At 40.0% G+C, this 142,149-nt stretch overlaps 4 protein-coding genes across 4 annotated transcripts; 3 read left to right on the plus strand and 1 right to left on the minus strand.

Annotated features, from left to right (window-relative positions):
- Positions 1-18,986: 18,986 nt before the first annotated feature.
- On the plus strand, positions 18,987-45,708 carry dnaaf4 (dynein axonemal assembly factor 4). The gene is made up of 10 exons (XM_060853074.1): positions 18,987-19,147; positions 20,873-21,020; positions 21,185-21,318; positions 25,268-25,508; positions 27,492-27,634; positions 29,130-29,239; positions 33,069-33,222; positions 33,813-33,918; positions 35,366-35,482; positions 45,249-45,708. The coding sequence occupies exons 1-9, from the start codon at positions 19,025-19,027 to the stop codon at positions 35,473-35,475; spliced, it is 1,269 nt and encodes a 422-aa protein (XP_060709057.1). The 5' UTR covers positions 18,987-19,024; the 3' UTR covers positions 35,476-35,482; positions 45,249-45,708.
- An 11,473-nt stretch (positions 45,709-57,181) lies between these two features.
- Positions 57,182-59,024, minus strand: LOC132834129 (uncharacterized). The gene has a single exon (XM_060852761.1). It carries the CDS (start codon positions 58,435-58,437, stop codon positions 57,583-57,585), a length of 855 nt encoding a protein of 284 aa, XP_060708744.1. The 5' UTR covers positions 58,438-59,024; the 3' UTR covers positions 57,182-57,582.
- ccpg1 (cell cycle progression 1) lies at positions 58,939-116,870 on the plus strand. Its single transcript, XM_060852760.1, has 11 exons — positions 58,939-59,054; positions 64,564-64,639; positions 74,082-74,181; positions 78,607-78,689; positions 79,711-79,921; positions 87,631-87,879; positions 92,130-92,168; positions 94,334-94,434; positions 99,735-99,860; positions 108,323-109,767; positions 114,369-116,870. Exons 2-11 carry the CDS (start codon positions 64,580-64,582, stop codon positions 114,577-114,579), a joined length of 2,625 nt encoding a protein of 874 aa, XP_060708743.1. The 5' UTR covers positions 58,939-59,054; positions 64,564-64,579; the 3' UTR covers positions 114,580-116,870.
- Positions 116,871-119,156: 2,286 nt separating this feature from the next.
- On the plus strand, positions 119,157-120,835 carry LOC132834321 (protein PIGBOS1). Its single transcript, XM_060853072.1, has one exon. It carries the CDS (start codon positions 119,256-119,258, stop codon positions 119,436-119,438), a length of 183 nt encoding a protein of 60 aa, XP_060709055.1. The 5' UTR covers positions 119,157-119,255; the 3' UTR covers positions 119,439-120,835.
- The last annotated feature ends 21,314 nt before the right edge of the window (positions 120,836-142,149 follow it).

Genomic DNA, 142,149 nt, shown 5'->3' on the forward strand with positions numbered 1-142,149 from the left:
CTCCTCAGATGTTGCCTGACCGGCTGTTCTTTTCCAGCACCACAACCTTCGACTCTGATCTACAGCATCTGCAGTTCTCATTTTCTCCTTATCTATACAGGTGCGCTGTATACTATATTGTTGCCTATATTGTTGCAGTCCTGTATTGTAATAACACGAGATAAAAATAACATTTTTAGAAATTTTAGATTGAGGATGAACTCTGTTGTTCAGATGATCAGGTTTCTCAATTTGAAGTCTATTTATATAGAAGTGATGTTTTTAGGCTTGTTGTTCAGACCAATGTTTCTACAGTTTTTGTTCATATGGAACGAGACAGGTTGAGATAATTACAAACAAAAACAGAAATTGTTGGAAAAACTCAGCACATCTGGCAGTATGTGGAGAGAAAAATCAGAGTTAACATTTCAGGTCCAGTGATTCTCCTTCAGAATTTTTTGTTTAGAGATAATTACAATGAGCCGAATATAAACTCTGCTGTGGACCAGTTGATCCAAATAGCCTGTTACTGTGCACTAAATTTGATGTTTCTTCCCCTTAGCAGCATTGTGGGTAGACTGTTCAGCCTGCATCCTGAAAGCAAAGGCCAAAGTGAGAGATGTAGATTAGATTCCTACAGTGTGGAAACAGGCCCTTTGGTCCAACCAGTCCACATCTCCGAAGAGTAACCCACTCAGACCCATTTCCCTCTGACTAATGCATCTAGCACTATGGGCAATTTAGCATGGCCAATTCACCTGCCATGCACATCTTTGGACTGTGGGAGGAAACCCACACAGACACAGGGAGAATATGCAAACTCCACACAGACAGTCATCCCAGGCTGGAATCAAACCTGGGACCCTGATGCTGTGAGGCAACAGTGCTAACCACTGAGCCACCATGCCGACCGTGATGTTCTGATACATGAACTCCAATTTGCTGAGAGTGCAGCTTTTGTAGTTCATTCGGCTGACCACCATGTGCTGCAGAGGAACTTACAACAGGCTGTGACAAGGATTCAAGGTGCTTAGCCCAGAAAAACATCACTGATAAACAGTGCTGAATTCAAAATTGTCGACAAATTCCGTTACCTGCAGGCAACGGTCTACGTGAGAATTTTCACTGATCTCAACTTGTGGTGAGAGTGTACAGCTTCAGGTTGGAGTCTGGAAATGTCCAAGCTCACAATTGCCCCACAATTAGAAATCAAAGATGTTTCTGTGCTAACTAGACTGCTGTAATGTGCTGAAATTTGGACTGTTTATTAGAAGCGGGAATGCAGGTTGAATGGATTTCTTGCCTGCTGCTGAAGAACAATCCTCGGGATCCTTAGGCAGCATGGAGCTCCCAACACAGACGTACTGCAGCTTTCAAATTCGGAAACTATTGTGGCGATGTTGATACAATGATGACTATGATGTCAGTCCCATGCTATTAGAATTAATGATGGCTACCTACCCAGAGGTGCTCTGGATGGACAGCTCGCCTGTAGCCCATTGCACACCCAAAACCAAGACACAAAGAAATAGGAACATTGGATCAGAAGAAATAGGAACAAAAGGAGGCCATTCAGGCCCTCATACCCAGTTCTACTATTTTACTGGTTTATGGCTGAATTACCACAACACATTTTCCAGCACTATCCACAAGTCCACTGATACCTTTTATATCTAGAAATGCAATGCTCTCTGTGTTGAATAAACTAAAGTCTGAGCCTGCACAGCACCCTGAATAGAGAATTCCAAAGCTTCATGACTATCAAAGTTACAAAACTCCTCATTATTGCAGTTCTAAACAGCCTACCTTCATACAAGCAAGATATCATTTCATGCTAAATAAAAGCAAAATGTGGATGCTGTGGAAATCTGAATTAGAAGCTGCAATTGCTGCAGAAACCCAGCAGGTCTGGCACCATCTGAAGAAAAACAGAGACAATATTTTGTATGACTCTCTTTCGGAACTCTGCTAAAGAAGAGTCATATCAGGCTCGAAAGGTTAACCCTGCTCCTCTCTTGACAGATGCTGCCAGTCCTGCTAAGTTTCTCCAGCACTATCTGTTTTCATATCATTTCGTCCCACAGTAACTTTAACAACCAGGAACAATCTACATATGACTGGAGCACTTGGTATTGTAGTCCATCCGGGAATGAAGAAGTTTGAGGAGCAACCTTTTCAGCTTTAGGAAGCAATACACAGCAGCATCTCTGCATCAGCAACAGACCACCTGCCAATCAGCAGCTGACATGTCTTGTTCAACTCCGACTATGTGAAGACCTGCTCAGATCTGGATTGTATTTGATGATTTCCTCAGGTCGGATTGTGGAGTCATAAAGTTGTACAGCATGGAAACAGACCCTTCAGTCCAACTTATCCCTGCCAAGCAGATATCCTAAATTAATCTAATCCCATTTTCTAGTATTTGGCTCACATCCCTCTTCGCCCTTCCTACTCATGGACCCATCCAGATGACTTTTAATGTTGTACTCGTACCAGCCTCTGCCATTTCTTTTGGCAGCTCATTCCATACAAACACCACCCTCTTCTTGAAACAGTTGCCTCTCAGGACCCTTTTAAATCTTTCCCCTCTCATCTTAATCATATGCCCTCTAGTTTTGGACTCTCATACTCTGGGGAAAGACTTTGGCTATTTATCCTGTCCATGCCCCTCATGACTTATTTGAAAACTTGCTTAGACTGGCCAATATTTTAAGAGTTGCTCAGACTGAACTGTATTTGGAGAGTTGTTCAGACTGAATTTCTCAAATTGGACTGTATTTGAAAACTCACAACAGATGAGGAATAGCCACAAATCATTGGCAATGCAGTAAATCAAAGAAGAGTATATGTGATTGACTGTGGCATCGTCTAGTGGTCTAATCAGAGATATAAATAAAAACCGAACAAACTCCAGATGCTGTAAATCAGAAACAAAAACAGAAGTTGCTGTAAAAGCTCAGTAGGTCATAGAGATGTACAGCATGGAAACAGACCCTTCGGTCCAACGCATCCATGCCGACCAGATATCCCAACCCAAGCCAGTCCCACCTGCCAGCACCCGGCCCATATCCTTCCAAACCCTTCCTATTCATATTTCCATCCAAATGCCTCTTAAATGTTGCAATTGTACCAACCTCCACCACTTCCTCTGGCAGCTCATTCCATACCTGTACCATCCTCTTTGTGAAAAAGTTGTCCCTTAGGTCTCTTTTATATCTTTCCCCTCTCACCCTAAACCTATGCCCTCTAGTTCTGGACTCCCCAACCCCAGGGAAAAGGCTTTGCCTATTTACCCTATCCATGCCCCTCATAATTTTGTAAACCTCTATAAGGTCAGCCTCTGACTCTCTCTATAGCTCAAATCCTCCAACCCTGGCAAAATGCTTGTAAATCTTTTTCTGAACCCTTTCAAGTTTCACATCTTTCCGATAGGAAGGAGACCAGAATTGCACGTAATATTCCAACAGTGGCCTAACCGATGTCCTGTACAGCCGCAACAGGTCCTCTCAACTTCTGTACTCAATACTCTGACCATTAAAGGAAAGCATACCAACGCCTTCTTCACTATCCTATCTACCTGCGACTCCACTTTCAAGGAGCTATGAACTTGCACTCCAAGGTCTCTTTGTTCAGCAACACTCCCTAGGACCTTACCATTAAGTGTATAAGTCTTGCTAAGATTTGTTTTCCCAAAATGCAGTACCTCACATTTATCTGAATTAAACTCCATCTGTCACTTCTCAGCCCATTGGCCCATCTGGTCAAGATCCTGTTGTAATCTGAGGTATCCCTCTTCGCTGTCCACGACACCTCCAATTTTGGTGTCATCTGCAAACTTACTAACTGTATCTCTTATGTTCACATTCAAATCATTTATGTAAATGACAAAAAGTAGAGGACCCAGCACCGATCCTTGTCGCACTCCACTGGTCACAGGCCTCCAGTCTGAAAAACAACCCTCCACCACCACCCTCCGTCTTCTACCTTTGAGTCAGTTCTGTATCCAAATGGCTAGTTCTCCCTGTATTCCATGAGATCTAATCTTGTTAATCAGTCTCCCATAGGGAACATTGTTGAAAGCCTTACTGAAGTCCATATAGATCATATCTACTGCTCTGCCCTCATCAATTCGCTTTGTTACTTCTTCAAAAACTCAGTCAAGTTTGTGAGACATGCTTTCCCATGCACAAAGCCATGTTGACTATCCCAAATCAGTCCTTGCCTTTCCAAATACATGTACATCCTGTCCCTCAGGATTCCCTCCAACAACTTGCCCACCGTCGAGGTCAGGCTCACTGGTCAATAGTTCCCTGGTTTGTCCTTACCACCCTTCTTAAACAGTGGCACCATGTTTGCCAACCTCCAGTCTGCCAGCACCTCACCTGTGACTATCGATGATACAAATATCTCAGCAAGAGGCTCAGCAATCACCTCTCTAGCTTCCCACAGAGTACACCTGATCAGGTCCTGGGGATTTATTCACCTTTACCACTAGATCTGAAATGTTAACTCTGATACAGATGCTGCCAGACCTGCTGAGCTTTTCCAGCAATTTCTGTCTTTGTTTCTAATCTGAGATATATTTGCTTTTTAGTGTTTTTCGCAGTCTTTCCTTCATCTGGTCACTCAATATTACTCATTGTAACATAAACAATGTGTTATGTATGGACATTCAAATTAGATTAAGGGTAATTCTTGAAGCCACCAGGAAATGTATGTCTCTAAGTAGATAAGTGTTTCTGATCCAATATTATTATTCTTCATAATAAGAATAAGACTTGTTGTTTTATATTGGGAAATAAAGTAACAATCATTTGATTATTTGTAAAGTTAAGTAGATCTTTTGCAAAGGGTTTGCAAAGAACACCTAATGGTCCATTTAATAAAAACTCTATTAAAATGTGAATTAAGATGTGTTGTAACAAACACTTGAAGAAAACAGTCTTATTCACAAAAATGCTAACCTACAATTTAACAGAGGCAATATTTTTAACTTATATAATCGTCCGTCTCTGGACGGGCTTTCCTTTATTTTCTTTAGATTTGCTCCAACTCCTTACTCCAATAGTCAAATGCTGCCTTGGTTTTCAGGACAGTTACTTTTGTCTGTCCTTTATCATTTAGATGTTGCATCTGGTTATTAGGAGGAGAGGCAGGGTGCTTCAAAACACTTCTACAATTTGCAGTTATGGTGAAGAAGCAATTTATGTCAAATGTAGACATTTAAGATACACAGATAATAATAACTGCTCACATGTAACCAGGTATAGTATCAATTAAGGAAGCACATACAATTTGGCAATGATTATTGTCAAGCCAGAGGATTGGGAATGTTTTAAAACCCAACAAAAGATGACCAGAAAATAACAAAGAGGGGAAAATAAACTATAAATACAGACTACTAAGCAATACAAGTATCCATAGAAGGCATTACTCAGACAGATGGAAAACTATGAACAGTTTTGGTCCCTTATCAAAGGAAACATTTGGGCAGTGCGATCCAGAGCAACACACAGGCAGCAAGTCATGTGGGTGTGGACTGCTTCAGTATCTGTCAATTGATGAATAGTACTGCTAATCAGCAAATTAATCAGTATAAACCCCCACATCCAACCTGATTGATGATGGAGGAAAGCAGCTGCTGATAGTTGAGGATAGGATGCAACCTGAGAAACACCTGCATTAATGTCCTGTGATTGAGCTGAATGACCATAACCATCTCCCTTTATGCCACGTGTGCCTGGAAACAGTGAAGAGTCCTCCCCCCACCTTGATTTACATTGATGTCAACTTTATTGTATTCAGTCAAATTGTGCCTTGTTGTCAAAGGCATCTCACCTTACATCTGGAATTCATGTCACCTGAACATGTATGGGCTGCGAGTTCACTCTCGGGCTGAGACCGATGTGGGGGAGGCAGTTTTGGAACTTATCTTAGTGCAGCCAAGTGTTGCTGCACCAAGTCTGGAGACTTGGAACAGAGTGGGATGACTGTTGGGCTGGGGTCTGGCACGAGCGGTCAGACTACATACGAAGACCCTGTGCTGAGCTGCTGCAATGCAATGTTTATTTGAAATTTTTCACCTGACTATAATGTCAATCCTGTAACAATATCTTATTTATAACTTAAAGTCTGTAAAGTAATGCAATGACTTTTTATTTCTCTTTCGTATTCAAGATTTGTACTAGGTGCTTGTACCTAAGATGGCACCATAAGAGACAGACATTGTAAAAGTTTTTCACCATACTTCAACAATGGAGTACACATGACAATAAAGGATATTTTATTCTAAGGAAAAATATAGTGACATTGGAGATAGTCCAAAGGGGATTCAGAAAGCTGATTCTGAGTATGGAGGACTTTCTAATGAGGAAAGGTTGGGTTTTAGTTGGGTTTGTACTTGTCGAAGTTTAGAAGAATAAGAGGAGACCTTATTGAAACAAACATGATTCTTTAGGGGACTTAATAGGGTAGTCACAGAGTTATTATTTCCCCTTGTGTGAGATTCTTGGACATGAGGGCACAACCTCAGAGTAAAGGATTGCCCAATTAAAACAGAGATGAGGAAGGATTGCTTCCCTAAGTTGGCAATGAGTCAATGGAATTCTTTACCACAGAAGCTTGTTGAGGCTGAGTCATTAAGGTGAGATAACAGATTTTTAATCAGAGAGGGAATCAAGCATTCTGTGAAAAAGACAAGAAAGTGGAGTTGAGGTTTATCAGATCAACCAGATATGATTGAATTGCAGAGCAGAATTGATGGGCCAAAAGGCCTACTTCACTGTATATCCATTAAGGCCATGTAATATAGATGAACATATACATGTGGAAATCTGCATTTATCGAGTACTTCATAAAAAAGTTATTATTTCATGTACTTGTGCAAATTTAATTCAGTTCTTCATATTCCCTGGTGACAGAAGACTCAGCGAAGAGCTCTCTGTCACTCCACCCCTCCATATACAGTGTTATTAGCCCTCTCCTCTCCCCCACACTTGCACACACAGATACACATATTCCTCTTCCCAAACCCCCACAAAATCTTTCAAACAGTAGTTCCTCTTCTCAAACTCCCAGCCCTGAGTGGGAATATTTTCTCCCTATTTACTCTGTCCAGACTTCTCATGATTTTGAACAGATCTCCATTTAACCCTCTCTTCTCCAAGGACAAGATTCCCAGCTTTCCAATCTTACCTTGATTACAGAAATTCCCCATCCCCTGAAGCCACTCAGATAATCCTCTTCTTCACGGTGTCTAATGCCTTTACATCTTCCTAAAGCATGGTAACTGGAAATGGATGCAATAGTCCAACTGAAGCTGAAGTAGTATCTTATATCAGTTCAACATAATGTTCAGTGTCATTGGGTCAAAATCATGGAATTCCCTCCTTAACAGCACTGTGCGTATACTTTCCCCTAATGGACTGCAGCGCTTGAAGAAGGCAGATCATCACCAACTTCTCCAGGGCAACCAGGGGTGGGCAATAAATACTGACCCACCCAGTGATGCCCATGTTCCATGAATGAGTTTTTATTAGAAATGGAAGAATATACACAGTTAGTTAAAATTCTCAACTCTCTGGAGAAAATCAATGAATATGACTGGTTGAATGGAGAACTATCTCACAAGTATGAAAAGAAATGTTCTGGAAATAGAATACAATCCCTATAGTGTGGAAACAGGCCATTCAACCCACCAAACCTCTGAGGATCATCCCACCCAGACCAATCCCCATACTCTGCAACATTGCGTTTCCCATGGCAAATCTACACATCCCTAAACACTATGGGCAATTAGCATGGCCAAACCACCCCACATCTTTGGACTGAAGCATACTAAGAAATGACAGCAATGGGGAAGATAAAGGAAACTGTGTTTCAACTACTGAATTTCCCTAATACTGAAAGAAGGGAGAGATGTTTTTGTCTGTAGTTAGTTATAGAGCAAGCTCTCCCTCTCTATAATTCTGACTGCAGATTGCTGACTACCATTTTAATGAGTTGAAATTTCATTACTGGATCTCAATCCCACAGATGCTGGTGCTAGGACTAGTCCCACATTGTGACTTTCAGAGAGGTGGCCAATTAAATGGGGGCCTCAGTGATCCCAATCCAATTAAGAACAAGAAGTAGGATCCAAAGTCTGAAGAGGGAGAAAGTGAGGACTGTAGATGCTGGAGATCAGAGTTGAACCATGTGATGCTGGAAAAACACAGCAGGCCAGGCAGCATCCGAGGAGCAGGGGAATCGACGTTTCGGGCGTAAGCCGATTCCTGAAGAAGGCTTATGCCGAAACGTCGATTCTCCTGCTCCTCAGATGCTGTCTGGCCTGCTGTGCTTTTCCAGCATCACATTTTTCAACTCCAAAGTCTGAAGAGCCAACAGGAGATTGTCCATCACTAAAAGATTGGCCATTCCACTGTCAGAGTATTGCACACATCTTTTTGATTAAAATTCCACAAGTAGTGAACCCAGTGGGGGCTGTTTAGCTGAGCTGGATAGATGGTTGTGTGGCTCAGACTGTTGGCATCAGCATGGACTATGTTCCTGATTCCAGACAGTTAGCTAGGTCCCATCCTCCCAACTGCCTTGACAGGCCTGAAAATCTTTGCTGGTCCCATATGATGACTCACAAACAATTATTTCAACTTTAAATCCTTCCCAAAGGCACAACCATCGTGCTTTAAAAATACCAAGCAATAAAACACCTGGTTCAAATCAGATATTGGGCAAGGCAGAGTCAACCTGCTTAATGAACTGTCAGGCATAAAACCAGAGGACTAACTAACAACGAAAACAGAAGTTGTTGGAAAAGCTCAACAGGTCTAACAGCATCTGTGAATAGAAATCAGATTTAATGTTTCAGGTCTAATGACCCTTCCTCAGAACTGAGGAAAGGGCAGTGGACCCAAAAGGTTAACTCTGATTTCTCTGCACAGATGCTTGCAGACGAGCTGAGCTTCTCCAGCAACTTCTGTTTTTGTTTCTGATGTACAGCATCTGTTGTTCTTTTGGTTTTTATTTACAGAGGACTATCTTGTTGTAGTCACAGAAGTAAACGTAAAATTCCAATGATTCTACTTACATAACTTAGTTAGCCTTGTAGCTTCTGTCGATGCCAACGTGACCAGGAAGCTGCAACAGTTTTACATTGTCATTCGGCCTGATAAAGCATAATCCAGAATTCAACAGGTTTTACTAATATTTGTCAAATGCATTTGTTAAAAGTCCCAGGTGATAGAATGATTCTGTAAAAAACAGAAAGTATTGGAGAAACTAAACAGATCTGGCAGCATTTACAGACAGAGAAACAGAGTTAACATTTCGCGTTTAACATGACCCTTCTTTGGAAGAAGAAGATCTTCTGCATCTGCAGTACTTTGCTTTTAACAGAATGATTACATCTACCTCCCAAAAAAGTAACATAACACTTTTTTTGGGGGTTTTTTGAATGTTAGTACAGCTTGACAGTTACATTGAACAGTTTGTTTGGCAGAAGGGGACTAACATCAATAGCCTTATCATTCAATTTACAAAAAAACACTTTGAGTACCTCAATTTGAGTAAGGGCAAACATTTCTGTCAGAATTTTCAAACAGCATTTGTATTCTGCATATTTGTTGTGCTTTGTGATGCTACTCATTACAGAACAGTGAGGGGACACAGCTGACATAATACCATTGGTGAATGCAATCAGCAAAGGATTCTAACACAAAAAAGTGACTTAGCCTTAATTGCCCTTTGTGAGTCCACAGTTAATTTTGGTCAGTTAACTTCATTTCAAACTTGATAAATTAAGGTACTAAATCGTATGCTTTGTTTTGGTGTCTATCTATGATAAATCAATGAAGTGCTATGAACAAATAGCTTTAACTGCCGGTGTAATTAGTCTAGGAATAAAAAATGGATAAAATAGGTCATTATAGATCAGAGAATCTGGGAGATACTGATGAATAGTCAGGCTGTTGTTACAAGACAGTGATAGTGATCACGTGTAAAAAAAAACCTGATAATGACTTGAAGTTATTTTTCATGACTTATTAGCTCTAAAAAAAATTTACACCTTTATTTTGATGTATTTAATAAAGACAGACTGAACTATGTCTCAAAAAGAAATTAGAGATAGCATGAGATCCAAAAGAGGCATACAAAATGGCCAGACAAAAAAAAGACCTGAAGAATGGGAGCAGTTTAGAATACAGTAAAGGAGAATAAAGAGATTAAGAAAGGAAAAATAGAGTTATAGAGTAAACTTGCAGTGAATATTACTGCCTATAGAGTTTCTATATGTATGTGAAGAGAAAAAACATTGTTCAAGACATATGTAGATCCCCTATGACCAAAAATAGGGGAAGTTATATTGGGGAATAAAGAAATGGCTGACCAACTAGATATACGCTTTTGTTCTGTGTACATAAAAGAGGACACAAGCAACATATCAGAAATGCTGAGAATTTCAGGGTTTAGTGAGAGGGAGGAACTGATGGAAATCAGCATTCGTACGGAAATGGTGTAGGGGAAAATATTGGGACTGAAGCCCTAAAAATCCCTTGGTCCTGATAGTCTACATCCCAGAGTACTTAAGGAAATGGACCTAGAAGTAATGGACGCATTGGTGTCATTTTCTAAGATTCTAAAGACTCTGGAACAGTTTCTACAGATTGGAGGGAAGCTAATGTAACACCACTTTTAAAACGGGAGGTACAGTGAAAACAGGGAAATATAGGCCAATCAGCCTGTTGTTGGTAGTGGGGAAAATACTAGAGCCCTTAATAAAGATTTAATCGCTGAGCATTTGGAAAGCAGTGACAGGATCAGACAAAGTCACCATAGATTAATGAAAGGGAAATATACTGGAATTCTTTAAGCATGGAACTCTGCAAGGTGGCACAGAAGGTGGGAGTACAGCACAGCAGAGTGAACCTGGATGTAAACAGCGAAAAGATAAATAGCCGAGGGGTGGGGTCAGTCAGTGTGAGTCTGAAGACAGGCAGAGCAGGATTGAGGACAGTAAAAATGGGACTGAGGTCAGTTAGAGCAAGACTGAGCACCATCAGGTTGGGGTGGAGGACAGTCAGGGTGGGACGGAGGACAGTCACAGTGGGACTGAACACAGTCACGTGGGACTGAAGTCAGTAAAAATCGGACTGAGGTCAGTCAGAGCAGGGCTGAGCACAGTCAGAATGGGATTGAGGACAGTCAGATTGGGACTGAGGTTAGTCAGGGTGGGAATGAGGACAGTCAGAACAAAACTGAGGTCAGTCAGAGCAGGAGTGAGGTGAGGCACAATGGGACTGAGGACAATTAGAGCAGACAGCTAACAGTTGGAATGAGACTGTGGGCAGTCATAGCAGACTTGTGGACAGTCAGAGTGGGAGTGGTGTCAAGAATGCAGCTGAATCCAGAGGCAAAGCAGCAAAGGAGGTGTCACAACTCAATAAGTGACATAAGTTTGGTTGTTCAGGAACCAGGTTTAGAGACTGAGTGAGTAGTGTCAACATGAGATAGAATATAAAGTACTTACCTCTGCTGTAGTTTGTTAGGAATAGAGAGCGAGGGTGAGAAATCTAATCTTGGTGAGTAGTTTTGTATAATTTGTTCCTAGATTAGCTGCAGTTGGTCAGGATAACAATGGCAGGAGAACCCAGCCCTTTGGGATGTTCCTCCTGCAATATGTGGGAAATCAGGGACACTTCCAGTGTCCAAGGTGACTAGGGATGTGGAAAATGTGTTCAGCTGCAGCTCCTGAATTTGTTTGGAGCTGTGGATAGACTCATTACAGAGCATCCATGAGACTGAGAATGTTGTGGTCAGCATGTTTAGAAAGTTGGTCATACCACCAGCATGGGGTACACCAACAGAAAAGGTGGGTGACCACCAGGTAGACTAGTAAGCTTGGGCAAGCAATGCAGGAATTCCCTGTGACCAATCACCTCTCAAACAAGTATACCTTTTTGGATACAATTGGGGATGAATGGCCTATCAGAGGAAAGCAATAGCTGCAGCCAGATCAGTGACACCATGATGGAGTCTGTTGCATGGCAGGGAGGGTTGAAGTTTAGTCAAGATGTAGTGATAGGGGACTCTATAGTGAGGGGCACAGATAGGTGTTTCGATGGCTGTGTGAGATGCCAGGATGGTGTGTTATCTCCCTAATTCCAGGTCAAAGATGTCTTAGAGTGGGCATAGGATACTCTGAAAGGGGAGGGTGAGAGGCCAGATGTCACTGTCCACATTGATGCCAATGACAAAGGCAGATGAGGTCCTGCAAAGGAAATTTAGGGAGTTCGTAGGAAGTTAAAAAGCAGGACCTTGAGGATTGTTAACTTGAGATTATTCCCTGTGCCATATGCTTGTGAGGAAGATAATACAGTTGAGTGTAGTAGCTGTACAAGAATAACAGTTTGCACCGAAACTGACAGGGAAGTTTGCTCGTGTCACTCAGAGTATTTTAAACTACTGTGGCTGGGTGGGGCTGGTGGGATCCAGAGCAGTAAGTCAGCATTTTGAGTTTTTCAAGAGAAGCAAAGAGCTAAATTAAGTAAGTCTGGCAGGAAGAACAGGCAGGGCCAGTTAAATGAGCACGGCAGGACTCGGCAGCAGTTTATTTATTTTAATGCAAGGAGTATAATAGACAAGGCATTTGAGCTTGGAACCTGGATTAGTTTACCGGACTACGGTGTGGTAGCCAAAGCAGAAACTTAATTAAGAGAGGATAGGACTGGGAGCTCAACATTCTAGGGTTTCAATGTTTCAGGTGAGCTAGAGTGAGATATAAAAGGGTTGGTAGAGTTGGATTATTGATTAAGGAGAATGTCATAGCTGCACCAAGAAAGGACATCTTGGAAAGGTCATCCACTGAGGCAACATGGATAAAACTCAGGAATAAGAGCAATCACTCTGATGGGATTATAGTATAGGGCCCCAGTAGCCAGCAGGGAACATATGAATAGATATGTAAGCAGAGCATGAAAAGGTGTTAAAACAACAGGGTTGTTGTAGTGGGTGATTTTAACTTCCCCAATATTGACTAGGACTCCTTGAGTGCCAGGAGCTTAGATGGGCAGAAGTTGTTAGGCCCAACCAAGACTGTTTCTTGGAACAATATGTAGATAGTCCAACAAGGGAAGGGGTCTACTACACATTGCACTGGGGAATGAGTCCGGCTAGGTAATCAAAATTTCAGTTAGGAGTGTTTTGAGAACATTGAACACTGAAGTTTTAAGATAGTTAAGATAGTTAAAAGATTGGTCCTCATCTAGAAAGGAATAGATTGATTACGGAGAGTCAACATGGTTTTATGAAGGTTAGGTCATGCCTCACAAACCTTACTGAGTTCTTTAAAAAGGTAACCAAACAGTGGATGAGGGTAAAGTGGTTGATGTGGTGTATATGGATTTCAGTAAGGCGTTTGATAAGGTTTCCCATGGTAGGCTATTGCACAAAATATAGATGCAAGGGATTGAGGATGTTTTAGCAGTTTGGATCAGAAATTGGCTAGCTGAAAGAAGACAGAGGGTGGTGGTTGATGGGAAATATTCATCGTGGAGTTCAGTTACTAGTGGGGTACCGCAAGGATCTGTTTTGGGTTTACTATTGTTTGTCATTTTTATAAATGACCTAGATGAGGGCATAGAAGGATGAGTTAGTACATTTGCAGATGACACTAAGGTCGATAGAGTTGTGGATAGTGACAAAGGGTGTTGTAGGTTAGAGTCATAGAGTCATAGAGATGTACAGCATTGAAACAGACCCTTCGGTCCAACCCGTCCATGCCGACCAGATATCCTACCCCAATCTAGTCCCACCTGCCAGCACCCGGCCCATATCCCTCCAAACCCTTCCTATTTATATACCCATCCAAATGCCTCTTAAATGTTGCAATTGTACCAGCCTCCACCATAGCCTCTGGCAGCACATTCCATACACATACCACCCTCTGCGTGAAAAAGTTGCCTCTTAGGTCTCTTTTATATCTTTCCCCTCTCACCCGAAACCTATGCCCTCTAGTTCTGGACTCCCCGACCCCAGGGAAAAGACTTTGTCTATTTATCCTATCCATGCCCCTCATAATTTTGTAAACCTCTGTAAGGTTACCACTCAGCCTCTGACGCTCCAGGGAAAACAGCCCCGGCCTGTTCAACCTCTCTCTGTAGCTCAGACCCTCCAACCCTGGCAACATCCTTGTAAATCTTTTCTGAACCCTTTCAAGTTTCACAACACCTTTCCGATAGGAAGGAGACCAGAATTGCGTGTAATATTCCAACAGTGGCCTAACCAACATCCTGTACAGCTGCAACATGACCTCTCAACTCCTGTACTCAATACTCTGACCAATAAAGGAAAGCATACCAAATGCCTTCTTCACTATCCTATCTATCTGCGACCCCACTTTCAAGGAGCTATGAACTTGCACTCCAAGGTCTCTTTGTTCAGCAATACTCCCTAGGATATTTCCATTAAGTCTGTAAGACCTGCTAAGATTTGCTTTCCCAAAATGCAGCACCTCGCATTTATCTGAATTAAACTCCATCTGCCACTTCTCAGCCCATTGGCCCATCTGGTCAAGATCCTGTTGTAATCTGAGGTAACCCTCTTCGCTGTCCGCTACACCTCCAATTTTGGTATCAACTGCAAACTTACTAACTGTATCTCTTATGCTCACATCCAAATCATTTATGTAAATGACAAAAAGTAGAGGACCCAGCACCGATCCTTGTGGCACTCCACTGGTCACAAGCCTCCATCTGAAAAACAACGCTCCACCACCACCCTCTGTCTTCTACCTTTGACCCAGTTCTGTATCCAAATAGCTGGTTCTCCCTGTATTCCATGAGATCTAACCTTGTTAATCAGTCTCCCATGGGGAACTTTGTTGAACGCCTTACTGAAATCCATATAGATCATATCTACTGCTCTGCCCTCATCAATCTTCTTTGTTACTTCTTCAAAAAACTCAATCAAGTTTGTGAGACATGCTCTCCCACGCACCAAGCCATGTTGACTATCCCAAATCAGTCCTTGCCTTTCCAAATACATGTACATCCTGTCCCTCAGGATTCCCTCCAACAACTTGCCCACCACTGAGGTCAGGCTCACCGGTCTATAGTTCCCTGGCTTGTCTTTACCGCTCTTCTTAAACAATGGCACCACATTTGCCAACCTCCAGTCGTTCGGCATTTCACCTGTGACTATTGGTGATACAAATACCTCAGCAAGAGACCCATTACAGAGGTACATAAATAAGCTGCAGAGCTGGGCTGAGAGGAGGCAAATGGAGTTTAATGCTGAAAAGTGTGAAGTGACTGACATTGGAAGGAGTAACAGGAATGCAGAGTACTGGGCAAATGATAAGATTCTTGGTATTGTAGGTGAACAGAGACATCTCGGTGTCCAGGTGCATAGATCCTTGAAAGTTGCCACCCAGGTTGATAGGGTTGTTAAGAAGGCATATAGTGTGTTTGTTTTTATTGGTAGAGGGATTGAGTTTTGGAACCATGAGATCATGCTGCAGCTGCTCAAAACATTGATGCGACCACATTTGGAGTATTGCATATAGTTCTGGTCATTTGTAGTATTGCATATAGTTCTGGTCACCGCATTATAGGAAGGATGTGGAAGCTTTGGAAAGCGTTCAGAGGAGATTTACCTCACCTTGTATGGAGGGAAGGTCTTACGAGGAAAGGCTGAGGGGCTTGAGACTGTTTTCTTAGAGAGAAGAAGTGACTTAATTGAGACATATACAATAATCAGAGGGTTAGATAGGTTGGACAGTAAGAGCCATTTTCCTCGGATGGCAATGGCTATCATGAGGGGATATAGCTTTAAATTAAGAGGTGATAGATATAGGACAGATGTCAGAGTAGTTACGTTACTCAGAGAGCAGTACGGGCGTGGAATGCACTGCCTCCAACATTAGTAGTAGACTCACCAACATTAATGGTCGTTGGATAGGCATATGGACGAGAATGGAATAGTGTAGGTTAGATGGGCTTCCGATTGGTTTCACAGGTCGGTGCAACATCGAGGGCTGAAGGCCTATACTGTACAGTAATGTTCTAAGTTTTATTAGTTGAAAAGGAAAAAAAATATGCATAAGGTTTAGGAAACAAAAATCAAATGGGGTTTTTGAGAAATATAAATGAAGCAGAAAAGAAATAAATTAGGAGGGCAAGAAGGGACCACGAAATGTCCTTGGCAGGTCGGATTAAGGAGAATCCCAAGACACTTTATACATATATTAGGAGCAAGTGAGTAACTAGGGAAAGTGCAGGTCCACTCAAAGGCAAAGGAAGGAATTTATGTGTGGAGCCAGAGGAAGTGGGTGAGATCTTTAATGAATATTTTCAATAGTATCCATCAAGGAGAAAGGCACGGATGATTCTAAGTTTAGGGAGGGGTTTGTAGTTACTCCAAAGCATGTTGATGTTAAGAAGGAAAAGGTGCTGGCTATCTTGAAAAACATTAAGATAGATAAGGCCCCAGGCCCTGAAGCGACCTATCAAAGGATTCTGAAGAAGGCAAGGGAGAAAATTGTTGGGGCCAAGATAGAGATATTTGTATCATCTTTCTGTTGCAGAAGGGAGTGCTGCTGTCGAGGAAAGCTCAATAAGCTGCTGTAGTGCATCCTATAAATTGGTTCATATTGCAGCCATGGTATAGTATTGATGGAGGTCATCATGACACAATGGTTGAAATAACTTAAACAAAGTTGGCCTCTTCCTGTTAATTTTACAAAAACAAGTTTGTGAACGCTAATTTTATTTCTAATTAAGATAAACTACTGATTCAGGATGTCATTGTAGTGTTTTCAATTTATTTAATGCCTTTTTTTCTGTGCACTTCATGCATGTTTTTATTCTATTGAACACAGCATTAAATGATATTATGAAATTGCATACGTGTATAATTTCTGGATAAGTGATTGGCAGCACTTACTTAAGCTGCTGTAATTCCACAATGGTGATACATATCAAACCTTGTAAACATTTCTGAGACAATTGCTAATGAAAAGTATCAAGAATGAAATTTCAAACTAAAACAGTTTGTCAGATTTCATTTCTTTTTCCCTTCCAATAGCTGATTAGTGTATAATTAGTCAGGATGGAAGAAGCTGGCACTGAAATTGGATCTTCCTCCTTTCCATTACTTCATCAAACACTGCTAATTCACACAAAACTTGTGTAATAAATATTTCACCAGTAAAGAGGGAGATGGCACAGGGCAGGGTGACACTAGGCACACGGACACACAAGATGGCCGCTGAGCCATCAGTTGGCCAACTTGATACACAAGATGGCTACCAGATCACAATATGGAGAGAAACAGCAGAGCAGATACGGATACTGCCTGGGGCCACCAGAATGTCAGCACAACGCACTCACAACCCAGTTTTTTTAAAATTTCAAAATATACTTTATTCATAGAAATAAATCTTTGGTACCTGTACAATTTGTCATGTTGTTCATAGATATATACATTGCATATCTTAACATTACAAAGAACAGATTGAATTAATTGAATTTACAGTTATCCTATTTACAGTTCCCTTTATTAACCATCCAGTCTCTTATTATTTAGCTGTGGCTTCAGCGGAACCCACCTAGTGAGTGGGTGCCCTGTTATACGATAGCAAAGGAACCTTCTTTAATCCCACTCACAACCCAGTTGATTAGCTTAAGACGAGTGGGTGAGAGAATACACATGAGTAATGAACAAAGTGTCTGGGTCTAACCAACATCTCTTATAGAAATGCTAACACCTTGATACAGACTCAGTACAAAATGCTAATAGACATTGAAACTGACAATGTCTACATTGAAACTGACAATGACCACGCGGAAATTAACGAAGGCTGAGCTGGAACTGACAAAGTCTGTATCGAAACTATCAACAATTCTGCAATGATTGCCATAAACAAACCATGTTACAAAGACAATAATCTCATCACTGACTTATTGTATCACAAGATGTATAAAACTTTCTTGACATGTGCCCTGGGTTGAGAGAATACTCGCAGCTGACCGCTGTGCTGTTGGTGTCTTTCTCTCCATGGAGCTCCGGTATTTCCTTATGCAATAAACTGAACCCTGAGTCTGACTCTGAAACTGGTGTTTTTCCCCACAACACCAGAATTGGTATTTGGCCAGTTGAACATTTATATACAGTTCAGTCAGAAGGCTAGGAAAAGTGGGTGGCACAGTGGTTAGCACTACTACCTCACAGTGCTAGAGACCTGGGTTCAATTCCCACCTCAGGTGACTGACTGTGTGGAGTTTCCACATTCTCCCTGTGTTTGTGTGGGTTTCCTCCCACAGTCCAAAAATGTGCTGGTTTGCTAAATTGCACTATAGCATTAGGGGAATGGGTCTGGGTGGGAGTAATCTAATCTTTTAAAAAAAGGCAAACAACTGTCATAAAGCTAAGCAACAAGGACATAGTAGGAATGGATAATTATGGAAAATAGTATTTAGCAGCTTTAGATGAATCAGTTAGGGCTCAAATGTGGTTAATTTAATGTTGATGACACCATTTTGTTTCATATCTTGATCCAAAGACTCAGGAGTGGTCTGAAAATGATGTTAACATTCAAACACTGCTCCAGAAAGCAGATTCGTAAACGGATCGATAGATATACCAAACTAGTAGCATAATACACACATTGTTGAGTCACTGGACTCAAAACGTTAACTTTGTTTCTTTCTCCCTTGATGCTGCCAGACATGCTAAGTTTCTCCAGCACTTTCTGTGTTTTTCTGTTTCAAATCTCCAGCATACACAAATGTTTGTTTTAGCTACATTGCTGAACATTAGTTTGAATTAATTTTCATCAGAAACCATATTGAATCCATAAAAGTGGCAGTGACTCCCTAAAAGCTCTTCTTAAAAGTCTTGAACTGAGTGAAGAATCTGGAACCTCAGATTCAATGTATGGAGGGTATCCATGGAAACTGTCACTCATTGATCCGGAAGTAACGCCCGTGTCACCCGGAAGGACCAGTGAGCGGGACGCGCGTCGCTTAGCAACGGGCTGCTGTCCGTAAAGATGCCGCTGCAGGTTAAGGATTACACCTGGGACCAGGTGGAGAGCCAAGTGTTTATAACGGTGCCGCTGAAGGGAGTGAGGGCTGGGAAAGCGGACGTTTTCTGTACAGAGGATTATTTAAAGGTGAGGGATCGCCGTGGGCGGCTGTGCTCTGTGTTTGGAAATGGAGAGGGGAGCCCTGGTCTCTACATTTGTTTCACAGGTAAAGCCCAGGCTGTCAGCTTCTGCTGTTACCATCCTAATTTCACCTCGTGTGCCCAGTCACTTTATCAAAGTGCCTTAAAGCCACAAAACTATTTTCGTTACATAAATTGTTGGAAAAACTGAGCGGGTTTGGCGGAGAGAAATCACAGTTGACGTTTCGGATCCATTGGCCCTTCTTCAGAACTGATGGTAACTGGGAAAAGATTGGTATTTATATAGAAGATGGAGAGGGGAAGAGTAAACTGCAGGTGGAGAGAGAGAGCCCAAAATGGGCTGCTACCACACACAACCCGTTGTCAACTCCTATTGTAGCTGCTATTCATTTCCACAGACCATCACCTGATGAAGAAGCAGTGCTCCGAAAGGTAGTGCTTCCAATTAAAACTGTCAGACTATAACTTGGTGTTGTGTGATTTTTAACTTCCCATAGACTGACCTTTAATCACGTGAATGTGGTATTGGCACAACCCTTAGAATAGTCCTCATCCACAAATCATTTAAAAAGATTGTTAATGTATTGAGCTACATTAAATTTCTGTTTTTAGTTTATAAAAGAAGTAGAGAATGAATACATTTAATTTATTTTGGAATTGTGAACCTGCATTTAGATTCATAGAGTTATGTAGATATACAGCACAGAAACAGATCCTTCAGTCCACCACGACCATGTTGACCATTTGGCCCATATCTCTCTAAAGTCTTCCTATCCCTATACCTATCCTGATGCCTTTTAAACGTTGTATTGTACCAATCTCCATAATTTCCTCTGGCAATCCATTCAATACACTCACCACCCTTTGTTTGAAAAGTTGCCCTTTTTGTCTCTGTTAAATCTTTCCCCTCTCACTTTAAACCTATGCTCTCTAGTTTTGGACTCCCCCACAATGTTTACCCTCTCCATGCCTCTCATGATTTTATAAACCTCTTATAAGATCATCCCTCAGTCTCTGACACTCGAAGAATAGTTGCAGCCTATTCAACCTATAGCTGAAACCCTCCAGCCCTGCCAACATCCTTGTAAATCTTTTCTGAACACTTTCAAGATTCACAACACTCTTCCTTAGCAGGGACACCAGAATTGCACACAGTATTCCAATAGTGGCCGAATCAATGTCCAGTATAGCTGCAACATGACCTCCCAACTCCTATATTCAATGTACTGACCAATAAAGGCAAGCATACCAAATGCCACCTTCACTCTCCTATTTACTTGTAACTCCTCTTTCAAGGAACTATGAACCTGCAGTCCAAGGACTCTTTGTTCAGCAACACTCCCGAGGACCTTACTTTTAAGTATATAAGTCCTGTCCTGATTTGCCTTTCCAAAATGCATTTATCTAAATTAAACTTCATCTGCCAGCTTTTGCGCCATTGGCCCATCTGATCTTCATTCTGTTGTACTCTGAGGTAACCTTCTTTGCTGTCGACTACACCTCCAATTTTGGTGTCATGTGCAAATTTACTAACCATACCTCCTATATTTACATCCAAATCAATGAAAAACAGTGGACCCAGCACCGATCCTTTGGCACATTGCTGGTCACAGGCCTCCAGTGTGATAACCAACCCTCCATCTCCACCTTCTGACTTCTACCTTCGAGCCTTTGCCTCCAGATTTTGATTCCAAATTTTTTACTTTAACAGGTGAACTTTCCTCCATTTCTGTTTGAGGTAATATTATTTGCTTCTATTGATGAATCGAAAAGCTCTGCTAAAGTTGGCAATGATGTTGTTATCTTCACCTTGTGTAAGAAAGAATCAAGAATGTGGGAGCAACTTACAACGGTCGAAGGTAAGCAATGATTTAGATATTTTGCTATATATTGAATCCTATAAAATTAAAATGGATATGAATTGCATTAGCAGTACTGCTCATGACAGTTACTTTAAATTTTGTAGTTAGACATAACTAGGTTTTCTTTGCATCATATAATTACATTGACTGTTCTTTGATAGTTAGTAAGGAAAAGTTGCAGAAAAGGAGGGAGAATGCAATACTTGCTGCTCAAGAAAAGGCACAAGAGGCAGCAAAAGAAAAGGCAATTAAAAAACGAGAAAATGAGAAGTACTCATTGGAAAAGACAATGAAGGTAACTATTGTAGAACTTGTTAAAATATTTAATTTTCTTTGTTGTGCACAATATTGTCTACTTAAAATAGACTTACTGACAGAGTAATTTGATATAAAACTATGAATTCAAGCCATTTGTACAATAAAGCTAGAAAAGGAATTAAAGTCTCCAAAGTACAGTTCAAGATGACCAGCGTCATGGTAGTGTTGTAACATAGTGATTTAATCAAAACAAGACTTTATCTTCCCTATGCAGATCTCGCACATTTTCTGTAATACTCTTTTCCTTTTTGACAATCCTATAAGATATAAACTTAAAACTTGAGGATTGATAGTCAAAGGCTTGACTAATATAATCAAATGGAGTGGTGGTAATGTGAGACAATCATTCAAATGTTACAATCTCATTAATTCAAAGAATGTAAGATTGTATACATATACACTTTTATCCTTATTAGGCTTCTCTCATAGTTGTATGAAAAGCTTGTTGTATTAATGACTTTCAACCTTTTGTTTGACTTTGTTCCAAAGATCTAAAAGTTGAAGTTCTAAATTGGAGGAAGGTTAATATTGACGATAGTAGGCAAAAACTTTCAAAAGCTAATTGGGGGCGGATGTTTTCGGGTAAAGGGACAGCTGGAAAATGGGAAGCCTTCAGAAATGAGATAACAAGAATCCAGAGAAAGTATATTCCTGTCAGGGTGAAAGGGAAGGTAAAGGGAATGCTGGATGACTAGAGAAATTGAGGGTTTGGTTAAGAAAAAGAAGGAAGCATATATCAGGTATAGACAGGAGAGATCGAATGAATCCTTAGAGTATTAAGGCAGTAAGTATACTTAAAAGGGAAATCAGGAGGACAAGAAAGGGACATGGGATAGCTTTGGCAAATAGGGTTAAGGAGAATCCAAAGGGTTTTTACAAATACATAAGGACGAAAGGGTAAAAGGGAGACAATAGGGCCCCTTAATGATCAGCAAGGTGGCCTTTGTGTGGAGCTGCAGGAGATGGGGGATATACTAAACGAGTATTTTGTATCAGTGTTTACTGTGGAGATGGACATGAAAGATATAGAATGTAGGGAAATAGATGGTGTCATCTTGAAAAATGTCCATATTACAGAGGAGAAAGTGCTGGATGTCTTGAAACACATAATGGTGGATAAATCCCAGGACCTGATCAGGTGTACCCTAGAACCCTGTGGGAAACTAGGAAAGTGATTGCTGGGCCTCTTACTGAGATATTTGTATCATTGATAGTCACAGGTGAGGTGCCAGAAGACTGGAGGTTGGCTAACGTGGTGCCACTGTTTAAGAAAAGTGGTAAGGACAAGCCAGGGAACTATAGATCAGTGAGCCTGACGTTGGTGGTGGGCAAGTTGTTGGAGGAAATCCTGAGTGACAGGATTTACGTGTATTTAGAAAAGCAAGGACTGATTAGGGATAGTCAACACGGCTTTGTGCGTGGGTAATCATGTCTCATGAATTTGATTGAGTTTTTTGAAGTAACAAAGAGGATTGATGAGGGCAGAGGGGTGGACATAATCTATATGGATTTAAATAAGGCATTCAACAAGGTTCCCCATGGGAGACTGCTTAGCAAGGTTAGATCTCATGAAATACAGGGAGAACTAGCCATTTGGATACAGAACTGGCTCAAAGATAGAAGACAGATGGTGGTGGAGGGTTGTTTTTCAGACTGGAGACCTGTAACCGGTGGAGTGCGACAAGGATCGGTGCTGGGTCCACTACTTTTCGTCATTTATGTAAATGATTTGGATGTGAACGTAGGAAGTATAGTTAGTAAGTTTGCAGATGACACCAAAATTGGATAGTGAAGAATTTTGGACAGTGAAGAAGATTACCTCAGAATACATCTCAGAGGAATCTTGATTAGATGGGCCAATGGGCTGAGGAGTGGCAGATGGAATTTAATTTAAGTAAGTGCTGCATTTTGAGAAAGCAAATCTTAGCAGGAGGTAAGGTCCTAGGGAGTGTTGCTGAACAAAGAGACCTTGGAGTGCTAGTTCATAGCTCCTTGAAAGTAGAGTTGCAGGTAGATGGGATAGTGAAGAAGGCATTTGGTATGCTTTCCTTTATTGGTCATAGTATTGAGTATAGGAATTGGGAGGTCATGTTGCGGCTGTACAGGATGTTGGTTAGGCCACTTTTGGAATATTGCATGCAATTCTGGTCTCCTTCCTATTGAAAGAATGTTGTGAAACTTGAACGGATTCAGAAAAAATTTATAAGGATGTTGCCAGAGTTGGAGGATTTGAGTGTAGGGAGAGGCTGAATAGGCTGGGGCTGTTTTCCCTGGAGCATCGGAAGCTGAGGAGTGATCTTTTAGAGGTTTGTAAAATCATGAGTGGCATGGATAGGATAAATAGACAAAGTATTTTCCCTGGGGTGGGGGAATTCCAGAACTAGAGGGCATAGGTTTAAGGTGAGAGGGGAAAGATATAAAAGAGACCTAAAGGGCACCTTTTTCATGCAGAGAGTGGTACGTGTATGGAATGAGTTGCCAGAGGAAGTGGTGGAAACAATTGCAATATTTAAAGGCATCTGGATGTGTATATGAATAGGAAAGGTTTAGAGGGATATGCGCCAAGTGCTGGCAAATGGGAGCAGATTAGGTTGGGATAACCGGTTGGCATGGGCAAGTTGGAATGAAGGGGTCTGTTTCTGTGCTGTACATCTCTATAACTAATTCTTCACTCAACATACATTACCCATGAATACAAACTTGGAACAAATTACATGCTGGTGGATGCTTTGGATTATGTCAACAATTTGCCTCCATTTTTCATATTTTAATTCTTTTATCTTACAGTTATAATCCTAGCAAAGGTGTAAACTAGGTCAACTGTAAGAGGATTTATTTATGGTTGGGCCGGTAGCCTAATTGCATTGTGGCGAGAGAGAATTCTCCAAAGTTTACTCTGTAATCAGTATCTTCTGTTATCTACTGAATCTGATTGTACAGATTAACATTTCTTCTTTCTTTCACACGACATATGTCATGCCTCAGTTTTTCATACCTTTTCTATCTGAAGTATGCTTATTAGATTTACATTTTCTATGCTAGCAATCCATAAAGTATTAATGTCATTTTCATTTCTACTTTTCCCACCAACATTGCAATATGCATTACTAAAAATGTAGAAATACTTAAAACACTCTTTAATCTTCATTGTAAAGCTAAAGTACATTCTGATATGAAGTTTGTAGATTTAATTAGAATGAAATTTTTATAAACTTGTGTAATGAACCAGACCAAACCCCCTGAAAATATATCAAGAAGATAGTCTAGACCCTAAAGTCTTCTTATTTTAATGGTAAGTGTAAGGTGTTGCATTCCAGCTGCAATTCAATGGGTCAAGCTACTTGACTTCAAGCAAAATACACTTTATATTTACACTATAGTTAAAATACAGATAGAATGAAAATAAAAGAAAAGAATTGACTTAACTGTAACCCTACTGAAATGGTTAACAAAAGAACATATATATTAACAACCACTAATTAACTATTTCAATATAGTAACATCCCAAAAGCACATCCTTGGCAAAGGCAAATTTAGTAAAATAGATTGTCTCACATGCAATTCTAGCAGCAGGAAGAGAACCCCAGCTTTTAAGGAAAACAGAGAGGAAAATAAATCAGAGCTTCCACATCCAGCACCTGCAGAAAACCAGAACTAAACATCCTGGTTCTGTGGGAGCTTGATCCCACCCATTCAAGCTGCTTCTATTGTTCCAATTTGAGAAAACACCCAAGGTCTCACAACCTGTTTGCTTTATTAGCTTTCAGCAGACTGCTTTGTGCCTCTATCTCAACCTTTCTTCATTTATAAAAAAAAGGACAAAAATACCTCTTAAAGCTGTAGTATTGTTAAAAGTGAGTCAGAAACTGAAAGTTTGACATAAACATGATTTTTCAGAATAATAAACTTGCACAACAATTGTACAGATAGAAGAACATGCCAGAAAACAGATTGAAGAGATGAAAGAACAAGAGCGCAGAAAAGCTACTGAAGAGTTGGAACAGTGGAAGCTGCAGAAGCATGAAGAAGAGAAATTAAAGAGAAAGGAGGAACTAAAGCATGCAAAGCAGAAAATTGAGGCAGAGAAAAGGAGGATGAAGAAGAAGGAAGAAGCCAAAATACAGAATTCTGACTCACGAACTTCAAACAAACATTCTGTTAAAGGAGGTAAGCCTATTTCAAATCAGTGATTTAATTCAGATTTCCTTCTATATAAAGACAAAATCAGCAAGAGAGAATTTTACATAACATTCACCCAAGTCTTAAGAATACCCATAAAAGATGCAGCATGTGACATTAAGCTAAGTGGATTTCAGATTCATTGTACCTCTCGCTCATTTTAAGTTTTCTCCCTGCCTTTGGTTTCCTCCTTCCCTTATGCTCAACTACACTCTTAGCCAAGAGAGAGTTTAGGTTAGCCCATGTTAGTTGGAACAAAGTAACTAGTTTGTTGGAATATTCAAATGTACTGCCAGCATGACTGATCTGAGTCATACGGTAGGCGATTGGGTCTGGGTGGGTTACTCTTTGGAGGGTTGGTGTGGACTTGTTGTGCCGAAGAGTCTGTTTCCACACTGTAAGGATTCTGCGATTCTATGCTGATTTGCTGATTTTGGGGATAAGTTGGGTGGAATGGGTTGATCTCTCTTTTGCAGCTTCTTTGCATGACTGAGTGTAGAATTTGATGTTTGGGGCTTTAAATTGGAATTTAGTGAATAATAAACCAGTATTCGATCCAAAAATCATGTTTACATTATGTCATTACTTGCTCTATGTATAAACAGGTATTATTATAGAAATGTATTTCTTTCTGTTGGATATTTCTTAAAGATACTTTATTATTTAGCTAAACAACTTACTTCATCAAAAAGCACTTTTTATTCATTCACGGGATGAGAGTGCCACTGGCTAGGCCAGCATTTATTGCTCATCCCAGAGGACAGTTAAAAGTCAACTACACTGCTGTGGTCTGGAGTCACATGTAGTCCTGGCGAAGTAAGGATAACAGTTTCATTCCCTAAAGGACATTAGTGAACTAATGGGTTTTTCCGACAAGGGACTCCTAATTCCACATTTTTAATTGAATTTAAGTTCCATAATCTGCTGTGGCAGGATTCAAATCCAGATCCCTAGAACATTACTGGATCTCTGAATTAACAGTCCAGTGATAATACCTCCCCTTTATTTGAGAGAAGACATTTCATCAATATACTGAGGACTGAGAAGTGAACATGCAACTGTACAGAATCTTCTGGTGCGATGTTTGACACCGAATGTGTTTAATATCTAATATGTGTAGCACTGTGACTTAACATCAGGATACAGCAACTCAAAAGAAAATCAGCAAATATTGTCATATTCTAAGATTTGAGTTTGCATATTTCTATGTCTTGTCCTGTTATGGTTATGGATTAGGTTTACAGTGAACGATAAACATGGCAATGTATTCAATTAAGATAAGCGTTCCTTTTTATACCGATGCTGTTGATTTTGTTTGACCAAACATCATATTTTCCATCCATGCTACTCTGCATATGGTTTGACCTCAAGATGGTGCTCTCCTCCAAAAAGGGACATCTTTCCTTGCAGAACCTACAAAGCCTGCCTACTAAAAAGGGTCATTCTGTCCAGAACATTTTCTGTATGAAAAATAATTAGATTATTCACAAGCAGCCAAAAACTCATCAAGAGCAGAAGAATAATGGCGTGGAGTTGTTACATCTAATCAAGCAGGTGTAATAAGCCATATGTAGCGTTCAAATATGAAAGTTGGCTGACCTCGCGTTTATTTTATTGTGACTTAGTGTTTAGTACTTTGCAGTTACAGTGCCACCTTGACATGACCACATTATCAGCTCCAATATCTTTTGTTTAAATAAGGTTAAATAAATTGGATTGGCATTAACTTTGGTTTTATTCATTCTACTTGACAGTGCATAGTTCAATGCCTTGAAGTTCCTTTTTCCGTATCGTAAAGATTTGATTATCAAGGAAGTCAGTTGCTTCCTGATGTATCTGTAGCAAATCTGTAGATCATATTAATAAAGGTACCTTTTCCTCCAATTTTAGTTCCTAACTGCAAACAAAAAGTATAATATTTTTTGCAGGATGGTATTTAATGGTTAACTTTTAACCATTGATTAATTGCAGGTACAGCTGCCAACATGTTTGCTGAAAACTACAATGACAAAATCATCCCAGATCCCCGTTCAGCTGGCAATATTGAAGTACAATTCACACCACGAGTTTTTCCTACAGCACTGAGAGAATCTCTTATTGCAGAGGAGGAAGAGGTTTGGGTTTTGTAAAAGTGAATACATTTCTTCAAACACACGCCTTAATCAATGGAGAAATTGTTTCTGGACCTGTGAATCTCAGAAAACAAAGAAGTATTTATACATTGTTAACTCTGATGGTTTGGCAGCTCACGTAACTAGTTTAAATATCCGGTTAGAGATGAGTTTCAAATTGAAAGGATAAGGAAATTATGGTGGTTTTGTATTGATTTTAGTAAAACCTGTTGTTTGCAGAATAAAATAATAAGTAGAAGAAAATATTGCACCTCTAAGTAGGTGCTGGGAATTAAAATTTTTTTTTACATTTTAATTATCTTTTTCTCTCCTTTGTACTCACTTATACAGAGTTCCTCTTCAGTAGCATGAATAGGCAAATTTATTTTGGGTTTCTGCCAGGTTTTAGTTTGTTATTGCTTGGGGTACAGGAATGCCATGATTACACTTGCATTACAATCTTACTTTGATGAATGTCATGTCTTAATCTTGATCAATTTTTAATGTAGTTCAAGTAAATTCTGAAACTAGAATCATATCCTAGATATGATTCTGTGTGGTGCTGTTGATTAGTTGCTGTTGGTTTACATTTGAGCTTTGGTTTAATTTATTCTTGTTTTTTTGTTGTCCATATATTATAACCGAAAATCTAGGATGTGATCAAATGTTTACACTAAAATGGTCTTTATAGATTTGGTTTAGAATTTCGAGAATAAAGTTGCTAAGTTTATAAAGCAGCTTTGTCTAAGTTATGATGTGGAGGTGCCAGTTTCGGACTAGGGTGGACAAAGTTAAAAATCTCACAACACCAGGTTATAGTCCAACAGGTTTATTTGGAAACACTAGCTTTCAGAGTTCTACTCCTTCATCAGGTAGCTGTAGAACAGGGTCGTTAGACACAGAATTTATAGCAAAAGATTACAGTGTCATGCAGCTGAAATGATATATTGAACAGACCTAGATTGTTGTTAAGTCTTTCATCTTTTAGAATGGATTGCAGGTTTCGGTTCATTAATATGTAAATTCCAGAACTTCTTTTAAGTTACATTCTTGAGATAACTTAAAGTTTTATAAAGAAAAGGTGATGTCTCAGCTCAGAAACCTTAAATACATTGTCTGAGCTGAGATGTCACTTTTTTAAATAAAATCTTACGTTATCACAAGAATGTGACTTAAAAGAAGTTCTGGGATTAACATATTAATGAACCCAAACTTGCAAAGCTTTCTAAAAGATGAAAGACTTAACAGCACTCTAGGTTTGTTCAATATTTCATTTCAGTTGCATGATTCTGTAATCTTTTGCTATAAATTCTGTGTCTTATGATCCTGTTTCACAGCTACCTGAAGAAGCAGTGCTCTGAAAGCTAGTGTTTCCAAATAAACCTGTTGGATCATAACCTGGTGTTGTGTGATTTTTAACTTTGTGTAAGTTAAGATGCCTTAAGAAATATAACATACAATGAAAATTTATGAACTAAGGTTCTTCATTTGTTTACAGTGGTTAAGAAAACAGGCAGAAGCTAGACGAGCTAAAAATGCAAATATCCCTGAGCTTAAAGACCTGAAAGAAGAGGAAAAAAATCCAGACTGGCTGAAGGATAAGGGGAAGTAAGTCATGACAACATTTTTAACAACTGATTGTAATATTAAAAAACTTCACACTTCACTAACTCGTCAGTAAAATACAAGGAACAGGACCAACTGCTGTACTTGGCCATTTTCAAACACTCAAAAAGCCTTTGTCTCCACCACCTGTGAAGACTTATGGAGTAAGCTCCTCCAGTTTTCCTGCCCTCAGAAGTTTTTGCCATCCTCCACCTACTCCATGATGACATGTAAGCCTTAATCCTCACCAATGGAACATCAGAGTCTCTGTCAAGCAAGGTCAGGCAAGGCTGTTTCATTACACCAACTTTATTCTCCAACTTCTTGTCTGCAATACTGCACCTCACCCCCAAATTACCCACTGACAGGGAAGTAATTTTCCTAACAGATGGGAAACTGTTTAATTCATATCACCTTCGATCCAATACTAAAATCACTCAGTTCCGGTGAGTGGGTGCAGTAAACAGATGATGCTTGTGTATGTATTCACTTAAAAACTGTGTACAAAGTAATTGTTGATTCCTTCATTGAAGCATTTGAAACAATAGGCTTTTCACTAAACTCATGAAAATGTAAGGTCACGTCTTCTAGTCAGCTCTAATGCCACAATAATTTGTTAATTAAGATCAACAGTGAGATCCTGAAGAATATGTCCATTTCTATATCTGGGGAGCCTCCTCAGGCCATTTGAGGCATTGGACAAATGCTACCAGTGATACCTTTGCAAATTCTCCAAATTCAATGGCAAGAAAGGTGATCAAACAGCAGTATTCTCTCCCAAGCCAACGTATCCACAATGGAAGACTTAACCACAAAACCATTTCCACTAGGCAGGGCTTATCATTTACATGCCTGACAGCAGACTTCTGAAACAAGTATTCCACATGGTCACGGCATGAATCCATTGTCGATTGTTGGAAACAATTGTTAGGGACATCTTCAAAGCACTCAAAAGCTCTACTGAACAGCTCTACTAATTCACAGGAGTCTCTGCTTGTGACTAACGAAAATTAAGAAAGTTCATTCAAAAAGGCACCAAACAAATGGAAACACTTCATTGGGAAAATGTAGAGGTAAAGTTGAGACATTGAAGGGAATTAGCTGCATGATCTTCACACAGTGACTGAAAGGAGTCTTAACTGCCTTTGGTTAAAAAGGAGAGAATTACCCCGTGTTTTTGCTTTGGTCACTATACAGTAATTCTTGCCAGATGTGTATATGCATAAAGATTGGGTGAAGACACAAAAAGAGTTGGTTAGAATGTGAAATTCTCTGTCTCAACCTGCTGTCGAAACAACTGCTGCTGAGCATATAAGAGCTTTTAAACAAGAATTAAGGTAGATGCTGAAAAAAAGAGACATGGGCAGAAAATGAGAGATGATATGATTCTGCCAAAATATCTTGACAAATGATATTGTGACATTTGCTTGAATAAATGCCACTCACAAGATGTACTTGACTGGTGGAAGTTTATTTGCTTTAGCAGCAGTTTGTGACACAGAATATTACAATCTCACCATCTCTGAGGAAATACTTTATTTGAACTACTTCTGCAATTCTCCAGGAAAGTGTTAGTCAATTAGATCGGAAGATGATTTGAGGATTAAGTAAAACTACTCAGCATTGCATTTGTTTAAACATTATTTTAATATCCAGAGAAAACAGCCTGTACATTAATGACGGACTACTGATTGAAACAACTTGTTCAATAACTGACCCATCTCCAGTCTAGAAGCCATTCTGGTCTGTTGCTGAAGCCTTTCAATGATTTCTGCTGATCCTGATGCTAATAATATAATAGTTGGAAAAACAGTGATATAAAGTGCTGAATCTTACCAGAATTGGCTAAATACCAATTTTGGTGAGTGTCATGGTGATGTCCACAAGATCTGGCAATTTTTCTCATGCTACCTTCCCAACCTGCCTCATTATTTTGCATCACATCTCTATGGTTTTCTGCTTGTTGTATTCTTCCACTTGTCATAGGTAGCAATACTTAACTGTGCTGGACATCCCAAGATTCCTATTGCTAATGCTGTATTTAAAGCCCAGCCATGCACTCAGCCAAGTGGTGGCAATTTTGAGCTACCATTCACCATGTACGTAGTGGGAGGGCAAGCAAAAGTAATGCTTTTCTGAACATATAGATGGTACAGCTGATGCTTCATTGCATTTACAAGTACATATTCAAACATCTATTGCTATTTAAGAAAAAGCTGCACAGCTTATCTGTCCTTAGCTTCATTCCAACTTACAGTCCTATCTTCGGCAGTGCTACTCTTTCCCCAATGTCCTTTGTAGCCCAACAGCTTATCATTGTTAAGTGTGGTTCCATCACATACAGGAAAAGCCTTCAAAAGTTTCACATCATTCACTTTTAATCAGCAATGGTAAAAGCAAACAATAAAACAAGCAGAAGATGCATTTGCGAATGGCAGCAGTCAGGGATAGCTTGCCTTTCAAGAACCAGCACACCTACAGTCAATGAATAATCACTATAACCAGCTCTCAGTTATTGGAACTGGGTGTCAATTAACCAGTGTGTCTTATTGCACTTGATGCTTCAGTGCTCGATCATGCAGAACGTGACGTTCCTCCTGTGCTATGTCACCATCTTCCTCCTCAGATGACAGCTGATACTCTCCTAGCTCTTCAGAGTCCATCATTTTTTGTTTATTCATTCATGGGATTGCCTAGAGGGCATTTAAAAGTCAACCACGTTGCTGTGGGTTGGGAGTCACATGTAGGCCAGACCAGGTAAGGATGGCAGTTTCCTTCCCTTAAGGGTATTAGTGAACCTGATGGGTTTTTCCAACAACCGTCAATGGGTTCATGGTCATCATTAGATTCTTAATTCCAGATATTTATTGAATTCAAATTCCACCATCTGCAATGATCGGACTGGAACCCGGACCTCAGAACCCTATCTGGGTCTCTGAATTAACGATCTGGCAATAATACCACTAGGCCATCACCTCCCTTTGTTGCCTACTCCAGTTGTACAGAACACAGCATCTTGGGATAATGTGATGTACTCTGTCTGGAGTGAACTGCAATGCCCTTCAACGCTGATCCAAACATTGAATATCATCCTCTGGAAGTTTTTATCTGCTTCTCCATAGTCTTTGTGGAAAAACGGGCTGCATTGTATTGATGCCCAATTTCAGTCAAGGGGTTGCTTCATGGAGTCATCAGCCAAGATCACAAAAGTTAGCTCTGGTCTCCCAGTAACCATATTTATAAGGCATCTGGCCCTTACAATAAAGCAAGAACTACCTAATTCCAATTTTTTATTGAATTAAAATTAAACTGCCATGGGGGGGATCCAAACCTGAGTCTCCAGAATATTTCCTTGGTCTCTGAATTAATAGCCTAGTGATAATATCACTATGCCATTGCCTTTCCTCCATTTGCCTTTCTATCTGCTACCTAATTGGTTGAAACTTACTTTCCATTCAGAATGTAAATGTTACAATTAACCATATTGTCCTTTGAAAACAATGTATGCATCTATGTTAGGTAAAGTCAGTGATGCCGCAACTCTGTAGCTCTCCATATTCAAATTGTTTATGAACAGGAACTGTTTGGTCTTTCACATAATTATGTGGCACTTGGAAAATTAATTCAATGATTTGCCTTTTCTGTGTATCCTCTCAAAGAAATTCTGGAATCCATTACATTGTTGTCGATAGTAAAATAATAACTAGCTGCAGTAAGTGATCTTCATTTGTGGCAGTCTGTACATTGTTAGCCATGAAGACCTGTTTTATTTCCCTGTAATACACTTCAAATCAGGTTATCATATTGTTCAAATATTATTTTTCTCTTCCAGCAAGCTGTTTGCATCCGGAGATTATCTTGCAGCAATTAATGCCTATAATTTGGGAATACAATTGAATAATAAACTTCCAGCCCTATATCTGAACCGGGCTGCAAGCCACCTTAAACTAAGAAATTTACACAAAGCCATTGAAGACTCCTCCAAGGTTAGTTCATGTTCAGTTTCTGGGAAATTAGTTAATGCTGATCAATTGAATAAGGCAAAATTAACCATAATTCAGTTTGTGTGCACATTTAAGAACCTTCCTGTGTCCAAGTCACTTTTTGCATCAGGGTCAGTTACAAACTTAAGGTAAATCATAAAATTCCATCTGTTATAGAACAATATCAAATTATACATTTGTTGTGAAGGGATTGGCGTTTGGTTATTTGTCCCACATTTTTATTTCTCTGATGTGGAATGCATTGCTTCCTGTGTCAGGGGATAAACAGGGGACACAATCATTCCCTCTCTTATGCTAGAGCAACTCATTAAATTGAAGGTTGCAAGATCATCCAGCCAAAATGACAGTATTCTTTTTAAATAGATACGGATTAAATTCTGTGGCAGTCACTGGGACTTGATTTGCTATTTTAATCTGTGGCCTGAGTGGAAACACTGTGATTGCTAGGTTGGTGCATGATGCTTTAAGTTACTTACTACTCTTGGAATATTTTACACACACTTTTAAAGATAACCTCCAGCTCTTTTTATATTATATCTTTTTACTTGCTTAACTATATATTTTTCCTTTAGGCACTTGATTTGTTAACTCCTGCTGTTCCAGATAATGCAAGTAGCAGATTGAAAGCCCATATTCGAAGAGGAACAGCATTTTGTGAGCTGGAACTCTACGTAGAAGGTAAGAGAACTTTTTGGTACTTTGTGCACTGAAATTAGGGGATAGTGGTAATTTCACTCGACTAGTAATCCAGAACTCTCGCCTATTATGGATTCAAAGCCTATTATGGTAGTTGGTGAAATTTGAATTTGTTAAAAATATGGAATTAAGAGAAAGCCTTTTTATTGTTCATAAATTATGGTAAATTATAAAACAGATTTGGTTCGCTAATGTACTTTCGGGAAGAAAATCTGCCTCTTTACCTCGTCTGGCTCATGTGTCTCCAGACTCTTGGCAATGTAGTTGGCTCTTAACCGTCCTCTGGATGAGCAATAATTGCTTGTGAAGCCAGCAAAATCCCTATCCCACAAACATATGAAAAAAATGTAGCAATATATAATTAGCAAATATTAGATATTGGAATTAAAACAGGGCTACACCAGCTTTTCCCTTCCCAACATTTTTTCCTCTTTCTCATTCTTTCCTTAAAACTGTAATATGTGAAGATTCCTCTTTCTCGTTCTTTCCTTAATGCTGTAATATATGAAGATTCAAATACTGCACCAGTTAATGAACTCTTAAGTTATTTAGAATTAACTTCAGGTATGGCAATGTACAGATTAGTGTGTGTTTAAGAATAAATTTTAACCACAGTCAGCAAAACAATAGCATATAGCTATTTCTTTGTGCTTTGCTCTTTCCCTTATTTTCTCACTTTTCAGGTCATTTATAGAATTATAGAATCCCTAAGCTGTATGTAGAGGCTATTCAGCCCATTGAATTTTCCAGAGTCCTCCAAAGAGCATCCCAGCCTATCTCCGTAACCTCACGGTGACCACAGCTATGGGCAATTCATTTTGGCCAATCCACCTAACCTACATATCTTTGGACTTTTGGGGGAACCCAGAGCACCTGGAAGAACTCCACATAGACATGGGAGAGCATGCAAACGTCACACAGACAGTCACCCAAGGCTGAAATTGAACCATGGCCCCGGGCACAGTGAGGCAGCAGTGCTAACCACTGTACCACCATACCTTTATATGCCCAACATCACAAGGAGTGAGGAGATAAAACTTCATTTTTTTCCAACGCAACCTGTCCATCTAAACCTTAACAAAGTTATGTTGGAACATGGAGCTATGGGATTTAGCTGTGTGTTCAGTGTTGGTGAACTATGCAACTTGGCATGTGTTCTAACCAAACTTCATGTCGCCATCATTGAAGGTGAAGAGAAACACACTCAGCAAATGTGCAAAATCTGCAGTTGCTTGCTAATCATAATTTAGAATTCTGATATTTTTTCCGGTATATAGTCTAGGTACACTGAAGCCAATTATATTTTCCCACTTCAACTGAGATCTTGCAGACCAGTACATTCTAGTAATTCAATATGAATTTTGTGGTCTACAATCACATCACAGCAGATTTGATTTATTTAAGGGATTATTAATTTATGGTCTGGCAGGCCTTCAGGATTTTGAAGCGGCTCTCAAGATTGACCCAAATAACAAGACAATACAAGACGATGCAGAAAAGATACGGCAAGTGATTCAAGGAGCCCCTCCAGACCCCTAAAAGCAGGGTAAGAAATGTCAAGAATTTAGAGGTCTATTCACAGAAAAAAAAAGTCCTTCAGCCCATTTTGTGTGCACTGGTCAAAAACAACCACCTAACAATTCTGTTCCCATTTACACGCACTTGGCCCATAGCCTTGTGTGCCTTTGCATTACAAGTGCACATCTAAATATTTACTGACAGTTAGTGTATTTCTGTCTTACACCTTCTGTTGGGGCATAAACATTGTTTTCAGAGGCATAAATAAATCCAAAGCAATAATCCAAATCAGCCTTTGTTCGATTTTTCTGAGGAAAATTTGTAGTTAAATCAGTTTGAACTAAAAGATTTCTAGAGTCCTTGACTAATACTGCAATGTATTAATTAATGGTGCAATTGCATTTTTTTCTTTATGAGAAGCTGAAGACTTTTATTCGTTTGTGGTACTCCTTTTAGAATTGAGTGTATGCCTTCATGGTCATGAGGTTGGAATATTTAATCGTATGCCTGTTACACAACCATTTTAGATCTGTTAGAACAGTTGCATTATAGAGTCTTCACCTGCTGAACATCTCCAGTTAAAACTGCAGCTGGCAGATGTTCTCTTTCACATGACTTTGGAATGACTATATCTCTGCCAAGAAATGTTGTTATTTGAAATTACTCGCTTGAGTCTCCAGTCAACCTTGCATCAACCTTGACTCCATTGTGGTGAAGCTTTATGAAATAACTCCACATAGGCTGTTATCCACCAAGTTGCCCTTTGTTTACCATGAAGAGTCCTTGGCACTGATCCAGCTCTGTAAAAGCCAGCTGTCAGAGTAACAGAATCTCTGACACTCCTGTTTATTTTTTTAGATTTCTTTTTTCTTATTTGCTTCTTTAGAGTGAACAGAATGTCTGACACTCTTGTTTTTTTTAACCCCGCACTACCGTCTAACTGTGGTAGTGCTTATTTTTTCCCCAGCACCATGTTGTGGGCGTGCAGGTATGAGGCACAGTGAAAGACACAAAGTGCATGAATCTTTATTCAAATTTCCACCACCAGGAAGAAAAGAAACACCCGAGTGGCCTGTGACAAGCAGTGCCCATACACTCCTGTTTATTTTTTTCTCTCCTAACTGCGGTAGTGCTTATTTTTCCCCCCAGCACCCATGTTGTGTGTGTGCAGGTGTGAACACTCCTGTTTTTTTCTTTCTTATTTCTTTTTTTTTCCTTGTCACTGATCCAATTCCCTCAGAGCCAGCTCAGAGTGAACAGAACCTCTGACATTCCTGTTTATTTTATTTTATTATTTTTTTTCTTTTTTTAAAACCCTCACACTACTGCCTAACTGCAGTAGTGCTTATTTTTTCCCAGCACCCATGGTGTGTGCAGGTGTGAGACACAGTGAGAGACACAAGGTGCACGAATCTTTATTCAATTTCCACCACCAGGAAGAAAGGAAACACCCGAGTGGTAATCACATCAAAGGGCAATGCTGTGTGATCAAACAGTGAAGGGGAGGGCAGGGATTAAATAAAAATAGAGTTGGAGGGGGAAATGATGCACTCCACTCCCTGCAGCGCCCACCTCTCCCTGATCAACTCCAGGGTATTGGTGGACACCACGTGCTCCTTCTCCAAGGACATCCGAGCTCTAACGTAACCGCGGAACACTCCTGTTTATATCTGACAGCTAAGCCTCCCTGATTGGGGCTGTTAATGTGGTCCAATCAGGGAACTCATTCTATGAGGTTCACCTGGCTGACCTTGTTACTATCACTACATCCCTCTCCCTCTGATTCCAAGGGCATACGTTGGTTCTTTTTTTTTTGGCGCTACTCCTGGATCATTTTAGCACCAGGTCAGGTTCCTCCAACTTTGCCTCGCATATGGGGGCGTATAATGCACAATAGCTTGCCTCTTGAACCTGGACCGTGTCGGGAAAAATGCATTCTGCACTTCAGTCAGCAAAGGTGTCGGCAGCAACACCTGCATGTCCATTTCAGATTCCGAGGTATCTGGGTTCCAGAACAGTCCGAAAAGCAGTCAAGAAGCCGGGGATGTTTTGCTCCTGCGCCATTTGTGAGTTTGCGGCTTTCATATGGTCAACATTCTTTTTCAGGACCGTCACATCTGCATGAACTTTCTAGGTTACTGGACCTGATCTTACATTAAGCAAAAGTGAGGACTGCAGATGCTGGAAACCAGAGTTTAGATCAGAGTGGTGCTGGAAAAGCACAGCAGCTCAGGCAGCATCTGAGGAGCAGGAAAATCGTTTTGGGCAAAATCCCTTCATCAGGAATATTCAAGCCCAGTGCTGAATTTTGCCTGAACCTATGGGCAGCACTGCCTTGCCTTCTTTATGTCGACATAACAAGGTTTATTAATGTGTTATTATTTCAAATTTACGTCTGTAAAGATATTGGTAGAACTTCCTGACTTCAAATATGATTGCCAAACCTTCCTTGTCTATCTGGGTATATTTATGTTCTGCATAAACCAAAGTCCTGGATGTATATGCCATTGGGTGTTCCTCTCAATTGGGCCACCTCTGAGCTAATACTACCCCGATGCTATGTGGGGAGGCATCACATGTTAATACCAGACCTTGCTTGGGATGATAGTGTGCCAACTCCTTAGAGTATGATAGCTGTTTCCCTTCTCTGAAGGCTATATGACTTGGCTATGCAACCATTTCCAAGGCTGACCCTTTTTTAAGAATTGATGCAAAGATGTCAGGATGGAGGCCTGGTTATGTATGAACTTTCAGTTAATAGCACTTCATCTTGGTAAATGGTGACCTGTGGTAAACCTCATAAAACATTCTCCATCAACTGCTGAAAAATTGCACAGGCTGATGATACCCTAAACAGCAGACTTGTATATTGATACAAATCCTTATGGGTATTAAGTGTTGCATTTTTCTGGGAATCCTCTTCTGACTGCAATTGCAAGTGCACATGGCTGATATTCTGCTTTGTGAAGAATAGTTCCCCTTCCAGCTTTGTGTATAAATCCTCTATGTGTGGGATTAGGTATTTCTCCAGCTGTAAAAAGCAGTTTATCATTTGTTTAAAATAGCCAGAAAGATGAATCAACCTTCACAATCAGTGCAACTGGTGCTGCCAATTCCGCAAACAGAATTCCGCTGGTTTGATGATTCCTTCGCTGTCCAATCTGCTTGTTTATGTCTCTACTTATGCCCGTAAGGGAAATGGCACTGGGTGGACCCCTCAGAATTGTGGAATTGCTTCCTGGTCAATGTGCAAGGTGACCTTGGTGCTTTTGATTGTTCCTTGACCTTCCTGAAAAATCCAGGCATTTAATTAAGATTTCACTCAGGCTGCCATTTTCTATTCAAAAAATGTTGAGCCAATCCAGGTGAATCTTCCTCAACCAATTTTGCCCCATCAAGCTTGGGCCCAAGCATTTTACTACAATCAGTAGTAACTGAACCAGCTGTTTCTCATCAGAGACCAAAGCTGAAGTTGCACCCTTAATATGTAAAGATTCCCTTGTATAGGTTCTCAATTAAGCTGAAGTCTTGTGCAAATTTAAGAGTTGGAGTCGAGTGAATTTTGTTAAAGACTGGTTCTGTGATCACTGAAATGGCCACACCAGTATTGACCTCCATTAGAATTGGACGACCATTTAACTAGACATTTTATTTGATTGGTGCTGATTTGGATGTTGCTAAGCAGTTTAACTGTTCCAAACCAGATATAGGTGGTCTTTCCATGGTGTGCACTCTCCTGGATACCAGCCTATGAGTTCACTTACTCAATTTAAAGTCTAGTAAGACTCTTTTGCTCCGTACCAGCAGCAACTACAATGGTTTTCTGGCCTGGATTCTGAAGAAAATTTCAACCATTTGGTCGAGATTTGGTTTTGTTTTGGGGTTTTGTTGTGGGCTGACCTCGAGTCTTTCTGTTGAGGATATGTCCTGAGTAAGGCTGTGCAATTGCCTTTACTCAAGCGATGTTTCCCCCAAACACAGTTGGATGGCAAGAGTGTCCAATTCCTTCGGAATACTCTGCAACTCACATGCTCCACTTTCTGCATTTTCTAATGACACAGCTAGTTGGAGTGCCATTTGAAGTCCACTTGGGCTTCAGATAGTGATGCTTTTGCATGGTTACATCATTCATTCCGCATACCAAACAGTTCCTCAGCATCTCATTAAAGGTTTAAACCAAAGTCATCTGCCTCTGCCATCATCTTAACCCAGTCAGAAATCTCAATACAGATTCCCCTGGTTCTCAAATCGCTGAGTAAAACTGATAACATCTTAGAGTTAGGGGATGCTGGGGTCATAATATTCCTTATCTAAATATGTCAACTCTTGAAAGGTGCCTCAGGAAAAGTTAGGCTCCTAATAACTGAAAATGCTATGGGTCCACAAGCTGTCAGGGAAATTACTTGTTGCTTGTCATCTGCCCCAGTGCCATTTGCCTGAAAAGAAACAAGTCTCCGACGGCAGGATTGAATGGGTCAAGTTTTCCAAATAGCAACATGATGCCAGAAATGCTTACTCCAGCTCAAAGATGACTGTTGTGAGCCAATTTCTTTAGGAGCATGGTTTTTCTCTCATCACCGCTGAAATAACTCCACAGAGGTTGGAATCTTGTCACCAACTCGCCCATTATTTACATGTGAAGAGTCTTGCCACTAAGCTAGCTCCTTCAGAGCCAGCTGAACAGAATCTCTGACACTTTTTAAAAAAATATCTATCTTCCCAGGGCTTCCTAATTGGATCTGATTACAACTTCAATCAGGGAACTCATATTCTATGAGGTCCATCTGGCTGACCTCATTTCTATCATTACACTTTACACTTGATTTCCAACTGGACTACCGTGACTGTTCCGTTAGTTTTTCCTAAAAGTGTCTGTGGAGAAGTTGAAGACAAAACCAAGCTTAATTGAAATACTCTTGATAAAGTAATAGGTGCCAATTAAAGATATAAACCACATTTTATATAGTGGCGTGTCATGTTCAATACCCAGCAAATGGACAAATGCAACTCATCTCCAACACATTGAATTCCACATTTCACTGCCACATGATACACTGCATCTGAACAACAACCCCCTTGGGAAAGGGGAGTTGATAATTTCAATCATTAATCAGTCAATTTTAGTGTAATTAACACTGCTTTTTCAATTTGACTGTGGATCTCAAGTGTTTGCTAAACTTCTTCGTGAAAATAGGGTTAATACACAGCAATTAAGGGACTGAACTCATGACAGGAAAACCTGCCCTGAAATCTTACAGCTGATTTCCTGCCTGTTTTGTTACATAGTATTTGTGTTGAGATGCAACTTTGACAACTTTGGAGGTTTATTTATCTGATCCTCATTTTTTGAAGCTCGTACTATCAGATCAACATCTGTGTCCTTTCTACTGCATTATGTTGGACCTCAGATGAGGACCAAGATGACTAGCAGCATCAGAAACAGCATTAGCCTGTTTCTCACAGATCTGCAGCTCCACAGGAGCAAGGTTATGAGCAGAAAGATGCAACTCATACCTATTGCCACATGGTCCACAAGTAGAGTTTAAACTTCCAGCACATCAGAACAGCAGTATCTCAGCTGGCTGAATATGTTACATCAGGTAGTGGCTGACCTTTCAGCTGACTGGAACTTTATTTGTTGCCAAGTGGACCTGATAATCACTTTTTACCCGACACGGTCAAAAATCATTATCACCCTCATTGTTTGCTTCTTGATCCTTCCAAGGCTGTGATGGAGAGATTCATGGTCAGCAGCCCATAAATGCATAATGCTGGTGACTGATGATTTGTTTGGCAGGGCAGGCAATTATGTCAACTTTGCCCATGATATTGCTGGACAGAATGGGCAAGCAGTTTGAGATCCTGACTGAATTTTCACAGGTGCAGTAGATTATTTACTGCATGGGTGTATTAGTTAATCGACTCAGTATATCCTGGAACATTCATCAATCGCAGGGGCATTTATTCTATCATCTTTTTCTTGGCTCACCCACAATTCCCTATTGGCAATAAATTGGAGAGCACTTTGCTGCAGATCATTAGAGTGATGTTTATCCAAGGTTAGAATATCATGCAACCTTTTTAAACTAGCATTCAAAATTAGCTATTTATTAATCTAAAGTTTGTACACACTTGTTTAATGTTCTATGCAGTTGGCCTATTGAAGAATAAAAGCCAATCTATAATTTTGGCCTATGGAACTCTCTCCACATGATATCAAGAATAGCTGAAGGCACTTGATTTTGGAAACAGTGTGGGCTCTGACAACATTTCAGCAACAGTACTGAAGACTTGTGCTCCAGGAAAACTGTATCTTTAGCCATATTATTCAAGTGCAGATGTAACTCAGAACTGACAATATAGAAAACTGCCTCCTATGTCCTGTCAACAAGGACAGACCCAGTCTGGCCAATTGCTTCCCCATAATCATCAGCAAAATGATGGAAGTTGTTGTTAGCAGTGCTACCAGGTGACATTAACCTGCTCAGTTATGCTCAGTTTGAGTTTCAAAAGTTGGGCTGTATGACTCTATATTGGAGGCTTGCCACCCCTCACTTTGCCCCATCCTTATGGAATATTGTCCCTCAAACTATATGTAGCCAATAATCTTTCTGTAATGGAGATACTTTTGGTCCTTTGTGGACAATGGCTAATTATCTCTTTTCAAGTCAACATGTCTGAGTTGGTTTGCCACATGGTTGTAAAATATTTAATTCTGTAACCAGTTATCTAGGTGGGTCCCCAACTTGAATAGCTAGACACATTAAGATTCCATTGATATCCAGGGATGCCTTCTCTGGAGTTGTCAACGGAGAGATGGCTGGGAACCTGCCATTGGTCTGCATCTCCTCCGTGTGTTCTGTGCTTCCTTTGCAAAACTGGAAAGTAACTAAAGTGACATTGCATTTAAAGATGATAGTGTCAGTGGTGAATGTGAGGAAGTGTACAGGCAGAGATGGATAGGTAGACCTTCAAAGTAGTGTGAGGAATGAATTATTGAAGTGTGCTTGAGAAAGCAGAGCAAAGGGTTGATGTGATATACCTCTCAGGATGTCAGTGAAGTGCCACTCTCACCTTTTCTACTCTGCTTATGTCACCTCCTGCTCTCCTTTCTGAACCCGTGGGCAACTTCCAGCCTGCACTTTTGTTTCATGGGCAGACTTTTTCTTCTCACAATAGGGAAGAAAATGTTTATGTGGACTCTTACATTGCTAGCATCTCATCCAAAGCAGCATCACAAGATGAAACAAGAGATGAAACAAGGCACAATCTTTGAATATCTGATTTAAATTCAGCCAGTTCCTTTTGTTGTGCTGTTGACTCCAAAATCCATGGTTGGCATGTTGCTTTAAATTTTGAAGTTGAAATTAACACATAGAGTCATAGAGGCATAGAGATGTACAGCATGGAAACAGACCCTTCGGTCCAACCTGACCAGATATCTCCTGTCATTAAGCTGGCTCATATAAATTGGTTGGAAAACCAAGAGTGACACATTGACTGGGTTAAAAAGCCAATGGACACACCTGTTGTCAACTTGACAGGAATTTAAATTCTAATCAGACGTTTCAGAGACCAGCAGAAATGTACGTCAAATAAAATTAGCACTTTCTAGATAGGTTATGGGGAAAAATAAGAATAATTCTAATTTACTTTCTAAACTGCACAGTTTCTTACTTTGTAATCATCAAAAAATACATTTTTTACTGAAATCAAGCAAATTGAAAATATTGAATTCACCATCTTTCATATACTCTACAAATGTGACTCTTGTCCATTCAACAAAGTGAATGAGTTATTCAAATTTCATTTTATACAGTCTTGCTATTTTGTGATGAATACATGTTAAACTCACTTTATCAAACACACAGACCAAATAAAAGGTAAATCTTTCCATATTTTCCTTGTTGTTGTTGGCTGCCCTTCGATTCAAGGATGACATCTACTCAAAATTGCAAATTTTTGTCACAAATTGTTATGTGACTGAACAGGCTGACCCTTGACCTGTAGGTCTTTGGGCCTATGGAGTAGGATCTCCCATAAGATGGCAGGATCTGGAGCACAAGAATTGCTTCCTTTTCTTTCCCTTAAATTCTGCTACTCTGTCTAATCATTAAGAAGTTGAAGCTCAAATCATGATTCTGCTTGATGATCAAGTTGTCATCATTTTGAACACTTTATAGCAAACCCCTGCAAATTATAAATGTCATTGCTGCCAGTCTTCAGGGAGAGCTTGGGATGTTGTTACAACACAGGGTAAACCTCTCTGCTAATTTAAACCAGCCATACAGAAAACGTTCACCTTACGCTGTAATCTGTTAAAATTTGAGAGGCAAACAACTATCCCAGAGGTCACTGTTTAAAGTAAAAATTAACAATTTTATTCTTGAAGCCCAACAAAGAATATTAAAACCAGCAACTATTTACAACTCCTTTCTTTTAAACCTATCTTTTACCTCCCACTCTACAATACTGGTCCGATAAAACAAAATCCTGATTAATATTTACAAAAAAAAATCATGTTTCAAAAACCATGTTTTGTCAATTCTCCTTTGTACATTTTCTCTAGGTCAGTTTCAATGTTCTGCTGCACAAACCTCTTATAGACAGGTACCTTTCAGAGAGCTCTTCAACCCCTTTGAAGATTTTCATCTGTAGATTTTCTCTAAGTCAGTTTCAATGTTCTGCTGTGCAAACTTCTTATAGACAGGTATCTTTCAGCGAGCTCTTCAACCAGCAGTCTATATTTGTAGATGGCCTTGCAGTTCTTCTTCTAAATGTTCAAAATGTCCGGTTTTATATCCCAAAACATCAGATCGTTTCACTGGTTTTAATATTATCAAAATACTAAATTCAAATTTGATTGGATTTTGGTATCTTGGGGCATAATTTAAACTGATTGGCTGAATTTGATTTTGTTTTTGTTTCATGACAACTCAGTTGCAGCTATCAGTTTCCCAAGTGTCACATTCTTACTTTGTTCAGTCCTTGCTAGCTTTTCAACTCTCTTAAAGGTACAGTACACCTCTATACCTTCATAACAGTGTTGTTATAGCATATTCTTTGTCCTCCTCTGTAACAGTGGCCATCTGAAATTTATGAAAACAGGACCTGATGGGGTAGATGCTTTTCAGTGACCCAGTTGATTTTGCAGATGTTTTGCATGAGTAATTGCAGAACTGGCTTAAAACATTATTCATGCACTAACATTTATTCAATGGTCCTCCTATTGATTCCAGCAAATGAGGAGGATACATTGCTGGTGGAATTTCTCTAGTGCTCTTATGTATCACTAATATACAGTCCCATTCTCATTACAGTACAGCAGTTTTATGAACAACAGCAGTGAGTGTTTGACAACCAAGTGCTCCACTAGTCAACATAATGCCTAGTGAGAAAGTTGGTTGCCATCCTGTACTGCGGTGAGAACTAGACTAAGTAATGCCAGTTGGGTTGCTCCGATATCATGATGCTATGTGTTCAGTTTCAAACAAACAGTATTGCTTTTGCCATTCGTAACTTAACAATGAAAAGTCCTCATGTTTTGGAAATAACTACTTGAAAAATGCAATGGAGGCTTTTAAGTCAGAATAAACAATAATGCAGTCCTGGTAGCCTGTTGTTTCATTTGAACATCATTTCTCTAAAGCATTAACGATTTTATGTGAATTTTAGAATGATAATGTTATGATAAAGCTAGAGTGATAAATTGGAATAGCATTTGATTATACTGTCATAATTGTGTTTTCAAAGACATTTTTAAACCTGAAATTTTAATTTAATGGTAAAATTAGGTAACTCATCTGGAGCAGAAAATGGGTGTAAAGAGTATGAGAATATGGAAAATTGAAAACTAAAATGATTATTTAAAGAAGAAAAGGCAATAAGTAGCCAATAATAGCCCAATGCTTCCAATATCACTGAGATACAACAAAAGAAGAAACCGGTGAACAAATAAGGAGGAGAGAATGAGATTCAAGGCAATCTGCTGAAGAACAGTATCTTAAAAGAAGACATGACATCGACATTAAAGAGTTACTGGACAATGGTTATCTGTTGTTATTCTGAAATAATATAACAAACTTTCACCGGAGTTGTTTTATTGTTGATGATTGCCATTTTATTTGTTTTTCTAAAAAAAAATTCCAAAATATAAACCATGATAATTTAATGATAAATATGGTGTACTAAGGAGAACGAGGATGAGCAAATTTTACACTTTCTAACTTGTACTAAGTTACTGTGCTTTACTTATTAAACTGTCTAGTTTAATTATTAAACTATTTAACATCGTTAGATGCATAATTGTGTTTGTGAAGTGTCTGACACCTCAGAATTGGCAAACATTTTCAATACCTCATGTAATAATGATTCATACTTAACAGTGCCCGATCTTTTAATTTGATTGAGTTCATATGGGTAATTCAGGAGAAGGTAAATCCATTTTAATACAATATCTGAAATTAATGTACATTTTGATACTTCTGTTTTGATAACATACAGGCATCGTTGAGACAGTTGCTGTATGCCCACAATAAGCATTCTGACTCCATAAATGTTCTGGTGAAAGACTGTAATGTGTGAATTAATTCTGGAATTTGCATTTCATGACTAGGTTGTTACACTTCCATTGTGTCAGACAGGTATGCATAGTAATTGGAAAACTCTTTTCAGTCACCCTATTCATTTTAAATAATAGAACTCCTATCGGAAGGATGTTGTGAAACTTGAAAGAGTTCAGAAAAGATTTACAAGGATGTTGCCAAAGTTGGAGGATTTCAGACATCGGGAGAGGCTGAGTAGGCTGGGGCTGTTTTCCCTGGAGCATGACAGACTAATGGGTGATTTTATAGAGGTTTATAAAATCATAAGGGGCATGAATATGGTATACAGACAATGTCTTTTCCCCAGGTTGGGCGAGTCCAGAAGTAGAGAAAATAGGTTTCAGGTGAGAGGGGAAGAATTTAAAAAGCACCTAAAGGGCAACTATTTCACACAGAGGGTGGTTCATGTATGGAATGATCTGCTGAGGAAGTGGTGGAGGCTGGTACAATTACAACATTTAAAAAGCATCTGGATAGGTAAATGAATAGAAAGGGTTTAGAGGGATATGGGCCAAGTACTGGCAGATGGGACTAGATTAGGTTAGGGTATCTGGTCGGCATGGACGAGTTGGAGCGAAGAGTCTGTTTCCATGATGTACATCTCTCTGACTCTAAGAGCTCAGACATTCTTTGCTCAGAGGCCTTCAGGCATAATACACTATGTATATCCTAAGAACAGTCATATTCAACTCGAAACATTGACCCTGTTTCTCTCTCTGCAGATGCTGCCCGAGCTACGAAGTTTTTCCAGCACTTTTATTAAATCTCAGTTTTCCAGCTTATGTTGCTTTTTGTTTTCATGAATAAAATTAAAACAACCAGGTTTGGTAGATGTGAAGTATATGGGGCACGATGTTTTTGGGTAGCAGGGTTGGCCACTGCAAGATCTAGAAAGTTAGTGGTGAATGGACCCCTGCCAATTACTACATCCCTCAGCCATTTACTGTTTCAAGAGCTGCTGGCTTATCTGATTGGCTGGTAGTACTTTGATTCCAGCAGGAGCACTGTCCAAGACTGGAACTATAAGTAGTCTCCTGATTCTGACCTGACATCCAGGACATATTAAGTGTGGTGGGGGAATCTCTCAGCTGGGAGGAAGCTGATGCAGATGGCATGGCAAGAACACGATGGCACTTTCAGTTGATGAAATCTGTCAAGATTTCCCTCAATCATTCCTGTCCAGTTGCTTGCTCAGTTATTTTTGGTGTTGGTTAAGAATCATGTAACTGTATTGTATGCCTGGAGTCCCCAGCTATGCCTGTCTCTTCGTAGGAGCATGGGCCCCAGCTATGCCTGTCTCTTCGTAGGATATGTGGAACAGTCCATCTTCCGCAACTACACTGGCACCACCCCCCACCTTTTCCTCCGCTACATCGATGACTGTATCAGCGCTGCCTCGTGCTCCCACGAGGAGGTTGAACAGTTCATCAACTTTACTAACACCTTCCATCCCGACCTCAAATGTCTCAGACTCCTCCCTCCCCTTCCTAGACCTTTCCATCTCTATCTTAGGTGACCGACTCAACACAGACATCTACTATAAACCGACTGACTCCCACAGCTACCTGGACTACACCTCCTCCCACCCTGCCCCCTGTAAAAACTCCATCCCATATTCCCAATTCCTTCGTCTCCGCCGCATCTGCTCCCAGGAGGACCAGTTCCAACACCGTACAGCCCAGATGGCCTCCTTCTTCAAGGACCGCAGATTCCCCCTAGACGTGATCGACGATGCCCTCCACCGCATCTCCTCCACTTCCCGCTCCTCTGCCCTTGAGCCCCGCTCCTCCATCCGCCACCAAGACAGAACCCCACTGGTTCTCACCTACCACCCCACCAACCTCCGCATACAACGTATCATCCGCCGTCCTTTCCGCTACCTCCAAACGAACCCCACCACCAAGGATATATTTCCCTCCCCTCCCCTATCAGCGTTCCGCAAAGACTACTCCCTTCGTGACTCCCTCGTCAGGTCCACACCCCCCACCAACCCAACCTCCACTCCCGGCACCTTCCCCTGCAACCACAGGAAATGTAAAACTTGCGCCCACACCTCCTCCCTCACTTCCCTCCAAGGCCCCAAGGGATCCTTCCATATCCGCCACAAGTTCACCTGCACCTCCACACACATCATCTATTGCATCCGCTGCACCCGATGTGGCCTCCTCTATATTGGGGAGACGGGCCGCTTACTTGCGGAACGCTTCAGAGAACACCTCTGGGACGCCCGGTCCAACCACCCCGTGGCTCAACACTTTAACTCTCCCTCCCACTCCACCGAAGACATGCAGGTCCTTGGACTCCTCCATCGGCAGAACATAACAACACGACGGCTGGAGGAGGAGCGCCTCATCTTCTGCCTGGGAACCCTCCAACCACAAGGAATGAACTCCGATTTCTCCAGTTTCCTCATTTCCCCTCCCCCCACCTTGTCTCAGTCGGTTCCCTCAACTCAGCACCGCCCTCCTAACCTGCAATCTTCTTCCTGACCTCTCCGCCCCCACCCCACTCCGGCCTATCACCCTTACCTTGACCTCCTTCCACCTATCACATCCCCATCGCCCCTCCCCCAAGTCCCTCCTCCCTACCCTTTATCTTAGCCTGCCTGGCACACTCTCCTCATTCCTGATGAAGGGCTCTGGCCCGAAGCGTTGAATTTCCTGTTCCTTGGATGCTGCCTAACCTGCTGTGCTTTAACCAGCAACACATTTTCAACTGTGATCTCCAGCATCTGCAGACCTCACTTTTTACTGGAGTTACAGGTAGGCCAGACCAGATAATAATGGCAGATTTTCATCCCTAAAGGTTAATGGTGAATCAGAATTGCTTTTAATGACAATCTCCTAGTTTTATGTTTACTATTAGTTATACTAGTTTTTATTCCAGAATTACTCAATTAGTTAATTAACTGTATTTGAATGCCCAACAACTGCTGTGGGATTTGGATTCACGGATTACTGATTCAGTGAGCTATCCAGAATACCTTGGGTATCACCAATTATCTATCAATATTTGAATAAAACATCTTCCATAATAAAGTAAAAGTTTATCATTTAACAAAGAGATTCCATCCTTTTTTGATATGTTTCTCTGATCTACCATTTTGGAATTAAGAGCTATTTTAAATTATACAGTACCAAGGACTTCAAGTTTTAATTTTGTAGTGAGATTTGAAACTGATATTTAAAATCATTGAAGACTATAATTTGTCACATTTAGCACAGTGCTTTGGATAACAAATTATACCATTCAGGAAAATAAAATTGTACTGTCTCGAAGATTTGTAGTTGCAGGATCATTTGATATCTCAGTGTGGTCATCCCTGTCCTTTTGCAAGTTGCCCCAGGCCTAGGTCAGAGTTCCCTGCTCAAGTGATGGAACCAGCAAATTTTTGGTGGTGATGACGGAAGAGCAAGAACCTCAAGGTTACAGCTGTTTACAGGCAGAGGACACCTCAGCAAAAGTGGTTTTGTTTCCTTTAAATGCACATGGGAAAGATAACAGGAAGCCACCTTGTATTCTTTTCCGTTGTTATATTGCTCATTACTATTGGTAGTTGTCAGTGTCAGGTTCTTATAAACAACTGAAGAGCAATGCAAGACAAAGGGAAATGGGCACAGGATCTATCCTTGGGATAATTCACACTACACAAGAATGAATACTAATTTTCTGAATTGTTTAAGAGGACACTAAGTAGTATCAAAAGAAGTGAAGGAATATTCAGCAAAATATGATTGTTAACAAGGTTTTAATATCCTTGGCATATGCTTCATTTCTTTGGAACTGCTTCAAGTTTCACTTTATCAGCTTGTTTTTTTTAAAAGAAGTAGCTATATTATTATGGGCTAGCTATTTGATAAAGAGATACATTTTGTGATATATAAAACCAAAAGAAAGACAATGTGTAATTGAACTGTGACTCTCTCTGCAGATGTTGGCTGACCTGTCGGGTATTTTTTTGCCTATTCTGTTTCTTTAACATATTTTAGGCATTATTTGGAGAAATTACAATTAAAGTGCCTTTGTTCTGTTTAATGATTACTTTGAAAGTAGGTATAAGCAAGCCGGCTTTCATTTACACATTTCAACTGCTAGCTTATTGAAATTTCAAGGGAATAACGTGAGTCAAAGTCAGGATTTATGCCTTTTTTAAAGCAATTAAATCTCCTGTTAAAGAAAATCATAGGGACTTCTTTAACATCAATAGCACATAACAGCATAGTTTCAAGAAAGTGAAGGAGTGTGATCCATAACTGTAAAGTTGCACATACAGTATTGGTATTTGTGTTCAGACAGTGTATTGTCTGTGGATGAATCTTGTTCAGATAGAGGACAGGTTAGAGATCACATGTAGAGATGGGCAGTGTGAGAACCAATGGACACATTTTTGAGGAGCTGGAACATAAATGGCAGGCTGAGGGACCCCATTTTGTACTGTAACATTTGATGATTCTTATAGTATTGAATAGGGTGATGTTGAGCATTGTACTGATATTTTTTAAAAAAAATTTAGGGATGTGGGTCTCACAGGGTGGGCCAGCATTTATTGCCTGCTCCTAATTGCCTGTGAGAAAGTGGTGCTGAGCAATCATTTTGGACCACTGTAGGAACATGTACAACACATTCGCTCGGGACTTCCAAGACCCAACAAAGAGAATGTATGATGATATATTTCCAAATCTGGATTGTGAGTGGATTGGAGAGGAACTTGCAGGTGGTGGTGTTGCCATGTTTCTATTGTGTCATCCTCTTTGATGGTAGATGTCATAGGTTTGGAAGGTCCTAAGGAGCCTTTATGAATTTTTGGAGTGCATCTTGTAGATGGAGCACACTGTTGCTAATGAGCATTGGTAATAGAGAGAATGAATGGTTATGGAAGTGGTTCTGGATCAGTGGTGCTGGAAGAGCACAGCAGTTCAGGCAGCATCCAACGAGCAGCGAAATCGACGTTTCGGGCAAAAGCCCTTCATCAGGAATAAAGGCAGTGAGCCTGAAGCGTGAAGAGATAAGCTTGGGGAGAGAGTAGCATAGAGTACAATAGGTGAATGGGGGAGGAGATGAAGGTGATAGATCAGGGAGGAGAGGGTGGAGTGGATAGGTGGGAAAGGAGCTAGCAGGTCGGACAAGTCCAGACAAGTCATGGGGACAGTGCTGAGCTGGAAGTTTGAAACTAGGAAGAGGTGGGGGAAGGGGAAATGAGGAAGCTGTTGAAGTCCACATTGATGCCCTGGGGTTGAAGTGTTCCGAGGTGGAAGATGAGGCGTTCTTCCTCCAGGCGTCTGGTGGTGAGGGAGCGGCAGTGAAGGAGGCCCAGGACCTCCATGTCCTCAGCAGAGTGGGAGGGGGAGTTGAAATGTTGGACCACAGGGCGGTGTGGTTGATTGGTGCGGGTGTCCCGGAGATGTTCCCTAAAGCGCTCTGCTAGGAGGCGCCCAGTCTCCCCAATGTAGAGGAGACCACATCGGGAGCAATGGATACAATAAATGATATTAGTGGAAGTGCAGGTAAAACTTTGATGGATGTGGAAGGCCCCATTAGGGCCTTGGATAGAGGTGAGGGAGGAGTTGTGGGCACAGGTTTTGCAGTTCCTGCGGTGGCAGGGGAAAGTGCCAGGATGGGAGGGTGGGTCGTAGGGGGGCGTGGACCTGACCAGGTAGTCACGGAGGGAATGGTCTTTGCGGAAGGCGGAAAGGGGTGGGGAGGGAAATATATCCCTGGTGGTGGGGTCTTTCTGGAGGTGGCGGAAATGTCGGCGGATGATTTGGTTTATGCGAAGGTTTGTAGGGTGGAAAGTGAGCACCAGGGGCGTTCTGTCCTTGTTACGGTTGGAGGGATGGGGTCTGAGGGCGGGGGTGCGGGATGTGGATGAGATGCGTTGGAGGATCATGTGGGAAGGGAAATTGCAGTCTATAAAGAAGGAAGCCATTTGGTGTGTTTTATGGTGGAACTGGTCCTCCTGGGAGCAGATACGGCGGAGGCGGAGGAATTGGGAATACGGGATAGCATTTTTGCAAGAGATAGGGTGGGAAGAGGTGTAATCCAGGTAGCTGTGGGAGTCGGTGGGTTTGTAAAAAAATGTCAGTGTCAAGTCGGTCATCATTAATGGAGATGGAGAGGTCCAGGAAGGGGAGGGAGGTGTCAGAGATGGTCCAGGTAAATTTAAGGTCAGGGTGGAATGTGTTGGTGAAATTGATGAATTGCTCAACCTCCTCATGGGAGCAAGAGGTGGCGCCAATGCAGTCATTAATGTTACGGAGGAAGAGGTGGGGAGTGGTGCCGGTGTAATTACGGAAGATCAACTGTTCTATGTAGCCAACAAAGAGACAGGCATAGCTGGGGCCCATACATGTGCCCATGGCTACCCCTTTGGTCTGGAGGAAGTGGGAGGATTCAAAGGAGAAATTGTTAAGGGTGAGGACCAGTTCGGCCAAACGAATGAGAGTGTCAGTGGAAGGGTACTGTTGGAGACGTCTGGAGAAGATAAACGGAGGGCTTGGAGGCCCTGATCATGGCGGATGGAGGTGTAGAGGGATTGGATAACCATGGTGAAGATGAGGCATTGGGGGCCAGGGAAACGGAAGTCTTGGAGGAGGTGGAGGGCGTGGGTCGTGTCTCGAACGTATGTGGGGAGTTCCTGGACTAGGGGGGATAGGACAGTGTCGAGGTAGGTAGAGATGAGTTCAGTGGGGAAGGAGCATGCTGAGACAATGGGTCGGCCAGGGTGGTCAGGCTTGTGGATCTTGGGAAGGAGGTAGAACCGGGCAGTGCGGGGTTCCCGAACAATGAGGTTGGAAGCTGTGGGTGGGAGATCTCCTGAGGTGATGAGGTTCTGTATGGCCTGGGAGATGATGGTGATGGGGGGTGGGGTCATGGTCGAGGGGGCAATAGGAAGAGGTGTTTTTGAGTTGGCGTTTGGCTTCAACGGTGTAGAGGTCAGTGCGCCAGACTACCACTGCGCCCCCTTTATCCGCTGGCTTAATGGTGAGGTTGGGATTGGAGCAGAGGGATTGGAGGGCTGTGTGTTATGGAAGTGGTGCCTGTCAAGTGTGCTGCTTTGTCCTGGATGATGTTAAACCTCTTGAAAGTTGTAGGAACTTTACTCACCAAGACAATTAGGGAGTATTCCATCACATTCTTGACTTTGATTTGATTTGATTTATTGTCACATGTATCGAAGTACAATGAAAAGCTTTGAGTACAAGCAGAACGTAGGAAGCACAGATGTACGGACATGATGTACAGATCAAAAAAACTTAGACAGAGGCATACAGGTTACATTGCACAGGGTGTGCTCTGGGTGAGATCAGCATTATTTGAAGCTAGAGAGTCCATTCATCAGTCTAATAATGGCTAGGAAGAAGCTGTTCCTGAACCTGCTGGTGCATTTGTTCAGGTTTCTGTATCTTCTGAAGAAGGGCTCATGCCCGAAACGTTGATTCTCCTGCTCCTTGGATGCTGCCTGACCTGCTGCATCAAAAAGTGTGATGCTGGAAAAGCACAGCCAGTCAGGCAGCATCCAAGGAGCAGGAGAGTTGACGTTTTGAGCATGAGCTCTTCATCAGGAATGAGGTGATGGCCCAAGGGTGCTGCTAGATAAATGGAGGAGGGGGAGCAGGGCTGCTGGGGGAAGGTAGCTGGAAATGCCATTGGTAAATGAAGCTGGGGGGTGATGGTGATAGGTTGAGGAGGAGGGTGAAGCAGATAGGTAGGAAGGAAGACAGACAGGTAGGCCAGTTCAAGAGGGTGTTGCTGAGTTGGAAGGTTGAATCTGGGATAAGGTGGGGGGGAAGGGAAAATGAGGAAACTATTGAAATCCACATTGATGCTGTGTGGCTGGAGGGTTCCAAGGCAGAAGATGAGGCATTCTTCCTCCAGGCGATGGGTGGCTAGCGTTTGGCAGTGGAGGAGGCCCAGGACTTGCATATCCTGGGAGGGGGAGTTAAAGTGTTCGGCTGTAGGGTAGTGGCATTGTTTAGTGCGTGTGTCCCAGAGATTTTATATGAAATGTTTCACAAGTTGATGTCCTGTCTCCCCAATATAGAGGAGACCACATCGGGAGCAACGGACACAGTAGATGACATATGCAGAAGTACAGATAAATCTTTGTCGGATGTGGAAGGATTCTTTGGGGTGTTAAACGGAGGTGAATGGGGTGGTGTACGTGCAGGTTTTACACTTCTTATGGTGGCAGGGAAAGGTGCTGGGAGTGGAGAGTAGGTTGGTGGGGGTGGGGGAAATGTGGATCTAACAAGGGAGTTGCGGAGGGAATTATTTCTGCGGAATGCAGAGAGGGATTGGGAGGGAAATATGTCCCTGGTGAGAGGGGTCTCTTTGTAGGTGATGGAAATGGCAGAGGATGATATGTTGTATCTGGAGGTTGGTGGGGTGGAAGATGAGTACTGGGGGAGTTCTGTCCTTGTTGTGATTGGAGGGGTGGGAAGAGGAGGAGATATGCTGGAGGGCATCATCAACCACATGGGAGGGGAAATTGCGGTTCTTGAAGAAGAAGGCCATCTGTGGTGGAATTGGTTCTGGGAGAAGATGCGGAGGAATTGGGAGTAAGGGATAGCATTTTTACGGGCATCACGGTGGGAGGAGGTGCAATCTAGGTAGCTTTGGGAATTGGTGGGTTTGATGTAGATCCGTGTTGAGCTGGTCGCTGGAAATGGAGATGGAGAGGTCCAGGAAGGAGAGGGAGGTGTCTGAGATGGTCCAGGTGAACTAGAGAGGTGATATTGGAAGGTGTTAGTGAAGTTGATGAACTGTTTAACCTCCTGGTGGGTGCATGAGGTGGCGCCAATACAGTTATCAATGTAGCGGAGGAAAAAGTGGGGAATGGTACCAGTGTAGCTGCGGAAGATGGACTTTCCATGTACCTGACAAAGAGGCAGGCATAGCTGGGGCCCATGCAGGTGCCCATGGCTACTCTCTGGTCTGGAGGAAATGGGAGGTTTTGAAGGAGAAATTGTTAAGGGTGAGGACCAGTTCAGTCAGTTGAATGTGTCAGTGGAAGGGTATTGGTTGGGTCGGCGGGAGACAAAGAAAATGAGGGCTTGGAGGCATTTATCATGGCAATGGATGAGTACAGGGACTGGATGTGACTGGTGAAGTTGAGGCATTGGGGGTCGAGGAAACAAAAGTCATGGAGGAGGTGGAGGGCATGGATGGTGTCTGAATGTATGTGGGGAGATTCTGCACCGAAAGGGACTGGATGGTGTCAAGCGTTGACTTCTGTGGTGGTCTAGGCACTGCACACCACCTTCTGTCGTTTCTTACAGTCCTGGGCAGAGCAGTTGCCATACCAGGCCATTATGCACCCAGAGAGTACGCTGTCAATGGTTGCATTTGTAGAAGTTGGTGAGGGTCCTTATGGACTTGCCACATTTCCTTGTGCCTTGTAGATTGTAGACAAGCTTTGGAAAGTCAGGAGGTGAGTTATTCACTGCAGGATTCCTAGCCTTTACCTGCTCTTGTAGCCACAATATCTGCGAGACAAGTTCAGTTTCTGGCCAGTGGTAACTCCCAGTATATCGCCAATGGGAGAATTCAGTGATGATTGTCTCTTTTTAGAGCTGGTCATTGCATGGTATTTGTATGGGATGAATGTTACTTGCTATTTGTTCAAGTTTGGATCTGTCCTGGTCTTAGTACATTTTGACATGGATTGCTTGAGTATTTGAGGAGTCACAAATAATGCTGAGCATTGTGCAATTATCAGTGAATATCCCTACCTCTGACCTAATGATGCAGAGTAGGTCATTGATGAAACAACTGAAGATGGTTGGGTCGAGGACACCATCCCGAGAAGTTCCTGGAGAGATGCTTTGGAGTGGCAACTGACTTGAACAACCACAGCCATTTTCCTTTGAGCTGGGTCTGATTCTGTGCTATCTGCATGATATAACTGCTAAAGCATTGAGGGTCATAAGGAACCCAGGTGGGAAGGTAATTCATAATAAATGTAGTAGCCATCATAGCTCCCTCTGCAATCAGTTATTTTTTTCTCTTCATGCTCAGTGGGGCCTCTTCTGGTTATTGTGGGCATGTCCCTTTTTCATTAGCTCCAGTTGGATATATCTCTCTACCATATGGAACACTCACATGCCTGGATTTAGGATTCCTGAGCACTCATTTATGAACCTCAAGACAAATCTAATTGCTATATTTAAGGTGTCTGACTGGCACACTTAAAAAACCTTTTGAAATTGCTTTGGTTTTGAGAATATAATGAACAAGTTATACAGAGATACTTTCATCATAGAAATCATAGAAACTCTACAGTGTGGAAACAGGACATTTGGCCACAGTAATCCTCTGAAGTGTATCCCACCAGCAGCTCCAGAACACACATAAAAGCAAGATAGTTTTTTTAAATATGCAAGCTCTACCTATTAGAGTCCTTTCATGCAGCATTTCAAATGTTTATAGTATATGTAGGAGGATGAACATTGCCGAATTGTTTAAGTTAATTCCATCACTACTTCAACAGTACAATAGAGACATGGTCCATATAACACCAAAGCAAAATAGTTGGTCAATCTGAATCTGGATTCAGACTGTACTTTTAGCATTGTGGGATAAACAAACACAATTGTAATTTAATTTAAACTGGATTTTATTGACACACCAAATCCCAATAGCTTCACACAGTAATTGAATTACATGCTGTTTAAATTAGGGAAATTATGAACAATGTATATTTGGGACCAGAAGCAAGTGTGTCATATTCAGGAGCTACATAATATATGCAATAATCTCAATACATTACTTAGTCAGCGAGAGCAGGGCTGCCAAAATGGGTGGTCTTTAAAATTATAGGATGGTTTTGGACAGTATTAATTGTTGAAGTAGCACTAGTCTTTAAATTGTTGAAATTTGGAGGTATTTTAAAATTAAACAGGATAAATCAGATTGGTATTTCAGATCACAAATTAGAAATTGAGCCTAAACAAATTACCGACAAAGAGTAAGAGAATGACATATGGAACTATTTTATCTAAATTACAAACATAGGGACAGAAATGTAAGAGTGGGATTTGGGGTTGGGGACTGAACGATTGTTTTTACAAGTTGCTGCTGAGAAAGGAAATGGTGAGAAGGGGAAGTGGTATTGTGCTGGGAGGCTTTTGAAATGCATCTGTAAGAGCCAGCAGATTTTGCATGCTAAACGAATACAAGGTGCAACAGCACTATCCGGTGTAGGAGTTTGTAAGATTTTATGTGAAAGAAAACATTTGATTGCTCGTTCTTGACATTTGTTGGGTCTGTCTATGTTCTTCCGAATGCTGCTTTATCAAGCATGCCTGAAAGAAATTATGACAAGAATACAGTTGTACACGTGATACATGTACATAAATTCTAACTTTGCACAATCTCTCCCCAGTCCCACAGACAAAACTAAAATGTTCTATTCATGGTGCCAACAAATATTAGCAGAAAATGTCACCAGTTGACTGTTACAATACCACATGCACTCTCGAACCAATGCACTCTCGAACCACGACGGCTTGCTCCCAGTCTCAAGTCAAAGGGGGAGTAAATCGTGCACTCTCCTTTTGTCCGAGCCAGTATTTAGGGAACGGTTTCGGTACATCCCGCCAGTTTGAAGCATTGCAGAGAAGGACTGCGTTAGTGGTTTGTAGACTGAAGGTGCAATTTCACATGTGGGTTGGTTGGACCCATATGATGCACTGGTGGTTCTGAAGAGTGGATTTTGAGGTTTAACGAACGGAACAGGGAATGCCGCCGTCGGGAATTTCGCCATGCAAGAAAAGACAGGGTTACCAGGATTCGCGCAGGGAGACCACGGCTTCTCCATATCCTCTGCTTTAGCAGCAGTGGCTGGAATAGGACTACTTTCACTCGTTTCCTTTTTATGTTCAACTTCTGGAGCAAGAGATTGACTGTGATCATCACGGACTGAGTTCTTACACTCACCCTTGGGAGCAAAGGATAAACGGACATCATCACACACACTGTCATCAGGTGCCTTTGCAACAAAAGCTGGATTGAAATCATCCCGCACTTCATCACACTGAACCTTCTGAGCATGGGCTAAATCAACATCGTCACACATCATGTCCTTAGATTCAACCTTGGGCGCAAAAGATTGGTTAAAATCCTTGCATATTGAGTCTTCAATCTGATCCTTCTGAGCAAGGGGTGAATTAGGATCAACTTCACAATTTGTCGACTCAACTCTTGAAAAGGGCAGTTTGGGATTGTCACACACCGAGTCTTCAAAGTGAACCTTTCCAGCGAGGGATGAGATGGTATTGTCATCCCTGCGCTCAGCCTGGGGAGCAGTGGGATCATCATCACAGTTCGGGCTTTTGAACTGAACTTTTCGAGCAGTCGCTCGACTGGGATGACAGCTCATGGTCCCTTTCAATAGGAAAGTTCAGGTCTTCCCAGGTGGAACACGGTTTTTACACGGTCCTTTCTGCTCCTGGTTTCCAGCACCCGCAATTCTTTGTTTTGTTTCCCCCCTTTCTGGGGCGTTCACAGACCCCTGCAGCTCCCCTTTGGCCAAGTACCAGTTTGACTGTGAAGTGAAGCAGTATCCAGAGGGAAATATTGTAACCAATGCAGTCAGCTGAAACCCTTAGCCCATGGTTACCATGGAAGCATTGTTCGGCTCGAGCTGTTTGTTGTGGCAGCGGCGCCTTGGTAACGGCGTTTGATTGGTTGTTCGTCACGACGGGGCGTGTTCGGCGGGTGTTTGCGCGGCGCATTCGGGTTGTAGTCCGGGGGCGGGGGAAGAGCGGGGAAGCGGTTGGGTTTGGGACTGCAAATCCCAGAATGCCGCGCGGCGAGGCGGGGTTGCGCGTAACCGCCCGGCCGGGAGGGGGCGGGGCCTCGTTCGGCAGCGTCAGTCAAAACATCACAAGAGGAGGGGGAGGGGTGCGGGCTGGCCGCAGCCTCTGGAGGCTGTTGTTTTTTAACGGGTCAACAACAAGCGTTTGACTTACCGCCGGCTGAAGGGAGAGGCGGCAGGTGAGGCTCGGGGTCGAGGCCCGGGGAATGGGGGTCGCGATCGTCGCTGTCTCCCGGGGTGACGGACCGTGGGCGGTGGTGAGGGAGGGAGGGGATTGGTCTGAGCTGGGAAAGGCCGAGGGGAGGGGGCAGGCTGAAGGGCCTCGGGCTCAGGTTAACCTTCTCCTGCCTCGAATGACCCATTTCCCCGACTCCTCCCCCAGTTAAAACCGCTCGGGCGCCGTCCCTGTTATTATTGCTGCGCGCTGGGGAGGGGGAAGCTTCGCAAAGTCACTTGTTTATTTTTGGTTCAGCCTGTTCAGACCCCGCTAGCTCTGGTTTTCCTTCACACACACAAGATTGCAAACGATTGCATGATCTGACTGCACTCTCACTGACGCAACTCCCTCCTCCCCACCCTCCACTCTTTTCCCCCGTTTTCTATTTTGTGTGTGGCAATGGGAGTAATGCGCACCTCTCAGACTGCACGGTTTACTGAGGAAGGCTGGAATTAAACCGGACCTCCGCAAAAAGCGCCTTCTTCACAGCCAAATCTCTGATCACAGTTGTTGATGAAACCGTCCTCTCACAGCAACAGCCGACGAGGAACAGTTGCTGTTGTTGACATTATCTCCTTTTTTCTTCTTGTTTTGCAAACCATGATCTGCATTTTGGGCAGGGCTTTCTGCACTTCCCTAATTTCCCTGGGAAGACAGGTCACAGCTAAGTCATTGCTCCCTAACTTTTCACACTTTTCCATGAGCCATTCCTCACAGTAGTGCTGACAATAATTACAACATGGGTCTGGAAGGATCATTAATGAAGACTTACCATCTCAAACTCTCATGAAACACCTAATTCTTAAAACATGATTGCTATGTGATGCCAGGGACAAACCATAGAATGGGGCTAATATGATTTAAGGACGCAATATGTGCATCTAAGTCAAAAATCAAGAATTTCTTAATTCTGCTATTAGCCTACCAAGGAGTCAGATAGAAATCTCAATCTTTTATGGAACATGCAATGACTGTCTTGGGAAACAAGGATATCATATCCTTCTTATGCTTGAGGTTGCAAAACCTTTTTATCTTGTTAGCTCTGAAGTGGTCCTGCTTCTTTTCCCTTCCCCATATGACTCCTGGTTTTTGTCTGGCATTTTTCTCCAGCAGCATAACTGTCATTGACAGTTCAACAAAGTGGAAAATTATATCATTCAATGGTTACAACACAGGAGGAGGTAATTCAGCCTGCTGGAATGACTGTGGGATACAGGCGGGCAAACAATGCATTATCTCAATGACTATAATTTCAGTAACTATTTTTGGTTTTATTCAAACAGAAAATTTGCTTAGAACTGGAAGAGAATTTGGGCTAAGGAGGTCTATTTTATTCTCAGTAATTTCAGTTGTGCCTCTTGTATTATTCCTTCATCTCTACTAACCTATTTGGTTTTATTTTCAACTCGTTTATAATATTGACTTTTGTCACTTGTTTGAGAACTTATTTTGCTGTTATTTTTAATGTAAAACCAAGTTGCCTAACTGCTGTTTTTGAAAATGTGTTGCTGGAAAAGCGCAGCAGGTCAGGCAGCATCCAAGGAGCAGGAGAATCGACGTTTCGGGAAAAGATTACTGAAGAAGGGCTCATGCCCAAAACGTCGATTCTCCTGCTCCTTGGATGCTGCCTGACCTGCTGTGCTTTTCCAGCAACATACTTTCAGCTCTGATCTCCAGCATCTGCAGACCTCACTTTCTCCTAACTGCTGTTTTTGCCCCAAACTCGTCTCCTTTGCGTCAGTGAATGATTTGCCTAAAACATTTTAGTTAATCCCTTCTGTCATTTATGATTGTGAATTTAATCTTTAGATTCTCGTTTGATTTGTGATTAATGAATGTTATAAGTATTCTTGTGGTAATGAAGCTACTAAAACAGTGCAGAATATTTAGCATCTTTAAATCAATCTTAAACTGTAAGTATTTCACAGAATCCTGACAGTGTAGAAAGAGGCCATTTGGCCCCTCAAGTCAGCACTGATCCTTCAAAGATCATCTCGCCCAGATGTAACCCTTGTGACCCCACTTACCATGGCTAATGCACCTAACCGGCATATCTTCGGACTGTTGGAGGAAATCAGAGCACCAGGAGAAAACCTAAGTAGACACTGGGAGAATGTGCAAACTCCACAGAGACAGCCACTCAAACCTGGGTCCCTGGCACTGTGAGGTAGCAGTGCTAACCACTGTGCCATCGTCCTGCCCTAAATAGAGTGCTGAGATTAGGGTAATATTTCCAAGAGGCACAAGTGCATGCTCACAGTAATAACTGGAACACGGAAATAGCGGAGGATGGTTGAAACAGCCCTTAAAACAATGACCAATGTGTCTTATCCCATTTTGTTCCTACTTTGTATTTCATTTGTAACTTTCTGCCCGATATCATTGGTATTTTTCTATGGGTTTTTTTTTGTCTGTTTTATGTGTTTAATATACTTGGTCAATCCTTGTTTTTACCTGTTTTGGATTGTTGCCTTTTGGAAATGGAAGCAGTATATTGTTATTTTAAAGAGCAGGGATATTCTTTGGCTGGGAACTACTGATCCACCAATAAAAAAAGCCTAAATTTGTTGTCCTTTTTATCATAAATGTGTAAAGTGGAACCACTGCAAACCAAAGATGAATTCAGATTCAAAATATACTAAAACTAAAATTAAACTTCAGTTTGCATTGTAGTCTTTTCAATTCTGTACAACACCGTTCCAATTTTTAATTTCTAATTTTTTTAAAAGTGCAATTTTAGACTTTGTAACCTAATCTTATCCATATTTTGTTTTCCTTTGAAAATAGTTTATTTTTCTTTTTGATGTCAGTATTTGGAAGAAACCTTCAAAATACATTGTATCCCAGTCAAAAATCAGGATCATCCATGCATGGAATAAATGCTGAAGATTCAGTTTTTAATGTGTACATTATCAATCACTACTGAGTGCTGGATGAGTGAACATTGTATTTTGAACTTACATTGGTAATTAAACAGAAAGATAGATATTTGTGGGTATATGAAATTTAAGATTTCTTGACATGCCACATTTAACATTGTGGCACAGTAGGCTATTTACAGAACAATGCATGTAATTATTCTTGTCCTCATTTTTTGCGGTGTAATTTTTGCTATGAAGTTTCACTACTGATTTCGCAATTATTGAAAGCACTTTTCCTCTTAAAATATTGCATAATGTTGCAAACTTTTTAACAAGTGTTAACCTTCTTCTTATCTGTACTAAATACAACCCCAGTTTTGATTATTTCAAAAATACATATTCCAAACCATTATATGAAAACTGGATTGCTACGAGTTGGGAATTTGTAGCATGTTAAATCTTTTAGCGTTTGAGCTGCAATTTCACCTCGGTCTTCTATAGACCTCTATAAAACTTCCATGCATACTCATGTGACACAGGCTAATCACTTGCTGCCTGTTACTAAATCTGTTTGGAATAAAGTTCACTGCATGATATCATACACCTCAGAATGGGTCCTGTCGTTTACTGAGACCATTTTAAAATTTGAACTGTCACTTCTTCTGTTCAAGGACTAGAGTGTGGAATAGTATCAGCATTGAACTTCAATTTAATTGTGTACCAATTATGGTTCAACTGCCCTTTATCCTGCTGGACAATCAGGGTTCTATTGTAATTTGTAGAAGAATACACGATGCTGATCTGTTTTGCTACTAGCACATAATTATTATTTACAAGGCATAATAAAGGACATCTAATGGTAAAATTTCAATCTTTGTCAATCCTTCCTGTATTTTGATTTGATGCCTCCAGGATTGGATTCCTGAAAATTGGATTTGATAGTTTGAATGGATGCTGATCTAAGCAACCGTGATTCAATATGGTCTCCATTTGTTCATGTATTCTGTAAGCACATAATCTAAATGCTTAGCCTCTAATAGTTTTCTAGTGCAAAACACTGACGTTACATGCATGGATTAGGTGCATCAGTAAACCACTCAGCCTCTCGAGGCTGCTACACCATTCAGTAAGATCATTGCTGCTTTGAATATGTGCCAGAGAGTTTGATTTATTGCTCCCATAACTGATCAGTAACAACTAGGATTAGCCATAAAGTATACATTTGAGATCTGTGTTTTTGCTTTCAATTTAATTCCATACAGTAGTTACAGTACAGTTAGGAATACCATATGCATTGAGAGTAGTGTGGCATTTTCTTTTGTCACCAATGTGATTAAACGTATAGGGAAGGTGGTAAAAGCTTTTGGCATCTTTCAGATCCCATGGTATACCTGTTTTCCATTTCAGGTGAATAATGCTGAAAGTTGTATTGCTCTACAAAAATAATGCCTGTAATCTGTACAATCCTGAACAATTGCAGTAAACAGACTTATGTAGCAGTGTACTCTTAATAGAAGTTTCATGAGTTTCTATGTTACTTTCACTTTGAATGCAAAGTGAATGTGCCAGAGATCCGGGTTCAATTCCCGCCTCAGGCGCCTCTCTGTTGGAGTTTGCACATTCTCCCTATGACTGCGAGGGTTTCCTCCCACGGTCCAAAAATGTGCAGGTTAGGTGAATTGGCCATGTTAAATTGCCCGCAGTGTTAGGTGAAGGGGTAAATGTAGGGGAATGGGTCTGGGTGGGTTACACTACGCTGGATCAGTGTGGACTTGTTGGGCCAAAGGGCCTGTTTCCACACTGTAAGTAATCTAATCTAATCTATTACACAATTGAAAAACTTTCTGAAATATTGGGCAAATCTGGGTGTTATGAATGGGGTAGGATGCAAGGAGGTAAATAAGTTGGGTAAACATTGAGTCTGTATCTTGGGTATGACATTTAGTCTATGAAAGAAAATCAAATTAAAAAGAGCTTGCCCTTGATTGGCTTGAGGAGCAAAATAACTCATTCCTGTTCCTTGTTTGCATGTTTGTGATTAAAATAACTCAACGCCTAGTTGTCTTTCACGTTTAAGTTCAAGTTCACATTGGTAGCTGCTAGAACACTCTTGAGTTTTAGATTGGCTTATACATGCAGTCTAAAGGTGTCGTCACAGTGATAAATTTAACATCTATATATAAATATAATATTGTTGAAAGCCCCAATTTTATTTTAAGTTTGAACTGTGCTGTGCAGCTGTTCTTGTGAACAGTGACCTTGCCATCTAGATAAGGTGCAGGGAGGAAAGATGGGTCACATGATTACTCAAACAAAAACAAACTGTTCTTACTATATACCGTGTGTGTACTATTAATCCAAAGTTTTGTTTTAAAATTGGCATAAATTTTAATTATTCCCTAGTTTTAATTTAAACAGAATACAAAGCTTTTCCTTTTGGCATATGTGTGTTGGCTTTTTATGAGTGCCATTTGAGTTTAAATAGTGTTGTTTGGGTTCCAGGAACATGTGTTATTAACAACAGACCAAACAAAATGATTGTGGCATGGAAAAGTATTGGACTTAAACTTTGATTTTCTTTTGCTAATTTGGATATTGTTTGTTTTGCAGTTACCTTGGCGTAAAGATGTCGGAGAGTTCCAGCGATAGTGAATCATCCTGTGGTTGGACCATAATTAACCATGAAGTATATTATACTTTTCTTATTTCATTTCTTAATCTCTATGATATATTATAATTGTGGTTTATCTGTGCACTGAAGAATGGAGTTATTAAGAATTGTGAGATGTAAGAACTAATTATGCAATAACTTGTGATTTTTTTTTAAAAAAGGCAAGATTTTGCTTTGCATACTCTGTTACAGAATCATGTTCCAGGTCTTTTATAAGTTTTTCTGACTTTGGTGCACATAAGTAGGTAAGGGAAATCCCCACCCCTCACTATTCTTTCACATTGTGCAATAGTCTATATTATCCAATGTCTATATTTGCATAGTTTTCTTTGGAATTGGTCACTTAATTAACAATCTTGCCACTATTTCCTTTTCTTCCCAAGTGACTAGAAAAATATATTTGTGCGTACCTACGATGTAGTATTTCGTATATATTGTGAAAGTCCTAACTATGTTGTGGTTCTGTTCGCCAAGCTGGGAATTTGTGCTGCAAACGTTTCATCCCCTGTCTAGGTGACATCCTCCGTGCTTGGGAGCCTCCTGTGAAGCACTTCTGTGATGTTTCCTCCGGCATTTATAATGGTTTGTCTCTGCCGCTTCCGGTTGTCAGTTCCAGCTGTCCGCTGCAGTGGCCGGTATATTGGGTCCAGGTCCCAGCTCGGCAAACAGAACCACAACAACGAGCACCCGAGCTACAAATCTTCTCCCAAACTTTGAACACCTATGGGCGAGAGACGCTAAGACAAACAAACACATCGACCTGGACCCAATATACCGGCCACTGCAGCGGACAGCTGGAACTGACAACCGGAAGCGGCAGAGACAAACCACTACAAATGCCAGAGGAAAGATCACAGAAGCGCTTCACAGGAGGCTCCCAAGCACTGAGGATGTCGCCTAGACCGGGGACGAAACGTTTGCAACACAAATTCCCAGTTCGGCGAACAGAACCACAGCAACGAGCACCTGAGCTACAAATCTTCTCCCAAACTTTGAAGTCCTAACTATGTTCTACTTGGAGTACAGAATTTGTGTCTAGATTGATGTCACAAATGCAAGATCTTCACAATTATTTAAAAAAAGTCCCTCATTGAAAAGATTTATAAAGAGCTTCTGATTAAAATATATCATTAACATATGAGAGAAAGCCGGTCATATTTTTAAGAGATAAAGTAGTTGTAATGAGAAAAATTGGATATTGTGTATTAAATCTTTATTGAACAAACTATTTAAAGTAACACTGCAACCTTTGTTATTTTTAAATGTCGTTTGTCTATCCTGGATGTTTACTGTTGCTGGGTGATTGTCATTGACAGAAACTGATCTTGACTAGCTGGTTACATATTGTTGTGACAACAGCAGGTCAGAGGCTAGGAATTTTAATGAGAGTAAATCAATTCCTCTCCACCCCAAAGTCTCTCCATCATCTACAAGGCAGAAGTCAAAAGGATGATGGAATACTCTCCACTACAGCTCCAACAACACTCCAGCTCGAAATCATCCAGGAATGATGAATATTCACTCCCTTTACCACTGATGCAAAGTTGCAGCAGTGGATAATTTCTAAAAAGGTGCACTGCTGTAACTCACCAAGGATCCTTTGACAGCACTGTCCAAACCTTTGACTTCTGCTAATTAGAAGGACAAGGGCAATACATACATGGGGCCCAAACCAACTACAACTTCCGTTGTAAACCATACACCATCCTGACTTGGAACTATATTGCCATTCCTTCACAGTTGCTAGGTCATAATCTTGGAACTTGTATTTTGGGTGTTCCTACACCACAAGGACAACAGCAGTTTGAAAAGAATTAAATTTACCTTCTCTGAGGCAATTATAGATAAGCAATAAGTACTGGCCTAGCCAGTGATGTCCACATTGTGTGAAAGAATGTTATTTTTTCAAAATGGAATAGATCCGTCATATACAGAATTAGGGCATAATAGTTTCTGTTCACTATTAGGAGAAAGTGAGGACTGCAGATGCTGGAGATCAGGGCTGAAAATGTGTTGCTTGAAAAGCACAGCAGATCAGGCAGCATCCAAGGAGCAGGAGAATCGACATTTTGAGCATGAGCTCTTCTTCAGGAAGAAGGGCTCATGCCCGAAACGTCGGATTTTTTTTGTTTGTTTTTCTTTTTTTTTCCCTGCTCCTTGGATGCTGTCTGACCTGCTGCGCTTTTCCTGCAACATCTTTTCAGCTCTGTTTACTCTTATGTTTGTTGTAACTGTCTGGTATAGTAGAAACATCACAAGATGAAATGATATGTGATTATATGCTATATGTTTCAACGTGCAAGTATACATAAATGTCTATTTTTTAAAGATTCTGGAACAGCAGTGAAAATAGATCAGAATAATACTGAGTATATTTTGGGAGATGTTATTTCTAGCTAAAATTGTTGTTCTTTGATTGTCTGCCTTAATGATGGAAAAACTGCCTTAATGAAGGACAAAGTGTGTCTTTCTGTCCTTCCTGACCTGAGTGGAAATTATTTGGTATGTTAACTGGAAAATATAGATAAGCATATGGAATGGTATTAAATTAATCTGGCAATACTACCTTTTGAGTTGATTTCTTATTTTGGTATCCGATTAATAAATTATGCTGATTTGCATTATTTATTGATGCTCATATCTTAAAGTCCCTCTTGGGACAGATCTAAAGTTTGGTTTTCTGGAAGAAACGGTATCTGAGGTAAATATCAACCACAAAGCTGGTGGTGATGACTTATTTTTGAAACTTCCCAGACAAGTAATCATCTTTTTATATTCAAAATACTCGCTCCTTTTTTTTTCGCTGTTAACTTCCATTCCTAAGTGGAATCCTGGAATTAAAGCTGAAATAACTGCTCTTTACATTATTTTGCACTTTACATGAAAAAATAGTGTTCTACGAACCATGGAGCTTTAATCCTGTACATCATTGCAATTTTCATATACAGTATTATCTAAAAGTTTTGATCAATCCAAGTGTGAAATTTCTCTATCAATATATTAATTGCATTGCGGCCAGAAATATTGTAGTAATATGATACTTTTTTTAAGACCCTCTTTTTCTAATTGATGTTATGCAATATACATATTGAAATTGTCCAACCTTTAATGTACATTCGGTACTGTTAAAAATTATGGAAACCTTTCTCATTTCATTGTAACAGGATGTTTTGCATCACAAAAGATGTAGTTTATAATGTGGATAAAATGTTATTAACTTTCATAATAAATCTCAAGAAGAGGCACTCAATCCACTAGATTCAATGTTTAAACCTTTAGTTTTAAAGATGGATCTGTTAGTAATTATTAATATCTTTTATAGTTGTTTTCACCTTTGGTGTCCATATATTGTTAGTGTACTGGTAAATAGTCTCTCCATCCCTTTTGTTTGAGCACATTATTCCCTATTTTTCTTAATGAATTGTTGAAAGTGACCTCATATAAACACATTAGTTAAATATGTTTTCACTGTCTTACTTCGTGCCAGGTTAACTTTCTGTGAAACAAATCCATACATACTTAATTGAAGGTTAGTTGCTTTCTGAAGGGAATTTCCATTGCAGGCCAGCTGTCAGTTGAAACACGAATTTATTTTGGGAAATGTTGGTATAAATGGTGCGTTTGATGCAATTGTGTGTGGCATGGATTTGGGAATCTAGATGAGCTTCCTGAAAGAATATTGGAATATAGAAACAAGTAGAGACCATTTAACCCCTCAATCCTATTTCACTGTTCTGTGAATTCATGGCTGATCTTCAGTGCAACTCCATAGACCTTTCTTTGTCCAATATCCTTTAATATCTTTTGCTAACAGTTAACCTTTGGATGACAAAAGTAATGGGGAATTACTAACAAAAGTGTTCCTGCTAAAAGGCCCATGTTGTTTAATTGCAAAGTCTGTGGTTGCACTGTTTGGATTGGATTACTAGATTTGATAGTTCTCCCAACTATTACAAAGGTTTCAAATTGAGACTAATGTGTCTCTTTAACGCATTGATTGAATTGCTATGAGAAATGCAGCATTTAATGATTTTTGTTCTGATTTGTCTTCAATACATCTCGCAAAAAGTGATTTGAGGTATCTGGCAAAACTAGAGAATTGAGTCTAGCTTCCCGTTAACGGAAACGTTAAGGAGTGGTTTGACCTCAGTTGCTTGGCACAGGAACCAAGCTACCATTTTCAGGGATCTATACTTATGACAAAAGATGGTTCAGTATATCATTTTCTTTTATAAATATTTTTATTAAAGACCTTTTGTACAAAACATCTATATACACAAGAAAAATCCACCAAAAGACTGAAAAGTAGGGAGAGTACAACAAAGTCATAACGTGATACTATTATTAGTGAACGACCTATTATTCTACCAGAACAAACATATCTACTTAACTTAAACTAAACTACAAACAAACTAGATGAATATTAACTCAAACTAAATTCAAGTAACTTAGAATACAGTAGTGAGGTATAATTTAATTTTAATTTAATTTAATTTATTTCACTCCTCGAACCTCCACTGAGGTTTTCATCCCTGGAAGCACCAGCTATTGTACCTGTACGCTTTTGTTTCCCAGCCTCCTCCTCCTCCCAGGGCACCACCGGCACCCATACTCATTCCCAAAGCTATACCATAGCCCTAATTAATATTGCTGATAAGTCTGCGTGAATATAATTTAAAGAGGGCCACCACATCTTATAAAACTGTTCAGTTTTGTGGTGCACCATGTTTGTGAGGTTTTGGGGGAGATGCTCATCACCAACCTACACCACCCCATAAGACCTGATGGTTTTTCTGGCGTCCAATTCACTAGAATGTTCTTCCTCTCACAGTGGATAAGAATGTTACACAATTTCTTCCCGTGTTCCCCCAGAGAGGGTAAATTTGGCAAACCTAGAAGTTGAAATACTGGATCCATGTTAATTTCAATCCCCAGGATGTCCTTTAGCTCCCTTACTACAGCACTCCAGTGTCTCTGGATCTTACAACTTTACTAGTAGCAGTGTATAAGAGTGTCTGCACTAATTTTACATTTGGGACATCCTGATGACACTCCTCTTGAACTTAGCTAGCCTCTTTGGCGCCATATGGGCCCTGTGTAAGATTCAATTGCATGGCCTGCGCCCTGTTAGATACTGAAATTCTCCTTACTTTTCCCTGTATATCCATCTTTCCATACCTCCGATGAAATATCCTTTCCTAGCTCTCGACTTCACTTCCAACAGTGTCCCCCAAGGCATAACCTTTCTGTAAATGATACAAAGTACTGGCTGAAAGAGCATCCGTACACTCGTACTCTTTTCTCCATGTCTGACTTGTAACACTGAGCCAAGTCTTCCTCTGTATATAATCCCTTATCTGAAAGTACTGGAAAAGGTCCCTATTAAATAATCCATATTTCTGGCTTAACTGACTAAATGACATCAAGACCTCCCCCCTCAAACAAATCTCCCAGGCATGAGATTCCCTTATTCTCACATAACTTAAAGCCGGAGTTCATTGCTCCAGGTTTAACTCTTTGGGATCCCAGCAACGGGGTAAACGGCGAGGTCTTAGACCAATTGCCCTCATCTTTCCTCATTATCCTTCAGGCTTTCACCACATTTAAAATGATTGGATTCTTACACTGCTCTGTCATGGATTTCATCTTATCCATAAATAATAAATTAACTAGAGGACATCTTGACTGCGAGGCTTCGATGTCAAGCCAAATTGACTCCCAATTCTCCCATAGCCAGTCACCAACATATGCTCACAGGGCGCTTATTTGATATTTCTTCAAATCTGGAATATCCACCCCTCCCTCGCCCTGTGAAAGCTACAATTTAGTAAATTAGAGGGCTCCTGTGGTATAAATAAAGGACCCTAGCCAGCCATTGAGCCTCCATAACACTCGTCTGGGAGCATTCTCATGGAGTGTAACAGGCGAGGAAGAACTTTCATTTTAATCTGGGCTATTTGCCGGTAAACCCTCCCATTGCTGCAAATCCTGTTTTATCCTCTCCAATAGTTGTACATAGTTAGCTTTATACAGCTGGTGGAAGGAAAGGGTATAAAAATTCCCAAATACAAAAAAACCTTTTGACAGCCATCTAAACGGGAACTGCATTCCATCCTTCAGATTAGGCACCTCCACTGCTGGTATGGCTTCTGATTTTGTAAAGTTGATCCTGTAATCCAAGAAATTAATTGTTTTGAATCAGTCAAGGAACAGACTTCTCCAGATTGGCCAAGAACAAAAAGGACGTCGTCAGCATATAGGGTGATCTTATGCTCCCCCATTCCCACCCTTGGCACTACTATTTCGGGATCAGTCCGGATTGCCTCAGCTAACTGCTCAATTTCCAAGGTGAATAACAGCAGTGAGAGAGGAAACCCCTGTCGACAACCTCCCCCAATGTTAGTTATCTGACTTAGCACTGTTTGTAATGACTGCCGCCTTAAGACCATTATACAATACCGCCAACAATCTGGCAAAGGATTCCCCCCAGATCAAAGTGCTCTAGGACCTGTTGTGGAGAAAATGTAGAGAATCACCAGGAGACGCAGAGAGTTCTTCAAGAAGTGGGTTTTTCATTTACAAACAAAAAACCGTGACACTGAGAAAGCAGATTCTCAAATGCCCAGGAGCCGCCAGGGTCTGTGGTTTTTAAATTTTTTTTAAATCATGTTTCTGTTTGCTTATCAGAATGTCTAACTATATTAATCAAAGAACCTCACTCTAGCTACGCAATAAACCAGTGATGTTCGTTCCCATTATCTGTTTAGTTGTACATTCTACTTAACGTAATTCTAATGTCACTTAGATATTTAGTGTTAACTCTTGCAACAATGGTCTTTCATTCTAATTAATATTTTCCTAATGGCATGATTAGATATTTATTATCGTCTCTGCTCCAGTGATCTTCCATTCCAGACTAACCTGTCATGATCGATATTTAGCTATTCCATCTATTACATTAGTATCCTTTCTCAAGCTGACTCTACTAACTATTAGGTATTTGATGTCATGTCCCAAATATTTATGGTCCCAATCTTGTCATAATCACAGTTAAGTTAGTAGAGGTAGTTTCCCTGTTATCTCATCTCCCCATAGTGACCTTTCAGCCTTAATCTTACTCTGCTAATTGGTGTAAGAGCATTCCATTGTTCTTATCCCATCCTACCTTGCACAGTCCACAGATTGCCAGTGGTCTTCGTGCTTTAACCCTTCCCATGCTTTCATGCTCTTTATTTTCCATAGACCCCAAACAGATACAGCCATTCTTTCACATTAAACGCCTTTTCTGCATCTAGGGATGCCACCAAACCAGGGATCAATCTTTGCTGGCATACTTGCACGATGTTCAGTACCCTCCTGATATTGTTGGATGAGCTACTGCCCTTAACAAAGCCAATCTGATCTTATATAATATGGGCAAGACCTTTTCCAACCTCACAGCTAGCATCTTGGATAGAATTTTAAAATCTACATTCAGCAGTGAAATTGATCTATGTGAAGCACATTCTTCGGGGTCTTTCCCCTTCTTTAAAATGGGGGAGATATTAGCCTCCCTGAGACAGGGCAGCAGACAGTCCTGTGCATACGAAAAGCTATACATCCCCATAAATGGCTCCACCACCACATTTGAGTTTCTTATAGAATTCACTTGGGGATCCATCTGACTCAGGTGCTTTGCCACCCTGGGAATGCCTTATTACTTCCTGTACCATTATATTTGCATTTGATAGGAAAGCCTGCTCCGTGTTTATACTGGGGAGGTCCAGATTCTCAAAAAAGGGCTGCATTCTCACTGCACTGTGTTCGCCTCCTTCCGACCAATATAACTCTGTGAAGTATTCCCTAGATCTAACATTGATCTTCTTCAACTCCCGTGTAACTGTGCCAGCCTTCTCCCTAACTGACATAATAGATTGGGGAGCTTTTTTCCATCGAGCCAAATATGCTAGATGTCTACCTGGCTTACCTCCAAATTCAAACCATCTTTGTTTAGCAGAGGAGACTTTTTTTAGCCACTTGTGAGTGGAGAGCCGCCCGGAGGGCCGTGACTCACTGCAACTTGACCAAAGAGGTTCTATTATAATATGTTTCCTCAGCTATCTATAGCCGGGCCTCCAGCATCCATCGTTGCTCCTCCCTCTGCCTCCTTCCAGGTGCATAATATGAAATAATCAGGCCTCGTAAATATATCTTAGTGGCCTTCCAAAGTATTGCTGGATTACTGGTCGTACCTGAGTTGATCTGCCAGAAGGCCCCGAACTCTCTTCTGATGTACTATCCCTTTAACAGAAACCAGTCCATCGATTCCCCTACCCTTGATTTTTAACATCTAAATCCATTGGTGCATGAACCGAGACAGCTATATTCTCAATTTTGCACGTCGATGTTCTGGCCAAACTGTCAGTTGGCATTAAAAAAAAAAGTCAATTCGCGTATGGCATTTGTGTAGGTTGGAGTAGAAAGTGAAGTCTCTTCCATTAGGGTGGAGATGCCTCTACACGTCCACTAGTCCCAAGTTTTCATACATGTCCACCAACTGCTTAGATTGTGTGGGCGTACCTGCTGGGCCCTTTGGTACCTTGTCAACTTCGGGATCTATTAGGCGATTAAAATCCCTCCTATGATTGTGCGGTGCATCCCAAGATCCGTTAATTTAGCGATTGCATCAATTAGAAATTTAAGAGGGTGCGCCAGGGGACAATATGCATTGAAGACGCCATGTTCTTCTCTTAGAGCTTTAAGAATGTTAAACTGTCCATGTTCGCCCTTAATCTGCTCCCTTACCTGGAAAGGGAGGTTCGTTCTTACCAGTATAGCCATCCCTCTACTCTTGGAGCTGAAGGAGGAGAAGAATACCCTGTCATAACCTCTCTGCTTCCAGTTTCGAATGTTCCTGATCAGTTAGATGCGTCTCTTGCAGTAGGATGATGTCCACCCTTTCCTTCCTAAGGCTTGACAACACTTTCTTTCTTTTAATAGGGGAATGGCTCTCTAGAATATCATTCTTATTGTTTTGACGTGTGATGTGAAGGATAGAAGACTTTGTAACTACACTGTGGAATGAATATATGATACATTAAAATATATTACCTGTCAGTTTAAAGCTGGCTTGGTTTGAGAGATATTTAAGTTGCATATTGAACAGAGTTGAATTGATTTGTGGCATATTATACACTTTCATGGGAAGCTGTTGAAATTTCCCCATCAATTACCTACCTGTTGGGCAGATAAAGTCATGCCCTGATTTTTAGGTATCATTGCAATCCATCTGAGGAGTGGTTGGTACGACTGAACCCAGGTTGACAGTCTAATGTAAAATGCAGTGTCAAGATGTGCACACCTTCCAGTTGATCTCCAACAGAAAAGTTGCAAACTGTAACTGATTGATTAAATGTACTTTGCTTTTCAAAGTAAATGATTAAATGTGACTTGTTAATTGATGATCTCCTTTGCTTAGGGTTCTGATGTGGAGATACTTAGCTCAGACAAAGGAGAAGCTGAAGGCATTTCACAGCCTTCACCAGATCAACAACTTGACAAACCTTTTGAATTGCAAGGTAAGCAATATAGCAGCTAGTGGATGCAATTAGAGAAGTTGTTGTTTTAATCTTCCGTTATGAAGGAGCTGTAAATAAATATCCTGTCAAACGTTGCTAAAAGGAAACAAGAAGTTGAAACTATTTATCTTGCATTCATCAGAACAAGAATGCAAGAAACAGACTTGAACAAGGGGACATCTTTTTTTACACAACATGAGAAGAGGGCGTTGATTGGTTTAGCCATCATTGCCATGAAGATGCAATAGGAAAAGTTATCTATCAGTCTTAATTCTCAGACCAGGAAGGTTATATCTAATTCATCAAGGTGTTGTTATCTTGCCATGCAGCAGAGATTAGTTGGCAAGCTTGTTTGTTTTTTTTATTATTAAGAAGGTACAATGTATGTATAAATTCCATTTGCTTACATAACCAGGTCCTGTGTAATTGTTTATGTAGCTTTTAGCATGTGCAAGTTTATCATACTGAGCCCAATTAATGATCTCAAGTTCAGTACTACCAAGCAATTATTTACATAACCTCTCCTGCTGGAATACTGTTCCATGAAGATTGGATACCCACCAGCAGTTTTCCCAAATGACTGCCATTCATATGTGGGCAGAGATGGAATTTTTCAATTGGAAAAGGTCAATTCATTGCCTATTTTGTTTTTCTCACCTGGTTTATGCTTTCCCTGCAAAATTCTGTATCAAGAGTGGTGACCCTGGCTAATTTTCTCTAATTTTGTCTTGTTGGCATTCCCCTGTTTAACTAATTGTAGAGATGGTTGTGGGATGTTTCTGGTGCTTGTGACCCAGCTGTTCACTAGATAAGCTTTCTGTCCCTTTGGGGTAATGGAATTATTGTGAAACATATGCAAAAAACAGATTTACTGCGGTGGAATGAACTGTGATTTGTGAGACAAGTTTTGAAGGAGGTATTTCATTTCTGACTTTTGTATATTTCAGTATATAAACATTTTTATTAGCAAAAAATTAAATATTTAAAAATTATAAGTGGATGGATTAGTTGGTGACATAGTGTATACATTTTTGACTTTTTGTGTACATTTATGCTGGGTGGAACAGCATGTTCCAATGCAAACTTAATTTTTTTTCTCTCCAGCTGCACAGTCTTTAATCTTCTTGCTCACTCCCTCTAATTTCTAGGTTGAGAAAAATTGTGTATGTAACAACTATCTAGTTTTATTTATGTTGATTGATTCCTGTAAAATTTAGTCCAATAAATGTGACTGCTATAGCCAGATGGATTTTAGATGAGGAGAGGGTTTTGTGGTAGAATGTCCCTCCTTCTTTCCTTTTTATTGAATTTTGCATTTTCCTGACATGTAATCCATCTAGCTCGGTATCTGCCAAGAGCTTCTAAATCTTGTGGACCACTGTCAGTTTATTGCACTAGCTGCAAGCTGGAGCAAAGCTTTCAGCTACTTTTTCCTCAAGATTACAAGCAATACGGAGGTAAATTGGAGTGAATTCCAGAGGTCTGTGACATACCTTTGTTGACCTTTTAATGAAGTGAATGAATTTTCAATATTTCAAAAGAGAGTGGAACTCCTGTTCGGGAGGGAAGGTAACAGGTAGAACGGAGTTGATGATGCAGTTCTTTTTAAGAAAAATATAGTGTTCAGTTAACAGTGCGTGCTTCATGTCAGTCTTTTATGTATAAAAACGTGGCGTTATGTGGTTTAGTTCTGTCGATTAATTATGGAGTGTTTGGATTTCTCTTTAAACATTAACATTCCCCAAAAGGATTGTAACAAAATCACCTCCCTCCTGCATCTGGCTTTAGTATCTTGCAAGGAACCTGTGGTTTCTTTTCTCTTTGACACCAACCACTATTCTTTTGCTCCCTCTTTTGCTTTCTGCCCAAAAGCCTGGAGCTGGCAAGTCTATTTATTAGCACAGCTACCCTTGCCCTTCATTCCCAGGTGTGAGAAATTTACACCTTGATCAATAAATCACATGAATTTAGCCATCCAGTTATGGGGGGGTTTTCCTGGTCTTTTGGCCAATATTTGTTCATCAACCAACCTTGCTTACATGAGTGGAGATGGTGGCATTGTGATAATGTCACTTGACTAGTGGTGCTCTAGAGATGTGGGTTTACAGCACAGCATGAAACCTGGTGAAATTTCAATTTAATTCATAAATTTGGAATTGAACACTCGTAATTGTGACCTTGAAACTATCATCAAATCATTGTAAAAACCCATTTCACTGTCTTTACCTGGTCTGACTTATATGTGACTCCAGACCCACAGCAGTGTGTTTGACTGTTAACTGCGTTCTGAAGTCTCCCATTTGAAGGCCAAACAGGGATGGGCAACAAATTACAGTTCCCACTTCCCATGATATAATACCTTTACTTTTTGAAAAAAAATCTTTGCTGTTGTATTTCTCGACATGTGATGTATGGTGTGTGGTTTTTCTATGTTTTAACATTATGTATTTTTAGAGTTTGGTTTTTGCTCGGGACATGTAGATTTTGGTTAGTCTCTCTGAAAAGGTTTATGCGTCAACTTGTGGGTGGTTTTGTAGGTGATTTTCTGATGTACAATGGGATTTTGTTTGTTATGAGCTTTTCAGTGAACAGAGTAAATGTTCATTAGATGTTCAGTGTAAAAGGTCAAAGTTTTTTTTGTTTTCTCTTTGATCAGGGGAAATAACTCTGTGTTGGGGAAAAAAACCTTTTTCAGTTTAATTTTAGCAGTTTTGCAGAAGTCTTGTTGATGCTGGATGTGTAAAACAGTTGCTCCTAAAGAATGGAGATAGTTAAGAACTATTAAGATATAGATCACTGCAGTGTAGGGTGTTTTGGTTTTAAAATTCCAGTCAGAAGTGTGTGGTTAAAACACAAGTGTTATTTGAGGCTGAGAAAGTCTAAAATTGGCCTCTTCCTGAGTCTTCATAAAACTGTCAGATTCTCAATGAAGAGACAGTTAAATGAAAAACTGTAGATCTAATAGAGGGAATTCACCCTGGTGTGAATACTGTAAAAGGAGTGCTTTTGGGATTACTGGGACTGAGTTTTACTGTGTGTTTGGAAATCATCATTAAACATGGTTTGTTCTATTTCAATTTTCATTTCTTGTGAGTAATCAACTTCTGTTTTGTTGTTAAAACCAAATCTGCATTGTATGCTTGTATTTCCGTTAAAGACCACTGAGAAAACATATGATGTATCAAGTCAATTTCAGTCTAGCATCTGACTTGTCCAGTAAAAACATGAGCTGGGATTATACCACTATTTCCTGGCAGTAACTACAAGTTACAACTTAGTGTTTCATTGAACAGGAAGTAGGTTCCATGGTTCTCAATCAGGTCATTTAAGTGCAAGTTCATTTCTTTTCTTTCTTGCTTTTTCTTTTGTTGTGACCTATCAAACAATGTATTTCATTGGTTTTTGGTCTGCCATGTTTCCCAGACTGATATCTGTTTGTTGAATTAGGCAGTAAAAGACTTTTAGGTACTTCCCAGGATTTTGCTGTAAATCTGTAGGTTAGCACAAATACTAGCTTCCACAATTCCCTTTTGAATCCTTTTAATAACACCTCTGAACAGGTTGATTTAAATTTCTGAATGTTGCATTTAAGGAGAGAAAGTGCTTTTGTTTCAAAGGATCTTTACTGTTTTGTTTGGTCAGAGCTTTAAACTTCAACTACTTCCGTTGTTTTTCCTGGCAAATAGGTGTTGTACTGCTAATTTCCAAATATCGAACATGTGAAGCAGAAGCACGTTATTGTTTTATAAGGTGAAATGTTTGTCGCTACGCTTTGAATGAGTCTCCTTCTGGTTAGGAGTAAGCCAGTTATGTACCTTACAAACTGCTAGCTGATACAAAAAGTGGATTCTTAGGAATTTGCTAAAATTGTTCCAAGCTGTAACACATGAGACATTTTAATTTTGGAATGTATATTTAGTTACATGAAAATTAAGCTTGTTTTGGCATAGAAAAATACTTTGTTATTAATATGAATTAGTTATCATTTCTGTCGAATAAAATTATTGCAATAGATACTTGATGTGTTTTGATTATCACTTAATTCATTTTTTAATATTTTCTATGATACACTATCATGGAATATAATCAGCTTCTATATTTGCCTATTATAATTAAATTTGAATTTGTAATCTGTTAGAATAATTTTAACTTTAAATTTATGAAATAAAAAACTTCTTTTGCACGTTGTGTACTTTATTAAATGGAAACTCTGCATTGTGTTCTTTGGTTGCTGCAAATCCAGCAATGTGGTGTTTTACTGAGAAATGTAAATAATCCCGGCAGCTAGTCCTGTGTAAACCATGAGATTTGTCCCTGGGGATTTCACTCTGGCAATTTCTTAATTTTCATTTTTGAATAGTTTGTTGCATGGTTTAAATTTAATAAAAGCTTGACGTGTTTTTGCACTGCATAATTTTTTTTCAGCAGAAGAAGCTGAGCACCCAGAACTACCAATGGAAACTCTTCCCACCTCGGTTACGTTAGCAGAAAAAGAATTATTCTCTGAGGTGAGAGTACATTGGAATATTTTCTCTGTTATGAACACAGAGGCACAATATTTAAATAATCAGATGTTAACACCCACAGCTTCTGTGGAAAATGTAGCAAATTGCATAATATTGCCACTAATGCTATTGAGGAAAGGTGATGGAATCATGAAAACTCTGATTAAAAACAGTTACTGTTTTAAGTAATTAGTATGCAGGAATTTATCACTTCTGAGTAGCACACAGCCTCTAACTGTACATAACTGATTTTAGCTGAAGTGATGTGTGCATTTTATGAGAATAGTCTAAACAACAAACACTTAGAAAATATTTAGCATATGGAACAGTAAAAATACTTTAAACATAATCTCTCACGGTCATGAAAGTCAACTTTGTGGCTGAGGATCAGAAGAGCAATAATCCTGGGAGCTGCTTTGCCAGAACTGCATTATACATCTCAAGTTTCAACCAATGTTCATGAAGTAAAGTTTTAAAATCACTTTTTTCCTAATGTAACATATTCTTTTTTGAGGTATGTCCACGCACTCCTTATATTAATTGGCATCACTTTCAATCATCGGAAGTTTGAGTGGTATATAGCGTGCTTGCATTTGTTTCACTCTCTTGCTCTTTCATCCATTTCAACTCTAAATGTACTGTTCTGCATAAACCTTCCTGGATCATATATTGAACACAAGACATTGTACAATCTCCTCTTGAGTTCAGTGGTGTTGGGGAAGACAGAGAATTTATGTCAACATTTTATAAGCTTGATATCCCCTAATTACTAGTTTTTAATTTACTATTTCTTTTCTTTTTTTTTTAATTGATCCCTCTTGGAAGTAAAAAAGTTTGTAATTCCAACTATTAAAAGTAAATTAAAATCATTCTACCAGAGGTGTACTAACAAAATAACTTTTAAACACCTGGCAAGAGTGTAAGATAGTCAGATGCTGCTTAGTTGATTTGCTGGAATAGGTTATTGCTGATTCTGATTTTTTAAATGGAAACTTAACAAAAGACTACTGTTTGCTTGTTCTAGCCAGCAAAAGGTAAAATGGCTGATGACAGTACTTTTGTTGGTGCAACTAGTGATGATTCAGATATTGTTACCCTTGAACCGCCACCTGTAGAAGATCTTCAGGCTGTCCAGGAGGAAACTGAAGTTGCAGCACAAGAGCAAACAAACTATGATGAATTGAACCTAGGCTCGTCTTCCAGCAGCCAGTATACCTTTGCTCCACCAGAAACTGGTAAGCATTGGTCATTAGAGTTTAACTCTGTATGAGCTAACAGTCTCTGACCACAGTAATTTATTTCTCTGTTGTAGATATCTTGGAGTAAGTATGAAATTCATAATTAGTAGCAACTGTTTGTTTTCGTTCAATTATTAGAATATTGCATAACTATTGAGATTAAAACATAATTACTTTATAATCCTGTAAGATCATAAGAAATAGGATGAGGAGAAGGCAGTTCAGCTGTTCGAGCCCACTCTGCCATTCAGCAGGATCATGACTGAGTTGCCGTTTCTCTGTAAACTGTGATCCCACTATGGACCAAGAATTCACCTATCTCAATCTTAAATATGCACAAGGACTGTGCTCTCCTAGCTTTGTGGCAGGAGGTTTCAAAAATGCTCAACCTTCAGAAAAGAAATTCCTCCTCATTTCAGATTTATGTTGGCACCCTTTCATTCTTAGATTGTCTCTGGTCCTATATTGTCCTATGAGAGGAACGTCCGTTCAATATTTACCCTGTCAAGCCCTTTAAGATATGATCCCTCATTTTTCTTTAACTCCAATGAGTAGAGTTCCAGTCTTTTTTTACCTTAGCTCATAGGACGAACCTTCTTTTCTGCGGATTGTCCAACTTTGTACATTTGTGAAGTCCGAGTTGGAGAGCCATGCAGCACAGAAGAGGCCCTTAAGCCTATCAAGTCTGCATTGACCTGTGTACGCGAATGCAGCTTTCCAGCAGTTGCCCCATAGCCTTGATGTTATCATATTTCAAGTGCTTATCTGTATATTTTTTAGAGGTTGAAATTTACAATCTACAGCCCTCCCAGGCAGTGCATTCCAGATTCCCAACAGACCCTGGATGAAAAAAAAACATTCTCCAATCCCCTGTAAAGCTCTTGACCTTCACTTGAAAGTCATGTCACCTTTTAATATTGAATCTTCAACCAGGGAAAACCATTGCATTCTATCCACTCTGTCAATGCCCACATAATCTTAAAGACCTCAATCAGGTCCCCCTCAGCCTTCTCTGTTTTAAAGTAAATAATCTGAGCTTTTCTAGCTGATTTTCATAGGTGAAATGCTGCATCCTAGGCAACATTCTGACATAGCCCCTGTGCAAAAGAAGCAAGGGTGATGTGAGAAAAATATATTTTTACATAGTGAATAGTTAGTGTATGGAATACACTACTTGGAAATATAATGGAGGAACATTTCAATTGAAGCATTCAAGAGGACATTGGATGATTATTTGGATAGAAATATGTGCAAGGGTTTGGGGAAAAGGCAGGAGATTGGCACCATGTAATGATGGTCATTTGAAGAGCGAGTGCTGACACGATGGACTGAATGATAATCTTCTGTGATTCTGTGAACAGCTTCTGAATCTACACACCAGTTACAATATACATCGCTGACAGGCACAACTCTTTTCTTTAGTCATGCTCTTGCTCCTAAAATATTGATAATACATTTTTATTTTTTAAAGAAATGTATTTTCAAAAATATATTTCTATCCTAATTTTATTTTTCTCCTCACTTTCTAAAGTCATTTTAAACATCCTAAAGTATGACTTTTTTTGTTATTTAATCTCTCTTTTTCTGCTTTACTTGTCCTTGAATGGTTCTGGATAGTTGGTTCTAGATTTGGCAGTACCATCCTTTTTATCTTTGGGTGCACACAATCTAGATTTTGAATGTCTCCCAGTGATTTTTTGACTGACTTTCTTTTTAAGTAGCTGCATCCAGTTCACTTTTGCCGTATCATCTCTCAGCTTTGTAAGATTTGCCTTACCACTATTTACTCATGTTCTATATTTGTCACTTTCCTTAATGATGCTAAATCAGATTGTATTTTGATCACTAACTCACCCACTGCTATTTCATCCACCTGTCCAGCTTAATATCCAATGACTAAATCTAGAATTGTGACCCCTTGTTACTGAGCTTATGTGCTCGTTTAAAAAGTTCTCTTCAATGTAATTCAAGAATTTCACACTGTCTGTATCCCAGTTGATATTTTGGATAGTTCACTTTTTAAAAAAATATTTACTTATGGTACACTGGTGTCGCTGACTGGACCAGCATTTATTGTCAGTCCCGAGTTCCCCCAGAGAAGGTGGTGGTGAGCTGCCTTCATGAACCACTGCAATCACGTGCTGCAGGTTGGCTGTCAATGCCATTAGGGAGGGAATTCCAGGATTTTGATTAGTCCCAACTATTATTGCCTTTTTTTTGTTTTTACACTCAGAAATTTGCTTCCTCTAACTCTCTGCTATTATGGAGTCTCCTGTAATTGTCTAGCAGTGTGACTGCACGTTTTCTGAGCTTAACCCATCAGACCACATCTTGTGTTTCATTTAGTATATCACCCCTTCTCACTGCTGTAATTGTTTTTTTTTTAGCAAATAATGCTCCACCCCACCCTTGTTATCTTCTTCAACATCCGCTGGACACGTTCCAGTGCCAGTATGTCCTTCCTGAGGTGTGGGGACCAAAACTGGACACAGTACTCCAAATGGGGCCTAACCAGAGCTTTATAAAGTCTCAGTAGCACATCTGTTTTTATATTCCAACCCTCTTGAGATAAGAGACAACATTGCATTCGCTTTCTTAATCGAGACGTACAAGATAATACATGGCTTGGAAAGGGTGGACGCTAGGAAATTGTTTCCGTTAGGCGAGGAGACTAGGACCCGTGGACACAGCCTTAGAATTAGAGGGGGTCAATTCAGAACAGAAATGCGGAGACATTTCTTCAGCCAGAGAGTGGTGGGCCTGTGGAATTCATTGCCACGGAGTGCAGTGGAGGCCGGGACGCTAAATATCTTCAAGGCCGAGATTGATAGATTCTTGTTGTCTCGAGGAATTAAGGGCTACGGGGAGAACGCTGGTAAGTGGAGTTGAAATGCCCATCAGCCATGATTGAATGGCGGAGTGGACTTGATGGGCCGAATGGCCTTACTTCCACTCCTATGTCTTATGGTCTTATGCCTAAAAACTCTATATCCAAGTTTGATGAGCCCCATATGTGTGACATTCTTGTTGTCCTTCACCCACACAGCTGAGCTCAATGCAGGTTTTTGTTTTTTTTCTCCTATTTTCCTAGGTCACCACTCAAGTCACCTCTAGTGTTGAGTCCTCTAATTATGTTGGTAGACTTCTGTTTACATTCAAAAGTCTGAGGGTTATCGATTGACATGACTTTTGTCTAATGTTGTGCGATAGTTGTGACTCTAAAGGCTGAATTTTCCTAGGCTTTGACCGATGGGCAGTGGCAAGTCAGTTGCGAAACTATGGTGACAATCATCCAAACTTTTAATGGCCAGATGAGAATTTTCCTAGTGATTGAGGAGGGGCCTTTTTTTTGTATGCACAGACATCTTATAATGACCTAACCTTGTATTATTTATATGCAAGTTGCTATTTCCCAGGCAGTGGAGAGAAAATAATCAGTGACAATTCTTGATACAAGTCTGTGGGTACCTGGCCATAGCAGCTCATCAGCCTGTTGTATGTTGACACTTGTCCTTGCATTACACTGTTCAGACACAGCTGTCTACTTCGGTGTTTGATGTAGTGTGCCACTGGGGTTTAAATATGGCACCCTTGGCATAAATAGTGGAACTTCCTAGCACTAGTGAGCATTTTGCTGCTGCTGAATGCAAGATTGTGTGAAAGCTGTACCATGGACTTGTGGTGGCTACTTAATGAGGTGACAAGTGCAGAGTTGATTGGAAAAAGTACCTCAGGAGTCACAAAAGGATACTCTATGTGAAGCTTCCTAAAATTGGCACTTAAACAATTTTTGGTTATATTCAACCCTATATTTCTGTCATGATGTCTCAGCTTCTAAAGTAAAGGGGTTTGTGATCTTCCCAAATATTTCATATTTAAAAATGACACATCCTTCTTTTAAAAATGCCATTGATGTGTGGCTTATAGGTTAGGAAAGTGGGTTTTTTTTTAACAAAAATGGTTGATATAAAGTATGCAGAAGTAGTTTTGGAAGGTTCTGGAACATGTGAAAGAGTGGCTGACAGAGCATCTGTCTGGCAATTTGATTTTCCCAAGTGGCGTGATCAAACTGGAACCAGTAGGCATTACTTATGCAGGGTGACTAATAGTGATTCATAGGACTGTTGTTTATGCTGCTTTTTTAAACTGAGCCCAGTGCTTGGTATTTTAACCTGCAAATTGCTTTACATTTTGTTTACACTGGCCTGTTCAAAAATTATAAATGATTTTTCAGGTATACTGTGAATGATGGAGTAAGAAAGCATGTTGCGCAGGGAATGGGATTCATCAGAATAGGAAATATTAGAAATGGAAGGTTTATGTAACCACTAAACAAGTAGAGTAGGAGAAAATGTAACACCATTTGGTTGCAGGGTATAACTTCTGAACGGGCCCAATAATTGTCATTCCAACTCATAAGTTCAGAAGAGTAACGGTTTTACTTTTCAGCAGGAATTAATTTATGTCGGGTTTGCTGCACACAGTCCCCAATCATTGACAGTGGTGGTCAGTACCCTCTTACGTGGTAAGTTTAGTGGTCCTGAACTGTCTTCCCTGGTTGCTGTCAGTTGTGACTCTTGATAGGTTACTCAATGCCACCTTAAGGGCTTCATACAGCTGCTACTTGAATTCACCTAGTGGTGGGTGGGGTTTTCACCCCACTGGAAGCCTGAACAGCATACCCAATAGGTTTTGTTCATGAAATTCTACGAGGGTGGGTCCCTTGTTGTCATGGACTTGGTGATTAATTGTAGAACTTGACATTGGAAAGGTAGACCTGCTGAGAGTGATCTTCCTAATGTTCCTGCTCTTCCATCCACCCACACCCCATCAAGCCACATCATCTACTTGTGGCCTGTGTTTCATAATGATACTAGGCCTTAATGGGTGCTATTCTGCCAGCAACCATTGCCTCTTTCCTGATGCAGGGGTGAGGTGCTCACCTCTGATGGACCAGTAGATTTTGATGGGTGGGGCCAAGGCCCTTGAACCCAGGAAAGACCCATTCTTGTCCAGTTAAGTGCCTCAGTGGCACTTGATTCGGTGGGTTGTCTTTTGATGAGGCAATGCTTGCCGACTTTCCAGTTAATGGGTGAGACCTGATGCCTCTATTAAATACCACCCCATAACAACAAAATCCATTCAGAACTGGCTGAGGTGATTTTGCTTGGAAGCAAAAACAACAAATAAAGGCAAGAGAATTTAATCTTATCATTGGGACAATTGAGTTCAAGTGAAAAGTATGTTCCAACCAGTCCACAGCCAATCCTTGGGAATAACGTGGATGCACACTAACATTACAATAATTGCTTCAGGAGTGTATCTTAATTTCAACCTTTAAACATCTTTAGTTATCGGTACTCATTCAGCATTTGCTCTTGTAGCTCATTTTGTCTCCATGCAAAATATGAAAAGGATGTTTCTCCAAACTATGTAATAAAATAAAATGTTGCAGTAGAGCAGTTGTTGATTTTCTGACAACTCCAAAGCTTTGAAAGTATTTCCAAGACCACTATTTGTCCCAAGTTTGTTTAAATGAAGTCAGTTGAAGGTACAGGTCTTATTTTAAAAGCTATGATTTTCTTTTAGAAACAAAACTTAAGCAATTATCCATTTCTATTTGTGTTCAAGCCACTGTGACTTGATTTGTTTGGATGCCTATAATAGTGTTAAAAATCCCATAACACCAGGTTATAATCGAACAGATGTATTTGGAAGTACAAGCCTAACTTATTTTGGCAATGTGACTTGAGAGGCATTCTTGGATTTACATATTAATGAATCAAAACCTGCAACCCATTCTAAAAGATGAAAGACTGAACAGCAATCTAGGTTTGTTCAATATATTGCATCAGTTGACACTATGATCTTTGGCTGTAACTTCTGTGTCCAGTGATCCTGCTGTACTAGCTACCTGACGAAGGAGCAGTACTGCAAAAAGCTTGTACTTCGAAATAAACTTGTTGGATTACAACTTGATGCTGTGTGATTTTTAACTTTGTCCACCCAGTTCAACACTGGCACCTCCACATCATATGAAATAGTGATTACATTTTCAAATGGGATTTGTTGGATATGTATAAGAAAATGAACAGGTCATACATCTCCTCGAGCATGTTTTGCTGTTTTAATAAGATCAAGGCTGATTTGTGACCTCAACCCCATTTTCCTTCTTGATCCCTGATTCCCTTGGAGCTCAAACATCTATCAGTCTCAACAACTGAACATTCACAGGCCTCTGGAGTGCAAAATTCCAAAGATACACAACGCTTTGAAATTTCTCCTCCTCCCTACTAAAATAGTTGACCGTTCCTCTTTGTGCTTTCAGACTTGCTATGTATGTACTAGAAATATATCTGTGCTTCCTGAATATTTCTATCAGTTCTCATTCTCACACTCATTTCAGTTTGTTTTTAATTTGTTCACCACTCTGGTTTACATATCATTACTGTTTCTTTGTTAAACCCCCAATGAATTAATGTTAAGACATTGTGAAGGTACCTAACTCTGAATTTCTCTTATCTACTAGTTTAGAGTCTTAATTTGAGCTTGTGAATTCCAACTAAATGTGCATATTTCCTCCCACCACAACAGAGACATTTGCTGTCATGTCTTGCATTCTGGAAGGCACACTATTAATTAATTGTGATCTCTCAGTATCAACCTTAATGCTGCATAAAATCCTATCTTTTTGACCATTTCCTTTGCCCACTTCCTCCAAATTACTCTATCTATTACCCTAAACTGATAAAAGTGACTTGAACTAGCTTGCTAATGATAAGATCTTAGTAATGTAAGTTCTTAACTGAACTGAATTGTGTTGTATTTTTTTTCCTCTTCAGTATTGTGTAAAAGTCCTGGGAAAGGAAGGATGTTCTTTATCATGGTCAGCTTGACAGATGTATTGCTTAAAACACTGATGTGCTAATTTGTTTGCCTTGCTTATCTAAGTTTAAAGTGAATTGGCCAGTATAAATGTTATCCCTTCTTGCGTATTTGACATTATGTTGTGTGTAACTGACTTCAGTTTTGAAGAAAGTGGCTCAGGTGTCCAATGTTGTACAGTCGTGGAATCATAAAACATTTCTCATATTTAAGGGGACTATTCAGCCTGTTGAGCCCTTGCGAGATTTCTACATGAACAACTTAATTCAGTCCACTCATTGTTTCCTTTTTCCTCCATAGCCTACTTTTCTTCTGGGCAATTGGTTATCCAATTCTCTTGACTATCTCAATAGAATCTTCCTCTCCTTACCCTCTGTGCAATCTCTATCCTAACTACTTGATCCATAAAAAGGAGGTTTTTTTTCTCCTGTCTCCTGTGCTTCTTTTGCTAATCACCTTCTTGATCCTTCAGTTAATGAGAGCAGTTACTTTCTATAACTCTGCTAAGACCCCTAATGATTTTAAATATCTATTAATCTTCTCTCCTGCTAGGACAATAGCTGCAGCTTTTTCCTTCTAGGGTTATTTCATTGTGGATAAAGGACAGGGCAACTCCATCCAATCTATTTGCCTCATACTTCATAGTCAGCATAGAGCTAGGATAGGAATCTGCCAGCAAATCTGGAAATAGAGCTTTTATTTCTTCTTAGAGCTTCATAAATTATTCCTTTGCACCATGTGATAAATTGTTGTTAACGCCAGGAAAAAAATATTGCGTTGATGCCTATTGCCCTAAAAAATATTTGTCACATCTTTCTCAGTGTCCACAATTGAAGAAAGCAGAGATGAATCAAGTAGTGATGAAACCAGTGGTAAATCGAGCCCCACACTGCGAAGGCGGCGTATTAGAAAAAAAACTATGTCTTCTTCTGAAACTGAGGAGAAACCTGATGAGGATGTGGTGGATGGTGAACAGCAGCAGCAGCAGCATCGCTTCAATACCACTCTGAATAAATGCATTTTACTTGCACTGGTTATCGCTTTCAGCATGGGATTTGGACACTTCTATGGTAAGTTTAACAGAATCAGCTCATGTGTATACCTAACACATTTGCTTTAGTAAATGTTCCACAGTGCTCCACAGAAAGGGAAAAGAGAAAAGGAGGACAATTGGCTATAATTAGACATTTAGAAGAAAAGATTGAAGAAGGAAATTTTAAGAAGGCTTTGAAAGTAGTGAAAGAAGTTGCAGCATGACAAAGATTTAGGGCAAAAACAGCTAAAGTATAGTATGGATGCTAGAATTGAAGGAGGAATGAATATGTGGTTGATCAACTCATTGAGATAAGCAAACTGTGCTGTAACTGTCGATGGTACGGTCTTGTAGTTACACCAGTTTGGCTATTTTTTCCATTTTACAAGCTGTGAATCAACAACCGAAACTAGACAAATCTTTTTCAAGTCTACAACTTGTGCACAATTTTCTGCAGCCTTTCCAGTTTCTTGTTGATCTGAGAAGTATCTGAGCTTTGCAAACTAAAAGGAGCATCAAAAGTATAAAAGAAAGCAAATACATAATAAACGACATTCAAGTTTATAAATATATTATGAAGTGCTATCTTTGTTCGAGGTAGGTGGATAAATAGAATGTTTGTAACATCTTGGTCATTGTTGGATTCCAGAAGATGGAGAATTTTTTTTCAAATTCTGAATAGTTGTAGTTTTATTGGAAACTTCCACCTTGAGAATTTTCCAGAAAAGTACTGTCTAAGTTTAACTATAAAGGAACATATAATAGAATTGAACATCCTACTGGTGGTAGAATATAGTTGTTGTTACTGGTGACATTGTACTAGATATTGTGATGCCATGCTTAACTGCTTCCAGTTTCTGAGAACCAGTTCCTTTTGAATATTTTTTGCTTTAGAGTAGAAGAAGGGAATGAGACACTTTTTATTATGAGCATGCATAATCTGACTGTTATAGTCAAGTATATTGTTCAAAAAATTGTGATGGTCATGAATTGCACAAGGAAAAGTTTCATTTGCTGTTTGTATAGTTTTGTGGATTGAGCTGTCGCATCTTCTAAAGATTTTGCATATTTTACTTGAAATGCAGATGGTTTGCAGGTCATTTAGATATATTGTTCCCTTAAAATATTTGGCTTTATGGATAGCTTTTTTGTGTATTTTCAGGTGAATTTGAAGGTAAGAAAGGCAGTGAGTACAAGAACCAAAGTTATTTGAATTGTTTGGAAATATTTTACCAAAATTACATGCATTGGAGTGGTAATTAAGAGTCTTGATGCTGCAAGTTTTATTGCTCAAATGTGCTCCTACTGATTTTTTTCTTTTAAATGTCAAGCTAGATTTTCTTTTGTTTCATAAAAATGATTGACTTATTTTAAATTAAATGATCATCAGTGACACCCCAGTTGTTTAAATGTATGCAATGCATAATTCCTCTTACTTTTGGATTTCAAGGAATGTAGCACCTAATTGAGGACAAGTATGCTCAGATTTTCTTCCTCTTTTAGTGATGGTCTTCAAAGATATGATATTTTCAGCTTGCACCCTGCTCTACGTCACCTCCCTCACCTCTATCTAGGGCCTCAAACAGTCCTTCCGCATGAAACAGAGGTTTACCTTCCTCTCCTCCAACCTAATTTACTGTATTCAGTGCACCAATGTGGTCTTCTCTAAATTGGTGAGATCAAATGTAAACTTAGGCAATATTTTGCCAAACATCTCAGTCGGGCCATTAAGGGCTAGCCTGACTTCCTGGTACCGCCCATTTCGATTCCCCTTCCCACTCCCTCTCCAATATGTCCTTCCTGGGTCTCCTTTATTTCCACAGTGAATCAGACCGCAAATGGAGGAACAACGGGCAACTGTCTGTGTGGAGTTTGCACGTTCTCCCCGTGTCTGCGTGGGTTTCCTTCAGGTGCTCCAATTTCCTCTCGCGGTCCAAAGATGTGCAGGTCAGGTGAAATTGGCCATGTTAAATTGCCCATAGTGTTAGGTGCATTAGTCAGAGGGGTGTGGGTTGCTCTTCGGAGGGTCATTGTGGACTTGTTGGGCCGAAGGGCCTGTTTCCACACTGTAGGGAATCTAAATCTGAATCTAAAATCTAACACCTCCTCTTCTGCCTGGGCAGTCTACAGCCCAGAGGAATCAACATTGAGTTCTCCAATTTCAAGTAATCTTCCCACCCATACCTGGACTCCCTTTCCAGCTCCGCGTCCTTCCTTCCATCCTCTAACCAACCCTTCCTTTCGGCTACCTACTGAATTCATTCCTCCCATCGACCAACCAGGGCGCACCCACCTCCTGTATTCACCTATCACTATCTCGCACATCCGCCCCTTTCCCCACCCATAACCCTTTCGCGCCCTCTCCCTCTTTATCTGCAGCTCTTCCTACCTCCATGTCCATTCCTGAAGAAGGGCTATACCTGAATTGTCGACTTCTCCACCTCCTGATGCTGCCTGGCTTGCTGTGTTCTTCCAGCCCCCTACTTGTCAACATGGAAGTGACAATCTTCTTGTACTCACTGAAAGCAAGTCAGCGTAGAGTAAGTGGATCAGGCCTACATTCCAAATCATCAGGGCACCAGGTAGCAGTGCCTCAAAGTGTACTATGTATAACTAGGTGGCACATTTTTCAACTGTTATTTCGAGCAGTTGAATAGGTTATAAACATAATCATGTACTGGAGCTGATGATAACACTTGCAGTAGCCAAGTTGAAGATATTTTATACTGGACATAGGATTTGAGTTGGTATTTGAAAGCATTCTGGAATGTATGCTGCATGTAAAATTTGGTTTAATATTGGTTGGCTGTTTACACACAGCATCAAATGCCCCTAACATTTTTTAAAGTTTGGTGCTTAAAGCATGTATATATGTTATATCAGTTAATTACTACAAATATTACATTTGTAATTTTTTTCCTATAGCATGCATTAAATGCAAATATTTTTCTATTGCAATTTGAATGTATCTGATGTAGAAACATATTTTTTTTGAAGTGTTTGCATGAATGTTCAGTGAAATGCAGCTGTGAAGTTCTATAAATTCAAAATGCATTGTTTTCTTCAAAAAATGAGCTCGTTTGATTGTGTTAATTCTTAAATTGAAAGCAAAATTGGAAAATCTAAATATGACTAATATTAAGATGAGTTAAGTTGGTATTTGAATTTACACTATTTTTGTGCTTGAAGTTATTACGCACATTGTTTTATAAATATGCCACTGTATAACCATACAGTGACATACATAATCCAGGTTTTAGTTAGATCTTTGAAATTTCAATAATCTACACATTCAAAGGAGTTTTGCTTGTCTTACAGTTGTAAATCAATGCATGCACTACAAACAATAAGACAGCTATATTAAGACAAATGTCCAAATTGACTAACTGGATTGTAAACAGAACTCTTTTACATCATTCTTACCAGCTTGTGGGCAGCACGGTGGCATAGTGGTTAACACTGCTGCCTCACAGTGCCAGAGACCCGGGTTCAATTCCCACCTCAGGCGACTGACTGTGTGGAGTTTGCACATTTCCTCCCGGTGCTCCAGTTTTCTCCCACAGTCCAAAAATGTGCAGGTCAGGTGAATTGGCCAAGCTAAATTGCCCGTAGTGTTAGGCAAAAAGGGGTAAATGGGTGGGTTGTCCTTCGGTGGGTTGGTGTGGACTTGTTGGGCCGAAGGGTCTGTTTCCACACTGTAAGTACTTCCTTTGTGTTATGTATACTTTTCATACTGTTGCATATATACTCTGTTTTTAGTATATTATTTTTTTTTCTTGTCCTTCCTTCATTATAACCAAAATCCAAATACTCGAGCCAATTTGAAACTGTAAAATTGGTTACTTTGTGACCCACAAATAGAACTGACAGTGAGTTGTCAAATAGGTCTTTTATTTTTATGACTTGATTATAGAAATGAAAAGTAAATAAATTGACATACAAGTAGTAAGTCAAACCTGCACAAAGTTTTAAGATTTTCAAACCAAGGAGTGGTTTAAAAATTGAAAGCTGCACTGACCTGAATTCAGACACTGCAATAAACCTTTGATCATTGTGCAAGGATGCAATGTGAAGTTGTTTGTGTAGTGGTAAATGAGGTCATGCTTGCTACCCTTTCAGTTGTCTTTTTTGTATTGAACTGAGACAGTAACATCTGTGTGCATACACAGATGATTGTGAACTTGCATGTATTGTTGTTGGAAAAAAAATCATATCAACTCTCTGTTGAAATAAATTGCATTTGGGGTTGAGACTAACGTGCAAATTTAATACTTGATCCCTGTTTAGGAGACATTCAAGATGGCAGCCAGTTGCCTCTGAAGAGGGGTGAGACGAAGCTCATTTGAAATAATGGGGAGTATGAGAGGGCCATCCTTGCTCTTGATAGCCCCCATTAAACTTTTTAAAACATTGCTTTAAATGTATATTTTAAGTTTATACTTTAATTAGAATTTCAGCAGTGTAGAATATATTTGGGAATTATTTGTCACTTGGAATGCTACATTAGTGTACATTCATATATACATACACTTTGGCACTTGATCCTTCACTTGCACATTTATGTTCTCCTTGGTGATGAGTGTCTCTTTGTAGTGTAGTTATATTCATTTCCTGATCATGCTGAAGCTCAGCAAAGTGCTTTAATTTTTATACAGTTGCCTACAGACCAGCAAATGAACATCAGTGTGTTTTGTTTAATTTTTTTTGATAACATATGCAAAATTGTGGGAATTTTCTGACGTATGGACCATGTTCACTAGAAGTTTGATGATGTACATTTCATTTATAGTATAGGACAGTTGAAATTAGCAGAGGGTTCGCTTCTTTTCCATCAGACAAAGCATGAGTAAAGTTAATGTATTGATGTGCTAACCTATTCAGACATCCCTGTTCCACCAGATAATTTTTTTTACAACAGTGTAGTCTAGTCTAGCCTGCTAGTAAGAAGCCAAGTGATTGTGGTTTGCACAGCCTCCAAGTAGTATTACAAAATTATTTCTAGAGAGAGCAGTTTTCTTATTTTTAGGAAAGTCATTATAACTTAGTTATAAAGTAACAAGTGTTACATTTCCTGGTTACTTCAGAGTGATTAAAAAAAAATTAGGAAAAAGCATTAATCTGATATGACTCAAATTAATTGATCTGAAATTACATAGCCATTGTTCACAGTGTCTGTTTTATTATGCTCATATTTTTCTCATTGGCCTCCTTCAGCTAGAAGATTTTTCTTATCAGTGCTAAACAGCAAATTTTAATGTATAAGTTTGAATGGTGAGCGTTGCCAACTTTTTCAAGTGGTAATACCAAGCTAATCCTGATCTTGTTCTCATCTGGTGTCCTCACATATCCTTATGATCAGTTAGGGTTGAAATCCAGAGTGTGCCTCTCAAATCAATACCAATAAAATTAATTTGGGGGCAATTTTTTTGATGGAAGTGTTAAACCTCATGGCCCCCGTCACTTACATCTTGCTGCTCTCCCCTCCCCGTGTGTGTCTTGCAGTGAGCTGACAGAACAATTCTTGAGGGATAATTTTCCTCCAGCTGCGAGTATGAGTTAGAGGAGCTGTGCAAGTTAAAGGGAAATACTTGCTTGAGGCAAGTGTTTTAAGTAAATATGGGCAATAAGATATACATTGTAAAAATTGATGACACTTGCATTTTCTGATCGATTTTGTTAAAATTTAATACTTTTTGCTATATTCCAAAAGTAATTCACAATCAGCATATGTTTAGAACCAGGCCTCTTTAAGCAAAGTAAGGATGTTTAAAGTGCATACTGGCTGCTTTAATAAACCTTTTAAAAGAAGAGGCATGCGAATGTAAAGAACTATGTATTAAAATTCAGTGCTCAAAAGAATAGGGAGACAAGATGAGGGAAGTTGCAACTTGGGTATGAGTTCTCAGTGGCAGGAGGGGCAGTGATGGAATTCTAGCTGTGTGTTGTACTTGGCACAAACTGGAGAATTGGATAATGCAGGTGGGTAATCACAAGCATAATTTATTGCAATATAAATTTGTAGCTCCATTATTACTGAATCATTGTTTATTTTGTGCAATTAGTATAGTATGTAAAGATGACAACACAAAATCCACATATAATTATTTGTTAAAATGAGACATACCTCATTTATTTAATTCTGTGTACATTTGTGTTTCACTTGGAGGTTTTTGGTCATTATTAGGATTTAAAAGGGAAGACAAGAGTGAATGAATGTTTTCGTACAGTTAAATAAAACCTGGCAGGACAAACTACATCTAACTACAATAACCATTGGATTTATATGAAAAAAATTGTCCTTCAATTTTTACTTGTTCTAATCATACTACATTTATTTCACAAATTAGCCTTATCATTATTTGCATGTGCTACTTATGAATGTCAAATATTTCATTTTTCAAATAACCAGTCAGCAATGCACTGATGAAAGAAAATCCAAAAGCCTGTCTTTTTGATAGTACCATGGTGTGTTTTCTTTTGACTCATTGCAGGAACGACCCAAATTCAGGAACAGCAAAAAATAGTGAAGAAAATTCATGAAGAGGAATTGAATGATGTTAAAGATGATCTTTTTCAGTGTCAAAAGGATCAAGTAAGTAAATGCCATAATTCATTACACAAGGAGTGTTAATACTACCTTGTACCCTCACTTCAACTGAAAAAAATGAAATCTCCAAACAATGAATTATTCAGTATTATATTTTAGTTGATTTCGTGTTTTGTACTGTGTACCTAGAAGCAGATTGGTGACGGAGTGGTGGTTGAATCGAGAATAACACTCAGCACAGTGCAGTTTCTAGTTTTACCATGTAATAAAAATCCAAATTGCTTCACATTGTTGCGTGCTTTTGCTGTTAAACAATTTTCAGAAAAACATATTGATGTGTTATTGAGATAAGATTCACGAGCATAGCTATTGAAAAGTTGTGGCTAAAGTTGCAAAGAAATTTCTTTAATTTTTGCTGCTTTGAAGTAATGTGCGTGGCTATGGATACACTCTTTCCCTGGTCTTGAGTATTACATTATTTTATTATTTCCCCTTCCTTTCTATCTGGACTGTGCAGCCAACTTACTCATCTACTCCTCCACAGTTAGTGTAGGTACTGTACTGTACTGCCCCCATTAGTTCATATGAACTAGGAGTAGAAGTAGACTGTTCTGCCTCTTGAGCCTATTCCATCATTCAGTAAAATCATGGCTGATGTATTTGAGTTTTGAATTCCAAATTTGTATCTTCCAATAAATAACATTTGATTCTTCTGTTTAACGGGAATCTACTTCTATCTGTCTTAAAAAATATTCAATGACTTTGGCTCCACCATCTTCTGAGGCAGTGTTTTAAAATCTGTCACTCTTCTGAGGAAAAATAGTTCTCATTTCTGTTTGTAAGGATGACTCTTAAATTTAAAACAGTGCCCTAATTTCTGGACTGACCCACAAGAGGAAAATTCTTTTATCTTCATCTTGTCAAAACCATTTGGGATCTTTATATACTTTAATAAAATCACCCCGACTCTTCTTAACTCCAGTAGAAGCCAGTCCAGTTTGTCCTCATTAGACAACAAACTCATTCATCCTTGCGATGAGGAGACCAAAGATACAAAGTATTTGAGATGTGGTCTCACCAATGCCCTGTGTATCAATAGCATAATGTCCTAACTTTTATATTCAGTTCCTTTCATAATAATTGATAGCATCCCATTAGTCTTTTTGATTACAACTTATTATGACTCATGCACAAGAACCCTAAATCAGTCTACACTTTGGAATTTTGCAATCATTCTCCCTTTAAGTAATGCTATTTCTTTTTACACTTCTGGCCAAAGTGAACAACTGAACATTTTCACTCCATCTACCACATTTTTGCCTTCTTGTTCAAACTATCTGTTCACTATCTGCAACCTTCTCATATCACTTTCACAACATACTTTCCTGCCTAACAGATATCTGTGAATTTAATAACCATGCTCTTGCTCCTCTTGTATAAATCAATAATGTAAGTTGTAAAACATTGAGGCCCCAGCCTGGATCACTGTAGTCTCCAGACCCTGCTAGTTAGACAGACTCATTTATGCATACTCTTTGTTTACTGCCTGTCAATCATCAGTTCATGATAGCATGAACTTTTATTTTATTTTCCTAACTTTTATTTTCCACGTTTTCACCTGCCACTTTATTAAATGCCTTCTGGAGATCATGCACTCTCCCCTTTACTCATTGCGCATGTTTGTCCTTCCCAGAACTACATTAAATTGATTAAGTATGATTTCCCTTTCACAATATCACACTGACTTCTCCTAATTACCTCATTATTCTAAGTGCATAGCAATAACCTACTCCCCTTAGGTTTCAAGCTAACTAACCTATAGTTTCCTGCCTCTTTGAATAGAGGTGTTATATTTGCTTATTTACAGTTTAATGGAACCTTTCCTGAATCTAAAGAATTTTGGAAGATTAATGCCGATGCATCTATTACCTCATTAGCAGCTGTTTTTTCAGGCCTGAGGATCTGAACCCAAAGACTTGTTGGCCCACAGCTACATCACTTTACCTAGTGCCATTTCCCTTGTGACAGTAATTGCACAATGGTCTTTTGTCCCTTCTACCTCCTAATTTATAGCTATTGTTGGAATGTACTTTTGTATCCTTTTATAGTGAAGACAGAAGTAAAATACTTCATTGTATCTGCTGTTATCTACAATTAACTCCCCATTCTTGCTCTCCAGAGACAAACACTCACTTTGCTTTATTTTTCCTTTTTAAATACTCAGAGAAGCTCTTGCTCTCTCTTTTTACATTCCAAACTACCTTACTCGTAGTCTTAATCTCTTCTTTCCGATGGATACTATGGTCATTCTCTGTTGTTCTTTACACTCTGACCATCTCACCTGCCACTTTGTTTAGTTATCTTCACAGTCCTCTTCTGTCCTATCCACTGTCCTGGTTAATATTTATCCCAGCTCTTGTTAATTTATTCTGGGATTTCTGCACTTTTGCTCAATTTGTGCTGGAACTGTTTTTTGCTTTTTCTTTGGGCTAGTAGTCTAAAACAATTAATGTCAAAACACTCTGACTAAAGCAAGGAATATTGATTGAATGAGCGAGTGGAGCAACAATATTTTTGCAGATTCCAGGTTTAAAATCAAAGTCCCACTTTCCATTGGCCTTTTAATGAAAATATGAAGCCATACGAACAGAACAAAGTTACTCCTTGGAATTTAACTTTTTTGCAGGTTCTGAAGGCATTTTTCTGTTCAGAAGACATACGTTCTGTCAATTGTATCAAGCTGATCACGCAACTTAAATAGTTGCTGGTTTCAGCCATACCAGTATGTTCAGTGGTGTAGCTGACTTGATGCTTCATATGTCCAGCTGGCTGAACTACAGAGTAGCAAAATAACATTCCAGTATGCCTGTCAATCATTCCATCAGTACTATCAGAATGTTTTTGACTTTCCTTAATATTTGACTCATAAGTCAAATAAGTCTAACTTGTGCCAGTGAAAATTAGAATCATCCTTTGAATGGAGATTTATCCAGTAAGGAGGGGAGGGTGGTCAATCAATATGCTTCTGTCCCAATGCTAAAGAATGCACGTTTCTTTACCAATTGTGAGAAATACTAAAACAATCTGCTATATTGCCGAAGACCAAATGGAGTATCCCATAGATTTTCTGATATTCCCAATTAATTTTGATGTTTGTCACTGACTGTAATGTAATCCAGCAATGATTGACAGCAATCTATTTCACAATATTGCTGGATAGGATTTACAGCAACACAAAATGTAATTATGTAGTAGCTCATACGTGAGATTTTTTAGTGAGCATTGAATAATCCAAAATGTTTTGAACTATTTAACCTTGCTTAGTGCCTCCATTGCAGTGTTGCTCAGTACTCAAGAGGGTTGAGAATGTGATCCTTAATGACCACTAATTAGCAAGAATGACAAAGTTAGATGTTTTTAAAATTAACTTGCCCAATCTTTGTGTGAATAGATATGGTATTTAATTTTGGGAACTGAACCTCCATAGCTTAAACATTTTAGAGTTAAAATGACTTCACTGATGAATAACATGTAAATAGCTGCGTCATAAAGACTGGCAGGTGTTTGGTTCAACTCTTAGCTGTCCTAAGTGAACTAATCCCATGAAACAACAGTAGAAATCTTTTTGTCCTGTACTCCACTATATGGGAAAGATGCAGCAATTTGCTAAGGCTTCTTTGGCACCTTTCAAACCCACTACCTTTACCACCTAGAAGAACAAGGATGACATCGGAACACAGGATGTGTGTTAATACCAGAAGAGAGAGAGAGAGAGAACGAGATGGTGGAGGGTTATTTTTCAGACTGGAGGGCTGTGACCATGGGTTTGTTTGTCATTTATATTAATGATTTGGATGAGAATATAGAAGTATGGTTAGTAAGTTTGCAGATGGCAACAAGATTGCGGGATAGTGGACAGTGAAGAAGGTTACCGAAGATTACAAAGAGATCTTGATCAATTGCGTCAAAGGGCTGAAGAGTGGCTGATGGAGTTTAATTTAGATAAACACAAGGTATTGCATTTTGGTAAAATAAACAAGGGCAGGTCTTGTACAATTAAAAGTAGAGCCTTGCGTAGTTAGGTTGCAGAACAGAGAAACAGAGGGTTTCGGGTCCATAATTCTTTGAAGTTTGCATCATACAGATAGGATGGTTAAGAAGGCGTTTAGCACATTTGCCTTCATTGCTCGGAACTTTGAGTTAGGATGTTATGTTGAGGTTGTACAGGACATTGATGAGGCCTCTTTTGGAGTACTGTGTCCAGTCCTGATTGCTGTGTTATAGGAAGGATATTATTGAGCTGGAGAGCATTCAGAAGAGATTTACCAGGATGTTCTGGGCATGGAGAGTATGAGTTATAAAGCGAGGTTGGAAAAGCTGGGACCTTTTCACTGGAGGGTAAGAGGTTTATAAAATCGTGAGTGGTATAGATGAGACGAATGATAGATGTCTTTTCCCTAGGATGGGGGATTTCGGGACTAAGGGGCATATTTTTAAGATAAGAGGAAAAGATTTAAGGACATGAGGAGCAACCTTTACCCAGAGTGGTTTGTGTGTTGAATGAACTTCCAAGGAAGTAGGTACAGTTAGAATAGTTAAAAGACTTTGTAAGTACATGAATAAGAAATGTTTGGAAGGATACGGGCCAAGCAGAGGTAGGTGGGACTAGGTTAGTTTGGGATTATGGTTGGCATGGACTGTTTGGACTGAGGGCTCTATTTCTGTGCTGTATGCCCTATGTCACCACCTGCAGGTTCCCCTCCAAGCCCTACACCATCCTCACTTGGAACTATAAATTGCCATTCCTTCATTGTAAATATGTTAAAATCCTAGAACTCTCTTTCTGAGATCACTGTGGGTATAATTACATCGCAGACTACAATGGTTTGGGAAAGTAACTGACTATCCCCTTGTGCAAGGACAATTAAGGATGGACAGTAAAAGTTAACTTTGCCACTGATTTTCCCCCATCCCATGAACAATAAAAGAAATGCCAGGAATTTCCACTTGTACGCTGTTCAGCAGTTCCTGCTGGAAGGGCAAGCAAGAGATGTTTGAAGATTGAATCATTATGAGCAGCAATACCCTTTTGCATTGATTATTTTGTTGATAATTGGTGCTAAGGCTCACTTGTATGGAATGACCAATTAAAGGAATCAGAGACGAGCAGTATCATACAACTATTACATTAGCAGTCAACACATTCAGAAGGAAAGCTTAGGTGGTTAAAGATGGGGAAAGTAGCCATCATAATTCATTTAAAATGCCAATTATTTAACACAAAATATGAAAATAGTAGGTGCAGCAATCATATACTCTCTGATAGCTGCCATGTTATAAATTAGGCTGGAACTGAGGAACTTTTGGAAGACATAAAGGAAAAACCGGACATGTTGCTTACCCTGACAGAGCTTATGGATAAGATGAAAAAAGAAAACGAACAGCTCAAAGAAAAACAAGCTGAGCTTCAGGTAACTTGACCATTCTTGGATATTTATGTTACTGTTCTCAATATTAATACAAATGATCTTATAAATGTGCTTCAAACTATAGACTTATTGGATTTGTAACATCTGAATATATTTTATCTGATTGCTTCATTTGTTGAGCTCTAAAACTTGCGAGTATCAAAAATAAACAAATATAGTTATATGCTGTTCTTGTTCGGATACTGAAGCAGTAGACTGGATTTTGCAACTCCTTGCTGGGCGTGTTTTCAGCAATGTATGACATTGCATTCATGCCTACCCTTGAAATGGTCTCCATAATACAGTATGGGTAGGGTGCTACTCTCTTGCATATCCTTAGGCCTGTTGAGACCACTTCTACAGTCTACTGTTTCAGGCAGTTTTGCAAAGGCAATGCATACAGGGCATCCTCCAAATGACATACACCAAAAAAAAACAACTTCCTATTTTCAACTGCCTCCCATTGCCCAGAACATTGATTACTATAATGTACTGGGTAATAGAAGGCAGTTAAAAATAGGAAGTCTGTTTTTGGGGATTGTCATTTAGAGGATACCCTATATGCATTGCCTTTGCAACTCTTTGCCTGGCCCTCAAAGTCTACACCCTGTCCAAATCCCCCTCCCAAAATAAAGTGTGCAGATACACCCTACTCACCCAAAACACTCAGGACTCCCCTGTGTCCAATTACCACTATATGCTTTATGGAGTTTGCTTGTAGTTCTACTAATGCCTAGTCGTAAATTCTGGCACTGGGCAGCAAGAACTGCCAGCCAGCTATCAAGGATGGAAGTCCCAGTGGCAGAAATCTGACTCACAGCTTTTCGAGGGCATTCACCGCACATTAATGTTACAGGGCAACCTTTTTGTACGTTTGCCAACTGCCTTTTCGTTGGAGGGAGGGTTGGTGCAAGTTGTAATTTTGTATCTGAAACTTTTAAAAGTTAAACTTCCTTACCCTCCTCTGTTTTTGTTTTCTTTTTCTTAAAATTGGCCTGATTTCGCAGGTTGTATGTTTCCAGAGGAATTCGAGTCCAGGACACCACCAACAATTCCAACTGTGGAGTCAGAAAAAAGACTTGGGAACAGAGAGAGAAAGCAATACAACCATGAAACCACAGGAGTGGAAAAGGAAACATGGGAGGGGGGACCCACAATATTTAGATGGGGGACTTTTAGCCAAGGGGAAAATTTTAAGGAAGAGTGATAATAAGGACAGACTGGAATTCTGGCATCCAGAACTGTGGGAAATCAATCTAGGACAGAGTCAGTTCCACAAAAACAGAAAACAGACTCATAAAGTGCACCAGAAAATATCCAGAAGAAAGGTTACAAGTTTTCCTAAGAAGGAAAGAACCAATAATACCTGCCACAATAAAAAGAAAGGAGTGCAGAGTGTTCACCAGTGTTTCCAAAGAACCCACAGTACTCATCAAAAAAGCAGAAAAGGACCTTCAAAATTTGTCAGAAAAGGAAGAGCATGCTCCAAGTATGCCATAAAATCTGGCGTTGGTCTCCAAAATAAGCTCTCAAAAAAGAGTCTTCACAAAAATGGTAAAGACAGGAAAGTCTTCCAAAAGTCCCCTAAGAAAAACACCCACAATGCTAATCAGAGAGCCTATAATACTCGATCCAAATTACATAAAAAATCCTGCACCATATACCATAAAAAGAGAAAACAGCCTAATAGTAAGAAAAACCCATGTCTACCCAAAGATACCCGGAAAACAGCAGACAGTGCTTATCATAAACAAATACGTAATCAAGTTCATTGTGAAATGCAGAACAAAGCCTCCAGTGTCCAAACTAAAGTAGGTAAAAGCCAACAACACTCAAAGAGAAAACAACCCATAACTTTCAAAGAAGCCCATGTTTTCCCAAAGAAACCCAGAAAGGAGCCAAACATGTCTGCTAAAAAGAAAGGGAAGGGCTCACCATATTTGGCAAAACAAATAGAAAGAAGTTTGCAATATTCAACGAAAAAAAGGGCAACATCCAAAAAAAGCTCCCACAATCAAACGAAAAAGTCACAGAAAAGAGCCAATAATGTCAAGCTGAAGACATCCAGAAACAAGCCCAAAAAACTTTGCCAGTCAACCTACAAAATCTAGAACAAAAACTAAGCTTAAATAAACACATGATTCCGGAAAACTGCAATTAATGTTCTCTTGTCCTTTTATCTCTTCCTCTGCCCTCCCAGCTCTCACTTATTAGCTCATCTGGGTGGCTTGCGAAACATTTTTATTTGCACAATTGCCTCATTCTCTCACTGCTCCATGGTGTCTCAGTCCAGTCTTTGTTGATTGTATTTTGCATGGAATGTGGTTTATCTATCTATGTGCACAAACACATTCACAGTTTGTTTCCATTAGTAAAATGCAGTGTAGCATTTTGTAGTTGGCTATCGTGATGAGTGCCAGATGCTTAAGGAGGCAGTACTGATGTGCAGTTGCCCAGTAAGTGAATGCATTTGAAAGTACTGTGTGTAAATTGAGACTTTACTGTCAGTAAGTCAGTTTTAAAGCTTTTGTACCAATGACAGGGAATTGGCAAATTAAAGGGATCTCTTTAAAGGGTAGATTTGGGAAAAAAAAATGTTTGTTTCCTTCTCCAACCTGATGTTTGGATAGAATGAATGGTTACATTTGCAGGCATAATCTCCTATTCAGCTTTCTTTGTCATGATGTGGTACCTGCTCTGCTTGCTTTCACAGGACCGTAGATGAGATTGTTGGGAGGTGGTAGTCTTGGTTTCTAAGACTTATTCGCAATCATAATAGTTTGTAATGATTCTGGTGTATCCAGGATAATATTCAGATATGTAGGGTAGTTATTAAAGTTTTCACATGCTTACTTCAGAGTTTACACAAATGTTGTTCTTGGGAGAATTGATTGGAACAAATAAAATTAATTCAAAATGAAGTTCAATGAAAATGTTTTTGATATTCCATAGTAAAATTATACTATGAATATTCAAGAATGAAATCGAGCAGAGATTTATATCAAAATAGTACCTGGACTCTAACTGTTAAATTATGTAAAGTTCAGATAAATCGGGGTTGTATTCCCTGCAATTCAGAAGGTTATGGGATGATATAATTGATGTTTGCAAGATAGAGAAGAGGGCAGATTGGAATAAATAATTTCTGCTAGTTGGGGCACATGGGACTGGAGCATTGTCTAGTAATGAGAGTCGGGCTTTTCAGGTGAGAAATTAGAAAACGCTTCTTTGCGCAAAAAGTGGTAAAACTTCGAAATGCATCTGAAAATGCCGATTGATGCTTGACCAGTTGCTGATTTTGAAACTGCAACTGATAGATTAGTTTTAGCCAAAAGTATGAAAACACAAGAGACAAAGACCCATGTGGAGTTAGATTGCCTAGCAGCTATGATCTAATAAATGGTTTGAGGGTCTAAATGACTTAGTCCCATTGCCTGATTTGAGTCTGTTCAATATTATCTACTCTGGCACTAAGTAAGATACCTGACTTGAACTGTACATTGCTGAAGGTGAGCCATTATTTTGCTTTTAGAATAGCCATTAAACTATGATGTTTGTATTTTTATTCTTTGGCAGAGAAGAATTTTTTAATTAATTGTTGCTTACGTTTCTTGGTCCTTATGTTGATCATAAGGTTTTAGATTTTAGCATTTATTTTCAAATGCTTCTTGATCAACAATAAATTTCTAATGTTAAGCATGTTTACTTAACTACCAGACTATAATTTCTATCACCTTTCCATTTGCTGTGGTGCTATTGAGGGTCTTATGACCAAATCATATCTTGTTTCTTTGTGTACTCCCCATGTCTTCTCCTTGAGTATCTTTGCAAGTTCCACTCCTCTTGCCACTCTTAAGATCCTCGCCAAATGCTGCATCCTAAATTTCTTCGCAATATCTACCCTCCTTGTCTTGCTGATTTGGGAGTCCAACTTGAGTGATTTCACTATCCACTTCAAATTATCTCCTTTTTAACTGTCATCCTGTTTCCTATAACTGTCCCCCAAGTACGCCCTGCTACCCTTACTTGTCCTGAACCTTGCTATGTCTTGTGACCTCTACTCTTATAGTTGTGGTCACAGATGAGGCTATTTCTGATCACTTCTTTGTATCCCCTCTCCCACACCCCCTTATGTACAAAAAAAATGTGAATCACTAGAAAAGCATTTCCCTAAATTTGCTATTCTCTCTTTCTCAACTGCATAGCCTTGGCTGCCTTTGCACGATGATTCAGCAATGTTTAAGTTGCTTAACTTATCCTTTTTAGATAGCTTATGATGCAATTGTCCTTGATACAGGTTGGAAATCCATTATCTAAAACCTTGGGGTCAGTTGTTTTTCAGATGAAGGATACTCTTGTTTTTTTTCAGTAACATTTACCTTACACTCTAAGATCTTTCACTAATCATCTCTCAGCCATAAGCAAGATATTTATCTAACTCTTGAACTCATTGTATCTATTCTGTTGGGAATGGGTTCACATTATCTTTATTAAAAATGCTGATGATATCTGTAAATGTGCTTTTTGATATCTATGCACTTATTATTCTTTGTCGCCATTTGTTGCTGCATTTACCACAAGTCTGTTCAGGCCCCTTAGGGAAAAAAAACTCTTCACTCGGCCTCAGTAGATCTAAAATTGAAGATTTGATCAAATATCCTGAACAGATCTGTATACGTGCTGAGTTTGGGTTTTTGGAAAAGTAATCTGCTTTTAGGTCCGTTTGGGTCAAACAAATCTTTTTTCCAAACAGCCCAAACTCGCTGCTTCTACAAGACTTTCAGTTTTTTCAGGTCTTTTCTGTTTTCAAACCTGATCTGTAATACTTTTCGTTCATTTTAATTACCCTGACATAACTGGTCACCATCTTATCCATCACCAGATATGGCAGGGCCAAATTAAATACCTCGCTCTTAATAATGGTATCTCTCTTATCTACAAAGCTATCCATTGTCCAGGGTCAAGCTGAAGAGGAAAATAAATAACTATGGCTTCTTTTTCTGTGACTAACCATCTCCTTAAACTTTCCTCCTTTCTTCACCCTCCCCTCCAGCAAGTATAAGGAATTCGTTATCTTATTTTGTTACTAACACTGAGACTGCCTATTTAGCTGCTTCTATTACTCCCTCCCTGTTCTCTCCAATACTCTGTCCCTAATTATACATCTTTTTGTCTTTTCTATCCTATTGCCTCTCATGGCTGACCACATTCTACTTGCTAACAAAACCCTTGACCCCATTTCCTCTAAATGCTAGCCCCCCAGCTCCCTTTTTGTAATGTTGTGAGTGATTGAGTACTATTTTCCTGCATTTCAAAACAGCTGCCATCAATCTCATTTTCAAAAGCTGCACACCTAACCCAATTAGCAGATAAAGCAGTTGAGGCCAAGACAATTTACTTTGTGCCTGTCCTACATCTCTCTCTCTCTCTCTCTCTTTGGGGATGAGGGAGTTACTTAACTCTGTAGTTTTTAATGTGACTTGTTACTTTTCTTATTTTTAAATCTGTTTTCTAGATCAGCAGTCAAAATCCAACAGCCAGTTCAGATATACATAATCTGTGCCTCACAACAAGTGAAAGATTTGCCCTTTCCTTTCTTAAAAATTTGTTCATGAGATGTGCACATCAGCATCTATTGCCAGCCCTAATTACCCCTGACAAAGTGATATTGAGCTCTGCAATTTTTGACTTGGCAATAGTAAGGAAATGACATAATGTAGTATTTCCAGTTCAGAATGGTGTGTGACTTGGAGGGGAATTTGCAGGCTATCTCAAAATTTAGCTGTGCCTTGAAGTACTGAATCCTGCAGTCACTTTTGTTGCTGTTCTTTGAATCCTCTTCAACGACTCAATGTATTTTTGAAGGTAGGGTGCCAGAATAGCATGTAGCTTCTCTGTTGACACTACATGGTTGAAATAACTTTTCTTGATTTAGAGTCATAGAGGTGTACAGCATGGGAACAGACTCATAGTCAAATGTCTTGAGATGGATTTTTTAAAGTATTTCGTGTAGAGACAAAATTTGTACAGACAAGAAATTTCTTGAATGATTACTTGTTACATCATGATATTTTCCCCTTTTCTGTTTTTTTTTCTTTAAAGGATTCTTTATTGCAAATACAATCTCTATGGCAAATGTATCACCTCAAATTTGCTTACCTGCTTTGTAGCCTAGTTCATCTTAATTGTTTTATAACTTTTGAACTTTTCCCTTTTATATTTTGCACTGGGTTATTCAGGTAGGAAATATCAGAAAAGGTTATTTTATTGCAGGTGCTTCTCTTTTCAGACATTCAGAAATAGTGTAGTCAGCAAGTGCCTTTGCACAAATATGTGCGGACTTCATTGTTTACTGTTATCTTCATAGTGTCTTTTCCCCAATGATTTAAATCTGACTCAAGCTAGTTTGAATCCAGATAACTAGTTTATCATTTCCCTTGAGAAATAGTTGAATTTTCACTTCTACAGTGTTATCTAATACCTTTTGAAACATGTATACTGGCCTGGATTCAGTGACAGTAACGACACCAGAAGTGTCGGCATTTATCATTATGACTCCTTTGTAACTGGCGGCAGTGGAAGTTGCTGACAGTTGTTCTGTGCTTCTCCATAAGGGGTGTGTGGTGTTGAAGCTGCCATCCCCACATTGCAATTGAGTAGAAATCACTGATTTGACAATACCGTGGCCTGCTTATAATATCATTTACTTTTTTAAAAATGAAGTATCAAACTTTTATTTATTGCTTGAAAACCTCTAAGGTCCTGAAAATGATAATGTTATGTCTATGGAATATTTAATTTCCCCATTATAATAAAAAGTCACACTTTTTTGAAGTTTTTCTTAAATTTGATATTTTAGTTTCTTGTGGGTATGTCTCAATCACTTTTATTTTCAGTGTCAGTAAGATTTAATTAAAATTAATAATTTAATATCTTTAGTTTGGGTTTTCACTGACCAGCAAATCCAGTCCATTATGAATGCCAATCATTATTTAATCACTTCTTAAAGAACTCTGGCAAACTGTACACTATTGCTTTTAAATCCATGTAATTGCTTCTTCATATGTGATTTGTAAACTAAGGATAATCCAGTATAACTTATTCTTGGGTATCTTATCTATTACAAGAAGTATATTTTCATATCATCTTCACTCATGGGATATGGATATTGCTGGCTGGCCAGCATTTATTGCCCGCCCTTAGTTGCCCTGGAGAAGATGGTGGTTGCACCTTTTTATGAATAATCAGATGACATTTGTATCCTTTTCTAAATCCTCAGAATATATACCCAATTGATCTTTATTTGCTCCATTATCTATACCTTAGAGACAGTTGTAATTTAAGTTAAAACATCTCACAATACCAGGTTATAGTCCACCAGGTTTATTTGGAAGTTGTGATTTTTTGCAACACAAAATTCGATACAAGTTTACTGTGGAGTAAAATATCATTCATCCTCTTTGCCTATACCTTTTTAGTGTCTGCTTATGTTTTTTTAATTTAAGAATCCTGAGGCATACTGAATATAGAATTTGACTGCAGTCTTCTGTGAAGACTAGATTATTCAGTCATTTCCTGAGCCTCCATAGTCTGTATGCAACATTTGTTTAACAGATTTATCTGGTTTGACATTGTCTGTTTCACTCACATCTACACCAATGTAAAATGAAAATTACTATGCTTATGAAGGTTACTATATATTAGTAAAATTGTTATTTTTGTCATTTTTGTTTAATCGAGAGAATATTTTAACTTTAATAATAGTATAATGAAACCAGGAGGTTAGTTTTGGAGAACAAAGGCAAAGTTTATTTTCGGAGAAATTTGCAAATCAGTGTCATTTATAATGAAAAAGTGATTATATTATAACATGTGCAGCTATGAGTACACAGATACTTGATCCACCCACTGGAACTCACCAAATCAAACCAATCTGTTCTCAGTTCCCTCAGGCGAGATAATTTATTTGTGGTTGCTACACTTTTAAATAGTGTTCCATTTGACAGCCAAAACTCAGGCTTGGCACATGGAGCCCTTAATCGGTGATATGAGTTTTCAGCAGAACTGGAAGTTGTATTTTTCCAACATGAAGCTGCTACATATGAGTTTTTGTGAGGAAAGAGCTTAGATAAATCTTAAGATGTGCTTTTTCGTCTGCATCAAGGATTCAAAATATTATGGTTTCCAGCAAATATTCTTTGCTAAATGATTGTTGGTTAACTATAGAATGGCTGTTGGCTGAGAGTTTATAATATTAAATGAAAATATTTTAAAGTTTGAGTACGTAGTACTCATAAACACCACCATCTTGTGTTAACGTTAATATGCTGCCTCCATATTTATTTAACAATTTTTTAAAAAAATCAATTTGGGTAAGAATTGTACAGTTGTAAATTATTTTGTAAACTATTATAGATTACCTTCATGTATGTACACTTAACAGTTTTCTCCTTTTGGTTGTTTAGTCACAGGGAGAAAACTTGGAAATACGCTTGAAACAGACTGTGGATGAGAAGCTTTCTGTTGAGTCACGTCACCAAATACTTGCTCAAGAAAACCAGCGTATGAAGGAATCTCTGGAGCATGAAGAGAAGGCACTATCCTTGCTCCAGAATGAGCTTCGGAAGCTGAGAGAACAAATCAGAACATTAGAAGGAAAGGGAGTAGATGCTGAGATAATCATCACTGAAAATCAGAAGCTGAAGGATCACCTGGAAGAAGAAAAGCAACAGATACATAATTTTCTTCAACAGAAGGGAAACCTTGTGAATGAGGCTCAGATATTAAGAAAGGAATTAGACAAGGAAAGGGAAATTACTGATGCTCTGCGTAAGGAGCTGGAATCTTTGAGTCATCTTCAGTCCTCTGCTAATTCAGAACAAGAAGGTAAAGATACAGAGAACTTGCAGTCTAGACTTGCAGAACTGGAAAAGAAATTAGATTTTGAGCAGCAACGCTCTGACTTGTGGGAGAGACTTTATGTTGAAGCTAAAGAAGAAAAAGATGATCCTGAATTTAAGAAAAATTCAAAGAAGCCAGATAGGAAGCCAAATCAGGGGTTTTATGGTACTCGCGGTAAAAAGTACCAACCGAAAGAAAGTTTTATGAGATCTGTTAAGAATGGTTTTGATGCTGTGAAAAACTCAACTAAAGAGTTTGTGCGTCATCATAAAGAAAAAATTAAATTGGCAAAGGAAGCTGTAAAAGAGAACCTTAAAAAATTCTCGGATTCTGTTAAATCCACATTCCGACATTTCCAAAATTCAGCCAAAAATTTATTTCACAAAAATAAGAGACGTGAAGAAGCACAGGATGCAAAACCTAAACGTCAAGGGTTCTGGCAACGTCATGACCACCCTTGTAGAGTAAACCAGCATGGTGTTCATGGAGGCAAAGATTCCTGTCAGTATAAACCCAGAGAAACCGCTCATGCACAGTACCAGTACAGTGATACAAGGAAACACAACAAAATGTACACCAAGGAGCCTATCAATTTTGAAAGGAGTACAAGTGAACATGACAACTTTGGAAAACACATCCACTATAGGAGCCCTAAGGGTTGCTCTGGTGTATTTGAATGTGCCCATCAAGAATCGCTGAGCCTCTTTAATAAAGTCCTCGATCCCATCAAGGTTGAAGATTTCCATAAGCTTCTACATAATTATCTTCAACAAGAGGTAGTTGAGTTTCAACGCTGGAGTGAGCTGGAGAAATTTATAAATCGATTCTTTCATAATGGCCTTTTTATACATGACCAAATGTTGTTCTCTGATTTTGTCAATGATGTTGAGGATTACCTTGAAGATATTGCAGAACACCAAGAAGATAAAGTTGATCCTTTTGATGACCTAGATGAATATATTTATAGGCACTTTTTTGGGGACAATTATTTCAATCGATTTGGACCAAGGTAAGTTTCTTTTTAATGAAATATTGATCAAGCTTGCCATTTTTTTCTGTAGAGGATTTGGAATTTTTTTTCTGGCATGCACAATTATTTTCACTTGAAGTGAAGAATTTTAATTGCACAATTAAGCCAAAATATTCATTAATTTTTAGGTGAAAGCGAGGACTGCAGATGCTAGAGATTAGAGTTGAGAGTGTGGTGCTGGAAAAGCACAGTAGGTCAGGCAGCATCTGAAGAGCAGGAAAATCGACATTTCGGGCAAAAGCCCTTCATCAGTTTTTATTAGTTTTTAGTCTGGATTGTTAGCATTATTCTGGAAACTCTTTGTATTTTGTTTCAGGAATTGACTAAATTCTGGCCAATCAGAAAGTGAAAAAAAGTTGATGTGGATTTAAATCCAGTAGTTAACTGTTGCTTACCACTTAAGGTTTGATATACTTGAATAGAAATGTACTGAATGAATTCTGATAATCCACAGGACAGTTTCCAAGAGGTCAGACAGATTGAAGTTTGCTGATATTGCAAAAATGTTTGATCTGATAAAATGCAGATCAGGCCTGTTTTACTAGGTTTGATCGGTATGCCAGTGACTCGGTTAGTTGTCTCATGATTGAGTGGTTCATGCAGACAAGGTAGGTCCCAGGTTCAATCCCACTTTTTTAATCCGACATGTATGCTGAGTTACCTGATCTTAGGAAAGGCAGTTTGAAGAGCACTGAAAATGAGTTTAGAACTCCTGGATATTGCCAGCGAGGGTTTCCACTCCTAATCACTGTTCAGTGAATACTGCCAGAGGACCACAAGAGCAAAGGTAGTGAAGACCGGATGGGCCCTTTGTGTTTTTTCCCTCTGAGAGGGTCATTGCAGCATGGAAACAGACCCTTTGGTCCATTTCGTCCATGCTGACCAAATTTCTCAAACTAAAACCATTCCCATTTGCCTATGTTTGGCCCTTGTCTCTCTTTTTTTATTCCTGTACCTGTCAAATTGTCTTTTAAATGTTATATCTGTACCTGAATCTACCACTTTCTCTAGCAATTCCTTTCATATATGCACCACTCTTTGTGGAAAAAGTTGCCCCTCACATCCCTTTTAAATCTTTCCCCTCTCACCTTAAACCTGTGCCCTCTAGTTTTGAATTTCCCTACCTTAGAGAAAACACCTTGGCCAATAACCTTATCTATGTCCCTCACGACTGTATAAACCTCTAAGATCACCCCTCAATCTCTTACGCTCCAGGGGAAAAATTCCCAGCCTATCCAGCCTCTCCCTATAACTCAATCCCTCCAATCCTAGGAACATCTTTGTAAATCTTTTCTACACCTTTTTTCAGTTTAGCCATATCTTTCCTAAAGCAGGGTGACCAGGACTCTATGTCCTGACCTACTTTTAGTCACTCTTTTGTTTTTGGATTGTACATCATTTTAATTGTATGAATTATTGTCCTCTGGGTTCAAAAGGCTGTGACTGGACAAGGTGATAAATTTGAAATTCTGAAAAGCAAAATGCTGCAGTTGCTGGATTCCTGAAATAAAATCAGCATCTTCCAGCATTTTCTTCGAATGTCAGGCAGCATCTAGGAAGCAAAACAAAATTAACATTTCAGGCTAAAGACCTTCTTCAAACTGTCATTGATCTCAAAGTTCTTTCTCAATAAATCAGACAGCATCAGTGATTCAGATTGCTGTCTATTTGATTACCTGAATTGTTTACTTGGTTTCTCCCTCCATTTATGCTGCCTAACTGTTGATGCAACTGTTTCTGTTGTATTTGAGGTTCTACAATATATGAATAAAGTGGTTATAGTGCAAAAATCACAGTTTAAGAATAAATCTAGGGAACCTTTGCAAAACAAAAACTTATTCAAATAGGAGTACTCGGTCTCTCACTCTTCTTTGCTCATTGGCAAGCTGCAGGTGCGAGAATAGATCTTGCTCTGATTTTGTAACGTACGGTCCTTCAAGAATTATTTTAAGTAAATTCTGTTTGCCACTACTAATAATTTGTACATTCAGCAAACAAATGCTTTGCAACTTGGGCAACCAAGGTTCAAACCAGAAACCTCAGTCAGCTCCGAATAGATGTATTTCTGCTCTGACAACGTTTGCAGGCTAATGGAATTAGTTTCAAATGGCATCATAGTTGTCACAAACATGGTGGGTCAAAGGGCCTGATCCTGTGATATGCTGTTGTTTTATTTCTTCGGGGAACCAGTATTTTGTGAGGTAAGTGATAAAGCAGTGGCAGAATTACTCTAGTGATGATGGGAGTATTTGCTTTGCAGTGGCTTTTCCTTGTTTTATGAAAATCTGGTTAAGTAGCAGATGAGGAAGCCTGGTGCATTGTACTGGATTTTCATGTTTTCAAATTTGAGGTGCTTCATATGCTAGTCTGTGCAGATCCTTGCTGTACACAGAAGGAAGCTACCCATTGTTTCACTGAGGCATAGCAGCAAGAGAAGAATGGCTCCATGATCAGAATGACGTTGGCTGAAATAAAACTTTTTGTTGAGGTTTTGAATTTTGAACTTTCAAAGAGAACTATTTGAAATGCATTATTTATATTCAGCACAACTTAAGCTGTGTAAGGATTTTGTTGGTCACTGTGGAAAGCAGACTTGTGGGCTCTGATTTAAAAGCTTGGGGGAGGTTCATTGTCCAGTGGTATGGTGAGCAATAGATGTGAAAATCAGACTGTTGGGGTGACCAGACATCTGAGACTAATTTGATTGTAGTCCTGGGCTGCTCTACTGAGTGTGGTCCTGGGACTACTCTGTTGATGGTACAGGACCGTCAATCTCATTATCTTTGCGAGTTGTGATCTAGAATTGTGGGCCAGTCTGTAACTAGGGTTACAGATGAGTGTGCACGCAGTGTTCATCATAGTTTGCCACATTGGAGTGGTTAATGTCAGTTGTATATTTTTGGAACACCTCTAAATGCCTGCAAGATTTGATATACAGGTCATTCTGTTATAGTGAGTGTTTCATTAATGTGAATTGGCTGTAACACGATTGACAAATTTGGGACACTGTTTCTAAAGTGCAAATGTTTAAAATGTGTTGGCTGTAATGCGATTACATCACCAACACTTTAACTACTGTTTCTAAAGTGCAATTTTTCTATAATGCAGGATTGCACAAGAATGCAACCATCATGTTATAGAAAAACTACCTGTAGTCGTTCTTAGCTGTGGTTGAGATTTGATCTTGGCGCCATTCTTCCTGAACTGAGAGTCTGTCAGATGCCATATGTGTTAGAGATTAGTTGGTTGAGTTTGGAGATGCATTTGTTGAATTTGAAGAGGCAGCAGAAGAGGAGAGAATCAAACAAGAAATCAGGACCAAAGTGTTGTTAAGATTGGAAATTGGACAAGACTGCAAATGTAGTCATGAAATATTATCCTCATGAACAAAATAACTGATGCAAGGGTTGGTGGGGCAGCAGGCAAGAAACATACCCACAAGTTAGTGTCCTGAGAATTGAAATGGTCAGTAAGTAATAGATGTGAAAGCATTAACTGGTTTGAGGCAGCTACTGAGTATTGAATGTGCCAAGATTGAGACCAAAACTCTGTATTTAGACAGGGTACTGATGGCGAGATCAGGGTCTGCAATCAGATCTTCATATCATAATGTTTACATGATTGTATGACACTGGAATGTTGACTCTGGTTGGAGCCCCAACTATAGCATCTGTCAGCTGTGAACATGGTTTTGTGCACTACCCACATTCCTTTGGCTTCAGTAAACTGTGCATTGTTTGTTGACTGATCTATCATCATAGGGAGTATTTTGGACTTGCCTCTCTAACTCTCAGAAGCTCTAATTAACAAAACCTCTTTTGCCAATCTATGACTACTAGAATGGAATTCTGGTTGATTGCTTACGCAGTGGGCTGATAATTCACCCGACTTATACACTAATAAGTAATTCTATAGGTTATTGGACCATCGTGTAGCATAGATTTACATGGCATTCTCTTGTTTGAGTTCACCACCACCATATCAGCTCTAGGAAACAAACTAACATCTCTGAACTAAAAGTATAGTTAGTCTTCACTTAAAGTGTGTCTTTATTCCTGAAAATCATTACTTTCAGTGAAGCGTGTTCCTGAAAGAGTCCATATTAATACAAGAGTTAGGTTCTGTCGGATCTTTCTTATCAGACAGAAAAACAATTCAACCCAGTAAGATGAAATACCTATGATTATAATTTTTATATTGATAAATGAAATAACTTTCAAAAGAAAAAAGATGAAAGAAAAATGTAATTTCCTACTTTTGGTATCTCTTGCTCAAGATCCATCTTCATATTTTCTGGTGATTGGATGCTAAAATAGCCCTTCAAATGCTGCTGCATTGGACAGTCATATTCCTCCTTGTTTGTCTATACTTCAGTCCAAAAATGTCAAAAGGACCTTTTGAATATGCTCATCTGCTACTTTATAAATACAGGAGGTATTGCTGTTTGGAAAGCACTTCAACTATTTGCTGCAGAAATGCTAATACAGAATTAAACACAGGCACATTGATAAGTCATTACAAGTAACATCTGTTATTGCACTGAAAAAAAATCAATAATTAACTTCCTTTTAATCTTACAGTCAGCTTTATGATGCTGGTAAATACAAACAGTACGGAAAGCAGTCATCTAGAAATGCAGATGGCTCCAGATACCAGAGGCATGAAAGGAAACACCAGCATACGTATCACCAGAAAGAACGTAAATGGAACAAGCCAGGCCGTACCAATGGAAGACAAATGGCAAACGTTGAAATTGAGCTGGGCCCAATGCCTTTTGATCCAAAATATTAATGGTTTTTACATGTATCAGTGTGTGTTTGAAATGTTTAGACCAGATCCATCTGACTGCTCTTTGTGATACATGCCTAAGAATGATGATATTTTTTTCAAACAATTTGCATTTCATTTGACTTTGAATAATAAGACTGTAGAGGTAGCCTAATAACTTTCCATCTCTAATTGCAAAGTACTGGTCAAAAACTTCCTAAGCAGTTGCATTGTGCAAGTATGTTATGCTAAGCACAGTTTAGCATTATGAAAAAGACTAAAAAGTTGCAGGAGCTTTAATGAATTTACTATGTCTTTGTGTGTACTGGTGTATGTGCATGAGATTGAAGTCTCATTTCTTCCTTAGCAAGTTTGTAATTTGCTATCATGTGAACGTAAATTCCATAAGGTGTAAATTATTAATATTGGTGTGCAGAATTTCTTTTATTTTAGAGACTGTATTTTTATTCTGTGGTGAAAATTAGCCATTTCTGTTCTTCCCTTCCCCCTGTTGTGGAATGATTTTGCACAGATTCTATTGCGATTCCTGAAGGGGAAGAAATGGGTTATGCTTTTAATTTGAATTTAGTAACATTGCAGCTACATACCTTTTTTTCCATTTGACAAAATAAACAATTGTAGGCAAATTACAACATTGATAGTAAAGTGATGGCTTAACTCTGTTTGTTTAATAAACAGCCATGTGTTGAGTTTTTATGAGTGCTTCAGAATCCAACAACCAGGAAAGATCCAAAAATATTTTACATGTATACAAATTTCTCTTACTAGCTGCAGGGCCAGATATGACTGCTGTTTTAAAAAAATAAATTCTGTAATTTTGAAATAACCTTTTTTGTTGTTTGTAACTGCTTAGTTTGAACCATTTTTACAACTATCACTTGACTTTCTCGATCAATTCATTATTAGTGACTTAGAATAAACTCATTTCCAATAAGGGAAATTTTCATGTTGGGCCAAAATATTTGAGGAACCTCTTTAGGTGCGATCTTTGTTTTCACTGATATGGTTACATGATCTGTTAAGTGATAATAATAATAAAAAAAAACTATTATTTAGGCACTTGGAGGGGTGGGCGTGGTTATGAATATGCTGTATTGGTGTGTGGTTGAATATGGCTTCTGTAATTTAACTGCTTTGTGATGTGTGTTCCAACTGTTGAGTACAATGGTAGAAGTTTACTTCTGAAACTGAGGAAAGGAGCAATGCCAGTATAATTTCTTGTTCAGAACCTTGTTTTTGAGGAGGATCAAAACTGGTTCTGGTGGAGCTGAAGCATGTGAACAGCAGTATTATTTCTGCTACAGTAAACACTTGCAACTTCCTGACTGCATAAAAATACATTTAAAAATAATGCTTTTATAATTGAATTTTAGACTTGCAGTACATCTTTAGAATGTGCAGATTCTCAGCTAGTTCTCTCATCAATATAATTTCGATCCATAATTGTTATTTATTTTAAACTCCATCATCTCTGTTCTTGGTATCAGTCCCTTTGGCATTTCAGAGAATGCACGTGTACATAGAGCATGGCTGCACATGTTGGGCAATGAATAAGAGCCCATTCTGCCACTAATTTCCTGAGAAGAAAACTATTGGGAGTCTGTCCTTGCTTCTGATGTCATTCCTCTAATGAATCCCCTGTATTTATTTTAAAATCTTGGGTACAAATTGAAAGAGCCCTACATGTTTAAGAAAACAACCTGCATGTGCTTTTTTGACCTTTTTTTTACATTAGTTAAGTAAAGGTACCTCTTATTTTTGGGGTGAGATCTTAGCTTTTCCGTGTTTCCTATGTGAACCATTTGAATTCTTGGACCAATACATTTTGCTTTGCGCAAACATATATTTAAAGAATCACCATTTGATGTTGCTTTACTTTTTCTGTAGTCATTTACTCAAACCTGTTGCCTTCAACCCACGAGTATCCAATTCCAGATTCTTCTCACATTCTACATCTCTTTTCTAATTTAATCATATTGCTAGAGAAATATAGGTAAATAAGAATTAGCAATACAAAATAGAGACAAATGTTTCTTTTTTTTTCTGATTTCTTTAAAAACAATTCTCACCTCTGGTTTGTCCACAAGGTTTTTAGGAAGGCTGATTTTAGTGCAACATATTTGAACACCTAAAAGCAGGAAAAGAAAACACTCCTGACATATTTGACATTGCTGTATCATAAGTTTCAGGATGGCAGTGCTGCATAATGCATTAACGGGCATGTTTTCAACCAAATGTGTATCAATTGATGCTTCACAAAATTGTCATGTGTTCAATAAATTGGTCTAATATTTCGTGCCTCTGAATGTTATTTCTGAACACTGGAAACATAAGGGCTCCTTTTCCAACTGCATGTGAATGGCAAAATGTTAAACTTCAATTTTTTAAAAGGAAACCTGAAATTCCTCTACATTCCTGAACCTGTACCATTTTTGTAAGTCTTTTTCATGGATTGGAGTGCCTCCATTGTGAAAAGCACATCTCCTCTACTGATCTCATGTTCCCAGTATTAGAGAGGGATGAAAATCACATTGTAGAGCTCTCATCAATTTTGCTGGGACCTGAGTATTTAGTGCATTGAGTAAATGCAAGTCCTGTCTACCAAATCATACATGATCAGGAAACATTCATCGTAGAGTGAAGAAACATCTTAGTGTTTTGTTGAAATTTTTAAACTGCCAAATGCCTGCAAGCAGTTGAGTGGCAGGGATAGAGTATGGAAGGAGTTGTCTCTTTAAGTTGGCACATTGGTACACTACTGAGTAGGAGCCCTGTGCCTTAAACTGGAGTTTCCTGAACAGTAAGGAAAAACGCTTGAAATTAGAGTGGGAGCACCTGTATTCTATCTCTAGTACCTTGATACAACAAAGAGGCAATATCAGATGAAGATGACTCTTCCCAAGAGGTGATGGATGACCTATGTGACATTTTGAAACTGGAGCACCACCCAAGGAACCAAAAGTTTGTCATACTCTTGCAGACCCAGCCACAGTGAAAACCACCTACATGAACAGGCCTTCAGAACTGAGAAAGGTTTTAATTGCTGTAAGCTATCAGGATCATTGCAATGTGCAAGATAGCAATACTCTATTCCAGGAAGATTTCTGCTATGGGGAATTACATAAATTTTAGATCAAGAGGGAGAGTGAGATTCATTGTTCGTAATACAGTAATTTCATTAATGAGTAAAGAAGCTAGCTACAAAATGGAGGTTGAAAAGTTAGACAACTGACAGAAACAGGAAATGATGCTTCAAAGAAGTCTTCATTGGGACATGTTACTACTTAAACAATTTGGATTTAGGTGGACGATGTAAAATTTAAAAAATTGAATTTCATTGTTACAGTGGCTAGCTGTGATGAAATAAAATCAATCTTTATTCAACAACAACTGGTAGAACACTTAACAGTAAAAATGATCTCTTGCTTCACCTTTCTCTTATAAAGCAAAATTTAACACTTGTTGAAGTCAGCTTCAAACAGGTGATGAAAATCTTGGTAAAAGAGATAAGTAGGTTTTGGGGAGCATCTTGAAAGCGGTCTAGAGAAGTAATTCCTGAGCTTTAGGGCTTTGGCAACTTATATGGTTGAACAATTAAAATTGGGAATGCTCAAGAAGCCAGGATTGGAGGGGTGTGGATAGCATGGAGACTTGTGGGGATGGGGATTTGAGACAGGTGAGGACAAAGAGGGATTTGAGAATAATGGATTAATGCTTAAATGGGAATGAGTGTGGATTGGTAATTTTAATTTGAGGATTTAAAGAGCTTATTGGATGATTGTTTTGACAGAAATGGTGTGCAGGAATATGGGGAAAAGCACTAAATAATAGAACTGGCATAGGCAAGATAGCTTGACTGGTTCTGTGTCCTATCGATTCTGTGATTCATTGAATAGTGTGAAGATGAATAGGTGAGAGTAAGGATACATACAGCAGCAAACTCTACAACTACCTCAAGTGGGACCTGAAATGTTAACTTTGACGTATCTTTACAGATGGTGCCAGACCTGCTAAGCTTTTCCAGCAACTTCTGTTTTTGTTTGATTTACAGCATCCACAATTTGTTTTTTTAGAATGTGGGAGGCCTGCTAGGAGAGGGCCATTAGAGTAAGGAAAGCTAGAGACTTGACGAAGCAGAAGATGGTGTGGTCAAAGGAAGGGATTAGCTCTATTTTGACAAAGTAGTTTTTCAACTTTGGCGGGTCAAGCAGGAGGTTGCAAAGACGCAGCAAGCTAGGCAGCATCGGGAGGTACAGATGTCACCGTTTCAGGAAGGTTACACCCGATACATTGACTTCTGTACCCCCTGATGTCGCCTGGCTTGCTGTGTTCTTCCACCTTGAATTGCCAGCATTCTGCAGTTTCTTTTTGCCTTCAACTTTTACGTGGGAGACCTCTCTGAACTTTGTCGCGAGGAATTGCTCACCTGCAGCAGCACAATGGCAACATACTGGGGCGGGGCTAATGGGATCTCAGTGATTGGTAGAGGATGAGAAGGCTCTGATTGGTTGAGGTATCCGGGATCCTGATTGGTTGAGCTTGATTCGGTCTGAGCCTGGTGTTCACGTGACTAAGGCAGTTGAGGCGCATGCGCTCTCCCGGGGACGTTCAGTGCGGTGTCTTCTTGCCCACGTTTTCAACGACCCCCTCCCTCTACCTGACGGAGTCCGTTGCCGCTGATGGCCTTCAGGAGGCTACCATTCCCTCAGCTGACTCTGGCCGCGGTGCTGGGGGTGGCGGGCGGCCTGTATGTGTACAAGCCCCTCTTCCAGCGGTACAGCCTGGAGCAGCGCAAGGCCCGGGAGGCGGCCCTGGCTCAACTCCCTGAGTCTCACCGCCCCCAGAGCCCAGCCGAGAGCTGACCCCGGCCCAGATCACGGGAGGAAGGCGACTCTTCATCGAGGGCGAAATGTGAAAGCGTCTGTGAAATGGGCTGTGGGATATTTCCAAAGCGCTATTTTAATGACCTTTACAATGCAGAAACATGCCAACCTTTTTAAAAATGGTAATAATACTCTCACCTCGATGAAGACAAAGTTGTGGCTGTAACCCCCCACTCCATAAATTCAAAGTGGACGGCGCGATGCATTGCTGAGGGAGGGCTGCACTAGTGGAGGTGCCGTCTTTTGAACTAAATACATCATCCTTTGGTTTAGTATTATCTCGGATGGAGAAGAAGCAGGTCTTCACCTTTCTGTCAACACCTAAAAATAGACCGTCTGGTCATTATCACATTACAGTAGGTTTCAGTGTGACTTGTTTCCAATAAGTGACTACTTAAAAAAGATTAGCTGCAAAGTGCTTTGGAACAACGTTATTAAAAAAGATCCCAGAAACACTAGAAATTGCTAAAAACAAATCCTGGGTTTATCAGGATTAGGTATTTTTGCTACTGAATTGTGTCTTTTTTTCAGATAGAAAATGAGAGTAAGTCTCAAGCCTTTGGTGATGGCTTTATCCAAGAATATTGAGGTTGAATTTCATAAAAGCAAAGTCTGGATGGATTTGGTCCTCTCATCATCATGCAAAACATTGAGTGAAATGTGCTGTAATAGTCTTTACATTCATCTGTGATGTTGATCCTTCCAGAAGAAAGATTCTGGATTGCCTTCATATTTAAGGATTGATCTGATTGACATATGAACTAGGAGCAGGCCTGGACCATTTGGTTCCTTGTCTACTGTATAATTTGATAAGATGGCTGATCTGATTGGAGCCTCAATACAACTTTTCTGTCCATCTCCCATACTTTTGTGAGTCCTTATCAACACAAAATCTTTAACTCAACCTTAAAAATATTCAATGGCTCTACCTCCACTGTCTCTTGGGAAAAGAGATCCAAAGACTCAACCTTCTGAAATAAAAAGTCTCCACCAGCTTGAAGGGAACTGCCTCGTTTTTGTCTGCTGGTTCTAATCTCTCCCAAAAGGGAAAAAAAAATCCTCCTGGTATCCATACTATCAACTATTCATTGTCCCAAGAATCATTGGAGTGAATTTTTTCGGAACCATTATATGCTGTCTTCATTAGTACAGGCTACGCAGAAGTTAGTTACAGAATTGTCTTATCTGGTTTAGAACCTCAAGTCTATCTCTAATTGGCTGTGGAAAAGGAAAGACAAATACGTGTATGAAGTGAGATATTTTCATTATTAAATTCCAGCAAATTATTAAGTATCTCAATTGTTTATTTGATTTCTTGAATGTAATTTCCAGAAAATATCAGTTGATGTGGAATAAAATCTGTTGGTATTGATGAATATCTGTGATCGTAGTACTTTTAAAAAATGCTTCTGAAGGGAAAAGGTCCTAGCAAAGGTGAAGTTGCTGCACGTTCAGAAATTGCATTTCTGTGGTAGCTAGTTGATTGAATCCAGCGTTTGGTCGAAAATGAAGATGTGCAGATTTTTTCGTCGAATGAGGTCTTGTAATTTTTGAAGATTATTCACTTTTTTACACTGAACTCGTAATGTCTGCACTGACCTGCACGGTACCCTCGTGTTTGATTGCTGAAGGGTTGAGCAGAAACTAATGCCATACATCAAGTTTGCATCCCTGGTTGTCCATCATGGTCACTGAAATGTAGTTTAGCAATTGATAAAATATTTAAATTCCAAGTGTAAGTTTAAGTTACCCTTGTACTAGTTTAACTTCGCAACAATACATGAGTTTGTTACTGTGCGAGATAGAAAAGTAATCACTCTCCAGTGGATTTTGGAGTAAATGTGCAGTGTATTTATGGCATCAAACATCCTAGGTTTGATGTGAGGCCTGTGTTAAATCACCTAATTTTATATGCAATGCAGCCAGGTCTACACTTGCTGGCTGCTATTCAGTAAATTGTGTTCAAAAATCCAGCTTCTTTTTGTCACTGCTTTTGCCTCCTGATTACAGGCAAGAGATAATATTTTGATTTGGATGGTGTTAATATAATTCCCTTAAAATATCACTGGTGACTGCTGCCAGACATTTTTGGGAGATTTTCTTTGAGCTTTCCATAGGTCAGTTATATTTTCCCTCGTTACAGAGCAGCTATGTCGCAATTCTCATGCTTCCAAACGAAAAAGTTTATGGGTGAAGTGTATCACTAGTAATTCAAGCACAAAATCTAGGCTGATATTCCACTGTAGTACTGAGGGAGTGTTGCACTGTTGGAGTTGCTGTCTTTTAGATGAGGGGGCATATATCTCATCCTAGCATCTTAAATGGATATAAAATATTCCATGGCACTTTGCCATTTGCAGATTGGCTTTTGCTGTGTTACGACTTTACTTCAAAAAATATGTAATTGGTTGCAAAGTACCTGGACTGCCTTTAGGGGCTGCATATTGACAGGTTTTTTCAAGTAATCTCCATTTAATTTTAAGGGGGAAAGCAGAGATTGTGGTTTGAATGGCAACCAAAGATTGACCATTCTTTTTCAGTTCTGCAAACTTAATTGTATTTAAAGAAAACTTCTGTTTTGGACTGGTAGACTTAAAATATAAAATTCTTACGGGGTCTCAATAAAACCTATTCTTGGATGTCAGTTTTTCACAGTTTTAGATCTTTGGTCCTGCAATTACATCTCCCCTGTGCAATTTTCCACCTACTTTCTAATTAAGATGAACAATGTTTGTGAAAAGATTTGTAGCTCGGGTGCTCGTTGTTGTGGTTCTGTTTGCCGAGCTGGGAATTTGTGTTGCAGACGTTTCGTCCCCTGTCTAGGTGACATCCTCAGTGCTTGGGAGCCTCCTGTGAAGCGCTTCTGTGATCTTTCCTCCGGCATTTGTAGTGGTTTGAATCTGCCGCTTCCGGTTGTCAGTTCCAGCTGTCCGCTGCAGTGGCCGGTATATTGGATCCAGGTCGATGTGCTTATTGATTGAATCTGTGGATGAGTGCCATGCCTCTAGGAATTCCCTGGCTGTTCTCTGTTTGGCTTGTCCTATATTAGTAGTGTTGTCCCAGTCGAATTCATGTTGCTTGTCATCTGCGTGTGTGGCTACTAAGGATAGCTGGTCACGTCGTTTCATTCAGAGAACAGCCAGGGAATTCCTAGAGGCATGGCACTCATCCACAGATTCATTCAATAAGTACATCGACCTGGACCCAATATACCGACCACTGCAACGGACAGCTAGAACTGACAACCAGAAGCGGCAGATTCAAACCACTACAAATGCCGGAGGAGAGATCACAGAAGCGCTTCACAGGAGGCTCCCAAGCACTGAGGATGTCACCTAGACAGGGGATGAAGCGTCTGCAACACAAATTCCCAGCTTGGCTTCTCAGAACCACAACAATAAGATGAACAATGTATTTGTACAATACATAGTGCTTTTAAAAATAAAATTACACTGGATTGATTGATACTCATTAAAATAGGAGTACTAGAGATCATATTAAATCTGAGATTAATAGTTTTTAGGTCAAGGATATGGAGTGACTTAAGTGGCTGGGTTATGTTAGAAATCAGTTATGTACAGGCTCAAGGGAGTACTTCTGTTTCTATGGTCAGGAGATTCAATCAACAATTGATTAGAAAAATATTTCCTGTCTTTGGAAAACAGTATGTTCAATTTTCTTTTTTATTTGCTTGATAACTACAATAGGTTTGCTTAGTGAGCTTTTATCCAACAGGTATTTTCCTAGTTTGTATGAAGAAATCTGAATATTTAGAAATTGTCTACTTGAGTGCTGATTTTGCACCTTTTAACTTTCAACCATTTAAATAGTTAAAGTAATGATCAAGGATATTAAACTGTTTTTGGAGTGCAGCATGCAAGATAATTTATATACATCCACTGTTCGGTTATTAAGAGACTGACTTACAGACCCATACCATTTTAATTAAAACATTTATGGGTGCAAGCATGTTTGAGATGTGAATTCTGAGAGACTATGAATTGTAATTCAGAAGAGTGAGGGGTGACCATATTGAAATATACAGGATTCTTAGGGAGCTGGATGGTATAGATTCGGAGAGGCTGTTTCCACTTGGGGATTGTAGTAGCAGAGGGTATAAATTAAGATTAAAGGGTTGCCCATATTTTATTCTCTAAAACTATCAAGCTCCCCAGGTTAATCAATTCATGAGGCTGTTTAGTTGCATGTATTCCAACAGGAGCTGAAGAAAATGTGAAATGTTGAGAAAGTATTACAGCCCCAGGTTCTTGTTGCAGGAATCCTCTGGACACAAGAAATGCAATGGTTCAATGACCCAGCCATCACTGTAATAGTCAGAGATGGACACTAAAAGTCAGTATCACCCATGCCATGAGAACAAATAACAAAATATTCCAATAAGAGGTGTCAGATTTTTAATTGTTCTTGTTTTCTCAACTTAACCTTGTTCAATATTACAACTTTCTCCACTTACCTAAACATTGCCAAATCATTGTGAGATGTATTTGAGTGGATGAAGTTTTATGTTGGATGAATGAGTTTCTCTTCAAATCGAAGTCTTGTCAGGTGAGACGTTTGGGGTGACCTGCTTGGTAAGTGGAAATATCAGCTTTGGGACACATCTAATGACCCTTTGATATAAGTGACAACAATGTATGCAATTACAATCTGGGATGTATTTCATTCCTAATTAGCTTTTCATCCAGTTTTCAGCTAAATGATTAATTGGCACTGGGTACATATGCTTCCAGTGAATTGCAGATATACATAAGAATTTATGGGAAAATAATTGAATAAGTGAGGCCAGCATTTAGTATCTTTTCCAAATTTCCCCTGAGAAGGTGCTGGTGAGCCACCTTAATGATAAGTGAGTGGCTTACTGAACCATGTTAGAAGGCAGTTAAGAATCAAGTGCTTTTTCTGACACAATCAGAGAAAGTAAAATACTGTTACTGATTTTGAGTCATTTGATTTTGTAGTAATGTTATCTGTTGACCTTTGAGTAGTGTAAAACAATTCTCAATTTGTAATGGCTTAACTCATATTACAATTAATATGAAACATGAAACCTGGACTTGCCATATAAATATAGTGGCTACATCAGCAGGTCAGAAGCTGGAATTCCTGTAGTAAGTAGCTTACCACCTGAATCCATTAATTATGTTTAGCATCCACAAGGTACAAGTCAGGAGTGTGTCGGAATCCTTTCCACTTGCCTGGATCATTGCAGCGCCAACAACACTTCAGACAACATCCAGCAGTCTAGGTTATTGACATTCCATCTACCATCTTCAATATTCACCCTCCCCATCACTAGTATCAGCAATGGTATGATATAAAAACTGCACAGCAGAACATTCACCAGTATTCCTTAGCACCTTGTAAACCCATGATTGTTACCATCTAGAAGGTCAAGGTCAGCAGATCCATAGGAACATACAAGGTCTCCAAGCTGGATTCTGTAAACAAACCATTTGATCCACTAATCTCCTTTAGGGAATGCAATATTCTGCCCTGACCCAGTGTGGCCTATGTGCTAATCCAAATCATAGCAAAGTGGTTAACTATTCTCTGAAATGGCCTAGCAAGGTGTTACAAAGTCATCCTCTGAAGTGCAATTAGGAATGGGTGAATAATATATTCCAGATTTTGTCCTATGAATGAATCAACTAATATTACAAATGGCGGAGATTATTTTCTACAGCGTAGCATGTGGGCAGCACGGTGGCACAGTGGTTAGCACTGCTGCCTCACAGCGCCAGAGACCTGGGTTCAATTCCCGCCTCAGGCGACTCTCTGTGTGGAGTTTGCACATTCTCCCCGTGTCTGCGTGGGTTTCCCCTGGGTGCTCTGGTTTCCTCCCACAATCCAAAAATGTGCAGATTAGGTGAATTGGCTGTGTTAAATTGCCCGTAGTGTTAGGTGAAAAGGTAAATGTAGGAATATGGGTCTGAGTGGTATACGCTTCGGCGGGTCGGTGTTGACTTGTTGGGCCGTTTCCACATTGTAAGTAATCTAATCTAATCTAATAGCATCTGTATTGAGTGCCATTTTCAGTGCAATAAGTCACAAGCACTGATGTATAATGTAAGCTATATCGAGTGGGGATGATTATTAGTGTTCTTCATTTTCTTGTCTACTTTAGGTCTTGTTGAATTATTTGCATAAAGGTAGGTCTTATAGGAACATCTGAACTGGACTAGGCCATTCAACCCATCATGTCTGTGCTGCCAATTAATATGATCATGACTGATCAAACACTTTAATGCCTTTTACCCACATTTATACCCGTTATTATTTTAAAGATACACAAAGAATGAATTTCCACAGGTATCTGTGGTGGAGAACTCCAAAGCTTGGTGACAATCTGAGTCAAATGAAATTCTCACCTTGTTCTTAAATGGCACCCACCTTTATTTTTAAATTCTGTTCCTTGTTTCTAGACTCTCCAGCCAGTGGAAGCGTTTTACCTGCCTGTTTTTCAGTATTTTGTACTTTTCAATGCCATCACCTTACATTCTTCAAAACACGGGGAATACAGGACCAGTTTGCCCATATTTGGTGATTATTTGTCAGACCACAACTAAGTGGCATTTGGATGGGTATATGAATAGGAAGGGTTTGGAGGGATATGACCTGGGTGCTGGCAGGTGGGACTAGATTGGGTTGGGATATCTAGTTGACATGGACAGGTTGGACCGAAGGGTCAGTTTCCATGTTGTACATCTCTATGACTCTAAGTGCTGTGATAGTTTGGAAGGAAGGTTTGCCTCAATCAGACCCTGTAATCTGAGCTGATGGGTTATCATGTAGATGTTTTATCACCATGCTAGGTAACATCATCAGTGTGACTCCGTGTAGCATTGTTGTTCAACTCCGCTTGATATTTATAGGATCTTGTCTGTTAAGGTGGGTGTTGTCATTTGTGGTTTCTCTTTGCAATGGTTTGCATATGGGTTCTATTTCTACATGCTGGTTGATGACATGCTGGGTTGAAAACCAGGCCTCTAAGAATTCCTGTGTGTGTCTCTGGGTTAGCTTGTCCTGGGATGGGTATGCTGCCCCAGCCAAATCGATGGCCTCCTTATTGGCATGTACTGAGGTGAGGGAGAGTTGGTCGTGCCGTTTTGCTGCTGGTTGATGTTCATGTATCCAGATTACTGCCGGTCTGTCCGATCTGTCCAATATAGTGTTTATGGCCGTTGTTACACAGAATTTTGTGTATTACACTGGTCCTGAATGTTGTGGGTATGGAGTCTTGTCCTTGTAAGTAGTAGTTGGCATAGTTTGGCTGTGGGTTGGTGTGCTACCATGATTCCCAGTGGTCATTGGAGTTGGGTTGTCACACTACTCTATATCCACAATGTATCAGGGCATACAGTGTCCTTTTGGCATTGTCTGTCAGATAGGTATCGGTGGAGAAAGTTGTTGGGGTATCCTGTTTCTAAAGACCTTGTCTAGCTGTTCTTCCTCCTCTTTGTGTGGTTCTAGTGTGTTGCAGTGTGTTATAGTTCATTTAAATAGTGTCCTGACACCATTCTATTTGTGGATATTCAGATGATTGCTGGTTTAGTTAAGGATATGGTTCATGTGGGTTGTCTTCCTATATACTTTGATTAGTAATTTGTTTTACCATGACGTTTAGGAGTGGGAATTGGTTGTTGTTTTCCTCCTCCGGTGAGTTCGATACTGATGAATATGTTGATGAGATCATGTGTTTCCTATACCTTACTCCATTTGATGATAACAAATGTCCACATATCTGATCCACAGCTTTGGTTGGATCGGGGGAGGGCTGTGCGTTCCAGTCTTTTGCATGACTGTTTCTGCTATGACTCCTGAGATGGGTGATCCCATCAGTGTGCCATTGATTGTTGATCTACTTGCTGTTGAAGATGAAGTGAGTGATGAGGCAGAAGTCTAGTAGCTTGAGCATATTGTCCTTGCTGATGGTGTTGTTAGGGGTTAGCGTTTCTGGTTCTTCTAGTAGTGTTGCTAGTGTTTATTTCGCTCGTGGTATATCAATGGAAGTAAACAGTACTGTAATGTCAAAGGATGCCATGATTTCATCGTCGTTGACTTTTATGTTTCTGAGGTTATTAAGGAATTCCTGACCAGAGTGGCTGATGTGGGTTGGTCCTTTGACGAAGGGTCTCTGGGCCTGAAACATTAACTCTGCTTTCTCTCCATATGCTGCCAGATCTGCTGAGTTTTTCTAGCAATTTCTGTTCGTGTTTCTGATGTCCAGCATCTGTAGTTCTTTGGGTTTTTATAACTTGTACCGTGTGATGGTCTGAAATTGTATCAGATCAATTTCAGAAGTGCTAAACTCAGAGGTTCTGTTGCTATATAATTTTTAAACATACATAGTGGTGATTGTTTTGAAGAATCTTAACATTTTGATCATGGGTTACATTAATTGCATTTTCCATGCACGACTTTCAAGCATTCCAATCAGGCTGTTCCAACATTACAAGGATTTCTTTTTTTGAACGATGCAATATGTTTTACAATATTCCTACCATAAGCAAAGCTTTCCAAAGTGCCTAGAAACAAACTGCTTTTCCTGACCAGTTTTAATTTTTTTTTATACTGTAGACCAGGTTGTTAAAAATGTGGCCCATAGTTCCTTAATAACTACAAGTAAACAATACATATTGACCAAATACTGAACTACAGAAGCAATCATCCCAACACCCACAATTGAAGCTGCATTAAAACATCATTTCAACAAGCCACCATACACACTGCAGCACAGAGGGACTACACAAAGCAGAGGAAAATCACCTAGACAGTGTATTCCAAAAGGACGGGTACCCAATGAACACAGTTTGCCGATCCCACAGCAACAAACCCAAACAAGCAGACAAAACACATCCAGAAACCCTACCCCCTTTCCCCTATATTAAAGACATCTCGGAAATGACTGCCAGACTACTCAGACCTCTTAGCATCGTGGTAGCTCACAAACACACTAAAACAGACAACGAACAAAACTAATATCATTTACAAAATACCTCGCAAGAACCATAACAAACATTATATTGGACAAACCAGGAGAAAACCAGCCATCAGGATACATGAACATCAACTAGCCACAAAAAGACAAGATCCATTGTCACTACTAGTATCCTTACATACAGATGAGGAAGGACACCACTTCGATTGAAAGAACGCATCCATCTTAGGACAAGCCAACCCAAGAGACACATGAGAATTCCTAGAAGCACGGCATTCCAACTGGAACAGACACATTGACTTGGATCCCATTTACCACTCCCTGAGAAAAAGAACCAGAAATGACATCACCACAGGAATTGACATCACCAACCCAAGGAAACCGAAACACAAATAGAAAGCAGGCCATGCCAACAGTGCTTACCTAGTATGTTACCTAGTATGGTGACGAAACGTCTGAAAATGAACCTTCCAGCTCAGCGAGCAAACCTGCATCCAGTTTCTTAATACACCATAAAAATGAAATGCCAGAGATTTCTTAATTCCCATTCTCCCCATCATTTGATGATAGAGATTTAATGACTGATGCAACTTTGCCAAGGTTGAGGATTATCCACCTTTTTGCCTTACTTTCAGAAAGATAATTTGAATTTATAGTGACCAAATTAAATCAGCTATAGACAAAAAAACATAGATTATCTTCAACATCCTGAGCATATATAAATTCTTCACTTAATTAATTATATATTAAGTGTAGTCACTGTTAGATATGTGAAAATGGCTTATCACAGTCCATTTGTGCTCATCAATAACCCATAAACAAGTAAATTAAATAAATGACCAGATAATCTGTTCTGATTGTATTTATTGATTAGTAAATGAGGATCAAAAATGCCCCACAAAACCTTTTAAGTTAATTTAAACAGGCAGTGAGGCTTCCATTTCATCCACTTTAGTATAAAGAACTCCTCCATCTCTGAAAATATTGTAACATTTCATCTGACACTGCTTTTGTGCCAAACTAACATATTGGGCTAAATTATTTCCTTAATCTGGAGAATGACTCAAACATTAACCTGAATGACTCAGATGGGAGTGCTGCCACAAAGCTGAAAATCCCATCCGGGAGGAGTGTAAGGAGCAAATGTACGTACCTATTATAAGAATGTTTGGCTTCTTGCCTTTGGACAGTGGCTCTGTAATTTGAAAAAGTAAACCATAGAATCCAGGAGGAGTAACAGTAACAGATTTGCATTTAAGGCATTGCCATAATGGCATGATCATGTCTTGGCTTCTACATCTGCTGTTTAAAAAAAACCTCGTTATCCTATTTGTTTTGAGATATTTAATTATAGAAAAACATTTTGAGGAATTTCAGTATTTTTTGCTTTATGTTAGATTTCTCCTCTTCACAGTTTTGTTTTTCATACATAGTTGTGTGCATTAAGGTGTAATTTTAAAGTCTGACCAAATAGTTTGCTGTGATATTTTCTAATCTACCTACTCAATGAGACAACCGTGGAACTGGTGGGTCTTGAACCTGGCCTCCTGAATGCTGTACCTGTATTATCTATTGTTGCCACAGTGTGGTGCCCTGAATACTCTGACTGCAATGCTTGTAATTCAGGAGATAACTCCTGCCCCCTGGTGATGCATTGCAGAACCGACTTCACATCCTGCTCTTGCACTGCACAAGTATATGCACTGTAGTCAAATAACGTGTACAGTATTGATGTGGAAAGGAGGATTAGTACCACTCTGTGGAGAAATTGAGCATTACAGTCATTGCTGCTTTTATTGTAAAAGTTAAAAAAGCAGAAGGGCAAAACTAATATGTGGCATTATGACAAAATAAAGGAAACACAGAACTGACCAGACAGCCACAGAAGTTTTGGTACTTGTCCTGGGAGAGCTGGACCACACCTTAGAAGTCAGTTCAGTGGCTTTCAGCCTAAATCCACAATAACATTGAACCACAAATCTAGGCAAGTAAATTATTTTCAGACTGTTGATTATAGTTGACTCTTGAATTGGCAATGAGAAAGTGTTCAACAGCGACTCCATCTATAAGTTTCCTTTCAAGTCTCTGTCTTTCTCGATTTAGGAAATAAACTTCTTCCAGATAGTGTCAACCAAATAACCTTTGTTTTCCATTTTTGCCCATATTCTTTTTCACTCTTTCAGCTTTTCCCATGATACACGGGGTCACCAGAATGCTAGCTGATCACCCATCACCATCTCTATTCATACCAGTCATCATTTTTGGTGAGGGGAATTTGGCAATTGCTTTTCATTCACAACGGAATGTCCTTCCTGATGTCAACTCTCCCCCTTCATCCATTATTCCAGGCTGGGGACCAGCACTGATACCAATAGCCAACAAGTCTTGGAGTGAAAATAAAGAGGCCACCGAATGCTAAGTTATATAATTCCCCAACGTATTGTTAAAGGAGGGGAAATCCAGCTGACAGTTTATTTGACATTAAGCTCTCTTGTTATGTTCTGGTTTGAGTAATGTTGTTTTAGCACCATAACTCGAACACCTCCACACTTAGCTCAGTGTTGCAGAAGTGTTACAGTGTAGAAACAGGCCATTTAGTCTATTGTGTCTGCATCACCTTTCAGTATTTTAACTTAGTGCTAATTATCCATCTTTTCTGTACATTGGAAGACTGTTTAAATACAAATAATGTCCTCTTGAATGTCTCAATTAAACTGGCCTCCAACACGCAGGCAGATAGTGTGTTCCAGACCCTAAATACTCACTGTAAGGAAAAGCTTTCTATTATTCCACATTTGCTTCTTTTGAAAAACACTTTAAAATTGTTCCCTCTCATTCTCAGTCCATTTCTGATTGTGCACAATATGGAGATGCCAGTATTGGACTGGAGTGTACAAAGTTAAAGGTCACACAACACCAGGTTATAGTCCAACAGGCTTATTTGGAAGCACTAGCTTTCGGAGTGCTGCTTCTTCATCAGGTGGTTGGATATACTCCACAACTACCTGATGAAGAAGCAGCGCTCCAAATGCCAGTGCTTCCAATTAAACCTGTTGGACTATAACTAGGTGTTGTGTGATTTTTAACTTCCTGAGTGGGATCAGTTTTTCCTTATCCACACTGTCCAGACCCCTCAGGATTTTGAAAACTTCTGTCAAATCTGCTATTAGCCTTCTCCTGTCCAAGGAAAACAATTCTAATTTCTCTAATTGATCTTCATAACTGAAGTGCTTCGTCTCTGGAACCATTTTCATAAACCTGCATTCTCTCCGATGCATTCACATTCTCTCTACAGTGTGAGTCCTGAACTGTGCACAATACTCCAGCTGAGATCCAGCCAGTATCTTATGTAATTTCATCATATCTTCTGTGCACTTGTATTCCATATAAAAAATATATATAGCATGCTTTAATCACCGCGCTCTCTGTCCTGCTACCTTTAATCACTTATGTATATATAAGGTCTCTGTGCTATTTCACACCTTTTAGAATAATATACCTTCTCCCCAGGTTCTTTATACCAAAGTTACACTTATCCATTGAACTTTATCTCCGACCTATTTGCCTACTCCACCTTTTAAAGTTCTCAATGTCCTTTTGAGGTGTAACGTCTTTTTTTTTTCTGTACAGTGTTATTGGCCACAAATTAAAAAGTTGATTTACCTGTTTCACAGTAATGCCTCTGTGTGAAATTGTCTTTCTTTGCCATTTTTATCCCCGGTAAAAATTTCTGTTTTGACATTAGGCTCCTGACACACATAATTGTTATCCTTTCAACATACTTATTATTGAAAATGAGACCAAGTAATAGTTGTCTGTTTTTATTGTCACGAGGCTCTGGGTTCAACTTTTCCTTAAGGCCTGAGGACCAAAATCAAGCCTCCTATTCCAGTGCAGTACTGAGGGAACACTACACTGTCAGAGGTGCTGTCTTTTGGATGAGTCTAATCTGGTGCATGCAAAATGCCTCAACAGACAATTTTAAAGAGCAGGGTGTCCTGACCAATACTTATTCCTCCATCAGCATCACAAAAACACATTATCAGACAGCTATTTGAGGGGCTAAAACAGAAATTACTGGAAAAGCTTGACAGGTCTGGCAGCATCTGTGGAGAGAAAGCAGAGGTAACGTTTTGGGTCCAGTGACCCTTGTTCAGAACTTCATCTGCTACTCATCTGCCCACTCCACCAAACTGTCAATGTCCGTTAGAAGTTCTAACGAAGGGTCACTGGACCTGAAACTCTGTTTCTTTCTAACCTGCTGAATTTCTTCAGCAATTTCTGATTTTGTTTCTTACTTCCAGCATCTGCAGATCTTAGGTTTTTTTTAGTTGTTTGAGGGACCTTGCACTGTGTAAATTGGTTGCTGTCTTTCCTACAGCAGTGATTACATATGAAATTTGCAATATTTGGTTGTAAAGCACTTTGTGATGTCTAGTGATCAGGTTAAGTGTCATATAAGTACAAACCTTTCAGGTATCTCTTTTATGTCTTAAGTATTTGTTGTATGGACCAGAGATATCAAGCATTGATCATGTGCATGTTATCTGTGCTTGGTTAACTGATCTCAGTCAGGCTGACTTTTTGTGTTAAAAAATGAAATGATCAAATAGGGTCCCTGCTTTTAATTGGTTTCCAATGCCCTCTGTGTACTTGTTACAGGTCCCAATGGCTTCTTGGTGAACACAGCTCCATAGTTGTTAGTTATTCTCCATTACCACATCCTGGTGACATTGATTTAAGTTGGATGGTGAATGTCAGCAAGCTATTCAATTGCAGGCGGTATCACAGTTGTTTTCATAAAGAAGAGTTTGCATTTCTGAGTACTTTTCACAACCTCAAACTCTGAAATAGTAGTTGGAAACTGGTACAGTGTCTTGAATTTTCACCTGAGAGCTCAGTGCTAATTGTAACATGTTTAACCACTGCATTGGCTGGTATGAGCTGACCCTGTACACGTGGAATTTAACAGGAATTGCTGTAATGTGCATGTTATTATTAATGCTTTCAACTAACTCAGCAAGGCAGGCTGTAGTTATCTCTCAACAATATTTCACTTGATATTTTTTGTAACTGAAATTCTGCTCTGTGGTTAACCAGCTCTACTTTTGAAAACTCATGTTGTATTGCTTTGTCATTTGTCAAGAGTAATATTTTATTGGTTCCTGCTCATTCAGAAGCCAGTGAACAATGCCAACTGCAGGGCATTTTTTTTTGTCATTACATTAGATACTTGCCAACTTTTTCAGAGAAAAGCTTGGAAGAGGGAAAATAGCCAACGAGTAGAGACAACACCCTCCTCAGCTGTATCTAAATCCCTGTTGCCAGTCTCCAGGTGTCTGCCTCCTGTTCGCCACTGATACCACAAGCCCATTTCCTGGCTTTTCTAATTACTGTTGCTAGTTCTTGGTACCATGAGTCAGTGCTGCTTTGTCTCCATTTTAAGTTAGAAGTTTGCAAGCAATTGTTAAAATGGATTATCTGAGTTTCCAGGCTAGTGGCATTAAGGTTCCATGAAGTTAGAAAATAGGATAAAAATGTTTTTAATAATATAATGGTAATTTGGAAAATTAAATAAATCACCGGATACTTTCACCATATGGAATATTTTATCCCCCATTTCCTTCTGTTAAGTAGATTTTATAGAATGGGAAGAGACTTCACCTTTGGACTGATCCATTCCAAGTTTCTTAAACATTTATAAATGGATTGTCTGCAGGTCATATTTCTGTCTACTTTTGACCTGAGGAGGGTAGCTAACCAGTAAGTGTACCCTCCAGTTTGGAAAACAAATCAACTATAGATGTGAAAGTGGGAATCTCCACACCGTACTTTATAAGTCCAATTCAGCCTGAATTGTGGAATCTATCACAGTGACAACATGTCCAAATGTAGCACAGATAGGTTAGGGTCAAATGGCCACTGCTCTGGGGTCGCCAGTTTTAGAATTCAGTTTTGCCAGACCAGTTTTATTTACTGGATTCCTAGCTTAGCTGTCTGAATAGGATGTTGAACTGGCAATTTCCCTGGCTAGAACTTAAATGATGGAAATTATATATAGGCTTCAATGTTTTTCCACTTTATTTTAGACAGTGTCAAAGCAGACCGGAGAGGACACATATTTTGTTACGTGAATACAAGCTGTCCATAGCAGGGAGAATACTGTAATGTGGTAATGTTATTTAACTCTTAGTATAACCAACCGCTCGGCTAGCTTGCTGAATACATGTGAGTATCAGTCTTGAAAAGGAAATTAAACCAATCTGTCAATGACTTTACAACATGTCATGGCTGCCACAGAGACTGGTCAATAGGCCACACCTGAAACATTTTGTAATTTAGGCATTCACTGTTTACAGTAAATCATTACAGTAAATTTTACAGACAAAGCAATGGACCAATCCAATTGATCAATAGTCAATAAGTCACCATTCTATTGTTAGTTTTTAAGCAAGTGTTTAGTAACTACTAAGCTGAATGGTCTGTCTGACAGACCAATGCTGATAAAAGCAGGCCAGAGAAATGGGTGCATTGATTATGTGGTAATTTACTCATTGATCCTTGGCAACCATATGATTGTTTCCATGGTAACTATAGCTTGGTGGCTTTGCCCACTGTGACTATTCTGTGGGAACAATGTGACTGTAAAATTGGATCTGTCATTGGTTACTGTTAACTTCTTGTTGCCTTCTGGCAACTCGGGACCTTTATAGGCAATGACATTCAAATCACTAAAGAGGGAGCACACAGAGTCTCCGTGCTTTCTTATGGGTTGGAAAAGAAAATTCTTTTCAAATAAGTTTCACCACAATTATAGTTAGAGCATGAACTGGACTAGAGGCCTGACATAGTGTCTACGTTGTAAGTAACAAGAGTATTGCAATTGTTTTGAGGCATTGAAAAGTGGCACACACTGTATGGAGAAACTGGAATGTACTTTTACAAAGTTTCCAAATAAAATACATTGTTGGGACAAAAGAATTTCTACCAGGATGCATTAAATACTGGAGCAACAATGGGAAAAGCCACTGTCTAATTATCTTCCAGGCTGAAAAACCCCTTGGACTATAAACTTGATATTATCCAAGTATGGATACACACACAGGAACACATTAGCTGCAATTGTAAATGGACTGGGTAACATACAGAATTGGAAGAAACTGGTTTGGTTTGCACCTGATATAATGTCAACTTTGAACAGTCATGTAATGTAATCTTCATAGCCAAAGAAAGTTATGAATAGAGTATATTTTTGAGAAGAAGCGTAAATTGAAAAAAAAATCCCCTTTCCACTTATTATGTTCATAAATAATGGGCAAACAATGCAATCACAAGGAATATGTAAACTACTGAGTAAAATGCAAACATAATTTGATTAAAAGGATTGTTAATAAGCAGATTAGAAGAGATCAAATTAACAGTAAAATTTCCAATATCCAAACTTAACACACATACAAGAGTGATAGACAAAGTTATTATTTCTGGCTGCTTGTTATAGAAGTACCAGTTTAAATTTCCACTGTTAATATGTATAGAATCAATGAAATGTGTCTCTTCGATTAGTGTAAATCAATGGTTCCAGTCGTGAAGCAATTAATTTCTCTGTGCAGAAACTGAATGTGCTAATTACTACTTTAGTTTTCACTCACTCTGTCTCAATGATTTTATGGGAGGCAGACTGCCTCAAGAGCCTAATTTTTTTTGTGTTGTTAAATATTGGGCCTTTTCCAGATGGGTTTGAAACCTAATGAAGTGGAGAATAATGAGGGACAGTTTGCATTGGAATGAGTTTTTAAAATTAATGTTCAGAATGCCCAACCTCAAACAGATTAAATTGAATGGTTATTGCTAGATATAGAGTAAAAAATGAGGTCTGCAGATGCTGGAGATCACAGCTGAAAATGTGTTGCTGGTTAAAGCACAGCAGGCCAGGCAGCATCTCAGGAATAGAGAATTCGACGTTTCGAGCATAAGCCCTTCATCAGGAATGAGAGAGAGTACCAAGCAGGCTAAGATAAAAGGTAGGGAGGAGGGACTTGGGGGAGGGGCGATGGAGGTGGGATAGGTGGAAGGAGGTCAAGGTGAGGGTGATAGGCCGGAGTGGGGTGGGGGCGGAGAGGTCAGGAAGAAGATTGCAGGTTAGGAGGGCGGTGCTGAGTTGAGGGAACCGACTGAGACAAGGTGGGGGGAGGGGAAATGAGGAAACTGGAGAAATCTGAATTCACACCTTGTGGTTGGAGGGTTCCCAGGCGGAAGATGAGGCGCTCCTCCTCCAGCCGTCGTGTTGTTATGTTCTGCCGGTGGAGGAGTCCAAGGACCTGCATGTCCTCGGTGGAGTGGGAGGGAGAGTTAAAGTGTTGAGCCACGGGGTGGTTGGGTTGGTTGGTCCGGGCGTCCCTGAGGTGTTCTCTGAAGCTTTCCACAAGTAAGCGGCCTGTCTCCCCAATATAGAGGAGGCCACATCGGGTGCAGCGGATGCAATAGATGATGTGTGTGGAGGTACAGGTGAACTTGTGGCGGATATGGAAGGATCCCTTGGGGCCTTGGAGGGAAGTGAGTGTGGAGGTGTGGGCGCAAGTTTTACATTTCCTGCGGTTGCAGGGGAAGGTGCCGGGGGTGGAGGTTGGGTTGGTGGGGGGTGTGGATCTGACGAGGGAGTCACGAAGGGAGTGGTCCTTGCGGAACGCTGATAGGGGAGGGGAGGGAAATATATCCTTGGTGGTGGGGTCTGTTTGGAGGTGGCGGAAATGACGGCGGATGATACGTTGTATACGGAGGTTGGTGGGGTGGTAGGTGAGAACCAGTGTGGTTCTGTCTTGGTGGTGGTTGGAGGAGTGGGGCTCAAGGGCGGAGGAGCGGGAAGTGGAGGAGATGCGGTGGAGCTTGGACTAAAGGGGACAGGACCGTGTCGAGGTATTGGGAGATGAGTTCGGTGGGGCAGGAGCAGGCTGAGACAATGGGTCGGCCGGGGCATGCAGGTTTGTGGATTTTGGGCAGGAGGTAGAAACGGGCGGTGCGGGGTTGTGGGACTATGTGGTTGGAGGCGGTGGATGGGAGATCCCCTGAGGTGATGAGGTCATGGATGGTCTGGGAGATGATGGTTTGGTGGTGGGAGGTGGGGTCGTGGTCAAGGGGGCGGTAAGAGGAGGCTTGGACTAAAGGGGACAGGACTGTGTCGAGGTATTGGGAGATGAGTTCGGTGGGGCAGGAGCAGGCTGAGACAATGGGTCGGCCGGGGCAGGCAGGTTTGTGGATTTTGGGCAGGAGGTGCCCAAAATCCACAAACCTGCCTGCCCCGGCCGACCCATTGTCTCAGCCTGCTCCTGCCCCACCGAACTCATCTCCCAATACCTCGACACGGTCCTGTCCCCTTTAGTCCAAGAACTCCCCACCTACGTTCGGGACACCACCCATGCCCTCCACCTCCTCCAGGATTTTCGCTTCCCCGGTCCCCAACGCCTTATTTTCACTATGGACATCCAGTCCCTGTACACCTCCATCCCCCATCACGAAGGACTCAAAGCCCTCCGCTTCTTCCTTTCCCGCCGCACCAACCAGTACCCTTCCACTGACACCCTCCTTCGACTGACTGAACTGGTCCTCACCCTGAATAACTTCTCTTTTCAATCCTCCCACTTCCTCCAAACTAAAGGAGTTGCCATGGGCACCCGCATGGGCCCCAGCTATGCCTGCCTCTTCGTAGGATATGTGGAACAGTCCATCTTCCGCAACTACACTGGCACCAACCCCCACCTTTTCCTCCGCTACATCGATGACTGTATCGGCGCTGCCTCGTGCTCCCACGAGGAGGTTGAACAGTTCATCAACTTTACTAACACCTTCCATCCCGACCTGAAATTCACCTGGACTGTCTCAGACTCCTCCCTCCCCTTCCTAGACCTTTCCATCTCTATCTCGGGCGACCGACTCAACACAGACATCTATTATAAACCGACTGACTCCCACAGCTACCTGGACTACACCTCCTCCCACCCTGCCCCCTGCAAAAACGCCATCCCATATTCCCAATTCCTTCGTCTCCGCCGCATCTGCTCCCAGGAGGACCAGTTCCAACACCGCACAGCCCAGATGGCCTCCTTCTTCAAGGACCGCAGATTCCCCCCAGACGTGATCGACGATGCCCTCCACCGCATCTCCTCCACTTCCCGCTCCTCCGCCCTTGAGCCCCGCTCCTCCAACCGCCACCAAGACAGAACCCCACTGGTTCTCACCTACCACCCCACCAACCTCCGCATACAACGTATCATCCGCCGTCATTTCCGCCACTTCCAAACGGACCCCACCACCAAGGATATATTTCCCTCCCCTCCCCTATCAGCGTTCCGCAAGGACCACTCCCTTCGTGACTCCCTCGTCAGATCCACACCCCCCACCAACCCAACCTCCACCCCCGGCACCTTCCCCTGCAACCGCAGGAAATGTAAAACTTGCGCCCACACCTCCACACTCACTTCCCTCCAAGGCCCCAAGGGATCCTTCCATATCCGCCACAAGTTCACCTGTACCTCCACACACATCATCTATTGCATCCGCTGCACCCGATGTGGCCTCCTCTATATTGGTGAGACAGGCCGCTTACTTGCGGAACGCTTCAGAGAACACCTCAGGGACGCCCGGACCAACCAACCCAACCACCCCGTGGCTCAACACTTTAACTCTCCCTCCCACTCCACCGAGGACATGCAGGTCCTTGGACTCCTCCACCGGCAGAACATAACAACACGACGGCTGGAGGAGGAGCGCCTCATCTTCCGCCTGGGAACCCTCCAACCACAAGGTATGAATTCAGATGTCTCCAGTTTCCTCATTTCCCCTCCCCCCACCTTGTCTCAGTCGGTTCCCTCAACTCAGCACCGCCCTCCTAACCTGCAATCTTCTTCCTGACCTCTCCGCCCCCACCCCACTCCGGCCTATCACCCTCACCTTGACCTCCTTCCACCTATCCCACCTCCATCGCCCCTCCCCCAAGTCCCTCCTCCCTACCTTTTATCTTAGCCTGCTTGGCTACTCTCTCTCATTCCTGATGAAGGGCTTATGCTCGAAACGTCGAATTCTCTATTCCTGAGATGCTGCCTGGCCTGCTGTGCTTTAACCAGCAACACATTTATTGCTAGATATAACCATATTGTCATCAACAAGTTATCACTCAATATTATTCAGTCTGCAGTGGCACTCAATGTATTTTCTCACTGGAAAGATATTGTATCAAATTAATCCCACTGATTTATGTGGCATGTTGCATCACTCAGAGAACTCATGAGGCACTTCATATCTAAGACGTTGAGAAAGAGACATAAATTGGTTCCAAACCCAAATGCAGCATTGCTTTTGTTTGTGCAGAGGAAGAACCCACAAATAGCAATGATCCTTCAATAAGTTTTTGGGTCGGCTGGTTGAATCATAGAATCCCTGCAGCATGGTAGTAGGCCATTTGGCCCATCAAGCCCATACTGACCATCCGAAGAAAAGCTCACACAGACCCCCCGACCTCCCCGGTTAGCCTAAACCTGTAACCCTGCATTTCTCATGGCCAACCTACCTAGCCTACATACCCCTGAATACCACTGCCAAATCCACCTAACTTGCACGTCTTTGGACTGTGGAAAGAAACTGAAGCACCTCGAGGAAACCCACACAGACAGTCACCTGAAGGTAGAATCAAACACGGGTCCCAAGCGTGGTGAGGCAGCAATGCTAACCACTGAGCCACCGTGCTGCCTCATTGAAGGAAGAGTATTAGTCAGGATATCACAAGAACTCTTGAGTTGTATTGGAATGTATCATTAAACCAGCCAGATGGCTCACTTACAGATATAAAATCACATCCAAAGGCAGTGCAACACTCTGTCAGTGCCACACTGACTTGTCGGCCTGAATGATGTGCCCTGTTCCAGTCATGAGCTTCAAACCCACAGTTTCTGATTCAAAGGTGAGAATGTTACCGAATGAGTAAAGATATAATGACTCACACGTCAATGAAAATGAAATTGCATTTAAACAGTGACTTTTTTAACAACAGGGAATGTTGCACAGCACCTCCATAGGAAATGAATTTGTTTTAACTTTTAAATGATTGATGTTTTGTTGGAAGTTCCTCCAAAACATCTACAAGATTAAGGTTAATTGGCGTTTGGCAGTGAGTTAAACAGTCACCACGTTCTCCCTGTCCAATTGCTGGCAGATCTTTTACATGTGAACATTTACACCTGAACATGTGAACAGGAATCGAGATTAACATCTCCATTGAAAGGCAGCATCTCTGACAGTGATTATGTGCACAAACTTGGCTAAGAAGCAACCAGCTCCTTAAGAAGTGAAGGTCCTATCACTAAGCCAGGGTGACACCAGGGAATAATAATGGTTGACAGGCTTTCTGGCTCAGTGTGCCTGTAATAGAGTAATATAATCATTTAATCACAGCATGCCAAACCGATCCTTTGGTCCAACTCATCCATGCCGAGCAGATATTCTAAATTAATTTAGTCCCATTTGCCAGCATTTGGCCCATGTCCCTGTAAATCCTTCCTATTCATCTTCCAGATGTCTTTGTGGACAAAGTCAAATGTCACATGACACTAGATTAGAGTCCAACCGTTGAAGTCTGAGTGCTACTCCTTCATCAGGTGACTTGACAAAGTGCTCTGAAAGGTTGTGATTTCAAATACAGGTAAACCGGTTGGACTATGACCTGGTGTCATGTAACTTCTGACTTTTAAATGTTGTAATTGTTCCTACCTCCTCCATATCCTCTGGCAGCTCATTCCATACACGCTCTGCATGAAAATGTTATCTCTCTGATTCCTTTTATACCTTTCCCCTCTCATCTTAAACATATGCCCTCTAATTTTGGACTCCCCTACCAAGGGCAAAAGACCTTGGCTATTCACCCTATCCATGCCCCTCACGATTTTAGAAACCTCTATAAGGTCACCCCTTCACCTCACGTGCTCCTGAGAAAATAGCTCCAGCCTATTCAGCCTCTCCCTATAGCTTAAGGAAATAACAGAAGAGAAACCTTGTGACAGGACTACCCAACATGTACATGTGAACAGAGAGACACCTTGTTTTGGATTTGAGAGAGGACCCTGTTGACCATAACAATTATTTTTTTCCCTCCCCCACCCTTCACAGCCAACACCTTAGTTGAAGAAGCTGACATCTTACACATGACTGTAGCACTGCCTTGACCAACCTGATGCTGTGGATCAGTCAATCTATGAGATGACTACAGACTTAAATTCAGTGAAATTCTGAATCCACTCTAAGAGACATGTCCCTGAAGGTGCTGTCAGAGACGAACATCCAGCCTCTGAATGATCTGGTTTCTATCTGACCAATATCCATGTCAGAGTGATGTTGCCATCATGAACCTACTCTTTGTTAAAACTGTGAGCGTAAATATCGTTCACTTATGTTGCAGAGAGGGAAAGAACAGGGGGAGAAACTCTGTTAAACAGAGGGGAATGGAATAGGGACAAGGGAAGTCATTGCTGTAAGAGGACGAAGAGGTTTCTTTGTCAAGACCATGTACAGGCATGAGGAAGAGGGTAACGTTCCACTAAACAGAGAGGTGTTGGAGAAATAAAAAAACAAATGTAATTGAATTTTGCATCCTACCACCACCAAAATCTCCAGCTGGGTTTCGATCAGTGACTGTGTTATTCCTCTTTATGTGGTCAGTTGGATCATGCTTTCAGTGTGTGGGTACCA

Source organism: Hemiscyllium ocellatum, chromosome 39 (genome assembly GCF_020745735.1).
Source record: "Hemiscyllium ocellatum isolate sHemOce1 chromosome 39, sHemOce1.pat.X.cur, whole genome shotgun sequence".
Taxonomy (NCBI): domain Eukaryota; kingdom Metazoa; phylum Chordata; class Chondrichthyes; order Orectolobiformes; family Hemiscylliidae; genus Hemiscyllium; species Hemiscyllium ocellatum.

What these genes read in the sequence shown, in the direction of transcription:
- dnaaf4 (XM_060853074.1), top strand. Translation starts at nt 19,025, where the DNA reads ATGCCGCTGCAGGTTAAGGATTACACCTGGGACCAGGTGGAGAGCCAA. An exon ending in GCAACTTACAACGGTCGAAG is followed by an intron (nt 21,021 to 21,184) that starts GTAAGCAATGAT and finishes GTTCTTTGATAG; the next exon opens with TTAGTAAGGAAAAGTTGCAG. An exon ending in GCTGGAACTCTACGTAGAAG is followed by an intron (nt 33,919 to 35,365) that starts GTAAGAGAACTT and finishes ATGGTCTGGCAG; the next exon opens with GCCTTCAGGATTTTGAAGCG.
- LOC132834129 (XM_060852761.1), bottom strand. Translation starts at nt 58,437, where the DNA reads ATGAGCTGTCATCCCAGTCGAGCGACTGCTCGAAAAGTTCAGTTCAAA.
- ccpg1 (XM_060852760.1), top strand. Translation starts at nt 64,580, where the DNA reads ATGTCGGAGAGTTCCAGCGATAGTGAATCATCCTGTGGTTGGACCATA. An exon ending in AAAAACAAGCTGAGCTTCAG is followed by an intron (nt 99,861 to 108,322) that starts GTAACTTGACCA and finishes TTGGTTGTTTAG; the next exon opens with TCACAGGGAGAAAACTTGGA. An exon ending in TTCAATCGATTTGGACCAAG is followed by an intron (nt 109,768 to 114,368) that starts GTAAGTTTCTTT and finishes TTAATCTTACAG; the next exon opens with TCAGCTTTATGATGCTGGTA.
- LOC132834321 (XM_060853072.1), top strand. Translation starts at nt 119,256, where the DNA reads ATGGCCTTCAGGAGGCTACCATTCCCTCAGCTGACTCTGGCCGCGGTG.